This window comes from Diospyros lotus, chromosome 3, assembly GCF_014633365.1.
Source record: "Diospyros lotus cultivar Yz01 chromosome 3, ASM1463336v1, whole genome shotgun sequence".
In the NCBI taxonomy this organism is placed as follows: Eukaryota; Viridiplantae; Streptophyta; class Magnoliopsida; order Ericales; family Ebenaceae; genus Diospyros; species Diospyros lotus.
The window spans coordinates 27,750,005-27,877,717 of NC_068340.1; the positions used below are offsets into that span (position 1 = coordinate 27,750,005).

Genomic DNA, 127,713 nt, shown 5'->3' on the forward strand with positions numbered 1-127,713 from the left:
ACAAGCCCGATAACTGAATCAGACTTCATCTGATGATGCAGTTCGATCGGATTTCATCCCAGATGATCAGGCTTGTTTCATGAAGCCCAATCAAGCTTCTTCCAAAGGCGACAACAGTGAGGTGATGAAATGGTCAGCGACGGTCAGCGTAAGGCGTAGCAACAAGGCGACAATAGGATGCAGCGTCGATCGTGTGAGGCACTACAGCAAGGCGACGACAGGATGCAATGACAGTCGCACGAGACGCTGCAATAAGGTGACGAAAGGATGCATGGGCGATTGGTGAGGCGAGGCGGGGCGGGGCGTTGATGAGGCGAGGTGAAGCTTGCTAGAAACGACCATGGTAGAGGAGAATGGAGATTCCCAAGGGCAATAGTGGTGAATCTGCAAATTAGGTGAAAATATTTTTATTATTTGACGTCTTCAATCATCCTTTCGATAGTCCAATTATTTGTACAAGTAGCATTTTTCGAAAATGAATGATTCCCTTCATTAGCTGACATAGGTTTATACATTTTATTTTCATTTATTTATGTTATATTATAGTAAAAGTCCATTAAAATACTAAAAAGGTCTAAAAATTTAAAATAAGTTTTTGGACTAAAAGCTGTAAATTTTATCTTATGCAGGGGGTCCTACGCAATACTCAAACTAGATAACTCCGACATTCAAAAATGTATCGGAAAAGATAAACATATTCTATAAGAGATAAACGTTATTCGAAAAAATCATAATCCTAACAAAATTAAGAAAAGTTAAGATAGATGTTATATGTAAGAATCTTAATCCTAGTAGGGTTAGGAAAAGTTAAGGTAAACGTTATATGTAAGAATTATAATCCTAGCAAAGTTAAAAAGAAAGTTAAGATAAACGTTATCTATAAGAATGCTAATTCTAGACTATTTCGGATTACTTCATGCCCTTCTATAAATAAACATACACTTATTTTAGAAAATATACGTCTCTGATACTGGTATAAATTCTACTCTACAATTTTCAACAACTTTAGTGTCTGATTTAAGTATCGGAGTGCTTGTGCAGGAACCCTCTCATGGCCTCTGACTGTTTTTTTTTTTTGCATATTCAAACGGCCAAACGATAATATTTTTTGTCAAAAAAATTTATTATTGTATATCGACAACAAAAATTTCAAAATGAAATGATCTTATATTGGATTTAATTTTAAAAATAAAATCAAAATCCATTTTCGAAAGCCTACAAAGTATATGTCCAAAAGTAAAATACAAAAACATCAGAGTTAAAAAGTTACACAAAAAGTGATATGGGAAACCCTCACAACAAACTCTCCCAATGAGGACCAAAAGCCTCTAGGAGACTCCACAAGGTCTCACGAAAACCCTGCCATGGGATATTCCCATGACATATGTGCAAGCAATTATTTTTGAAATCTTTTAAAAAAACTATGTAATGCATGAGGATTATCTGAAACAGTTATAATCTTGAAATATCAATAATTGTTATAATTTCCTAGCAATTTCAACTATAAATAAAGGAAAATCCATTCTCCTAGATAAGATACTGAAACTCAGATCAGGAGCTCTACAACTTCTTTTGATTTCGATAAACCTAACTTAACGTTTAGAGTTTTTGTACAAAGAATGCCCTAAGTTCTCTGACAATTTTCTTTCTTGCAAAGTATTTGAAGCTTTAAGACGATTCTTTCCTAGCAAATAAATTATATTGTTGTTGGCGCAGTGTGTAGCGTATGTGTAGAGAAAACACATGAAAAAAATCCTTAAAAAGAAGCTTCAATGGCTGAAGCTTAGCTTTTAAAGAGGTGCAAAACTAAATCTGTTTTGTTGGAAAGAAACCTGAATAGGCTGTTGTAATTGAATTGATAAAAAGTTGATTACAAACCCTAGTTTCTAAGCATATATATAGTGTTCGGCTAATCCATCTAATATTTATAAATAAAAATCAACTAGAGTTCTAATAGAAATAAAACCCTAACAGATATGAAATAGAATTAAAATCCTAAAACATATGAAATATTAAAATCCTAAAAACCTATGAAGTTTTAGCACTATGAAATTCGCCCCCCTCCCATGGACTGTTTCGCTACTATTCGGGCTATTTTAAACTACCCAATTTAGGTCGGGTTGGCCTTAGGCATCTTGGACTGGCCGAGCTTTCAAACAGGAACAATGATCACATCATTCACCTCCACTTGAGAAAAATTTGACCTCGAATTATGATCCCACTATGACAACACAACATCCGACAAATATAAAGAAAGATCAGCAGCATTAAAGGTTTTGAAAATACCCACATAATTAAATAAATCCATAACATAAGCATTGTTATTGATATTCTTTATAATTTTGTAAGGACCATATTTATTAGGCTTGAACTTGTGGTGTTTTCATGCTGGAATCATTTTCTTCTTCAAGGATACCATGACTTCATCTCCAACCTCAAATACCTTGTGCTTCCTATGATTATCAGTTGTCGCTTTGCACTTCTCATTTGCCTTGTACAACTTTTGCTTAACATCCTTTTGAATCACTTGCACTTGCTCGACTAAATCACTAACTGTAACACTAAAACCCGGTACATTTGGCAACTTTAGCAAATTCAATGCATGATTAGAAACTTTCATGTATACGCTGAAAAATTGTGATCTTCCTATTGAGCTATACACAACGTTGTTGTAGGCAAATTCTGCTTGAGCTATGGCTAGGTCCCATTGTCTTGGCTTGTCTCTGCAAATGCTGCAAAACATATTTCCCAAGGTACGATTCACCACATCTGTATGTCTATCAGTTTGGGGATGCGTTGTGCTACTGAAATTTAATGATGAATCGAGCATCCTCCACAAAGTAATCCAGAAGTGACTCAAGAACCTTATATCACGATCCGAAATAATAGTTTTAAGGACTCCATGTAGTATAACAATCTCCCTAAAAAACAGTTTGGTTGTGACTACTACATCTGCCATCTTCTTACATGGAAGAAAATATGTCATATTTGAAAACTTGTCAACCATTACAAAAACATAATCCATACCTTGTTGAGTTTGCTATTAACCTAACATGAAGTCTATTGAAAAATCTTCCCAAATAACATTGGGAACAAGTATAGGCATGTAGAGATCGACGTTAGAAGATTGCCCCTTAGTTGTTTGACATAGATAACATTTGGCCACAATAATAGAAACATTTCTCCTCACTCTAGGCTAATAATACCTGCCCATAACAACCCCAATAGTCTTATCTCTATCAAGATGCCCTCCTAAACCACAACCATGCAAATCCTGAATGATTTTCTCATGAAAGGATGCACAAGGAATACATACCTGATTTCCTTTCATAAGAAATACATCATGCACATAAAAATCTCCCGATGGTTGTTTTAGACATGCATTGTTCCCACACGTGCTTAAAATTATCATCTTTAGCATATAAATTTTTCAAACACTCAAAATCAACAATCTCAACACTAAGAGTTTTGATTAAATCTACACGCCTACTCAAAGCATCCAGCACTCAATTATGCTGGCTTGACTTATGTGGGATGTTAGCACCATAGTCCGAAAGTGTTATACTTGTCATTTGGCGAAGGGTTAAGTCCAGAATACCAGGTTGTACCTTTCATTGCCTATTCTTGACGGCATATGGAAAGATCTCACCATGAATTTTGTACTGGGATTACCATGGACTCAAATGAGAGTAGATTCAATTTTTGTGGTAGTTGGCCGGTTCTCCAAGATGACTCACTTTATAGCTTGCTGGAAAACATTTGATGCATCAAATATTAACAAGTTGTGTTTTCAGGGAGATTGTTCGATTACATGGAGTTTTCAAATCCATTACTTCTAATCGAGACAATTTTTCTAGGACATTTCTGGATTACGTCGTGGAAGATGTTTAGGACGAAGTTAAATTGAAGCATCACTACACATTCACAAACAAATGGTCAAATTGAAGTCACCAACTTCACTCTTAGGAATATGATTCGAAGTGTTTGTGGAGACAAACCAAAACAGTGGGATTATGCGTTGCCTCAAATTGAGTTTGTAATGACTTGTTAGTGGGTCTAGGCGTTTATTGGTATTTTAATGCGGGCATTAAATTTTTGCTTTTAATAATTGAAGGTAGGAAATATTATTTTGTGGGGGAAAATCCAATTGAATTGGGCTATTAAATTTGGCCTAAGCTACGGGATGGTATAATTGGTTTTTTTGTAATGAAGTGAGTTGGGTCAATAGGGTAAAGTTAAATATAAATGCAAATTAAAAGAAGTTTTTGTTTGAAGCTAGTTAAGTTATTACTTTGTACATTTTTTGTTACGATCTCATTTTGGATGTCCTATGCTAGTGGGATTATCCAGGAGAAGGTCGTTATAGAGTTTGCATACAACAATAATGTAGTTCACATAGCTACAAGCAAGGCCTTGTTTGCTATTGTGTACACTAAAGTTCCCAATCATGTTGTCGATTTGGCAAAGTTACCTAACAATCAAGGTAAGAGTAAGGCTGCTGCAAATTTGGCTGAAGAATTAATTGTCGTCCGTGACAAAGTAAAGCAAAAGCTGGAAAAGACTAATGCAAAGTATAAAACAGTTGCAGATGCTCACCGGCAGAACAAACAATTTCAAGAAGAAGATTCGGTGATGGTGTTTTTGAGGAAGGAGATGTTGTCTGTTGGTACCTACAATAAACTCAATCCTAGGAAGTATGATTCTTTCAAAGTGCTTAAATGAATTAACAATGCCTATATTCTTGATACACAATATAAGAACTTGAAGAACTATTAAGACTTGCAATGAACTACGAAAACTAGAACTTCGAAAGGGAAGCTTGGGGCTCATTGTGATGCACGCAGTAATAAGAATTGTAAGACGAAGCGTGAAAAAGCTTAAAATCTAGGGTTAAACCTTGATCAAGTTTAAGATGACATAGAATTGTCTCGATCTCAATTAGAAGACACAAACCCGAAAAACTATTAAGACATGCAAAAACCATGACAACTCAAATTTCAATTAAACCTACAAATTATAGAAATTGAGAACTCGCTATGAATGCATGCAATTATGAAAGATAATAAGAATCCTTCGACAATTACAAAGGATTGCTCTACAAAACAACGTTTATTTGTTGCTAATTTTCAAGTTGTGATGGAGGACAATTTTTGTGATTCTAATTTGCTAGGCTTTGCTAATCATTGACTACTTGTTTGCTAAATGGTCTTGGGTATTAGAATGAATGATAAATGGATTATTTACTTGATTCGGTCAGTAGGTTTTTTCTATTGAGTCGCATTTCACTAGTATGACTGGTACACTTGCTTTAATGTTGTTATGCACACACACCAAGGCTATAAAAATAATAGAACAAACACATAGGTAACTAACCAAGTTAATAAATGAAATATAGATAAGTATAAAGTAAACCAGTTCGTTACCATCACGTTTTGAATATTCATGTAATTTTTTTCACTAAAGTAGTGTTTGTTAACTAAAATATAGATAAAAAAAATGAGATACGAAAAACATTCTTGATAAAGTATTTTTTATTATATTTATTAAATTTATCTAAAAAAAAAGTCACGTGACTTTTTATTTTGGATTTTCTAGATCAATTTATTTTAGACCTTATAGATAAGAAAAAATAATGCATTTGTCCTTCAGTGTATTCCAAAATATTTAACAAACAGTTTGATAAAAAATCTTGAAATATTTTTCAGTCTTATCTTAATTATTTTATTTTTTTGATTTGAAAAATATTCCAATATTATATTAAAATATTCTTATTTTAAAAAAGTAAAAGTGAAGGATTGCCTTAACAAATTTGTGGCATAAACATTGGGGTGGGTTCTCTTTGCTTTTCAATTTTCAATTTTGAGTTTTGAATTCATTTTCAGTTTTTTATTTTGGTAGTCTGTTTTTAGAAAATTAAAAACGCGTTCTCTTTATCATTTTAAAAAATTATTTCTCAAAACAAAAAATTAGAGAACGCGTTCTTTTTAAAATTTTGAAAATAATTTTTTAATAATATTTTATTCAATAAATTTGATTATTCAGTAAATTTAAAATATTTAATGTTAATATATGATTAAAATATATATATTTTTTAAAATGAATGAATTTTGTAATATTTTTTTCATTATAATAATAAAATATGAATAAATAAATAAATAAATGTGTTTTGAGTTTAAAGTTTTTTTTGGATGAAAACACTCAAAATAACTTTTTGTTATTTTAAGTTTTCTTTATAATTTTTTTTATTTTTAAAAATGTATTTTTAAAAACAACAAAAAGAATGCATTTTCATTATTTTAGAAAATTAAAAACTAAAAATAACTTAAAAACAACAAAAAGAACGCAGCCTAAATGACTCAACAAACTCGAGGGAAATGACTCAACACTCAAGGGAATGGATGAGCAAAGTTATAATTTAGGGTAATTTTCTATAAATAGCAGTTGGCATAATTTTCTATAAAAAAAAGTGTTGGGAAAAAAATAATTTTTATATGCAATCTTATCTTTATTTCGTAAGAAAATTATTTTCGTGACTTTCTAATCCCAAAAGAGCATCAGTGGTGTTGTTAAATTTAAACATATCAGTTCTTCCCTATAACCTAGGGAGCAATGGAAATGCATGAAGATTAAAATTCTTCAAGATGAATCTGTTTCTTTGACATCCTTTTCCTTTTTCCTCTACTCCTTTTTGGCCTTTTTGCCCCTTTTTTTCCTTTTGCATACCCCATGACCAAATGGTGTCATGAATTTGAACAAATGATGATTGAAAATAATTAAAAAATATATAACACGGTTTATGGAATAGAAGCAACAATAATTTCTTATTAAGTAAAATTAAAATTGTATTTTTCACTAATAATAATTTTAAAATTTGGGTAATTTTATGTTTTACCATTTTAATAGATTTGACTTTTTGATTAAACTAATTTTTACACATACTGAAGTACTACATCCAAATCCCACTGCGTGAGGCCAAGTGAATTTTAATTTATCAACCAACTTTATCCAAGGTCATATGTTCTATGAAGTCATTATATTTCATGTCATTTTCAAGAATTATATATCATGTCTTTTTTTTTTATCCTTTTCTACTTATTTTGTACAAATATTTTTTTTTTTCTATCCTATCAACTATTTTTTTTTTTGTTAACGCACCATCACGAGTGCCTCCACTGTTCGACCCCACGATATCAGCAGGAGATACAAATCAAAAGACCCAGCAGCCAACTTCGATCTCTAGCACAACTATAAACGTGAATGCGATAAGCATTTTTTAATTTTTCAAGATTATTCATGATTGCTGAACTTTCTCTCCTGATCAAGCCTCAAACACGAAACCTAAGAGGCCAAAAAATATTACCCCAAGAGATTATTCCTTTGCCAACAAAGCTATGCCCTAAGGGCACCTATCAACCCTTATCATACGTACATTTATTGATCTTTGTCTTATATGTTCCAACAATCTCAAACATTTATGTTCAATAAAGTCACTTTCATCGTGTTACAAAACAAATATACCTTATCTTAAACTTTATCTGCTACGTACTCCACACACATAGTTGGAAATGACTCTCCACACACATAATTGCTTATCAAAATTGATCTTGAATAAGTAGTAGTTACTCATTGCTCACCATACACTTGTTAAATTTGTTATCGTATAGTTTAATTTCATTCGTAATATTACTTGTTAAATCAATCACACTAAATATAATTTGAATATCATTACTCAGTTAGATAGTATTTGTTAATGAAGATATAGATTGAAAAAGTTAGATATAAAAATAATTTTGAATAAAAATATTTTTTATTGTATTTATTAAATTTATCTGGAAAAAAATCATGCGATTTCTTATTTTGAACTTTTCAGATAAATTTAAACCTTATAAAAAAAATATTTTAATATAATTTTATCTTATTTATTTTAACAAAAACTACCTTACAAAATATTGAAGCAATCACTAATGCCCTAAAATAATGTTATATCTCATGCCAATGTTGTTGTTTGTCTAGTTGGAGTCTGGGCACGTCAATGTGTCATAAAGGTATGGCTACGGGTTCCTTGAGGTAATAAACTGAATTTATCCTAGAATTTGATGTTAAATATGCCATTGGAACATTTTATTATACGGAGTACTCTTCCAAGTTGTGGAAGCAGCTTTACATTCATGTATACAAAGACCAGATAAGCAGAGAATGATAAATTTAGAAACACTTGTAAATATGGCATAGTGAATACAATTTATTTTCTTGATATACTTTATCCGGTAAATTTTATTTATGGCCTTGGTATAGACCCACCCTGCCCATTATTTGGAGGAAAGGGGCAATTTATGATTCATTCCTGAAAATTATGGTGCCCTTTGCCTTTCTTAAAATATTTTTAAAGAATAGGCTGGCCATTAAATGTGTTGTAGCTTTGGGATAGTATAAAGCTTAATCTTTCTTTCCCCTTAAAGAAAAAATTCAGTTACTTTTCTTCAATGATTATTTTCTCTTCAGCTCGTCTCCAACACAGTCAAATTCCTCTAGCTAAGCCAATTTTTTAGGAAGGAGACTCCTAGCTATGCAGCTTACCATCCTCCAAATTGCTCGCCATTTAAATAACGAGCATCAAATTCCTCACCTCTTTAGGTTAGTCAGTCGTCCACCCTAGTCCTCACCATCCCTTCACACAACGACCACCACTAAAGAAGAAATATTGTCATCATTACCGTCGAAGCACAAACCTTCATTAGAGAAGACGAAGAGGCGTCGTCATCTCCGTTGAAGCACGTTACGGCCGATTTGTCGTTGGCCAGAGATATCTCCATTGCCCACGACTGGAGAAGACAAAGAGTTGCCATCGCCCACCACCGAAGAAGAAAAACATACACGATATGTCTTTGATTTTTGCAACTGCATTTTTCAATTTCAATTGTGGTTGTTGGATAAATCCGGTCGGTCGGTCGGTCATGGCAAAGATTGGATCAAAATAAGGTTTCAAGTCAGTCATGGTGGAGATTGGATGATGACTGAGTTTCAATTGCATTTTTTTTATTTCAATTGTATTTGTATTTTTTCTTATTTATGTTTTTTTTATTTGTATTTTTTTAGCATGTTTGGATGATTGGTGTATTGTTTTAGCATATTTAATTTAAATTGAATTTGAGTATTGATTTAGCATATTTGTAGAAAATAAGGATACAAGACAAAAATAAAAATAAAAATAAATAAAATAAGGATGTGAAACATAAATAGAGACATGTAAAGAGCGTCCTCAAAGATTAGGCTCCCCATGACCTAAGGAGAAACTCTACTGTGACTATTAGAGAAAATATACAAGCAAATAAACTGAAAAAATGAGCAATAATTCAATTCAAATACCCGAAGTAAACCCATTTCACAAATCAGATACCATTATACTTCAAGTATAAGCATACAAAAAATTCATTTGTTAGTTAATTATGGGTAAAAAATTAGACAAAGTGCTAATCAATATCCAATTACATCAAAAAGCACAAAAACGAAGTAAAAAGTCTTAACTTCCGAACAAGTGTTGTTATTAGTTAATCCAAGTGTTAGTCGTCTGATACATAAATGCGTTCAATGAGTTGTCACCATGGTGCGCTCGAGTCATTTAGCATGCCCAACTACCATTGAATAGGCATCTTTTTCAGTAGATAGTTAACTTATCTCTAGTACTTAAAGAATTTAAAAAAGAATAGTATATATTAAAAATAAGTAAGAAAAGAAATAACATCAGTTGAATATTTTTTGGGTTGAATGTAGACAAAGAACTCCTGGGTTAAGCGTGCTTGACCTGAGAAAATTTAAGAATGGGTGATTCCTTAGGAAGTTCGCGTAGGTCCATCAGGGTAAGTTGTTCCGGTCATTTCTATCGCTTGATGTGGAATATTACAAGTGGTATCAGAGCCGACCCTCGAGCCTCTGAGCGCGGTGGTGGGGCAAACTTCAGCGAGGATGCCGAGTCTTTAGGGGATGCGTGTAGGCATCTTAGGCGAATCCCACATCGGTCATACAAAAGGGGAGATCTGGGACCGATTGTAAGGTATCATGACGAGGACGTCATGTGCTCAAGGGGGGAGAATGTAATACCCCAAGACCCTAGAGAATGGTAGTATATATCGAGAATAGGTAAGGAATGAAACAACACTAGCTGGATACCTTTTAGGATGAATGTAGATAGAGAATTCTTAAGTTAAGTATGCTTGAGTTAGGGAAATTCAAGAATAAGTGATCCCCTAAAAAGTTCGTGTAAACCCATCAAGATAAGTTATTCTGATTCTTATCGCTTGATGCGAGATGTTACATTATAGATGCAAGATCTATTGCACGCCCAACTACCCATTGAGTAAGCGTATTTTGAAGTAGCTAGTTACCTTATGGATACAAGATCTATTTTGGAGTTTCAGTGCTTCATAGAGCGTTAACTTGTGACTTGATGCAATTGAAGAAAGAACTTTATCTAGATTCTTTTCAAGGCGTAATAAGATGAACAAAGCACATTGCACTGTTGCATTGCCGATGCCAAAAGGCAAGCCCGTCGTCTCCAGTTCATATTTTTCTTTATAATATGCACGTTATGTGATCTGAATGATCTATTGAGTATGAAATCTTTGAACCACCTTCCAACAGTAATTTCTTGCTTTGCTGCCGGAATAATAGTATGCTGTACGATCCAATTTCACATTTGTAATTGATCTTCTTGGGTAACAAATATTGAGTTTTAATTTTATTGAGCTGAATCACAATATTAATTCTAAAAATTTGACAATTCATTATTCTAAACAGCCAAGAAAAATTAATTACAAGAAGGTCAATTTCCTTTGGACAGGAAGGTTCCCATATCGGTGTCCTCCCTCCCAGTCCTGCTCCTCCTCTCTCCATTAATATAAAACCTATTCTCCAAAATTATTTCTTTTTTTAACTTCTATTTAACCAAATCTATTAACATTTTCCAACTAGTTGTTTTTTTCCGGAATTTATATGAATTAAGTTTTATAAATCTTAATTTTAGATTTAGTAAATTAATTTAATTTTACAGACCGTTTATCACGTTTAATTTTACCCATTTTTAGACTCAATTCAAAATTTTAACTATTTACCCAAAACACTCAAATTTAATTAGATTGCGTTTCTAATTTTGATTATGATTTGAATTGATTATATATCTAAATTTCCAAACAATCTTATTTTAAATATCAAATACGTTATGAATGAGGGCGCCCGTGGCCTAATGGATAAGGCGTCTGACTTCTAATCAGGCGATTGTGGGTTCGAGTCCCACCGGGCGTGCGCCCGTGTGAGTGTGCGTACGTTCCTATTGTCCTTTATAATAACTTTCCTGTTTTGCAAGGTAAAATCCACCATAATTAAGAAGATTTGTTATGTTAATATAATTTCTATTATAAACCATGAGTCGTGCGTGGTATATTTGATCAAAATAAGAAGATACTAAATTGTAATCCATAGCCCATTAATCATGTAAAGAAATAACTTAAATCTTATGTAAGGAAGGATACTCAATGGGACAAAATCAAATGGTACAACATGCTCCTTTCAAAGGAGAAGCAAAATCCCCGCCCCCCGCCCCCAACGTATCATAGGGAAAAGGAGACCCCTAACACAAGATTTCAAAATATACTCGCTAATAGAATCTACAGACTTCTGGAAGTATTAGAAATACAAATTACGGGGTGCTATGTAACCATTGAGCAGCAACACGAGAAATATGGAAAAAGAGTGTCGCATACATGATTAATGGGGTTGAGCACAACATCAATACGCCATGGTTGATGGTGCAGAGTCTGCAGACTAGTAAAGTTTCATCCCCTAGTTTGCAACTGGTTTTGAGGTGACATTCTTTATGGCCTCCGCATATGTCTGATGCTGATAGGTAAGGGTGGATTCAAGCAAGTCCCAAATAGATGTTTTGGGATTCCAACCTGGTATTTGAACAAAGCCAACCCTTCTGTCAGACTATTATGACCCTTGAAATAATGACTATAAGCGAGTGGCAGCAGTGCATACCAAGTTGTTTATTGATTATGGTCATATCAGGAATCCTCTTGTCACTGTCATCGTAACCTTCTCCATAGAATTCCTTAGAGCTTACGTCAATGGTGGGTGATTCCAGAGGAGGTTCTCCGCTCACCTTAGAATAAACCTGTCTCAAGAAAGAATAATACTGAGAAAACTAATGCCGAAAAAAAACCGCCAAGATGAAAAATGAGTCTCATTCACCTTGGTCATCATTTCAGCAAGCTGCCGCACGGTGACCTCATTGTTAGGGTTGCCCACATTGAATATGTGACCATTGGCCCTGGCCGGATTTTCCTGTGAGCAACATCACCAATCAAATACTATTTCTTGGATCAATCAAGACAACCAAAATTGGAAGGAAAATACACGTACAATCATCAACAGGACTGCTTCAATAGCATCCTTGATAAAAACAAAGGTTCTCTGTGATTGGCCACCATCCACAAGCTTGAGGGGCTCACCTCTAAGAAGATTCTGAAGCAGAAAAGAGCAAGATGAGCACAAAGTATAAAAAAAACTACAGAAACACAAAATCTAGTTTCAAATTCTTTTGGGAGGAATTCAAATATATACATTACTAAAGCATGCCAAAACTCTTGGAACCCCCTCACTGGGACCATCAATGCCAGGAATGAAGTCCATCCTGGGACCAATCCAATTGAAAGGTCTCACAATTGTGAATTCAAGTCCATTTTCCGCACCCTCAGCTGTGAGCAACAAAATATAAGAAAATAAGAATAGTACACTATGAAAGGCTTGCAAGCAGCCAGTGCAGCTTAACAGTGAACTTGCCATAAATCAGCCTCTCTATCAATTGCTTTGCACAAGCATAGGACCACCTCTGCTTCTCAATGGGGCCAAAAATGCAGGGGGAAGCATCCTCTTTAAGAACATAATAAGCAGGGTCCTAATCCATCACAGCAACACATATTCAGAACTTCCACCCGGTTGCATGAACTATGTTAGAAAACACTGAAATGATGCCGATTTTGATACAAGTTACAAGTTATCATCATCCTAAAACTACAAATATTGGAACAAGAAACAAAAAATCAATTGGGATAGCTATTTACACATGTAACATCAATGTCAGGAATGCTGCCTTGGTCCAAACATAAATCTTACATTAACCTATAACTAGGCCATGTTTTCATAAAAACAATATATATAACTAGTTAATGATCATCTAAAACAAATTTCATAAAAGAGATAAAAGGTGATGAAATTCCAGCGGGAACCACAAGTAAAAGACCATTAGCATGTTAATGATATTGACATGAAGATCACATCAGCCAAGCAATACGGAGACACAAAAAGGTTAAGCACTGTATGCTGATCAAAATATTTAAATGCAAGCACCGTAAGAGGGCCCTATGATTATAATATTTGAGCAAGTAGTTTCATTTGCATTTCAATTTTACACCAACTCAGTTAGATGAGCAAATTTTGTTTTTGTTCTTTTGCTCAATAAAGGAAAAACCCCCAAGAGTATGGTTAACCTGGTGAGGCAATTCGATTGTTGCCTGAGAGGGAAAGTACCCCCTGCGATTGCCCGTGTGTCCACTTACACAAGAATTTATTCTACTTTTGAGTAAAACCCCTTCTAGGGCCTCTTTGGTACCATCATAAGCGCCCACCCCATTAAACCCATGGATTGGACACGTGACCATCCATTGCTCCCAAGTCAAACCCCCTACACTAAGTCCTCCTTAGTAACATCATATGCCCCCATCCCATTTAACTCATGGACCATATGGCCAGGGCACCACCAAGCCACGAGAGGTAGTGAAAGAGGCACCCCAAAATTCAAACACTTGACCTTGAGAATAATACCACCTGCCATTAACCACTTGGGCTACCATCAAGCCACAAATTTTGTTTTTGAACCATCATATTACATACTTTTCACGGTTCAAAGATTTAATCATCTATCACATAAATTTTAATTTAAGGGGTAATAATCTCGATATTACACACTTTTTACGGTTCAAAGATTTAATCATCTATCACATAAATTTTAATTTAAGGGGTAATAATCTCCAGCACCAAACTTCTCTTTTCATCTGACTGTTTAGAAGTGATACAATCCCCATTAACCTAAAACAAATACAATCAACACTTTTATGCATATAAAAAAATAAAGCACATTCTTGTCTACGTCCTATGCTATTGTACTCTCAAAGTAAAACTCATTAGTTACAGCAATATTTAATTTGTCAACTCTTTAGCTAAGTACCGTATTTTAGATGAAAATCTATGTAAACCAATTTAATAATCACTCCTGAAGTTTTCATATGAGAATAATTCGGTGAGTGGGAAACGGGAAGAGAAAATGAAGCCTCACCTGCCGCAGAGGGTGATCTTTAGGAAGAAAGCTTCCAATTGTTTTCCCATAGACTTCACATGTAGAGAAATGAATGAGACGCTTGTTATTTTCTGAACAGTACTTAACCTAAACAGCAAACAGCCAAAACCCGCGTCAACTTCAACCAATCACAGCAAGAAATCCTTAACTTCGTAACATTGAGTAATTGACAGAAAAGACGTCAATAACCACCGCAATTGACATCAAAAACTTGAACTCCATTCAAATTCAACACCAGCAATCAGAATCTAAAAAGCATACCACTGGAAGCGCATCGATGAAATTGCTGTAAATCGTATCAAGAGGACGTGTGTTGTAATCCGCTGGAGTACAGATCGCCGCAAGATTTATGGTCTACATGACAAAAAGGATCAACAACGAGCATGAATTGTGTGCATGCAGCGCGTATGAGCTAATTGGCACCAAACCGCTTGCTAACAGAAATAGCAATGCGTGAAACGTAAATAGCGTGATTGAAAGGCAAAAAAGTTCAAGAAATCATGTGCGCTTCGAGTTTCAATGCACATAGATCCACATAGACCTAAAATCACAAGAAGTATCGAAAAAGAAAAAAAGAAGGAACATCAAGAAAGTGTATACATTTGGGGAAAGTTGAAAAAAACGAAAAAAGAACCGAGCTTAATTTAAGGGATGCCGATCGAGAAGCACAGAATTTAAACGTGCATTCAAGTTCCACAGACATCCAAAACCATTTGAACGGGGAATCCAGAATTAGAACGCGTGCAGAGTTGGAGACAGTGAAGGGGAGAGAGAATAATACGAGATCTGCCATCTTGATGAGCCCTTCGAGCCTGGAGTCATTCTTGATGTTGAGGCGGTGGAAATGGATACGACCGGCCCAGGGGAGGGATGGCGCTTCAAGAAGGTGCTGGATCTTGTCGCTGTAGACGTCGACGGCGAGCACCGTGTGAGGCGTCTCCGCCATCAGCTTCTCGCAGAGGTGCGAGCCAATGAATCCCCCCGCCCCAATCATGCATATCGTGATCGGCTTGATAGGGTTTCCGTCCAGATCTACTCTGTTAGCCACCGACGCCATGCCTCTCTCTCTCTCTACAAATGCGCGCTTTCTCTTTCAAAATCTATCGCCTCTCTCTCCGTCGTCTCTAGAATATCAAACTGGCGTCGTCTCGTCTGGGGATATTTAAAGCACGGAAAGGGAGGGAGGAGAGGAGAGGCGAGGAGAGTCCCAACGTCTGTGGCTCTGCTACATCCGCTGTCGATTATTTTTTGTTTGCACTTGTCACTATTCAAGTCATCCATAATAACTCATTGATAAATTTTTTTAATTTGAAAAAAAAAAACAAATTATGATCACATAATGGACTATTACACAATTCTCCACAAAAATCTTCAGCAAGATAGTTAAAGAGGTAATGAAGGCCTTATAAGAGGAGATATGTTATAAATTTTGACTAACTAATATATTATAGTAACAATGGAACATTTTAGTAATATAGTGTAACAATTGACTTAAAATTATAATTGTTTACGTATTATTTTAAATTTATTTATATAATAATAATATATTAAAGACTTCGTCTTAAGTCTCAAGTATTGATTGACAATTTGACATGCGTAATATAATTTACAAACCCTCACATGTTTGCGCACTTGAATGAAATAAACATCAAGATCGCTCTCAAACCAACATTTGGTTAGAAAGAATTTGGATGGGAAATGATAGTTTATTAAAATATTATTTTATTGTTAGGAGAAAAAATGATACTTTAGTTTACGCATAATGTTTATTTTTTTATCACAAAATGGATGCAGAGTAATTTCATCAACAAAATATATATTTTAGCTCTTGTAATTATACATTTATTTATTTAAATATTTAAATTTTTTATTATTTTAAAAATATCTCACTATCTTACAATTTCGAGTTAATTGTATTGTTAAACATTTTTGTTACTTTAATTACACCATTGAATTATACAAAATTGACTTAATTGCACATCTTGATAAATTTATTGAGAATAATAAATTCAGATGTATAATTAAAATAATAACAAATTTAAGTATGTAATTAACTCATAATTACATAATTCAATAGTGTTTTTGAAATAATAAAATATTTAAGTATTTAAATAAAAAAACTTGCAAGTCAAAGACTAAAATATGTATTTGATTTATTTTATTTCAGAGCATGTTACTTGTACATCAATGACTACACCTTGAATTACACATACGTGCGTAAATGATTAAAATAAGATATATTTTTATTATTTTAATTATATTTTATAGTTCAAATAATACAAATAATAATTTTCTTTTATTTTAGGCATGTAAACATTCAATATTTTCTTGAAATTACGTAATGCCAACCACGTATAGTTCTATTTATAGTCACGTGCCATTGTCAACTTAAATAATCGTCGACTTTAGATTCATTCATCTTTTCTCTCTCCTTTTTTTTCAACCATTTCCTGTCCTTAGCTGCAATTTGATTCCAAAGAAGTGAAATTTGATATTTATATTTTAAAAACTAACATATAATTAAAAATATTAATATAACCAGAATAATATATTTAAAATCATTCAAAAATTAATATTATACTGTAAAAATATATAGTTTACACATTTAAACCTGCATTAAATATAGTATTATAATTAATTAAATAGCATGTAGTATTTTTTGCTAGGTGTAGTGAAAATTAATTAATAAGATTACGTGAATGTTAATAAGAACAAAACATGAAAATATTGTCCAACAAGCCGTCACCACAATAAAATATTATTTTTAATATTGGTCAGGAAACGCAACGGCCACGAGGCACGAGCAACGGCCAAAAAGGATTTAAGAATATCTCATATCTGAGGTGGAAGCGGGCTTGCCAGAATAAGGCCGTATACCCCCAAACGATCGCAACCACAAAATATGAACGTTACCGTATTATACGCTTCCCTTTCTCTGTTTGTATTACGTTCTGACAAATTATATTATCCGCAAGGAGACATTCCCATTCGATCGGAACAGAGACGCAAACACATGAGCTCCGCTGGAGCTCCGATTCGACAATGGCGCTCGCAAATCCATGTTCTCCAACCCTCCCTCAGCCCCGGGCAGTTCACTCTCCGCTTCCGCCGCCTCACTGCCTTCTCTTAACGGGCCACAGCCTGTTCCGGTCACGATGGCCTTGTTCGCCGATCAGGTTGCGCAAGGGCATGGATACTCTGTTTCCGGTTCCCGTGGGACTGTCGGTGAGAGTCAATTGCCTGACGAAATCCGTGGAGGAGAGTTCATGGAGCGAGTCGGAAACCCTAAGTGACGACGGCGACGGCAACGATGACGTCAAGGTTGAGCCTGTTGGTGATAGTAATAGCTCCTTTGAACAGCATTCTGGTTCGATCAGTTCGTCGAGGACCTCGTCAGGCTCTTCAACTGATACTCCTGTGCTCGGTATTCGTGAACCGGTTTATGAGGTTTGATTATTCTTTTTCTTTTTCGGTTTCCGCTACTTTCTCGTGATTGAATGCGTATTTGTTGCTAATTTCCGGAATTGTGATAGCGGATAATTTTTGTGATCCTCATTTGCTAGCCTTTGCTAATCATCGAGTACTTGTTTGCTAAGTGGTCTTGGGTATTATAATGAATGATAAATGGATCATTCACCTGATTCGGTCAGTGGCAGAGCTAGTATTTGGATTTTTGATTGAGTCAAGTTGGAGTCCCGTAGAAGTTAATTACTTTCTGATTGATGTGCTTGTGGGCTTTTCACTGGTATGATTGTTACACTTGCTTTAGTGTTGTTACGCACACACCACAAAGCTATAAAACAATAGAACACACACACACAGGCGACTAACCAAGTTAATTTAGGAAAAATGTAAGTATAAACCAGTTTCTTATCATCACGTTTCTAAATATTCATGCAATTTTTTCACTAAGAAAGTAAGAATGAAGGCTTGTCTTAACAAATTTGTGGCATAAACATTAAAGGACTCAACAAACTCACGGGAATGGAGGAGTAAACTTATAATGTAGGGTAATTTTCTATAAATAGAAAAGTTGTATAGAACTTTTTTGACCATAAGAAACATACTGCTATCACATTATTTTGGTAAAGAATTAATTATAAAAATTGTGAAAGAATAGCAGTTCGCATAATTTATTCAAGGGATGCCTTTGTCATCTAGCATGGTTATTATGTTACAAGCTCTTAACCAAAGAGTTGTTATTCGACTCTTGCAACCATGGAGGCTGCCTTCAGTGTGGGTCTCCTCTAATTTAATCCCCAATTAACATAGACCAAACAAAAATGTTCATGATTGAAACAATTTTCAAATTATTGAATTGAGTGGATGAAGGAAAGGATTTTATGGATGAATACAATAAAAAAGTGTCCCTAGTGCACAAGGCTACTCACTTTTTGAGGGTTAGGGAAGGGTAATTTTTGTATGTAGACTTACTCTTATTTTGTAAAGAAGTTGCTTTAGAATTGAACCCGTGACTTTCTAGTCACAAAGGAGCAACGGTACTGTTGCTACTAGGGCATAAATATGGACAAATTAAATAAAGGGAAAAAGTTACATTGCTATATCTATATATATATATATATATAAATTTAAACATATCAGTTTTTCCCCATAACCTAGGGAGCAAGTGTGGAAATACATGGAGATTAAAATTCTTGAAAATGAATCCTTTTCTTTAGCAGCCTTTCCTTTCCCCTCCACTCATAACTTATAAGAAGTATGTTCTACCATTCCAAACGCTTTTTGGGATAGAAAGAAACACACTGTGGAATTACCCTATGAATCAGGATTCACGGACAGAAATATTCCCACTAAGTCTAGACTCATCCAAATGTCTTCCGAATTAGTGGAATATTGTAAGAAAGAAATCAGTGATTTACTAGAGAAAAAATTAATCAGGAAATCAAAATCCCCTTGGTTTTGCTTTGCCTTCTATGTCAATAAGAATGCTAAGATAGAACCAGGAACCCCAAGATTAGTCATCAATTTCAAACCCCTTAATCAAGCCTTAAAATGGATCAGATACGCTATTCCAAATAAATCAGATTTATTAAAAAGACTTCATCAGGCAAAAATTTTCTCTAAATTTGACATGAAATCAGGTTTTTGGCAGATCCAAATATCGGAAAAGGATAAATATAAGACAGCATTTACAATTCCCTTTGGTCAATACGAATGGAATGTAATGCCCTTTGGTCTTAAAAATGCTCCATCAGAATTCCAGAACATTATGAATGATATTTTCACTCCGTATAGCCTATTCACCATCGTTTACATTGATGATGTCTTAGTCTTTAGTGAAAATATCTATCAGCATTGGAAGCATTTGAGAACTTTCATCCATATCATCAGGGAAAATGGATTAGTTGTATCAGCCCCAAAGGTCAAACTTTTCCAAACAGAAATCAGATTCTTAGGACACATCATCAGAAATGGGACCATAATTCCCATTCAAAGATCTCTGGAATTTGCTCAAAAATTTCCAGGCAAAATATCAGATAAACATCAGTTACAAAGGTTCTTAGGATCCCTCAATTACATATCAGATTTCTATCAGTACCTTAGACCCATCTGTAAACCACTATTTGACTGCCTGAAAACTAATCCACCTCCCTGGACAGATGCACACACACATGCAGTAAAACAAATCAAACAACATGTTCATCATCTTCCTCTCCTGGATATATGTCACCCATCAGCATTAAAAATTGTGGAAACAGATGCATCAGAATTAGGATATGGAGGCATCCTAAAGCAGTATTATGATCAGCATGATCACTTGGTTAGATATCACTCTGGTATTTGGAATCCCACTCAAGCAAAATATTATACTATTAAAAAAGAAATTTTATCCATTGTCCTATGCATTATGAAATTTCAGGATGATCTTTTAAATCAAAAGTTTTAACTCCGTATTGATTGTAAATCAGCAAAAGAAGTTTTACAAAAAGATGTCAAGAATCTTGCAGCTAAACAGATATTTTCCCGCTGGCAAGCTTATTAGCCATCTTTGATTTTGATATTGAATTCATCAAAGAAAATTCCAATTCCCTTCCTGATTTCTTGACCAGGGAATTCCTTCAGGGAAAACATCAGAATTAGCCCATCAACCTATGGCCCAGTTGTCATCAAGCCCAAAACCTGATCAGACCCAGGGTAATGGTCTGGCTAGTCCATAGCAAACAATTCGTGGTAAAGATAAATCAAATCCGTTGGATTGGCTGGAGGCTTTGCCAAAAAGCCTAGTAACCCGTAAAATGGTGGTCAGAAGATCCTTATGGGACAAGTATTTAATGCATGATCCATCAGTTGGTCCATATACCCTGTTCGTTCCTCCACCATATCAGTTCCTTGTAGAATATATCACTCCCAATCCTGGTTATGTCTATAAGGAGATCAACTTTCAGATTGATCCATTAGTCTATCAGAGGATGGAAGAAAGAAGGATTCAAATTATCCGGGAATTTTGTCCCAGCAACATTCCTCTGCCTTCGGATATTATTAATAATATTGCCATAAGGGTTTGCACTAATGAATCATTAGATCAGCTATCTTATGCTCTCATTCTCAAGGAAGAAGATGATTTGACTATACAGGTGTTTGACAAAATATATCGTTATTCTCCTTTTAAACAAAGAAGAGCAGCCAAAAGAACCAATCAGGCATCAACATCAACATCAACATCAACATCAACATCACATAAGCCCTAAATCAGAGATTTTCCACAACAAAATATTTTATCAGATCCATAGACTGTTCGATGCAGATCAGCTCGAATCATGTCAATTAGCCTTATAAACAGGAATCTTCAACTTTATCTATAACCTTATCAATTGCATGGAAAAATGGCATGCCAAGGACAAGCTAATATTTGCCTTTCAAGAAAAGTCAAGGAAGCTATCCATTCGCATAACATTCAAAGCCACTAGAAGACAAAGTTGAAGCCCTCATATAATTATTGGTTACTGTAGCGCTACTGTTCAGCACTGTACATTACTATATACTATTCATTATTCACAATATACTATTCACTATCACTAGTCACATTACTGTACAAATCAGCTTTATTTTATCACCGTTTGAGTCTTGTACAATATTCTGTTGTTTTTAACTCCTTCTGTCTATAAAAAGGGAGTGTCTGAGTCGTTTGAGGACACCGGTTCATACCCCCACACTCTCATCCATACTTCAACCCTCTTAGATCACTAGTATGCTCTGCAGTTGCCTCTTCTGAGGAACCTCTACATCAGAAAGTATCTAAGTCTCCCTTTCTTTTCCCTTTGTGTGGCCATGTCCAGCTCTGGCTTTAGAGTCTGTTATCAGTTTGCAAGAGTCTCTGTAATCAAAGCATGTTTGTGTAACCCTGTAAGTTTATATATAAAAGAGTATTTTAGTTAACTTACTTTCATGTTTGAACTTTATTTTCAGTATTTTCATATATATGTTCTACTTTAGAGAGGTTCTTTCTTGGTATCAGAGCCAAAGTGATACCGTATGGTTTGAGTAGGTTGTGTGGTTGCTGCTTCAGTTTGCATGTGTTGGGAGTAAAGTCGGAGTTGTGTTCGTGTTTCTTGAACCAAGGTCTTCGTATCTTTAAGACACTTTTGAACTTCTTGTTGTTTGTCGTCATATTGCATCCCTAGAACTGGAGGGAAACCACAACACACTCTAAGACTTACTCATACACTAGTCATACAGATTCACATGGCACTTTAAACCAGCCAATATCCACTCCTCAGTCGATCCTTGTACTCTAAATCAGAACGGATTATAGGAAAATCTGAACAATATTGGGAGAACAAAGAGTTAGGTAACCAAAGATTCCTTAGTATGGAAACTCATTAGACCTCTCACAAATCAACCTTTGATAGTGAGCCTTTTCCTTATCAGCTTGATCTAGAGAAATCCTTTCAAATAGATCTTCTATCTCTCAAAAAGGATTTCTTCAAAGAAGAAAATAGGATCTCCCGAGATTACTATGATAAACACTTTTCTCAAGAACAGATCAGTACCCATAGGGATCAGTAGCACCAAATCATGAAACTCCTCAGATTAAATATTCCATTCTTCACGTGGTTATCAAATCATGAGAAGTACAATTGGATTCTTTTATATAGAAACTTACAGAGTTACACAAACATGCTTCGATACTTTCTAATGTCAGTCTTGCAAGTTGATAACAAACTCTGAAGCCAGAGCTGGACACGGCCACACGAAGGGAAAAGAAAGGGAGACTTAGATACTTTCTGATGCAGAGGTTCCTTAGAAGAGGCAACTGCAGAGCATACTAGTGATCTAAGAGGGTTGAAGTATGGATGAGAGTGTGGGGGTATGGATCGGTGTCCCCAAACGACTCAGACACTCCCCTTTTATAGACAGAAGGGGTTACAAACGACATAATATTGTACAGGATTCAAATAGTGATAAAATAAAGCTGATTTGTACAGTGATGTGAATAGTGTATGGTGAATAATGTACAATGCCAAACAGTGCTTGAATAGTAACACTACAATAGCGCTGCAGTACCCAACAATTATATAAGGAATTCAATTTTGTCACATAGTGGCATGAATTGTCTTTGGAAAAGGCTGCAGAAGGAGGGCCTTATTATGACTTTTCTTTTGAAGATAGAAAAGCATTTGTCCTTGGTTCTGAAGCTTTCTCTACATAATTACATACATTTGATTTCTCTGGAAAGGGAAATTGAAAATTCTTGCAAGACTAACAAGGCTGTTGAGATAGCCTTTAATAAAGCATCTCTCAAGACTGATAAGGCTGTTGGGATAGCCTTTAATAAAGCTGATGCTGATAAGATCTGGGTCATAGCATCAAAACTTTTAAAATTTCGATCTGATTTTTTCTCATTTGATCCCGATGTGGTGTTTGGTATAAACGATTGATGTTGTCCTAATACTGATTCAACTTCTAAAGCAAATGATGGAGATATTTGACACAAATGCAATAAAGAAGGATGCTGATATATGTCTGATTTGTGTACTAAGGGGAGAGATTCTCTCCCTTAGCCTGGTTTGATATGGGTTTCGAGGATGTTTCTAAGGGAAACTGATCCCGATCTCGATTATCACTTTCCTAATGATCTGTGTTTTGAGACTGATTATTGAGATTACCTATTTTTGATAGGGTAATTAGATTTTGTTTTGGGTTAATTAGGTCAAACATATTGAGATTATTCTTTTTTGCATATTTTTTAAGTTTTATTTCTTCTTTTCTCCTGAGTCTTTTTCCTTCTATGTCAGTCTTATTGATTCTTGTTTCACAATTAGCTGATTGATGACCTTGTTGTCAACAGTAGAAGCAAGTTATTCTACCGAGTTTTTTAGGGTTTAATTTTTTAGTATTTTGATTATTTTCCTGTTGGTTATTTTGAGGTTGTTTTGGGGGTTTTTCTTCTTGATTTTTGTTTAGGGTATTGATACTTTTATTTGGGGCTCCCATATCTGATAGCTGGATTTCTATCCGTGAGAGTAGAATCTGATTTTTTATGCGATTTATGATCGCATCCTCTTCTTCAGGGGAGAGATATTCCACTATTTCATTGTTAGAAGGGAGATACTCATATTTTTGGAGGTTATTGACAATCTTTTCTGATACTTTGAGTTTAGTTAGTTGTTCTTCTATTTGTTGGAGAATTTTCTTTGTTGAAGTTGTGGGTGGTTTACTAGGTAGATTTTCGTCAGTTGTGAACCTGTAAGCACTGGTTATGGGAGTGAAGAATGATTCTCTTGGTTTAAGGGATTTTTCTGGTTTATTCCCTAGGTGGAGAAGGTATTCACTGATAAAGTTGTTTTGTTTGATTACTTTATCAATGTCATCCTTAAGTGCCACATAATCTTTGTTATTGGGTGAGGATATTTGTTTAAAGGGTGAAGCTAATACTCTAGTATTGGCTCCATGACCTTTAACCACAAGTTCTACAAGAGGTGGTTGGGTTGATTCTATTGTTTCTCCTGTAGAAAGCTTATAAGCGTCTAATTTTTTAAGAACTAATAGCTGGTTTTTAAGGATTGATAACTGGTTGTCCAGCATCTGAATATACTTTTCATGTTCTAACCACCTAAAAAAGGAGATATTAGTTTTGAGAAGTTTCATAGTCTGATGCCACTGATCCTTATGGGTTATGATTTTCTCTTGGGTATAGCACCTGTCATAGTGTTCATGGAAGTTTCTATTTTTTGTACTAAAGAAATCTTTTTTAAGAGACTGGATGTCTATCTCAAAAGGTTTCTCTAACACATTCAGATGATAAGCATTCTGCATATCACTATGGGTAGGTGACATACTTTGGTTATCTTTATAGATTGGTTGTGCCAATCCTTGATTCCTACTGATGTTACTGATGTGAGTCCTAGTAGTATGGAAAGACTTCCTACCACTAGTTTCTCCTGGGCAGTCATCAGAAGAATTCACTTCTTTTAGATAAACTGTCCTAGATCTAGGTATACTCTTAGACCTATTGAATCTGATGGTTATAGATCCAGATGAATCTTGGTTGATGAACTTGATATTTGAGTTTTGTGGAGGAGGATCCGGTTCAGTGACCTAGTCAAAGTTCCAGTTTTCAGGAAATCTAATCTCCTCGTGTCTAATGGGTCGTGGAGTAAACATGTTTACTCTCTGGTTTGCCTCATAACAGATGGTATGTCCCGATGGAACTGATGGGGACCTGTAACAAGGGTTTAATCCTGTAGTTAGGATTCTATAGATGATGGAGTACAGGATTGATCCTGAAAGAAACTCATAGTTATGAGTTTGGATGTTAAGGGTTAGGACCTTTAACATCCAAAGGTCCTGGTGTAATAATTATTTTCTGAAAAAGGTCCTAGTAGTCTTTATAAAAAGATGATGTAAAGGGTTTCCTAATGTATATGGAGTGGATGTAAAGAAGCATATACCATTATTACAATTATTTGACGCTATGACCCAGATCTTATTAGCATCAGCTTTATTAAAGGCTATCCCAACAGCTTTATAGTCTTGAGGGATGCTTTATTAAAGGCTATCTCAACAGCCTTGTCAGTTTTGTAGGAATTTTCAATTTCTCTTTGCAAAGAAATCAAGTGTATGCAATTATGAAGAGAAAGCTTCAGAACCAAGGACAAATGCTTTTCTATCTTCAAAAGAAAAGTCATAATAAGGCCCTCCGTCTGTAGCCTTTCCCAAAGACAATTCATGCCACTACGTGATGAAATTGAATTCCTTATGGCTTATATAATTGTTGGGTACTGTAGCGCTAATGTTCAAGCACTATTCACTATACACTATTTACCGTACACTATTCACAGTCACTATCCACATCACTATACAAATCAGCTTTATTTTATCACTGTTTGATTCCTGTACAATATTTTGTCGTTTATAACCCCTTCTGTCTATAAAAGGGGAGTGTCTGAAACGCTTGAGGACACCGGTCCATACCCCCACACTCTCATCCATACTTCTACCCTCTCAAATCACTAGTCTGCTTTGCAGTTGTCTCTTCTGAGGAATCTCTGCATCAGAAAGTATCTAAGTCTCCCTTTCTTTTCCCTTTGTGTGACCGTGTCCAGCTCTGGCTTCAGAGTCTGTTATCAGCTTGCAAGAGTCTCTGTAATCAAAGCATGTTTATGTAACTCTGTAAGTTTCTATATAAAAGAGTATTTTAGTTTACTTACTTCCGTGTTTGAACTTTATTTTCAGTATTTTCATATATACGTTCTACTTTAGAGAGGTTCTTGGTATCGGAGCCAAGGGGATACCGTATGGTTTGAGTAGGTTGTGTGGTTTTTGCTTTAGTTTGCATGTGTTGGGAATAAAGTTGGAGTTGTGTTCGTGTTTCTTAACCCAAGGTCTTCGCATCTATAAGGCACTTTTGAACTTCTTGTTGTTTGTTGTCATATTGAATCCCTAGAATTGGAGGGAAACCATAGCACACGTTGAGACTTACTCATACACTAGTCATACAGATTCGCATGGCACAATCTTTAAACTAGCCAATATCCACTCCTCAGTCCTTGCACTCTAAATCAGAACAGACTATAGGAAAATCTGAACAATATTGGGAGAACAAAGAGTTAGGTAACCAAAGACTCCTTAGTACGGAAACTCATCAGACCTCTCACAAATCAGCCTTTGATAGTGAGCCTCCTCCTTATCAGCTTGATCTAGAGAAATCCTTTGAAATAGATCTTCTATCTCTCAAAAAGGATTTCTTCAAAGAAGAAAATAGGATCTTCCGAGATTACTATTATAGACACTTTTCTCAAGAACATATCAGTGCCCATAGGGATTAGTGGCACCAAATCATGAAACTCCTCAGATTAAATATTCCATTCTTCACGTGGTTATCAAATCATGAGAAGTACAATTGAATTCTTGAAGCCCATGAACTATCCCTAGAAAGATCAAAAGCTCATGAATTGTTCTTGAAAAAACCAGTTCAACCTATAGGGTATGCCCTATAAGCAAATGGTGTCATAAATATGAACAAATGATGATTGAATAATAAAAATAAATAAAATATAACATGATTCAAGAAATAGAAGCAACAATAGTTTTTTATTAATGAAAATTAAAAGGGCTAATCATGAAAATAATCCAATCATTTTCGCGAATATGCAATTTTATCCAACCCTTTCAATTTTGGCAATTAGGTCCAAATTGGCTCGTTTGGGTGCAAGTTTATTCAACATGTAAAATTGATTTAGAGGGAGTGTGTTCATTCTGATTTGACATGCCAGGTGTCATATAATAATAATATTCGTGGGATCCACAAGTACACATAAGTACAAAAAAAGAAATGTAACTTGTTGCACATAATCTTTTTTTTTTTTTTTCCCTTTTTACAGGTTATATTTTTTATTTTTTTCCCTTTTTTTGCTTATGTGTATATGTGGGTCTTATAAAATATTATTATTATTATGTCGCCTAGTATGCCAAGTCAACATGAACACACTACCTCTAAATCGATTTTACATGTTGGATAAAATTGCACCAAATTGAACCAATTTAGACCTCTTTGCCAAAATTGAAAGGATTAGATAAAATTCCAAATTCACGAAGGATTGGATTATTTTCATGATTAGCCCAAATTAAAATTATATTTTTGTCACTAATAATAATTTTAAAGTCTGGGTAATCTTGATGTTCTAGCATTTCTATAGGCTTTGACCTTTTGATAAAACCAATTCCTATACATACAGAAGTACCAGGTCCAAATCCCACTAGGTGGGGTCGAGTATGTGAATTCTAGCTTGTCAACTATCCTTATCCAACACCATATGCTCTATGAAATCATTATATCCCATGTCATGTTCAAGAGTTATGTATCATGTTTTCTTTGGTCCCTTTCTATCTATTTGGTACAAACATTTTCCCCCCATTCTATCAACCCTCCTCATATGTGCATTTATTGGTCTTTGTCTTACATGTTCAAATCATTGTAAATGTCTCTCAAGCATTTATGTTCAATAAAGTCACTTTAATCTTATTACAAAACAAATACCTTATTTTTAATTTGATCTGCTCCTCTATGACCTTATATCCCTTATAAAATCTCAACTCAATTATGCTCATATTTTGCACATGTTGGCATTTAATTGTATACCCACCACACCAATATTTTGTACCTTACAACAGTGTTGATATTATAGTATTTAGTTCAGTAAACTAAAAGAAAAGTTCTGTCAAACTATAAGACCATCTTTTTTGTATGACAAAATGTTGGGCAATTAAATGTCAGCATGTGCGAAATATAAGTACTTATAATTTTCCAATTTGGTATTCTATACCGCACTTAAATATCTTAAGAAGGCCAGTCTCTATGGTGTAAGAAATTAGCTCTCGTGAAATATATTTTAAAAGTTAAACATGAAGAAGTGATTCAAGTTAGGTTGTAACCATATATGTGCTTCAAAAGAAAAGGAGTTAGAGACAACCATTCTTGGAGACATAAAGCATCATGGAGCTTATTGGAGCTGATTGCAGTAGTTTGCTGCATGCTTTTATGTGTGATGTCACAAGTGAGAGAATAGTAGTTGGTGACAATGGTTATGAACCAATTCAAATGATGTGGTTTCCTTTTAAACCTTCAAATTTTGAACATTTCTTTTCCATTTTCCCATTCCTCTCATTTTCTTCCCCAAAATGTTTTCTTAGTGGTTCATTCTTACATCGAGTATTGTTTCTATAAAGGTGGTTGAAGTGAAGAGCCATGGAATGGTATCTACTAGGAAAATAAATAGACGACACTTATTGAAGTCAGGTGGTGAGTATTCTTTTTTCTCTTTTTTTTTTGGTGGGGGGGGGGGGGGGGGGGGTGTTGGAAATTGCATATTCCCTTTTCCTTTGCTTTTATGTTAATGTTCTGTTGATATTATCCATATAATTTTTTCATGATATTTGTAACAGAATTTCTCCTTGATTGCGAGAAACTTATACCTATGCTCATTTGAGACAACTTTGCATAAAATTCATTAAGCTGTACAAAATTGACTCTCTCTCTCTCTATCTAACTAGTTCTTGCTAAATGCATCAAAATTAGGCCTTCGTCCTCGAGATATCCGGAGTGTTGATCCATCGTTATGGTTGACAAATTCCATGCCCTCATTACTGGTAATGCATCAATCTATGCTTGGTTGTATGTATTGCACATTCTCTAATTATTTGGTCCAAATGACCTCAACATAGCCCAAACTTGTACCTGAATATTTTTTTGATTAATTGCCACATTTTTTTATTGATGGAGACCTCAATGAAGCATACAAATTTGTTTAAACTTTACTTGACATGTATGTGTAACTCATGCATTCAATGAGATGTTTTTGAAACTCTGTGCTGAAATAGTGTAAACTTAAAACCCAACCAAACTGTTTACAGCGGCCAGAGCTTTTCATTCTCTCTAAATTCATGGCAAAATCATGCTAGTTAGTAGTATTTTTGGTTTTTGAATTCTGTTATGTATAAAAAACCATAGACTTCTAGTTTGGAATCTTTCAACCATAGGAAGATTTTAAATTTTAATAAGTCCCTGTTGATATAACCTGACTTATTTGGTTGGCATTTATTATTTTTGTCATTGTAGGGAATTTGGTCATAGGTATTTATTATCAGCTTCAATAAAATATCAAAAGGACCACCCATCAATTTAAGCCAAACTTAATGTAATAAACAATGGTTTTCTGATTTCTGTTTCAGGTTCGTGAGCATGCTATCCTATTGAATTTGGGTTCCCTACGTGCTATAGTGATGCAAGAGTGTGTCTTCATATTCAACTACAACCGGTAATTTTAGCTACTAGAATCGTGAAAATGGCCAGCATTTTGGGTTTTCCATCATTCATTGATAACTCAATAGTTCTCATTCTAATTGGTTGCATTTGTTCAATATCTTCAGTAAAGGAGGGAAAGCTTTTATAGATGCATTGTTGCCTCGGTTAAATCCAAAAAATATGAATGGAGGGCCATCCATGCCATTTGTGCTTGAGGTTAGTTCAGTGCTGAGAATTTCTTTAAAATGCCCTCTTTAGGTACCTAGGCATTTCTTCTTACATATAGTTTAAAATTGTTAGTTCTGGTTGCTTGCATCCTGTGCACTAGATTTTTTGTAGAGCATAATCTCATTTTGAGTGTACGAAGCATGTCCTTGGTTTCCAACTTGGGTAAGAAAAATATCATCATTAGCTAGCATTTTCCATCCCATAGTCAAACCTTTCCTCATAACATTCTTCATTTGTTCTTTGAATTCTTCCTGATTATTTATGTTTATGGTATTTATTTAAATATAACTAAAGCTGGAAATGACTCCATACTCATAGTTGCTCATTGAAATTGATCTTGAATAAATAGTAGTTACTCATTGCTCACCATGCGTTTGTTATGCTTGTTTCTGGATAGTGATGTCGAGCTCCTTTTTATCAACTGTATAGCTTAATCTCATTCTTAGTGCTTGTTGTTAAATCAATCACACTACATAATTTGAATATCATTATTAACTTACAACATATTGGAGTAATCAGTAATGCCCTAAAATAATGTTATATCTCATGCCAATATTGTTGTTTGTCTAGTTGGAGTCTGTGTGCACGTCAATGTGTCATAAAGGTATGGCTATAGGTTCTACTTAAGGTAATAAACTGAATTTATGCTAGAATTTGAAGTTGAATATGCCATTGAAACATTTTATTATACGGACTCTTCAGGTTGTGGAAGCAGCCTTACATTCACGTATACAGCGACTGGAGCATAGACTAATGGATTTAGAACCACATGTAAGTATGACAGTGAGTACAATTTATTTTCTTGATATACTTTCTCTGGTAAATTTTATTTATGACCTTGGTATAGACCCTGCAGATTATTTGGAGAAAAAGGGGCAATTTATGATTTATTGCTGCAAGTTATGGTGCCTCTTAAAATATTTTTAAAGATTCCTTTAATATATGTTGGCCATTAAATGTGCTGTAGCTTTAGGAAAATGCCTCAAACATATGATAGTATGAAGCTTATTATTTCTTTCCCCTTAAGAAAAAATTCAGTTACTTCTCTTCAATGTTTATTTTCTCTTCATTAGTTACCTAAGCATACGCATGCATTTAGAAGCAAAACCATGCATGTTCCTCCTACGGCTTGGGTCACACAGGAATGAAAGATATGATATGGTATACAACAACATCATATAAAGCCTAAATCCCCCTAGGTGCAGTTCACTAATGACACGGCATCATATATCGTGTTTTAGTTATGGTGTAGTGTCAACTTTATAAAAAAAAAAAAAAAAATCAAGGATACAAGACGGAAACAAAAATAAATAAATCAAGGATAAGAGACAGAGATAGAGACATGTAAAGGGCATCCCTAGAGATAAGGCTCCCCATGACCTATCATGGAGGAGCAACCTTACTGTGACTATTAGAGAAAATATATAAGCAAATAAATTGGAAAAATTAGCAAGAATTCAATTAAAATACCCGAAGTAAACCTATTTCACAAATCAGATACCATTATACTTCAAATATAAGAATACAAATAATTCATTTGTTAGTTAATTATATGTAAAAAATTAGACAAATTCCTAATCAATTCAAATTGCATCAAAAAGCACAAAAAAGAAGTAAAAATTCCAACTTTCAACAAGTGTTATTGTTATTAGTTAATCCAAGTGTTAGTCTGACACATAAATGTATTCAATGTGTTGTCACCGTTGGACAATGCCACATGATGTGCACGCCAAATCTTGTAGCATGCCCATTGAGCAAGTGTCTTAAATAGCTATCATATGGATACAAGATCTATTTTGAATACTTGGTGCTTCATAGAGGGTTGATCTGTGAAAACTGACATTCTGCTATGTCCTTCAGGTTCAAGGTTTGCTTGAGGTTTTACCTAACCGACTAACTGCTGACATATTGGAGCAACTTCGAATTAGCAAACAGACCTTGGTATTAGATAACTATGCTTTTATTATAAACCATGTAATATATCCTGTTGATGACTTTAGAAACTGTTAATTTTTTATTACTTCATGGAAGGTTGAGTTGGGTTCAAGGGCAGGTGCTCTCAAACAAATGTTGCTTGATATTCTTGAGGACCCCCATGAAATCCGCCGAATCTGTATTATGGGAAGAAACTGCACTCTTAAGAAAGGAAGTGATGACATGGAATGCTCTGTACCACTAGAAAAACAGATTGCTGAAGGTGAATATTGGCATATTTCTTTGCTTTTGCTCCATGGTCACTTGAATTTAAGATGAGGGCAGATGTTCTAAGGATTATTGTTTGATGTGGATTTTTATTTGCAGAAGAGGAGGAAGAAATTGAAATGCTTCTGGAGAACTATCTTCAAAGGTTATTTGTTTTAAGCTACATCCAAAAGCAGATATGCTGCCAAGTGATTCATCTAAGAATCAAATGTTTTTTTCCTTGCCTTTTTCATTTTCCTAATAAATAGGGTAGAGCACATCTAAAGCAATAATATGTATAGTTCAGAATGTGCATGCAGAGTCATTGTGTTGATAGTTCATTAACATAGATAGATAAGAGAAACCAATGGTTTGGAAACAATCCTGCAAATCCTCTTTAACAATAGAAATGGATCCTTCACGCATCTTAAGAATAATAACACAATTAAGTGGTTTATCTTTTACTTGTAAATAACTGAAGGTGGACCTTAAATCTTAGTCCTTGTTCTTGACATGTATATAAAGCAAGCCATTTTAATGGAGGGTACCCTCATGGACCGACCTATCATTTAAAAAACCCTGTATCTATTGATATGGGGAGATTATGGTGCGTGCCTAAATACTTTTTAAGTTTTTCTCCTCTTGATTCTAATGTTTTAATCCCAAATGTATTAATACTTATTAAGATAAATAAACACTATATTAAGAAGTGCTTTATACCTCTACCTCAATTAAACTAAATAAACATAGATCTTTAAAGAAACTTCTATAATAGGGTTTTTATTTCTTTCTACCTTAATAGAGTATCTTACACCCATCAGTCTTTGAAAGTAGACTGCTTTCCTGCTGCTCCAAAGTAAGCTTAGTTGTTTCTTTGACTACAGATGTGAATCTTGTCATGGTCAAGCAGAAAGGCTTCTTGATTCTGCAAAAGAAATGGAAGACTCTATTGCTGTCAACTTAAGGTTAGTAGTAAGTCCATATCTATACCTTCCAAAAGAAAAGTCTCTGTTTGTAATTTTTTATTTACATCCAAATTAATCTGATGTGTGAACTTAAACCTTCGTTGGCTGAAAATGAATGCTATCACACCAACCTAATTACCCGTTTGGTAGAAGGATTCAGACGTGATGTTACAATCTGACATGGTAATACCATGTTTGGAATCTCACTTGATGTGGGATAAACTAATCCAAGAACAATTTTATCCCACTGAAATGGGATCATTTTATACCATCACCCCACAAGTGGGATTAAGTTTTTGCACTGTTTGGACGATTTTGCCCTTGCAAATCAGCCACTGCCCACCTTCCTCTGCCACTGCCACCATCACCACCACTGTCCACAAACATCATCTCTCTTCTTTGTCTTCTTCTTTGTCTTCAAGTTCTTCCAGATCTGATTGATCGCAATTTCCAGAATTTTCAGATCTACTTCTTCTTTTCCAGATCTGATCTTCTTCTCAATTTCCAGATTTGATTTTTTGATTCCCATATGTCTTCTTCTTCTTCTTGATTTTGATTTTCCAGATTTTCCAAATTTTTGATTTTCCAGATGCTTTGTTTGATATCCTATCCTTCCAGTGCTAATAATTAGTGCATAATTGTCGATGTGGTCCTTAATTGGGGAAGTGTAAAACTCACAGTTTTAAGTCTTTTTGTTTCTCAGTTGCATTTGGCTTTTGAGCCATCCAATTTCGATCAGCAACTGTTGCAAAGATGGATGTTATTAGGTGAAGAGCATCATCCTTCTAAGTTTTGGCTCAGGAGTCATTTGGATGCAGCTCAACTTTGTTGAAAAATCAATGATGTAAAAAAAAAACTTTGTTGAAAAATCTAAATAAACCTTCTCAGCTTCAAATCTTGGTCTTCTAATTTCAGAAAAAATTGTCCCACCAAGTTACATATCCAAAAAAAATAATTAGTGTATATTATTTTGAAGATCAAATCTGCTATTAGATTAGACTAGATTATATCATAGGGAAAATAGGCAATGCAGTAATTTGACAAATAACAGTAAGTAATATCTCGTTCACAACTTGACATGCCAAGCATGGGATAAGTACTACTCTAGGTTATACACCTTCTTTACCAAACATGGGGCGGCATAATTTATTCTGACCACTATTTTATCCCAACTTTAACTTTATCCTGTCACTATTTAATCTGGATACCAAATAGGCCATAAGAAAAAATGAGAATGAAAACTAAGATAAGTTGGAGAAAGGTGCATGAGGGGACTAGGAGTTTCCATAGGTGATCTAGACTCTTTTTTGGTTCCATTTTTGGTGTCCCTAGCATGGTATATTCCAGCTTGTGTCCTCTTTGGTTAAGTTGATTGGGCATGACCACAGTGGGTGAACACTGAAAGCAACTCTGTTAAGGTTGTTTACAATGATTTCTGATTTGTTGGTATTAGTTAACCATATTTTAGTTTAACGAATTTGGCCATTAGACACTATATCTACGATCACCATTTCCAGTTGGCCCCAAAACTTGAACTTCTAGACTGATTAGGCTTCAAGTTATGGAATCATCATCACATGAAGTAAGATCCAGTCTTTACATGTTAAGAGACAGATAGTATAAATTGAACAGGATGCTATAACATAAAATGCAAACCATGAAGCTGTATAATGCCAACATTATTATCTTGAAGTTTAAGCCATTAGGAAATGAACCCAACATTGTGTATATGACCTATTCAATACTATACATAAACCCAACGTTGTGAATGCAACATGAACTGTCTCAAATGCTTAAGCTATCCAATTGTGATGTTACAATGCAAAATGTTAAATCGTTTTTGCTGGATTTAGTTTTTTTTTTTTATGCTAATAAAGTCTATATGTAAACTATTAAATGGTAATCCTGTCTATTTTACTTGGGAATCTCCAAACTAGTCTTATTATTTGCAACTTGGCTGGATGTACATTAGGCACATCAATGACTTTGTTTTTGGTATTTTGATGTTTATTTCCTTCTCTGATTAGCTCTCGGAGGCTTGAGGTAAGCAGAGTGGAATTGCTTCTTCAAGTTGGGGCATTTTGTGTTGCTGTTGGTGCTTTGGTTGCAGGTATTTTCTTTACTGGATAGCAGCTCTCAAATTCTGTAGTCCTAATTTCTTTCTATATTCTTAAATGTATAGTGATCTGTAATTTTCTCTCTTTTGCTTGTGATTTGTCATATCTATAAATCATTTTAATTCTTGTCAAACATCATGTCTAACCTGGGCAAGAATGTCAGTTGGAGATAAAAATGGCTACAGGATCCCTGCACAATAATGCATCTGTGTCTATCTTGAGAAAGTTGAGGTTCCATGACAAAGAGCTCTAGACTCAGAATTTCAAGACCCAAAATCTGTGAGCCTATCTTCTGTACTTTTGACTTGATAGCTCAGATTTGGCAATATGTTGCACATCTTTGAAACATTTATCTGATTCAACCTTGGGCACTGTGCAAATCCATTACTGTAGTACCAATGTTAAACTAAAATTTTGAGGAGTCAACAAAATGTGGTGAATACCCATGTTCGTTACTTCATACTTATAGTGGTCAAACACATGTTATAAAGGCAAGAAACTCCTCAATAACTTAGTTATGCAGCCTACTTATATGCCAAAACCTTTACCATACTTGATCTGCATGTCAATTATTATAGACACCAGAAGTCACTGCGTTCCGTTTAATTTACCCCCCTAGGCTCGAGTTCCTTTCAACTTTTTGTTGAAAAAAATTATTTAATTGTATGATATCTGTTAGAGGATCCCGAGATCCATATCTCCATATTTCCATGTTCCTTTTCTAGGAGATCCCATCTCTATCTTGACTGCATCTTGCAGGTTGTATTCTAGGTTGTATGTGTTTCCTAATTTCTATAGGCTATGATTAGGCAATTGCCTAATTTAGAGATTAGTTTCTATTTTTCTCTTGATTGACCAACTGTATATAATTGGGTAATTCTACCTTAAGAGAAATCAATTGGTTTTACTGGTTACTCTTGACATGGTGTCAAAGCCCTACGTCCATATTCTTGGGATCGGGCACTGCCTTCAACCCTTTTTTGGTCGTAGCCAGTTTTGGCATTCAATCCAACTTTAGTAGCATCCTTAAACCCTAGAACCATGACAAACACAATCGAATCCAATAGTACAACAGAGGTAAAAGCAATGGCACAACTTCAGGTGGAGAGCTGTAGAACATTTAGGCGGCATATAGGCTGAATGGAAGGGAACTATTTGAAGTGGTCTCAATTAATCCGTATGTTTCCGAAAGGCAAAGGGAAGCTAAGTCATCTACTTGGAATCGAGCCTAAGAAGGATGATCCTACATATGCAGCTTGGGACGAGGAAGATTTGTTGGTCATGACTTGGCTCTGGAACTCCATGTTGCCAGATATCAACAGCATGGTTAAGTTCCTAAACACTACCAAGTAGATTTGGGATGTAGTTAAACTCACGTACTCCAAAGCCCATAATGTTAGGATTAGGAGCTCTTTTAACAACTCAAACAATGTTTCTAAATGCCAATTCTCTCAACTCCTTGCCTGTAATCAATCCAAAATAACAGAAAATTAAATGCAATCAAATCAAAATAGAAATAAGAAACAAGAAAGATAAATGCAAACCACAGAAGCCAATTTTATCTTGGTTTGAACTGGTTTACACCAGTTCTACATCCAGCAGTTAAACACCCCCTCGAGCAGCTTTCTTTATTCAGTATGAATGATCAGTACACAATAGAAATCCCTTCCTTCTATTTCCTGAGTACAATAAGACTTCGCCCCCTAAGATTGCAAAGCTATCTCTCTAGCGAACAATACTTGTTACAAACAAAAATGAGAACTCTCTCTCTCTCTCTGCTACCCCTTGCCCTCTATTTATAGCAGTGGGCGGATATCCCAATGAAGACTATTACATATTTATAATTTAACCCCCCAACTATAACTAATTACATGATTGAGAAATAAACTTCTATTTAATACTTCATTGGCCCTCAAAATTCACTGTCTTCACTTATCTTCTTATTCTATACTCAAGACAACTTTTAACACATAATGATGCTCAAATTTATGAGATCAAGACAAAAGTGACAGCTACCAAGCAAGGATTTCGGTCAATCATTGAATACGCCAATCTCTTGCAAACATTGTGGCAAGAGTTGAACCATATTAATGCATTTAGATGAAATGCATTGATGATGCAACCATACAAAAACGGTTCATTGAGAAAGAAAGAATTTATGACTTCCTTGCTGGCCTAAATCTGGAGTTTGATGCAGTTAGAGTTTAGATCTTCTTTGGGAAGGAAGATCTGCCCTCTCTAAATGAGATGATTGCAATTTTGCGTGCTGAGGAAGGACAAAGGGGAGTGAGGCTTGAGACTTCCTCTACAGAGAGTTCAACTCTTATAACTGTGAAGAGTCCTGGCTTGGACAAACAACCTAGAGAGGATATGAAGCCACATGATTCATCAAAAAGGAAAAGCAAGGACTCCTTATGGTGCAACTATTGCAAGAAGCCTCATCATACCATAGAGAAATGTTGGAAGCTTTGTGGTAAGCCTTTCAAGAATGGACAACAAAGAGGATGAGGCAAGTTTATGTGGCCAATAGCCAACAACCTATTGAAGGAAAATAAAAAAATAAATAAAATTTTGATACTGTAGTAGTTTAATATACATAGACATTAGAAGAATCTATAAAAATATTGATTTTCTCAAGATCACGAACAAGATCCAAGAATAAGATTAAGATTAGTTGATGGAACAAAAGGGATAGATCTAACTGAGGATCAACTGGTAACAACAGAGGCAACCACTTGTTCCTCGAATACTTATTTCATTAAAAAAATATATCTATCTGATTGATAGGTTATAAGTTGATAAATTATAAAAGGACAATTCATAGTTTAGATGCTTAGGCTTAGTACGAATAAGAAGGAATAATCGAATTGAGTTCATGGATTTACCTCGGTCAGGTTATATACCAATAAAGTAAAGGATTTTTATCTTCGAAACCTATTAGAAGGGGCAGTGTGCGAGAAATCATACATAAATGATCGAATCTTTAGACACCCTAGAAATGCTATGAGGTGTTTGAAAATGGTCGAAATAGTTGAATACTCCAAGAACAGGCAAGTCTAGTGGAGCTCAATGGGGAAGAGATTAAAAAACTAAGAAGTCTATTGGGGTCATTGGAGAAGAAACCTGGGACAAGTAATTGCACTATGGCGTTTACAGGTGTATCTTCCTCTTCTCATGCCTTTCTTGCTTTGGATATAACCCTTCCAAATACTTGGATACTTGATTCAGGAGTCACAGGTCATATGACTTGTTCCTCCCACAGATTTATATCATATACACCATGTCCTAGCACAAGAAAAATAACTATGGCTCGATCAATAACAATTGTGGTCGATCAAGGAGATGTCCTCATAAACTATCATCTCCCCCTTAAAAATGTTTTCCATGTTCCTAAGCTTTCCACTAACCTCGTGTCAATTCAAAAACTTACCACATATTCCAATTGTAATGTCATTTTTCATCCACCTTCTATGAATTTCAAAAACATGGCACGAAGAAGGCATGCTAGAGAGAGATATGGGCTTTACTATCTTCAAGATCTTAGTGGATTGTTAATAAAGGGAGAGTTTCCCCTCTATCATTAAGAGTTGAGTCCTCCAAGTCCAATAAAGATAAGCTGTGGCTTCATCACTTTCGTCTTTATAATCCTTCTTTTAGGGTTCTTAAATTGATGTTTCCTTTATTGTTTAAAGGATTTGATGTTGAGGATTTCCATTGTGATGTGTTTGAGCTTGCAAAACATAAGAGAGTTTCATTCCCTATCACTAATAAAAGAAGTTCCCTTCCATTTACAATTATTCATAGTGATATATGGGGTCCCTTAACTGTTCCTAATGTTTCTGAAGCTCAATGGTTTGTCTCCTTTGTTGATGACTACACGTGTGATTTGGTTACACCTTTTGAAAACCAAATCTAAGGTTTGCACCATTTTTCTAATCTTTTACAATATGGTTAAGACTCAATTCGATGTTAAAATAAAAAGATTTCGTTCTGATAATGCCAAAGACTATTTCAATCAGTCTTTGTCATCCTTCTTTCACGAAAAGGGCATAATTCATGAATTTTCTCGTGTCCATACTCCTTTGCAAAATGGGGTGGTTGAGAGATCTAGCTATTACAAAAGCTCTCCTATTTCACAAGTGATACAATAACAAAAATGACTCAAAACAATACTGGGGAGAAGTAGTCTTGATAGCCACTCACCTTATCAACTGGTTACCCTCAAGGAGTCTTGATTCCCATAGTCCAATCCTCCAGCTCCTCACCAAATTCTTTCTCAGGTTCAGTGCCTTCAATGGTCTTACCCCCAAAGTTTTTGGTTGCCTATCTTTTGTCCATATACACACTCCACATAGGGGAAAACTTGATCCCCCTGCCTTCAAATGTATCTTTGTTGGGTTTTCTTCCACCCAAAAGGGATATAAGTGTTATCATCCACCTATTAAGAAGTTTCTTGTCTCAGTTGATGTCTCATTTGTGGAAGATGATTCCTATTTTGATATTCCTTATGTTCAAGGGGAGAGTTCTTTCTTGGAAGACGAGGACAAAGATCTCTTTCTTTTTAACTTTCCTTCTTCTTCGACTCCTTTAGTTTCTAACCCACAAGACTCATAGGACATGATATAGGGGGAGTAACCACCAACTTCATCTTGTCCACTACAGGTGTATTTAAGAAGGAAAATAGCAGCTCCTCTACCTATGTAGGCTAATTTGAACCGGGTTCTGGTCCTAATATTACCATGGTAACTACCATTCCCACTCCTGGAATTGAACCTATAACTGACCCTGATCCAAATGACCTAGATCTTCCTATTGCTGTAAAAAAGGGAACAAGAGCTTGTACCAAACACCCACTACACTTGTTTATGTCCTATACAAACCTGTCTCCTAAACACAGACTTTTCTCACTAGCCTAAACACAATTCCCATACCTAAGACCTTTTCCGAAGCAATAAGCAATGAAAACTGGAGAAATGCCATGGAGGTAGAGATGGCAGCACTAGAAAAGAATCAAACATGAGAGTTGGTGAAATTACCAAATAGGAAGAATCCAGTAGGATGCAAATGGGTGTTCACAGTGAAATATAGATCAGATGGGTCATTAGAAAGGTACAAAGCAATATTAGTTGCTAAGAGATATACACAAACATATGGAGTAGATTATCTTGAGACATTTGCTCCAATGGCTAAAATGAACATTGTAAGAGTGCTATTAACTTTGGCTGCCAACCTAGGCTGCAAATGGCAACAGTTTAACGTCAAGAATGCATTCTTACATGGTGACCTAGAGGAGGAGATCTTTATGGAAGTACCACTTAGGTGTAGATCAAAGAGATGTAGTATGCAGGTTGAAAAAGGCCCTATATGGACTAAAATAGTCACCAAGAGCATGGTTTGGACAATTCACCAAAGTCATGCTTGTTATGGGATACAAGTAGAGCCGGGGTGATCACACCCTGTTTGTACATCACTCAACCACAGGGGGAGTAATTGCATTGCTTGTATATGTGGATGATATATAATAACTGGTGATGATATGGAAGGAATGGAAACCTTAAGAAGTTGCTTGGTCAAAGAATTTGAGATTAAGGAGCTAGGCGTAATGAAATATTTTTTAGGTATCCAGGTTGCTCACTCTAAGGAGGGAATCTTTATATCTAAATAGAAATACATCCTTGACTTATTGACCGAAATTGGTAAGCTAGGAAATAAAGCTATTGATACACCCATAGAACCTAATCACCGGTTAGGAGATGTCTCGGAAGATGGTGCAGTGGATAAAGGTTCCTACCAAAGGTTAGTGGGAAGGCTTATTTATCTCTCACATACACGCCAGACATTGAGTGTGGTTAGCCAGTTCATGCATAATTCTAAGGAAATTCATCTAAAAACAGTGTATAACATTGATCTGTCTCTTGAGGCCTATACTGATGCTGACTATGCAGGATCAATTGTAAAAAAAGAAGATTAACATCGGGGTATTGGCATATTGCACATTTCTAGGAGGTAATCATGTGACTTAGAGAAGTAAGAAACAAAGTGTTGTGGCCCGGTTAAGTGCCGAAGCAACTCTAGGAATATGTGAATTACTATGGATCAAGATACTCTTGGAAGACCTAAAACTCAAGTGGAAAGAACCTATGAGACTCTACTGTGATAATAAGTTAGCTAATAGCTTATAATTCGGTACACCATGACCGGACAAAGCATGTTGAAGTGGATAGACACTTTATAAAGGAGAAACTAGATAGTGGCTTGATTTGCACCTCATTTGTGCCTATCGGTGATCAACTTGCAAATATTCTTACAAAGGGACTTTCCAACCTTGTGTGTCAAAGATTATTGAGCAAGATTGGAATACAAGACATTCACTCACAATCTTGAGGGGAAGTGTTAAGAGGATCCCGAGATCCATATCTCCATATTTCCGTATTCCTTTTCTAGGAGATCCTATCTCTATCTTGACTGCATCTTACAGGCTGTATTCTAGGTTGTATGTGTTTCTTAATTTTCGTAGGCTATGATTAGGCAATTGCCTAATTTAGAGATTAGTTTTTGTTTTTCTCTTGATTGACCAACTGTATATAATTGGGTAATTCTACCCAAAGAGAAATAGATTGGTTTTACTGGTTACTCTTGACAATATCTCTAGACTTGCCTATATTTTCCTCATTTCCATACTAGCCTATATTTTCCCTGAACACAATGAGTGTTTTTCTAGAATCCAGTTTGCCCTTTCTTGAACCAATATTTGTTGGAGAATCGTGATTTTTGTTGTTTGTATTTAACACATTGCTTGGAGATAATATACTTATGACTACTAGGTAACATATATTATATGTGTTGAGATTTGAAAAATGAATATTTTATGACAACAAAGTGTCTTAGCCTTAATATTTGTGATAAATAGGAGAAATAAAACTGTATATTATCTTTTACGTGTGGTACAACCCCATTTATAGGGTTAGTAATTTACACCATACAAAAGATTACATTTGTGCTAAATTAGGAAATATAGGCTATATAGAAAAATAGGAAAGGTGTGACTACACAAAAAATAGAAAAGTTTTCAAAAAGATAGGCTGGTAATTACTTCTTAAAATCAGTCTTTAAACTAGGGATGATTTGGCTAATCAGTCTCCTAAATTAAGGAATGATTCCAAACATTCCTTATATTTTTGGTCTGGAATCAACACTCCCTTTCAAACTGGTGAATGAATGCCTTTCATTCATAACTTGCACAATAACTCCTCAAATCTTCTTATAGGCAGTCCCTTTGTCAATACATCAACTAACTAATTTTCGAATGGGACAAAGGGAACACAAATTAGTTCAGCTTCCAACTTCTCCTTGTCAATCCATCTCAACATGTTTTGTTTTATTATGTTACACTAGATTATGTGCAATATTGATAGCTGACTTGTGTTAGTGTAGGCGCTCTAGATTCAATCAAATTGGGCATGTTGTACACTGACAATTGCAATCATATTTATTATTGAATAAAGAGTTATTTAATTTCACAAGAAGTCATTTTATTAGTTTCTTCTTGTTATTGTAATGATCGGATGAAACTAGATAGAAGTCCATATAATATATATTATGATTAATCTATAAAGATCTGAGATGATGCATCACAGTTTCTAGACATCATTAAATGTTCCAAGTCGTAGCAATGTCAAGAATGGACATTGACAATTGCGGTAAGACTTATATGTGCTATGTTTTTGCTATGCAATAGCAATGAAGGTCTCACACCCATAGGCATGATGATGTCCAAGTTAGCTACCGTAGTATTCGCCTTAAAAGTGTGGAGACACTACTTGTATGGTGAAAAGTTTGAATCTTCACCGATCATAAGAGTTTGCAATATGTATTCTCCCAGAAAGATCTTAACATGAGACATCGTCGATGGATGGAATTCTTAAAAGATTATGATTGTGTTATTCAATACCATCCTGGCAAAGCCAGTATTGTGGCCGATGCCCTGAGTAGAAAGGAACCCATCTGTATGGCTGGAATGATGATGTCCGAGTGGAAGCTAGTTGAAGCTTTCAGCCTAATGACAGTAGGAGTTGCACCGAAATGAAATTCTTCCTACGTAGCCAGTCTCACCATTCAATCAGATTTAATGGAGCAAATACGACAAGCCCTTCTTGAAGATCGTAGAGTGGAATTATGGGTTGATGAGCAAGGACAGGTGAAGACCTCAAAATTTGAGTTAAGAGATGGCATACTTCGATTTCAAGGGAGAGTTTATGTGCCTCAAGTAAAAGAATTAAGATAAGCGATCTTGAAAGAAGCCCATTGATCTAAGTATTCAATCCACTTGGGAGGCACCAAGATGTACAGAGATTTAAGGACCGTGTATTGGTGGCTAGGAATGAAGAAAACCATAGCACAGTATGTTAGTTAATGTAACACATGTCAAAGAGTAAAAATTGAACATCAGAAACCAGTCGAAAGTTTGCAACCGTTAGAAGTCCCATAATGGAAGTGGGAACATATTACCATGGATTTTGTAACAGGGTTACCGAGAAGCCTTAATGGAAATGATGCCATATGGGTGCTTGTTGACAAATTGACTAAGTCCGCTCATTTTTTGGCTATGAAAGTAGGCTAACCTATCAATAAGCTTGCCCAGCAGTACCTTAATGAAATTGTGAGACTACATGGGGTACCTGTAAGTATCATCTCGGATCAGGACCCAAGGTTCACTTCAAGATTTTGGGGAAGTCTGCAAAATTGCTTAGGCACTTAGCTCAGGTTAAGTACAGCCTATCATCCTCAAACTGATAGCCATTCAGAAAGAACTATTCAGACTCTAGAGGATATATTGAGAGCATGTGCGATAGATTTCTTGGGAAGAACACCTACTGTTGGTAGAGTTTGCTTACAATAACAGTTATCACAACAGTATTAGTATGGCTCCTTATGAAGCACTATACGAACGAAAGTGTAGGTCCCCTGTTTGTTGGACTGAAGTTGGGGGATCAACAAATGTTGGGTCCTGAGATAATCCAAGTAACTACTAATAAGATAAAGACTATTAAAGAAAGAATCCAAGAGGTTTAGAGTCGTCAAAAGTCTTATGCTGACACATGGTGAAGGGATTTAGAATTTCAAATCAGTGACAAAGTGTACCTGAAATTATCCCCTCTAAGAATGATAACTCGAAGCCACAAGAGAGGCAAGTTGAGTCCCAGATATATTGGGCCGTACGGCCTCATAGAAAGAATCGAGCCAGTTGCTTATCGACTCACCTTGCCCATGGCTTTATCCAACCTCCACGATGTATTTCATGTATCACGACTTCGAAAGCATGAGCCAGATCCGTCACAAGTTATGCCATCAAAAGTTGCCGAAGTTCGAGAAAATCTTTCCTACCTCGAGAGACCAATTAATAATTTGGATCGAAAAGATCAAGTCTTGAGGAACATGTCAATTTCACTAGTGCAAGTGCTATGGAGAAATCCAGTAAGCGAGGAACTAACGTGGGAGCGAGAAGAAGATATGAGAAGTAATTTTCCCTTTTTGTTTGAAGACTTGAAAAATAGAATGGATTTGGAGTAAGCAAATTTCGAGGACGAAATTTCTGTAAGGAGGGGAGAATGTAAGGTCCCATATTTGTAATGAATAAAACGTATCATGTTTCGTTATTTCGTGACGTTAGAATAGTCGTACTCAAAGATATAGAAGACAGACTATCGATCTTAGTCAGTTGAATCGATGGAGGGAAATACCCGGGATATAAATAACCAAAAAGAAAGGCATATATATATGCTAAGTGTTTCAAAACAAGATTTGTGATATACTGAAAGAAACCAAATCGGAGACAATTTTTGGTATAATTATGATTTAGGCTGAAAAATCGAATCGTCATAGGAGACTCTTGGGAAGTCAACGGAACCCTGAGGGGGCTCTGATTTTTCGTAAGGATCATTCCTAAAGTGATTTTGGGACAAATCAAAGGTCCAGCGTGGGCCCAAGGATGAAATCGTCCTTATCGAGTAAAATTTATGTTATTAATTTTGGATTTTCGGCATCATAACGCCAATTAATTTGATGTTCGAGGATGTAAATACAATTAGGGAATTGTCTAAGGGAAATATAGATGAATTTTAAGATTTAAATGTGTAAATTTCTTATTATTTTAGTGTAATATATATAATTATATATGTATATGTATGTGCGTGTGTGTGATGGCCTCTGTGAAAGCTTAATGGTTAAGCTTTGTGCAAGTGGGATGTAAAAAGTGATGGGAGAGTGATGGACAACAAACTTAATAGTTAAGTTTTCTCTACAAGTGGATGGCTATATATAGATGGAGAAAGAGAAGGAGAGCAAGCAAATGGCAATGGCCAAATGAAGGTAGCAAGTGAAGATGGCCGAGAGCTTGGAATTAGGAAAGAAATTATTCAAGCATGCATGTTGAGGTCATGACATGCATACCGAGGAAGCCTGAGGGGTTAAGTTAAGGTGAGTAAAATTTCTTAGAAAATTCTAGAAAATCAAGAAAGTTGTTTTATGAATTGTTATAGAGAAATATTTGAGAAATGTTTCGTTTGGATTTATCGAGGAAAAATAGGAGGAAATAGAAGAAAATTAAGAAAAATAGAATATTGATGTATTTTTGAATAAATATGATTTATAGGATCATTGTGGTTCGAGTTTAAGTGATTTCTAAGTTCAGCACGAAAATCAAGGTGGTGCACGTTTTTCGAGGTATTATGAACTTTGTGCAAAAAGTTAAGTGGTTCTACCCAAAATCAGTTTTATGCAAATGATTCTATCACATTGACATGCTATGTTATATTATGCATCATGTAAAGTGCACTTACATGTATTGATGATAAATTATGCATATGTTCATGATGATATTATTGATTATGCGACGCATAAGGATTTGGGATTAGGGACTGGTGTTGCTACTTTGCCAAAAGTGCACCCATACACTTCAGCCTAGTAAGGAAGTTGTTAAAATGGAGAGTAGCAGTTGGGTGCAGTCGACTCAAACGAAAAGAATGATGTCATGGTGCATTACATACACGCATGAGATATGAATGATGTACCCTTATTTAAATGATTCATCATCTAACGTGGGCTATGCCCCTGTAACATTCAAACATTCCAGTTGGGGTTTGTAGCGAAGGCACGGAAATGGACAAAATGTAGTGATTCAAGCTGTCATGGTTATGATAAAGATGTTTCTCTGCATGTTTCTTCTTCATAAAGAACCGAATATGTCCTGGTTATGTTATGTTTCAAGTCATGTTGAAAAACTTTGTTTTGTTGATGAATAGTCTTGTATTATGAAATATGTTCGAAACGATCATGTATTATGAATATGGTTCGATGTTCATGCTTTCGCTATTGGTGAATACCTTGCCTAGCATTTATGATGTATGATGGTTCTCATGTTAGGTAGGTAAATGAGAAATTTTGGGAATTTATATGATGTTAAGATTGTTTTTAAGAAAAAAGAAAAAATATGACCAAAATTTCTTAAGTTATAATATGCCCGAGAAAGTGGGGTGTTACACAATGCCATTCATTTGGATAAGAGTGCATCACCTCTTCTCTTATACAAGAGGTTTCATTTTCCAGCCTGTTCCTTAGCACTCAAAACCAGTGCATAAGTATCTTAAACCCAACTCTTTCCATATCTCACTGGTAACTCACTTTATGTTCTATCTTTTACCCTTTCTAGGCAACACTAGACCTTCTATTCCCTTGCTCATTACCTACAAGATGATTCTCCTTCCCTTTCCTTGCTTAACCTGGATTTTGATCAATATGGGCTTACACCATACAAGACAATACTTGCACACGCCCTTTTCCTCTCACTATTCACAAGGACCCTCACTGCAAGAGCCAAAGCTTATCTTAAACACTAGCTTCCTCCCTCTCACAATCCAGCCCAATCTTACACAATGAATTATGACCAAAATTTTTTCCAGATTTCCCTATTGCTATACCTTGGTTCATAGGCTAGTTTCGAACATTCCCAAAGGATTATACATGTTGTTTTATTTTTCCAGCATCCCAGATTCCATTCTTTGCCCTTAGCATCAGCTAATTTTATGTCCTATAGGTAGAGTTTTCCCACATAGATAAGAACCCTAGCTTTAGAAGTCCTAAGCATACCTATTTCACAACTCTAAACCACCTAACCTTTCATACCAGAAGCAATTTCCAGCAAGCTCATACTCAATTCCAGCTAGCTCATATTTGCTTGAGAATTCCTTAGGGACACACCATCTCCACTAGGTTCACCTCACCTAGCTCCACCATGAGACAAGGCCTAGATAGGTCCCCCTAGATCCTAGAAACTAATCTCTAATGGGCTTTTGACATATACAAGGTCTGTTTTGGAGACTTCTACTTTGGTGACCTTACGAAACTATATGGTTCCTATTCCCTTATGCCTGCAAAATTTTCCTCCCCCTAATATCCCTAGCCTTAGATACCTTTCTTAGTCCTTACTCACCATTGTGAGCCATTCTCAACAAATGGCACAACCTAACCTTATCATAGGCTATTCTTTAGTGATTGCAGCTTATCCACATATAAATGCAAGCATGCACCACATAATCCTCCATTCTTGAGGGTTACTTCCATCTCTTTAAGAGATTCTTGAGCAACTTCTTAGGACTCCAATTCTCCTCTGTAGGAGAATACCTTTTTCTATCTAATTCTGCTAAGGACATTTGGCTTCATTTTATAGCTTCTAATATCCTGGAACAGCTCCACCATGCATCCTATTCTCACATCTCCAATTCCCGTAACCTTAATTGTTGCCTAGACAAACCATTTCCCCCTCCACCATGTCTCTATGGGTAAATACTTATTTCCTATGAGAAGTACACCCTAAACTTAGGACCTATGCTACTTTTTCTGCATACCTAGAAAAACTATAAGACATCCGCACTCTCATAGCCAAAACCACACATGGTGCTTGAGCATTTGGGGCTGGTTCTATCTTGGAATTCTTTCTTCCTATTTGGGAAGTCCATCATATGCCCTTCTTCATGGCAATGAAAGCATTTAACCACTCTCTTGCCACTCCTAGACTTAGATCGAGACCTACCATTTAACCTAGGGTCTCTGCTTCTTGTTCTAGAGTTCACTACCAAAGCTTCTATGGCAGATTTTTTGGGACTCTACCTTATGTTGCAAATCCTTGGAATTCAAAACTCCTACCATATCATCTAGGGTCAGCTTATCTCTTCCATGTTTCAAGATATCCACAGAGGTCTCATAGGACTTAGGAAGAAAGTGCAATAAGACCAATGCCTTATCCTCATCTTCATACCTAATATTTATATTCTCAAGATCCAAACACAGTTTATTAAAACTGTCCATATGATCTTCCAACCTTTGACCCTCACTCATCTTGAAAGAAAGAAAAAATGTGTTTTCAAGTACAACTGGTTAGAGAGGGTTTTGTCTAACCTATTCCAAAGCTCCTCCGCTGTTGTCATCTTTAACACCTCTTGCAAGACTTTGTCTCCTAGGCTTAGAATAAGGGTGTTAAAGGCTCTTTTGTTTGTTTTTATTAGGGTTTCGAGCATAGGCTTTTCAGCCTCTTAAGGCTTCTTCTAATCCCAAATTTCCCAACAATGCCCTCATCTTAATTTTTCATAGACCAAAATCATTTGACCCATCAAATTTTTCTATGTCATATCTAGCAGAAGAGGGTGCGAAAGCCATGATATAGGGATTAAAACTAAAGATTTCTAGGGTTCTTGACAAATCTTGAAAGGGTTCTTGGTTCTAATACCAATTTGTTATACCTAGGGACATTGGCAGTCACTAGATCCCACAAGAAAACCAATCAAGACACTTAGATGAGAATATTTAGTCAAGAACAATCCTCACACCCTCACAAAACCTCTCAGATTTATTTGCCAATCACACAACAGAAAATTATATGAAACAAAAACAAGAAAAACGTAATTGAAAAACAGGATAGAAAACACGAACCAACAAGAAGAAACAGATTATTCTGGTTCGGAATGCCTTTGGCAAACCTACATCCAGCTTTCAAACATCCACCAAGAGCAACCTTCTTTATTACTAAGAATGATCAGTACAACAGCTTGAGTAATTTCTCCTATTCCCGAGTACATCCAACACTCATTCTCCAAGATTACAAAACTGTCTTGCTCACTAGTCTTTCTCTCTAAATGAATGTTCGCTCAATACAATAGAATGAGAAAATCTACCTCTCTTGCTACCCCTTGCCCTCTATTTATAATAATGGGCCGACATCCCAATGAAAACTATTAAATATTTACAGTTTAACTCCCAGCTATCACTAATTACATATTGGGAAATAAACTTCTATTTAATACTTCATTGGCTCTCAAAATACACTGCTTTCACTGATCTTCTTATCCTATACTCTAGACAACTTTTAACAGACTCACTCATAGACAAAGGAAGATACCAGCAGCTTGTGGGAAAACTCATCTACCTCTTTCCCACACCCAACCTAATATTGGATTTGCAGTAGGTATGGTAAGCAGAAGTATGAATAATCCTACAAAACTTCACCTTAAAGTTGTCTGTCGCATCTTCCAGTATCTAAAAAAGAACCTAGGAAAAGGCCTTTACTTTAAGAAAACTGCAAATAGAGATGTAGAAGTGTACGCTAATGCAAACTAGGCCGAGTCTATAATAGATCGACGATCAACCACAGGGTATTATTCCTATGTTTAGGAAAATCTCATTACATGGAGGAGTAAAAAACAAACAGTGGTTGCTAAAAGCAGCATAGAAGTAGAGTTTCGTGTGCTGTCAAGGAATTTGTGAAGGTATATGGCTTATGGGGTTACTTGGGGAATTAAAGGTTCAATCCAACACCTCTATGAGACTGCTCTGTGACAACAAGGCCACCATAAGCATTGCTAAGAATCTGGTTCATCATGACCGAACCAAGCATATAGAATTGGATCGACACTTCATAAAAGAAAATGTGAAAAGAGGGATTGTCAAACTGATCTATACTCCCAACTATATTTCAAATTGCTGACATCCTAACAAAGGCTCTCCTGCGAAACACATTCGGAAACTTGAAGTCCAAGTTGGGTATGCTTGACATACATAACCTAGCTTGAGGGGGAGTGTAGAATCCTGGCTTTCTGATCTGTTTCCTAATTCCGAAGCCCTGATTTTCTGATCTTATGGAATTAATGATTATTTTTTGGCAGTCTCCTAAGTTGTATAGTTTCCCAAGCTGTATTTAGTAATTTCCGAAGTTGTATTTGGAAGTTCCTACTTTTATATAATTGTACTTCTCGATCAAAGGAATGTAGATAAATTCATTATTCTCTAAATTCTTCAACCAACCGTGCCTTATATCTTTCCAATGTGCCATCTACCTTATATTTTAAGTTAAACACCCATCTCCAGCACACAAGTCGAACTCTCTTTGGTCTATGCACCATATCCTAAGTTTGGTTCTTTTCTAAAGCTCTCATCTCTTCTTGCATGGCTTGTGTCCAATTCTGATCCTTTAATGCATCTTTAATTGTTTTAGGAATAATGGCAATGGCATTAAGAGAGGACAAGAAGCTTTTAACTGTGTACAATGTCTAGTCCCTATTCTAATAGCAATAGGTAAGTCCAAATCACTAGGAATGGAATTGGAATAAGTAGGTGAGTAAGGGATTTCAATACTTGGACTAGGAGCAAATGTTGGCTCAAGCTAGGAATTCGGAATGGGCTGAGATCTTCTCTTGAAGACATAGGGAGAGCCTTTAAATTTGATCGGAGGTGGCAGCAATGGCTATGCTATTGGGGAGTCACCTTGTTCTTGTGTGTCCTGCTCACCAAAACTTGAAACTGAGGAGTCAAGAATATGAGGGTTTGAGGCAAGCTCAAGTTAAGGTTCAGCTGTGGCCGGCTCTATTTCTGGCTATCTATCTCAAAAGGGTCAAATCCAAAGTGGAAAGGTCACTACTGACAGTCTCCCCCTGGTGACTAGGAAAAGGAAAGTAGCATCCCTAGACACAGAGAGTTTCTGAGGAGGAGTATAATAGCATTTGTATCTCTTTTGAATATGAGAGTAGCCAAGAATGATGCACTTAAGGGCCCGAGGATCAAATTAGTCTCTATGTTGTTTAGGAATATGAACAAAGGAGATACAACCAAAAACTTTGAGAGAAAAAGAGGCATGAAGACTGACATTTAAAAAATGTGAAGAAAGACATTGCAATGGACCATGGTTTTGGAGAAGTTTAGAAGGAACTCAATTAATGAGGTGTGCTCCCCCCCAAAAAAAAATTTGGGAACATGATGAGGATGTAGAAGGGCTTAGGTAACATTAAGTAAATGTCTCATTTTTCTTTCAACAACCCCATTTTGTTGAAGTGTATCAATACAAGAGGATTCATGAACAATGTCTTCTTGCTGAAAGAAATGACGAAGATGTTGATTAAAATAGTCCCTTGCATTATTTGTACAAAATCTCCTAATAAGGGACCCAAACTAGGTAGAAATCATATTGTGGAACAATGGCAGAATTATACTAATGGTTGCCTTATCTTTTAAGAGATACACTTAGGTCATCCAAGTATAATCATCTATAAATGAAATGAACCATCTAACCCCAAAACAATTAGGGACCCTAGATGGTCCCTATGAGAAAATAATTAGGGGAGAAAAACCTATAAGACTAGTCTCTCTTAGCTTGTTATTTATAATTAGCATAATGGGACTTAAACCTATGGCCTTAATCTAATTACAAAATAAAACACACATATAATAATTATAATATATACTAATAATTCTAACACTCCCCCTCAAGCTGAAGCATAGATATCATATGCACCAAGCTTGTTACAAATATATTCCACTTGAGCACCCTTTAAAGACTTGGTGAAGACATTTGCAAGTTGATCATTGGAGTTAACAAACTCTGTAACAATAACATTTTCAACCAATTTTTTTCTAACAAAGTGATAGTTGATTTCAATATGCTTAGTCGGCTCATGGAACACTGGATTGGAAGCAATGTGTAAGGCAGCCTAATTATCACGAATAAGCTTCATAGGAGACACTTCACAAAACTTGAGTTCTTGCAAGAGTTGTTTAAGCCAGATGAGCTCACAAGTTGCATTAGCCATAGTCCGATACTCTGCCTCTGTACTAGATCTAGCTACTACATTCTGTTTCTTACTTTTTCAAGAAACTAGATTTCCTCCCACAAGAACACTACACCCAGAAGTTGACTGACGATCAGAAGGAGATCCTGCCCAATCTACATCTGTATAGCAACAAATATTTGTGTGACCCTTATCCTCATAGAGTAGCCTTTTACCTGGTGCTCTTTTGATATATCTCAGAATCCGGATAACATCCTAGTGAGAATCACATGGTGAACTAAGGAACTAACTAACTACACTCACAGCAAAAGTAATGTCAAGACGAGTAACTGTGAGATAGTTCAACTTGCCTACTAGTCTCCTATACCTTCCAGGATCTGAATAAAGCTCTTCCTGTCCCGATAAGAGTCGGACATTCGGATCCATTGGGGTGTCAACTAGTTTGCAATTCACCATACCAGTTTCTTCTAAGATGTCCAATGCATACTTCCTCTTGAGAAATTGAGATACTATCTCCTGATTGAGCAACTTCAATACCCAAGAAATACCGAAGTTGGCCTAAGTCTTTGGTTTGAAAGTGCTGATGTAGATGTTCCTTCAGCTTCTGTATTCCAACCTGATCACTCCATGTGATAATAATGTCATCTACATCAATGACAAGGTAGATACATAAGGAAGAAGAATGGCGATAGAAAATCAAATGATCAGCCTCACTTTGAGTGAGACCAAAGGCTTGAACCACAGTGTTGAACCTGCCAAACCACGCCCGTGGAGATTGTTTCAGACCATAGAGAGACTTCCTGAGTTTTGCAGACTACATTGGACTCCCCCTGAGCAATAGAACCAGGTGGTTGCTCCATATATACCTCTTCTTGCAAATCACCGTGAAGAAATGCATTTTTAATATCAAGCTGATGGAGTGGCCAATGACGCGTAGCAACTAGAGAGAGAAAGAGGTGAACATAGGCCATTTTCGCAACATGAGAGAAAGTATCGCTGTAATCCAGCCCATAGATCTATGTAAAGCCTTTGGCAACCAAGCGGGGCCTTAAGACGTTCCACCTGGCCATCAGGACCCACTTTGGGTGTGAATACCCAACGAGAGTCTTTCCTGGTGGTAAAGACACCAAATCCCAACTACCATTTGAATGTAAGGCGTCAATCTCATCTAACATAGCCCAGTGCTAACCAGGATGGGACAGAGCTTCACCTGTGGTTTTAGGAATAGAAACAGAGGAAAGACTCAAAACAAAGGCACTATAAGAAGGAGACAAACAGTCATAGCATAAAAAGTTATAAATATGATGGGGATTACAAGTAGACCATGTACCTTTGTGAAGAGCAACAGGGAGATTGTTGGGCTCAGGATCCGGGGCAGGAGGGACAACAGACGGAGAGAGCGAGTCAGGAGAGTCTTGGGTTGGAGGAATGCTGGCGCCGGTAACGGGATGAGGACGATGGTGATATGTAAGAAGTGGAGGAGCCGTGGTAGGTGGACCGAAAACGGTAGGGTAGGCGCCATAGAGGAGATAGATGGATCCGAGGAGGACAGCGGAAGAAAAGAAAAAGGAACAGGCAAAACCTGGTGAAGACTCTGTGAATCAGGCTGAGCAACCGAAAAAAAAGACTGATGTTCAAAGAATGTGACATTAACAGACAAAAAATAGCGATTCAGTGCAGGAGAGTAACACTTATGGCCTTTTTGCAACCGGGAATAGCCAAGGAAGATACACTTGAGAGATTTTGCAGCAAGTTTATCCTGTCCAGGTGAAAAAGAATGTACAAAACAGATACATCAAAAAACACGAAGAGGAACAGAATAAAGTGGTTGTGTAGGGAACAGAATAAAGTGGTTGTGTAGGGAACAGAAGGGAATGGGGAATTTGCTCATGTAATGCTGAGGATGGCATGCGATTGATGAGAGAACATGCAGTTAGAACAGCATCGCCCCAAAATTTGATGGGAAGATTGGCATGTAAAAGGAGCGTTCGTGCAGTCTCAATAAGATGGCGATTCTTACGCTCAACAATACCATTTTGTTGAGGTGTGTAAGGACAAGAGGATTGATGCAAGATGCCATTAGAAGTCATAAAGGTAGTAAATGGAGAAGAAAAATACTCAAGGGCATTATCACTACGTAAGGCACGTATAAAAACTCCAAACTATATTTTTATTTCAGCAGTAAATGTCTGAAAAATAGAAAACAACTCGGACCAACTCTTCATAAGAAACAACCAACTGCAATGAGAAAAGTCATCAATAAAAGTAACGAAATATGAAAAACCAATAGTAGAATGGACCTGGCTGGGCCCCATACATCAGAGTGCACAAGGGAAAAGGGAGTCTCAGCCCTATTATGGACCCGACAAGAAAAAGAATGACGAACATGTTTACCACGCTGACACGACTCACAATTAAATATGGACAATGGCGATAAACTAGGAACTAATTTCTTTAATTTGGAGAGACTGGGATGACCGAGACAATAATGGAGAAGATCTGGGGAAGCGGCACTAGTGCGAGCTACCGGTGAACTAGGCACAACAAGATGATAGTGACCCTGTGACTCACGACCGACACCAATCGTCCGCCCCGTACCCTGGACACAAACAGAGGTAGGAGTAAAGAGAACATAACAATTAAGGGTTTTGGTGAGTTGGCTAACTGAAATCAAATTAAAAGGACAATCAGGAACATATAAAACAGAATTTAATGAGAAAGAAGAGGTGGGTGTGATTTGGCCGATCCCTTTAAATGTAGTTTTGGTACCATCAGCCAGGGTAACAGTAGGTAAAGTATCAGAATAGGTAAGTGAGAAGAAAAGAAGTTCATTACCACACATATGGTCAGTGGCGCCAGAATCTATGACTAACAGATGAGCCTTGAGCAACACGAGCAACGGGATTACCAGGATGAGACGGTTGGGTGGCCTGGAACTTCAGGAAGGCATCATACTCAGTTGCAGACATAGGTACCAATTGTGAACCTGGTGGAGATTAAGTAAGACTAGGATCACTCTGAAATACATGAGCTGCAGTGGTAGATGATGCTGGTGGAGCAGCTGGCCGACCATGTTTATTCCAGCATTAGTCCTCAAGATGACTCAGTTTCTTACAAAAGGTACACTGTGGATGTGAGCGATTATTATTGCGTCCTCTATTTCCTCCAACGGTGGAAGCCTGAGATACAAGAGCTGAAGATTCAGCTGGAGGAACAATATGAGAAGAAGAAGACATACCATGTGTACCTGTCATATTCAACAACCTTTTGAAAGAGTCCTTCATGGTAGGGTTAGCGAAGCTAGTTAAGATTTGATGTCTGATGGCGTCAAACTATGGTTTCAGATCGGAGAGAGCAATAACCATAAAAAACTTCTCTCTTTGAGCAATCTGTTCGGTGTGGGTCGTAGTAAGAGGAAGAAGAGCATCAAATTCTTACATTAGAGCCCGAACCTGCCCTAGATAAGATTCCATGGACGACTCCTGCTTGAGATTCTTGATATTAGAGGCCACAATGTACAAACGTTGGATGTCGTTTGTATAACACTCTTTAGCTTCTTTCCACACATCAACACAAGTTTCAAAGGTGCGAAAGACTTGCATGATGGATGGATCAATAGACTGTCATAGGAGGCTACATAACTAGGCATCAACTTGTTCCCATCTTGCCCGATTAGCTTCTGGCACACTTTCAGTCTTCGTGGTAAGATGATCCGCTTGACCTTGCCCTTTGAACCACATTTTGACAGAGGCTGTCCATGAGAGATAATTGGCAAATCCTATCAACTTGATAGTGGTAATATTGGTTGTCCCAAGATTGGAGACAGCAAAGGATTGAGAGACAGTAGGGGCAACGACAGAAACCAAAGCGGAAGTAGCATCGGTAGAAATTGCATCACTGAAGTTAGACATGATGAGGACTTTGACACTAGAAATAGCTTTAGGGGTCGTCGGCGGTCAGATCTGGAGAATCCGGCGGACACACTGTCATGCGCCGGCACGTGGAGTCGGAGGCAGTGCATGGGGGCACGTGGCTGGTCCAGCGGCGATGATTCTTCAGCAGTCGACCGATCTGGAGGCAGCGAACTCGAGGGTGGTGGCGGTGTGGTGAGGCGATGGCCGGATAGTGGGGTTTCGGTATAGGTAGTGACAGTTAGGGTTTAAAAGTAGGCTGGAATACGATACACAACGACGACTAGGGTTTTTTTAATCTCCGGTGGCTTTGATACCATGTGAGAAAATAATTAGAAGAGAAAAACCTAATTATTTTGTTAGTTTGTTATTTATAATTAGTCTCTCTTAATTTGTTATTTATAATTAGCATAATGGGCCTTAAACCTATGGGTTTAATCTAATTACAAAATAAAACACACATATAATAATTATAATATATACTAATAATTCTAACAGTCCTCAAACATCATAAGGCACAAAAGAAAAAGGAATGGAAGAAAGTTTATTACTAATTGGATAGAACACTCGGTGATATTTAGAGAATTCACAATCATAGTGAAAGCTAGTAACATTTAAACCCTTAAATAAAGAAGGAAACTTAGTTTGCAACAGACTAAAAAGAGGATGGCCTTAACAGAGATGGTGGAGTCAAATTTCAGTCATGGTAGGTGTAGTTTGTGATCAGTAAGCAAGAATAAACTAGTCCCCTTTAAAGATATCACAACCCCTCCTTAGATAGTATTGCCCATTTCGTTCCTTAGTAGCCCCAATCATCTTCCTTAAGCCCAATTCTTGAAAAACACAATCATAAGGAGAGAAAACAACACGATAGTTAAAATTTTTTGATTAGCTTGTGAACATAAGGTTGGTAGAAAGGTTAGGGACATGAAGAACATTTTGAACAGGTAGTGATGCATTGAGAATAACACTTCCCTAACTTGCTATAGGAACTGTGTGACCATTGGCTATAATTATTCTTTTGGAACTAGACATAGGTTTATAGGTTTCAAAAACAGTTGAGTCGTAGGTTATGTGATCAATGGCTCTTGAATCCAGAATCCATAACCCATTTCTAACAGTTTGTGAAGCATTAAAATTCTCAAAATTAAGACATATACCTGTCTGTGTCAGAGAGCAAGAACTAGTTTGAATAGTTTTCAGCAATGATTTTAGCTTACTGATTTCTTCTGCATTGAGTTCACCTACATTAGAAGTTGCAATAGAATCTGTTTTTTCTGGGGTTCTCCCAGGTTCCTTGGTTGTAAGATGGGCTTGAGCTTGATTTTTGGGCTATAGATTCTGGAAGCCTCCCATCCTATTTAAAACAATCTCCTTTCCATGAAACTTAAAACATGTCTCTCTAGTATGCTTTGGTTTCTTGTAGTATGAACACAAAAAACCTTCCTGACTTTGTTGTTGTTATTGAGAGTGAGAGTCATTTCTTCCTTCTTGTGACTTGGAACGTGAGACATCCACCTTGTTGGAAATCACGGCTGACCCCTCAGGATTAGGTTCGCCAAACGTAGCTATTCTTCTATGTTCTTCACTGCGGATCATAGAAAAAACTTCATTCAAGGATAGAAGTGTCAGAATATTCCAAGATCTCTATATTTTAGGCAATGTACAACTAGGAGATTATACATTATTATTTAGTTTCTAAATTTCTCTAGATCAGTCGATTGCTAATTCTTAGGAGATTCCTAGTTTAGAGATATGATTAAATTTCTATGTATATATATTTTGTCAATGTACAACCATTTTGATATATGAAGGAAAACTAACTTTCTCCACAGAAAGTTTTTCCTTGCCAAGGATTTGAACCCTCACTTGATCATACTCAGGATTGAGACTAACCAAAAACTCCACAATCCTGTCCCTTTCAAATATGGAAGTAAGAGCGGTGGCATCTTCATTGCACAACATCTTTATGTCTTGATAGTGATTTAACCCAAAGCTAGTAATCATTCATTCTATTGTAATAATAAGTCACCGATAGAGATTCCTGCTTGGTACTACTTTTTTTTGTTTTAATCTCAAAGATAACTGAGGCATCATGCACTTTAGAATAGGTCCTTTTTATTGTTTTCCAAATATCTTTTGCTATAGACAAAAACATGTAGTTTCTACTTATCTCTAGCTACATAGAACTCTAGAGCCAAGACATCAGCATTGAGTCCTCAACGTCTCGGGTAACAAATGTCGAATCAGGGGCTTGGGCTATTGGTCCAGTTAGATGGGCTATCTTTCCTCAGCCCTTAAGAAAAGTTCTTACTTGTAGAAATGGAAAGGAGCTAATTTCCCCTTGATTAGTGGGAATTATCTCCAATCTATGTAATTGATATCCCAAATCACTTGATTGATAGAGTATATTGTAGGAATATTATGTATATTCTTCTCTCCTTTTTTTGTTTTTTCCTATTATGTTGTACTCTTCCTCTCTAAGAAAGAGAGGAATAAGTGTATTTGATATACAGAAAATAGAGAATTTATTTTTCTCTATATCCTTTAGTTTTGGGCCTTTAGTTTGTATGGTATCAGAGCAGGAATTAAATCACAGTCGTTCACTATGAAACCCTAGGTAGCCAATCAATCATAGTCGTTCACTGTGAAACCCTAGGCAACCATACCTTCATCCCTTCGCCGTCGCCCAAACTCCGTATCACGACCCTAGTGCAATGTTGTAATTGGGAGGGTACTGACCTTGTAAATTGTTAGGGTCTAACTAAAGGAGTCGGTTGGTTAATAGGCGGGAATAGGTTGATTGTATAACAACTAATCATTAGCTTGTTAAGTAGTTAGAAGAGGAGTTGTTAAATTGGCTAGAGGTCCTCTATAAAAGAGACCTACGACATCAAGGAAGGATACCGATTGAATGAATGAATAATCATCCTTCCCTCTCAATTTCTCTCTTCCCTTATTCTCTCTCTCTCTCGTTCTTACAATAGGCATTACCGACATTGCCAACCCTAATTCAAGGGCTTGACACTTTGGTCGCCGCCTTACCATCAACCGTTGTCATCACTCAGACTTGGTCGTCATCTAGCTTTAGGCCGCTGTCGATCCTCAATCGCTAACACCATCCAGATCCAACATTGTCTAATTCTTGGCCGTCGCCTGATCCTTGACTACCGACACACCCAAATCCGGTCATCGATTAGTCTTAGGTCGCTACCTAGATTTGGTTGCCATTGACCATTGTCGTTCTTCTCTAGATCCGGTTGCCATCTACAATCTGACCTTGGCCAACCTCTGTAACAAAGCCATCTGACACTAGTCACTGGTGTGATATTGGACATCACAACCTCATGTCGGTGTTGTCTCTATTCCCACTTCAGCCACCATGTCTGATGTTGCATCTACAGCCACTCCAACCTCTCAGCCTCAGGTAGATCCCATTCAATTCCGAATCTCTCAAGTCTCCTCCAACTCACACTCGGTACAGATTACTACTATTTGTCTTAGTGGTACCAATTTTCTGCGTTGGTCCCCATCTGTCCGTATGTACATTCAAGGACGGGGAAAGATTGATTACTTGACGGGTGCTACACCAACTCCTGATAATACAGACCTAATGCATGAAACTTAAGCTGTCGAGAATTCAATGGTGATGACGTGGCTTGTGAACTCCATGGAGGAAGAGATCAGTTCAAACTACATGTGTTTCTCTATAGCTAAGGAACTTTGAGATGATGTCATTGCCATGTACTTTGATTTGGGTAATCAATCTCAAATCTACGAACTCAACTTGAAGCTCAGTGAGATTCGACAAGGTAGCGACATCGTCACCACATACTTCAACACCTTGAGTGGAAAAGTCCTGACGATTGCAAACATTATCAAAAAATGGTCAATGTTAATCGGGTGTTTAAATTCCTTGTTGGACTCAACATTGAGTTTGTTGAGGTCCGAGGTAGGATCATCAGAAGAAATCCTCTTCCATCACTCAATGAAGCCTTTTTAGAAGTTCGGCGCGAGGAAAGCCGAAGGCTTGTTATGCTTGGCAAGAAGAGTGATGGCGTAAGTGGTGTGACTGAGAATACTGCGTTTGTTATTGCTGATGCTAATGCGAGTTGACAACATACTCCTGTTCAACGAAAGGCTGAAGAGAAGCCCCGTGTTTGGTGTGACCACTACAACAAACCACGCCATACCTGAGAAATTTGCTAGTTGATCCATGGAAAGCCAACCAACTGGAAGCCAAGATAGAAGCGACCACAACCCACTGCCAATGAAGTTGAAGCTGGACCATTCAGTAAAGAGCAGATCAATTAACTCCTAAAACTGCTAAGTCTAATTTGTCACCTGGTACACCCAATTGTTCATTGGCTTATTTAGGTAGAATTCCTTTGCCTTGTCTAATTCCTTTAAATCTGCTTGCTAGATCATCGATTCAGGGGCATCTGATCATATGACCGGTTTATCACATCTATTTAATTCGTATATTCCTTGTTCTGGTAGTGAAAAAATAAAAATAGCTGGCAGTTGTCTTTCACCTATTGCAAGTAAGGGTCTCATTAAACTCTCTGATAGTATTGATCTTAAATCAATACTTCATGTTCCTAAACTTGCCTACAATCTTTTGTATGTTAATAAACTCTCAAAAGACTCTAACTGTCATGTTATTTTCTTTGATTCTTACTATACCTTTCAGGACCATAACTCGGGGAAGACGATTGGTAGTGCTAGAGAGATAAATAGACTCTACTATTTGAATGGAGATGTTTTCAGTAATAAAAAAGCTCACGAATTGAGTGGTACTCATTCGACTTTTGTTTCTACTCAAATAATGCAATGGCATCTCAAGTTAGGCCATCATAGTTTTTCTTATTTAAAACATTTATTTCCTAAGTTATTTAAAAGAATGGATCTTTCTATGTTTCAATGTGAGAGTTGTCACTTATCTAAATATCATCGTGTTAAATTTATTTCAAAACCCTATTGCCCTTGAAAACTATTTTATTTGATTCATAGTGAAGTTTGGGGACCCTCAAAAATTTCAACTTTATCTAGCAAAAGATGGTTTGTAACTGTTGAGTTATATGGTTATAGTCTAGGGTTAATCCTATGATAGAGCCCATGGCCCATGGCCCATTGTATTTGTGTATATATATAGGTGTATAGTCTATGAATTTAATTAAGTGGTTTTATACATATTAAAAGCTAGGTTTACTTCCTAAGCTTCACATGGTATCAGAGTCAAAATACAAACTCTAGCAGCCACCATACAAACCCTAGCCGCCACCGCCGTCGCCGTCGCCGTCACTGACGAACATCGTCGGTCGCGTCGCCACCGACCGCCGCAACCTGTCATGCCACCACCGTCGCCGCCCACTGCATTTCTACCTTGCGCGCTACTGGTCAGCTGCGAGTCTTCACCGTCCGGCCACCGATCATGCACACCGCCGCCGCCGTTGCGTTCGCCGACCTTCGATTTGTTGACCCCCGGAGGATCGTCGCCGTTGCCGCCACCACGCACCGCCTCTCTCGCATTGTTCATGGAGACGTTTTTGCTACAATCTCTCTCACCAGTGCTCCGATCGCAACGTCGTCTTCACCATTGGACTCGCCTCCTTCAGTCCATCCCAGCCCCGGTGGTTTCGTCGCCATCCGCGACCGCCGGTCACTGGCATCCGCCGTCTGCCGTCGCTCCAGCGCACTTGTTCTCTGTGCTAGATCATCCAGCCTTTATTTTTTGGCTTATTTAACCCTTTTGTTTCAGATCTGTTGATCTTGTAGGGCTCCCTTTTATCCAACATGGCTGGTACTAGTAAATCCGGCTCCTTTTCTGGTATTTTGTCTCCCTCTCCAGCCATTGCTACTGAGAAGTTGATGGGTAGTTCCAATTATATCTCTTGGTCCAAGGCGGTTAAACTATGGTGTATGGGTCAAGGCTTACAGGATCATCTAACTACCAAGGCCGAGAATGTGACCACAAACAAACCTGAGTGGCAGAGAGCTAATGCTCTGTTGTGCAGTCTCCTGTGGCGGTCAATTGATCCCTCTCTTCATCCAATCTATACTAACTATACCACGTGCTGTGAATTGTGGGCTCAGGCCAAGACGTTATACACTAATGACATTCAGCACCTATATTTAGTGGTGTCTAATCTGCTCAGTTTACGACAATAGGGTTTGACTCTTCCTGATTTTCTTGGTCGGATGGCTTCTATTAAAGCTGAATTTAACTCCTTGTTACCTGTTGGTAAGATTGCTGCGGAGGATCTAGCTCAACGGGATAAGTTCTTCATGGTGTGTACTCTTGCTGCCATTGGTCCTGAGCTTGCTCCCATTCGTGATCAGATTCTTGTTAGTCCTACTGTACCTACTATGGATGAAGTGTATTCTCGTCTTCTTCGAGTTTCATCTGTTCCTACGGTGCCTCCCTCTTCTGCAGGTGATCATTCAGTCATGGCTTCACAGGTTCAGAGTAATGGCGAACAAGAAGAAGATTGTGGTAATCGGGATAAACACCCCAAGTGTAACTATTGTCACAAGTGGGGGCATACTAAGCAACAGTGTTATAAGTTGCATAGCTGCCCTCCTCGTGTTAATGTTGCTCATGCTGATGGTTTTCGATCTAAGTCCTTTGATGGTCATCCACCGCAATCTGTCCTTCTTACTGGGGCTGACTATGATGAGTATCTCAAGTATAAGACTTCCCAATAAACCTTATCCACAGTTGCTTCTGTCGCCCACTCTGGTGATTCCACTACCTGTCTCGCTCAGTCATCCTCTTTGGGACCATGGGTTCTGGACTTAGGTGCTTCTAACCATATATCTGGTAATCCCCATTTGTTCTCTCATTTTACTAATTCTATTTCTTTACCTTATGTAACATTAGCCAATGGGTCCAAAGCGGTTGCTAAAGCTATTAGCACTGCCAAACCCTTACCTTCTCTGCCTTTAGATTCTGTCATTTATCTTCCTCATTGTCTCTTTAATCTTGTCTCTATTAGTAAACTTACACGTGCCTTAAATTGTTCTATCACCTTTGATGATCATTCCGTTACTATCCAGGATCGCGGTACGAGACAAATGATTGGTGTCGGATGTGAGTCGCAAGGTCTCTATCATCTCAACCTTCCTGCATCGCCTATTGCTTGCTCGGTGACTGAGTCTCCTACTCTTCTCCACAATCGTTTGGGACATCCTAGTTTGGCTAAGTTTCAGAAGATGATCCACAATTTATCTAGTTTGTCGTCTTTTCATTGTGAGTCTTGTCAACTTGGAAAACAGTCTCGCACTTCTTTTCCAAAGCGTGTCAATAATCGGGCTATGTCCCCGTTTGCTTTAGTTCATTCCGATGTCTAGGGTCCTAGTCAACTCGGTCTCCTCCTGGTGGAGATGTTGTTCTTGCGCCTTCTCCCACATCTCCTACTACTTCAGCGACTCCTGCTGCCTCACATCCTGCTCCAGTCTCTCCACCTGCCACGGTCTTGCCTTCTGAGGATATGCTTTCTATTGCCCTTTAGAAAGGTACCCGTTCTTCTCACAATCCTCACCCCATTTATAATTTTCTTAGCTATCACCGTCTCTCATCTCTTTTTTGTGCTTTTGTGTCTTCCTTATCCTCTGTTTCAGTACCTAAGACTATTAGTGAGGCACTTTCTGATCCGGGGTGGCGACAAGCAATGGTGGATGAGATGACTGCTTTGCATTCCAATGGTACTTGGGATTTGGTTTCTTTACCCCCAAGGAAATCTCTTGTCGGCTGTCGTTGGATCTATACTATCAAGGTGGGTCTTGATGGGCAGGTTGATCGCCTCAAGGCTCGTTTGGTTGCCAAATGGTATACTCAGGTTTATGGTCTTGATTATGGTGACACTTTTTCCCCTGTTGCTAAGATGTCCTATGTGCGTTTGTTTCTCTATAGCAGCTATGCGTCACTGGCCGTTGTATCAACTGAACATTAAGAATGCCTTCTTACATGGAGCAACCTCCTGGGTTTGTTGCTCAGGGGGAGTCTGGGCAGGTTTGTAAACTCCGTCGCTCACTATATGGGTTGAAGTAGTCTCCTCGAGTCTGGTTTGGTCGTTTCAGTGCTGTCATTCAAGACTTTGGTATGACTCATAGTGAGTCTGATCATTCGATTTTTTATAAACACACATCACAGGGTAGGTGTATATACTTGGTTGTTTATGTTGATGATATTGTTATTACCGGTGATAATCAGGATGGTATTATTCAGTTGAAGAAACATATTTTCCATCATTTTCAGACTAAGGACTTGGGGTTACTGAAATACTTTCTTGGCATAGAAGTTGCTCAGTTCAGTTCTGGTGTTGTTATCTCTCAACAGAAGTATGTCTTAGACATTTTGGAAGAAACTGGGATGCTTGATCGTAAACCTATAGATTCTCCTATAGACCCTAATGTAAAGCTCTTACCAGGATAGGGGGAGCCTCTTGTTGATCCTAGAAGATACTGCAAGCTAGTCGGAAAACTTAATTATCTCACTATCACTCACCTAGATATTTCTTTCTCAGTCAGTGTTGTCAGTCAGTTTTTACAGTCTCCTTGTGATAGCCACTGGAATGCGGTAGTTCGGATTCTCATGTATATTAAGGGAGCTCTAGGTATAGAACTATTGTATGAGGACAGAGGTCATACTCAAGTAGTCGGATATTCTGATGCTGATTGGGTTAGGTTCTCCTTCTGATACACAATCTACTTCAGGATATTGTGTTCTGGTTAGAGGAAACCTAGTATCTTGGAAAAGTAAGAAGCAGGAGGTTGTTGCTAGGTCGAGTGCCGAAACAGAATATCGTGCTATGACTTTGGCAACGTGTGAATTTATCTGGTTAAAACAATTGCTTCAGGAGCTCAAGTTTGGGGAGATATCACAGATGAGATTAATTTGCGACAATCAAGCTGCATTACATATTGCTTCCAATCCAGTCTTTCATGAGAGGACCAAACATATTGAGATAGATTGTCACTTCATTCGAGAGAAGATTTTATCTGGCTGTATTACCACAGATTTTGTCAATTCCAATGATCAGTTAGCAGATATCTTCACTAACTCTCTCAAGGTCCTCGAATTGAGTATATTTGTAGCAAGCTTGGCGCATATGATATATATGCTCCAACTTGAGGGGGAGTGTTGAGTTATATGGTTATAGTCTAGGGTTAATCCTATGATAGAGCCCATGGCCTATGGCCCATTGTATTTGTATATATATATAGGTGTATAGTCTATGAATTTAAATAAGTGATTTTATACATATTAAAAGCTAGGTTTACTTCCTAAGCTTCACAGTAACTTTTATTGATAATCATACTAGATTTTGTTGGGTTTACTTACTTGTCAAGAAATCAAACGTGTCTAGAATTTTTAAGGATTTCTTTCATATGATTGAAGCCCAATTTAACACAAAAATTTGTATTTTTTGATCATATAATGGAACATAATTTTTTAATGAATCTTTGGATTTTTTTTTTTTAAAGAAAAAGGAATTTTAGATCAATTTACTTGTTGTGAAACCCCCCAACAAAATGGCATTGTTGAACGCAAAAATAGACATTTACTCAAAGTAGCTAGGACTATTATGTTTTCCATGCACGTCCCCAAATACCTCTAGGACGATGCAATTTTAACTGTTTTCTATCTCATCAATCGAATGCCCCACTCGTATTCTAAACTTTGAAAGTCTTTTACATTCTTTAAAAACACTTTTCCCCATGTGCCAATTATATTCTGAGTTACCCTTAACGGTCTTTGGATGCACTTGCTTTGTTTATATTTTACAAATATTTCGCTCCAAATTGGATCCCACAGCTGAAAAGTGTGTTTTCTGAGCTATGCTCCAAATAAAAAAGTATACAAGTGCTTTAACCCTATGACCAAAAAAACTCATATAAGTATGGATGTCTTTTCTCAAGAATCAACAGTATTTTTCCAAAAATCATCTTCAAGGGGAGAATATTTTGGAAAAAGATAATTTTCTGAAACTTCATGTTGAAGACGATACTTTTCTAAAAATCCATGAACCTCTTCCAACCATGATTGACACTCCACTTCACTTTGTTAAACAATCTGAGGAAACAAATGTTCAAAACATTAAGGAACTAGATGTGTTTAGTTCACAAGTGCCTAGCATGATGGGGTTGGAGCCAGGGGGGAATTACCACAAGCGAATCAAAACAATCCAAAACCAGAGCTTCAATTTTATACGAGAAGGCAAACTCAGAAGAATACTATCAATCCAAACATTTCTCTAACAACTGAACAACATCTCTGAATGATGGTCTTTCTTTTTCTCAAGGTAACTCTAAACTTACTCCTTCGGATTCTTTCTCATTTGATTTGTCCGATCTTGATGTCCCTATTGCTACTAGAAAAGGAGTGAGATCTTGTACCAAACACCCTATTGCCAAATACTTGTCATTCCACAAACTATACAATCACCGTAAAGCCTTTCTTTCCAATATTTTTAACATGCATGTTCCAAGAACTATTTAGGATGCTCTAGGTGACCCAGATTGGAAGTTAGCGGTAAAGAAGGAGATGAATGCTTTTGAAAATAAAGGGACTTAGGAGATTGTGGAGCTACCGAGAGGCAAGACAACTGTAGATTGTAAGTAGGTCTTCACTGTAAAATGTAAGGTAGATGGGAGCATAGAAAGGTACAAGGTAAGACTTGTTGCCAAGAGGTTCACCCAAACATACGGCATTGACTATCCAGAGACCTTTGTTCCGGTGGCAAAGATAAACTATATTTGAGTCCTTTTCTCTCTTGTGGTGAATTTCGATTAGCCTCTACACCAACTCAATATAAAGAATACCTTCCTAAATGGCGATTTTGAGGAAGAAGTGTTTATGGACCTCCCACCTAGATTTGAGAAGAGCCTCAGTACCAACGAAGTATGCAGACTAAAAAAATCCTTGTATGGTCTAAAACAATCTCCAAGAGTATGGCTTGAAAGATTTGGAAAGACAATGAAGAGCTATGGTTATACTCAGAGCCAAGTCGACCACAAAATGTTCTTCAAGCACTCTAGAGATGGTAAGAGGGCTATTTTAATTGTAAATGTGGATAATATAATAATGATTAGTGATGATAGGGCAGAGATTGGAGAACTTAAGAGGAAACTAGTACATGAGTTTGAGATCAAGGATTTTGGACCCCTAAAGTACTTACTTGGGATGGAATTTGCAAGATCTAAGGAGGGAATTTTTATCAACCAACATAAGTATGTCCTAGATTTACTCAATGAAACAAGAATGCTTGGGTGTAAGATAGTCGAAACTCCCATCAAACCTAACTTGAAGCTACAACCTACCGAAGCCAAAGATGTGGTAGAATGGGAGAAATACCAAAAACTTGTGGGCAGACTCATCTATCTATCCCACACCCGACGTGATATAGCATTTGCAATAAGTATAGTAAGTCAATTTATGCACTCACCAGGCTCACAGCACTTTGAAGCCACCTACAGAATTCTAAGGTATCTAAAGGGAACACTCAGAAAAGGTTTGCTCTTCAAAAAATGAGGACACCTTCAAGTAGAGGCCTATACAGACATGGACTGGGCAAGTAATGTTACTAATAGAAGATCTACGTTGGGCTATTGCACCTTCGTGAGAGGTAATTTTGTCACTTAGAGGAGTAAGAAACAAAACGTGATGGCTAGAAGTAGTGCTAAAGCTAAATTTCATTTAGTAGCTCACAGTATTTGTGAGGTTATGTGGATAGAGAAGTTACTAGAAGACTAAAGGTCTCCACTTCCTTATCGGCCAAGGTTTATTGTGATAATAAAGCTGCAATTTCCATTGCCCACAATCTGGTACTCCATGACAGAATGAAGCATGTAGAGGTGAATAAGCACTTTATTAAGGAGAAAATTAACACTGGGATAATCTGTATGCCTTATATTCCAACAGTGGATCAAGTCGCCAATGTTCTTACAAAGGGGTTACTCAAAAATCAGTTTGAAAAATTAGTGAGCAGGCTTACCATGAAAGATATCTTTAAGCCAGCTTGAGGGGGCGTGTAGAAATGGGAAGGAGCTAATTTCCCCTTGATTAGTGGGATTTATCTCCAATTTATGTAATTGATATCCCAAATCACTTGACTGATAGAGCATATTGTATTTGTAGGAATATTATGTATATTCTTCCCCCTTTTTTTTTTGTTCTTTCCTATTACATTATACTCTTCCTCTATAAGAAAGAGAGGAATTAGTGTATTTTCCTGCTAAAAATCGTGGGACCGAGCGACGGGGGCCCCCGCAAGGGAGGACATCCCAAGAGGAATAAGTGTATTTCCCTACTGAAAATCATGGGACCGTGCGACAGGGCCCCCTGCAAGGGAGGACATCCCAAGAGGAATCAGTGTATTTGATATACAGAAAATAGAGAATTTATTTTTCTCCATATCCTTTAGTTTTGGGCCTTTAGTTTATATTACTACTTGAGACCATTGGAGATAGTTCCCGCCTGGAGGGCGATATGAATGGTGCATCCCTTGTAGCTCACTAATAGTGTTGGAATTTTAGAGACATTGGTAGCTATCAAGTTAACGAACAAAAGTTGAAAAAAAACATGAATGTGAAAGGTTGTAATCTCATTTTATTTATTCATATCATCATGCCTTTAAATAGGCAATACATGTCAATTGAATAACAAGAAAATAAGATTTATTGTTGGATTTAAATTTAAAAAACGAAATTATCTCAACCCACTAAATCAATAAACATAATTTTGATCCAATCAATCCACTAAATCAGTAAACAGATTTTTGACCCAATCAACCCACTAAATTAGCAATTTTGAATCAATATTCAACATTCCTCCTTGATTCAAAGTTGCAAAACTTCAACTTTGTATGGAGCACTTCTCTCCAAATTTCCTCCCAATTGTGAAGCACTTCTCTTCACTTCTTGATGCACTTCTCATCACAATCAATACTTCCTTCAAATGTTGAAAAAAAAAACAATTCAATTTCAAGGAGCACTTCTCTCCAAAAAATTCTTCTTGGTGCACTTCTCACCAACTAAAAGAACGTTTCCTCTTCGATTGTTGTAGTATTGTTGCCAAGCGAAGGTATCTCTCTTTCACTTTCGACCCACTGCCATAAACTGAGACCTCTCAAATGAGCTTTCATTTTGGTAGCCCATACTTGATAATTTTCTCCATAAAAAACTGGTAGTGAAAGAGATGATGTGTTGGTGGAAGCCATAGAAATAAAAAAGGCGTTGATGGGTTCTCTCTCACAGACCCCTTAAGATCATTGAATGCTCTGATACCACTGTTAGAATTTTAGAGACATTGGTAGCTATCAAGTTAACGAACAAAAGCTGAAAAAAAACATGAATGTGAAAGGTTGTAATCTCATTTTATTTATTCATATCATCATGCCTTTAAATAGGCAATACATGTCAATTGAATAACAAGAAAATAAGATTTATTGTTGGATTTAAATTTAAAAAACGAAATTATCTCAACCCACTAAATCAATAAACATAATTTTGATCCAATCAATCCACTAAATCAGTAAACAGATTTTTGACCCAATCAACCCACTAAATCAGCAATTTTGAATCAATATTCAACAAATAGGAATATTAGCAGGTGGTTGTTCAAACTGAACAACATCTACTACAGCCAATAGGAGTGGTTGTTTTGGAGATTTCTAACATAGTACAATAGTTGGTAGTTATATTAGGCAGTAAAGGCCCTAAAAGTGTAAAACAGTGAAGGCAACACTGTGGCGATGAAGGCAAACAGTAATCAAACAATGAAGGCAATGAGAAGAGTGAAACTAAGGCTCTGATACCATGTGAGAAATAGGAGAAATAAAACTGTATATTATCTTTTACATGTGTGGTACAGCCCTATTTATAGGGTTACTAATTTACACCATAGGAAAGATTACATTTGTGCTAAACTAGGAAAGATGGGCTGTACAGAAAAGGATGAAAGGTTGACTGCAGAAAATAGGAAAGTGTTCAAAAGGATAGGCTGATAATTACTCCTCAAAATTAGTCTCTAAACTAGGGATGATTTGGCCAATCAATCTCTTAAATTAAGGAATGATTCCAATCTTTCTGGCCTGGAATCAACAATATTTGATGATTTAATTTTCATGGACAATCCAAACTTATGAAAAAAAAAATTTAAAAAGAACTGGGGCAGGAGGTTGTAGAATGTCTGTGTTCGTGAGCCCAACTCAAGTTCCTGTTATTTTACTGGTTGCAGGTATATTTGGCATGAACTTGAAGTCCTATCTTGAAGAACATGTGGTATTTCCTGTTGGATCTCTCTATACTCTACCTTGCTTTGGTTGTATGTGGTGACAGTGACACTCTTGTATTATTTCTACCTTTTTTTGTGTAGTTTGCATTTTGGCTGACAACGGCAGGAATAATTGTTGGCTCCGTCGTGGCATTTTTTCTGATGTATTCATATCTCAGGGCAAGGAAAATTCTATAAGCTTCAGAACAAAGTGTAAGTTGCATCCATCTCCACTGACAGTACTTCCTTTTACTATGATTTTTAACTGAGCCATGGGATGATGTCATGTACTCCAGAATTAAGTTAGCAAGGATAACCACTGCCCATTTATTTCAAGGGTCCCTGACTCCTTGATATTAGGTAATTTCATGATATTGGACATACTTTTTTTTTTTTCTTTGTTTTTAAAAACTCAAAACCTAGTAATAATCTTATTAGTGACAGGTGTGGTGCCAGCAAGTTAGACAAACCTGTCGACTTGACAGTAGCCTCTCTCAAGTATTTACTGCTGTTTGATTGGGTGGACTATTGGTCAGATGCATACAAATAGAGCTTCATCATGTAGTTGGTATTTCATCATTTGCCTGAAGTTTGTACAACTTTGTAGTTCTGAGGAGACGAGCAAGGACGTTCAGACATGTTCATTCTTGCTGAATTGCTCCCCGTGGTGCCATTCCTGAAGAGGAGATCATAGCATGTCTTCCTTGAAGTGGTAGTTAGGTTTCTTACAATATAATTTTGCCTTTCTAATATATATTTTGATAGCGTAAGAAGAATATTTATATGCCGTTGTTGACCTTAAATAGTGGGTAAAGGCACTTGATATGTTGTTGTATAGAAGGATTTATAGGTATTAAGATTTCATGTATTTGAAAGATATATACAACCTCCTCAATATACACAAACTTAGAAAGTAGTCTTCATTTAGTTATGGTGCCATTTGTTCTTCTCTTATAAATATAGATAGATGGATTCTACTAAATGCATTTGATCATGTTTTAGTTTCAGCTTGTGATCATGTTTCTCTACCTTGACTTGCAACTAGAGTTTCACCTTGAAAGAGATGCAGGCTAGCCTTCTCATATCACGTGAACAATAATTTTAGGAATATGATAGCTTAACAGTCTTCTTGTGCATAATAAAAGTTTAGCCTATTTAGCCCAAAAAAGTAGGTTGAAGCTCAGTATAACTTTTAGTATATAATAGGCCACATTTAGCCTAAAACCTTCACGAATTTGACTCTTCACCATGACGCTGAATCCCCTGCTTTAAATGTCGCAAAATCTATGTTATGGTTTGTCAATATGGGTCTGTTATAGTGCATGGTGATCCACACAAGCTTTAGGAGCAAAGCTGTGGCATTGAAGAAAAGAAAAAAGAGAACTCCTTAATGGTTTGTCTTAGTTTTATGCTTCTTCTACTAGAGTTTTTAATCAGGTACCCATCAGGCTCTCGACAAGAATGCTTTTCCTTCGTTCTGCATCTCTACTTTTGGGGATTCAATTTGTGGTGACTTCCCCGGGAGCAGCTGGTATGGTAGTGTTCCAATTGTTCATCTGTTGTGGACGTCCAATAGGCGTGCCCCTGGATTGATAATCTCTCCTTTACAATGCACATAAATATCATCAACAATCAGGGATATAAAATAGAATCGTGCGAAATCCAGGAAGGATTTATAACGAATTTGGGAAGATCTTAAATTCCACCAATCGAGTAGGTTAAAGTTGTTAAGAGACGGCCTAATGAAGAGACTGACCTGTGAAAGTTTAGGAACTCTATACGCATTCATAAACTGGAAAGGATGTTGCAAGCTAGGGCTGCATGGCATAAAGTTGCCATCACTAGAAACAAGAGTTGTGTGCTGATTTATTTTAACTGGGTTTTGTGCATTTGGTAGTCTTTGAGAGGTAGGTAACCGTACATGAAATAAAGCTGAATGTTAATCCTCAAGCTATTAGCAAGCAGAGAATTTTGTTACCTGAAAAGAGACAACGCCCCCATCCAATAACAACAACATATCCAGCATTTATCCCATTATGTGGGGTCGGCTACATGAATTCTATATTTCCATGTATTTCTATCTTTTATCATATCTTCATTGAGATTCATACACTTCATATCAAACTTTAATGTCTTCTTCAAACTCTTCTTAGGTCTGCATGTACCTCTTTTTTTGATTAATTGTTCCATTTCATCAACTCTCCTCACATGAGCGTCTCTTGGTCTCCTTTTCATATGACCAAACCATCTTAATCTAGTCTCTCTCATCTTCTCCTCTATTGGCACTACTCCTATCTTATTACGAATAACTTCATTTCTAATTTTATCTTTTCTTGTATGACTGCACATCCATCTTAACATCCTCATCTCTGCTACACTCGTCTTTTGCTCATGTTGGTATTTGACTGCCTAACATTCTGAGCCGTACAACAAAACTGGTCTTATAGCTGTCCTGTAGAATTTTTCTTTCAATTTTAATGGGATTTTATCATCACATAACACCCCCGATGCATTTCTCCATTTTAGCCAACCTGCCTTAATTCTATGTGTGACATCCTCGTGAATTTCTCCATCTTTTTGAATCACTGATCCCAAATATCGAAAATGATCTTTTCTTTGTAAGATTTGGTCTTCCAATTTTATTATAACATCCTCCACTCTTGGATTCTTACTAAATTTACATTCCATATATTCTGTTTTCTTTCTACTTAATTTAAATCCCTTAGATTCTAAATTGTTTCTCCATAACTCAAGCTTAGTGTTCACTCATTCTTTTGTTTCATCCACCAACACTATGTCGTCTGCAAATAGCATACACCATGGCACATCTGTCTGAATATCTTTAGTGAGTTCATCCATTACTAAAGCAAATAAGTATGGACTTAGTGCAGAACCTTGATGCAATCCTATTGTAATTTTAAACAGTTCAGTATCCCCTCCACATGTTCTGACATTTGTCTCTGCACCATGATACATGTCCTTAAGGGCTTTTATATAGGCTATTCGGACTCATTTCTTCTCTAAAACCCTCCATAATACTTCTCTAGGGACCCTATCATAGGCATTTTCTAGATCTATAAACACCATATGTAGGTCCTTCTGATGATCTCGATACCTTTTCATTAGGCCTCAGTAGGTATATAGCTTCCATTGTTGACCTACCAGGTATGAAACCAAACTGATTTTCTGAGACCTATATTTCTTTTCTGAGCCTCTACTCTATTACTCTTTCCTAGAGTTTCATGGTATGACTCATTAACTTAATTCATCTGTAATTTTCACAGTTTTGAACATCTCATTTGTTCTTATACATAAGGACCAAAGTACTCTTCCTCCACTCATCTGGCATCTTTTTTTATTTAAGAATCGCGTTAAATAATTTCGTTAACCAGGAGATACCTTCTTCTCCCATGCATTTCCATGCTTCTATTGGTATATTATCCGATCCCACCGCCTTATGATTTTTTATCTTTTTTAATGCTTGCCTTATTTCATTTGGACTTATGCGTCGATAAAATGTATAGCTCACGTTCCCTTCGGAGTTACTAAGATGTCCCCCCATCCAAATGGTCGATAAATATATCTTTGTTCCAGATGATTTGGCAATGAATGTTTGGGACTGATGATATTAGACCGATCATCGAGGTCTATCTCGAACCAAGTACCTGCAAGGGTGGGGCTTTAATCTCCCGGAATGACTTCGACACTCAAGTCAGTAGAAGAAGATACTTGAAACAAAAAGTCACTTAGTAGTCAAATGCTCATATCTATAGAAGTTGACATCTATTTATAGATGGCATAAAGCTCACTTCAAAGAGATAAGATAACCTTTGAAAGGGGACATTGGAGAGAATCTCGGTTGATCGGGTCCCTCTCATTCAAATCAAATATAGGATTGAGATCCAAAAGACACGTGGTGCTTCCTGAGATAGACACGTGGCGGTACCAGGTTGATAGTCTTCGGGGATAGTAGAGTAAATTTGCCCTTAATAAAATATCTCCTCACCACTTGCCCCCCCCCCCCAACTCCTTGAGTTGTGTAGGTGAGGAGCTCGAACAACTGAATGAGTAGTCATCCAAGCTTTCATGTTCTCTTGCAAAAAATAGAGCTAGCTATCTCAAATAATGGGCTCGCTTTCTAGCTCAATATCCCCTAACATTTCTCATGCTTCTCAAAAAACTCTATAAAAGGAGATGGATATGGTCCCCTCCTTCTAAGCATTTTTGGAGTGGAGGCATTCTTGGAGTAAAGTGAGAGGTAAGACAGCTCTAATCTTTTTTTTTTTTGCCTAAACCAGAGGTCTCAGCCTTGTTGGTTGCGGCCGTGGGCTGAGGCCGCGCGTCTCGGCCCCGCTGGCCAAGGTGGTCGCGCCTGGCTGGGGCTGAGGCGCTCGACAGCCCCCGGGTTAGCTAAGGTCGCGCGCCTCGGCCCCTGGGGGACTGGCTAACCCTTTTTTTTTTTTTTTTTGAGATCTCTTGACCCCTACTTCTAATTGGTTTGTCTTTATGTGCAGGCTTCTCATAGGGTACGAGAGACTCCGGACAACATCTTCGAGTTCAACGGGGGACGGACCGGCTCCTTCCTTAAGCATTCTTCCCTGCATTTTTCCCTTTGTCTCTGGAATTCTTCTAATTAGCCGGTATTCCCTTGCCTCATTTCTCTTATTTTTTGTGGTTTTTCGTTGTCTCTCTTTCCCATGTCTCGTTGTTTTAGTAAGTCGGTCCTCATGACCTCCTTTAGTAACTCGAACGGGAATAGCTCAGACTCTTCTAACTCCTCTAGCTCTTTCTCTTCTCAATCTGACATGCGAATAGGACACGTCGAGACTTCACGGCCCCATCCTCATGCCTTCTCTTTTGATAACGGCATTGACATAGAGCTAGAGGTCGATTTTAGCGGTCTCCCTAATGACCAAACCTATGCTTATTCTACCTTGTCCGAGGACGAGGTCTCCGAACTCGTCCAAAAATATCATCTCCTCGTCAAGGGCTTTTGGTACGTCGCACATTCTAATCTTAGAGCCCATCAATCCATTCCTGGTGGTTTAGCGATCTATGAGGCCTTTCTTGAAGCCGGGTGACGATTTCCTTTCGAAGATAACCTAACTGAGATCTTTCGTCTCGTAGGGTTATGCTCCTCTCAACTAGTGTCCAATGGGTGGAGGAGCTTAATCGTTTTCGTTATATGTTGTCGGGAAAACAGTATCGTCCTTGAGGCTGAGCTCTTCTTAAAACTATTTCACCTTGTATATGTTGACAAGTCCGAATTTCGCTATTCCTTCATGGCATACCCTAGTTGTAAGTTCCTCGTAGATATCTCGTCTTCTTTGAAAGGTTGGAAAAACTTATTTTTCTTCATAGGTTCTTCCTTCGTTTCTATGGGTGTGCCCTCTGCTTGGCGTCGGTCTCCCTTTACAAGTTTTCCACACGAAATGTCCTCATTAGAGATGAGGGATACTGAGCTTTTGATGGGTCTAGAGCACGTCAGCACCGCCAGATTAATTAATAAGCAAACTCTATTTCTTAGGAGTGTGTGTCGATACCCATGCCCAACAGTCGACATTCTTTAGGTTGATTTTTTCAATCCTCTTGTTCTGTTTCATGTCTCTAATTTATGTGTGTTTTATCATCCTAACACTCATATTATTTTGTCATTTTTTTAGCCAAGATGATTGACAACACAGAGTTATGGGGAACTGATAAGCAAGCCGCTAAAGTGGCTAAACGAGCCTGGAAGAATGCTAAGAGGCATACCAAAGACTCTCGTCTCCCATATCGACACAAAAAATTGAAGGCCTCTGGGTCCCGCATTGCCACGCCTTTGCCCAGACCCAAGGCAGGGGGCTCTCAAGGCACCGAGCACATTTCTGACATGATCCAGGAGGAGGAGGCATCCATCCCCGCCCAGGCTCTTTACCGGCCAAACTAGAATGTCCATGAGTTAGACCACAGTAGTGAGGCTTGGGTGGCGACTCAGCTTATCCAGGGCCTACTGACTCAAGCGGACATGGAGAAGGTCGCGGATCTGACTTTGGAGATCTTGGAGTCTTGCTACTGTCAGGCCTTAGTTCAGGTTAGTCTCTCGGTCCTTTGACAAGGAGAACTTTCAGCCTCCATATTCTATTTTTTTGCTATTTGAATATAGAGTATTGTCGCTCAAAACGAGCTTCAGAGGCGAATGGTGAGGAATTCTCGAAAAATGCTTAAGCTAGATAATGCCTTTGCTGACTGTCATAAGACTATCGAGCAGCGGGATGAGGATCTGAGGGCTCAACATTAACGAGCAAAGGAGCTAGAGGCGCATCTCCAAAGGCTCGAGATTAGCCGCCATACAATGGAGGAAAAGTTGGGACTTTCTCAAGAGTGCATCCGGGAGCTAGAAGAGATATGCAAACCCCACCCAACTTCCCGAGGTGAAAGGATTTATCAGACGGGAGTTGCAAGGTGTCTGGAAGAGAGGCTTCCTACACTGCAAGGAAGAAGTGCAAAAACATGCCCTGACTTCGACTTTTCCCCCGTCAAATCCATGGATGACGTGATCATTGAACTCAGCCAAGCATCATCTTCCCAAGCCTTCACCATCGAATCAGAGGAGTCCGAAGAAGAAGCCTAGTGGCTAGTTTTATCTTCGTATGTATTTTCTTTTCTTGAGCTCGAGTTGTACTTGACCCTTGTCACTTTGTTGAATAAAGCGCCTCAAAGATATGTTTTTGTAACAGCCCGAGTTGGGTGGTCTCTGTTATTTGATTTCTTGCATCCCCACCGCAACTCTTATATTGACACTGCGGAGAGTACTGTTCTACTTGGTTCTTTTTTATTAGCGGTGGTCCCATGGGGTCACATTTGTCCCCATTATTTTTAGCCCTCATTAACTCCGATATGGAGGTAAGGCCTTAGGAGTCTCTTCTGAGACCCCTTAGGTCGACTTCTTTGGGAGTTGTTTCCACCCCCCTTAGCCTTTCTTTCCTTTTTATTTAGGGGTGGTCCCCTAGGATCATATTTGGCCCATTGTTTTTCCTTAATACTTGCTATCTTTGGTGATGTTGAAAGGACTCAAAAATCCCTTTTTAGGCTTTTGAGGTCGGGGGGAATACTTCATCCCCCTTCGCTTTTCGTTCTCTCTCTCTCTCTCTCTCTCTCTCTCTCTCTCTCTTTTTATGGGGGTTATCACAACGATATTCTATAGGAAAAAAATCTGTACATATAACAAAAAGAACATAATGAGATTTTATTTGGAAAATACGTAGCTCCAACATCTTTGGGGGTATCCCATTATTGATAAAACTTTCTCAAGTTTTGAATATTCCAAGTATTCTTTATTGGAGTGTCGTCCATGGTCTCGAGCCGGTATGCCCCGGGGCTGAGAGTCTCGGTAACCCGATAAGGGCCTTCCCAAGTCGGTGACAACTTGTTAGAATCTTAGGGGTTACTAACACTTGCTCGTCGAAGGACTAGATCGCTAGGTAGGAAACTCCGAGCTTTCACCCTTCGGTTATAGTACCTCTCAATTCGCTGATTATAAGCCACCTGGCGAACCCTTATTTCATCCCGAAGTTCCTCCACTATATCCAAGTTTTCCTTAAGCCTTGCTCATTAGATTCTGGGTCAAAATGCTCCACTCTAAAAGTTGGGATCTCAATCTCTACCGGAATAAGGGCTTCTGAGCCGTAACATAAGCTGAATGGAGTCTCCCCGGTGGACCCCCTCCTTGTGGTCCGATAGAACCAAAGGATGCTTGGTAACTCGTCCACCCAGATTCCATTTGCCTTATCGACCCGGGCTTTCAATCCATTGAGCATAGTTCTATTGGCGAGCTCAATATGTCCGTTAGCCTGTGGACGAGTTACAGAGGTGAAGTGTTGCTTGATCCCCAACTCCTGACACCATTCTTTGACTGTCCGATCCGTAAACTGGGTCCCATTGTTTGAAACAATCACCATGGGATCCCAAAACGACAAACCACGTTCTTCCATAAAAATTGTTTCACTTTTCGCACAGTGATAGAGGCCAGCGGCTCGGCCTCTATCCACTTGGTGAAGTAATCTATAGCGGTGATCAAGAATTTAACCTAACCCATGGCAGGCGGGAACGGACCCAGAATATCAATCCCCCATTGGACGAAGGGGCATTAGGAACATGGATTAAGTTGGAGACCCATTGGCATCTTTCGCATTTCTTGACCAGCTGCTCAGCATCAAACACCATAGTCGACCAGTAATACCCATGTCGAAGGGCCTTCTGATAAAGAGTCCAGGCTCCTATGTGACTCCCACATATTCCCTCATAAATCTCTCTCAAAATATAGTCAGCTTCACGTGGTCTCACACACTTCAAGAGTGGTTGAGTGAAGGATCTCTTATACAACTCTTCATTGATTAGTATAAACTTCTGAGCCCTCATTTTCACCTCACGCCTCTAAGTCATTCTCCGGTAGCTTTCTGTCTTTCAAATAATTGACAAACGGATCTGACCAACTTGGTTCTAGGTCGAGACATAGCTGCTCCACAACCTCGTCAATGCTTATCTAGGGTAGTGTCTCGATAAAGATTTGTCTAGAATTGGTTGGGAAAGAGGCCGACGCGATCCAGGATAAGGTGTCTGCTTCTATATTCTGGGATCGGGGTACATGCTCTATATTCATAGATTGAAAACGACTCATCAATTTCTAGACAAAAACTAAATATTTGGACATGTGGTCCTTCCTGGCCTCATATTTTCCCTTCACTTGCCAAACAACGAGGTTAAAATCGGACTGCACGTTTAAATGTCTCGCCTCGAGTTGTGCGACGAGTCTCAAACCAGCTATAAAAGCCTCATACTCTGCCTCATTGTTAGACACCCGAAACTCAAAATGCAAAGCGTATAACCAGGACTGACCCTCAAGGCTCTTAATCATCAACCCGACTCCACCCTCCCAGGGTTTGAGCTGCCATCCACCGCTAGCATCCATGGTCTTAGGCCACCCTTTGGTGATACCCCAAGCCCAAATCTTTCGGCAATGAAGTCTGCTAAGGCCTGGGCTTTAATAGCTGAACGAGGCTTATACTCTATGTCGAATGCTGTTAACTCCATTGACCACTTCAACATTCTCCCTGAGAGCTCTGGCTTCCCCAAAACCTGCCTTAAAGGTTGGTCAGTGAGCACAATGATAGAGTGCACCTGGAAGTAGGGTCGCAACTTCCTCGTTGAGACGACCAGGGCAAATGCTAATTTCTCCTTAGGGGAATACCGAGCCTCTGCCCCAGACAATCATTTGCTCGTGTAGTATACTGGCCTCTGCCTCTTATTCTCTTCACTCACCAATATCGAGCTCACTGCCTCATCTGTTAAGGGTAACTAGAGGTATAGTTGCTCGCCCATCCTTGGCTTGGTGAGGACTGGCGGTGAGGCCAAACATTCCTTGAGCTCGTTAAAGGCCTCCTGGCACTCGACGTCCCAGACAAACTCCTTGGTCCTAGATAGGGCTTTGAAGAAAGGGAGGCCTTTTTCCCCCAACCATGAGAGAAACCTCCCTAGAGCCGCTATTCTTCCCGTGAGCTATTGGACCTCCTTAATGCTTCTTAGGGTCGGTATTTCTAGTATCACTTTAATCTTCTTGGAATTCACCTCGATCCCATGATGGTGCATGATATACCCAAGGAACTTCCCTGCAGAGACACTAAAAGCACACTTAGTGGGATTAAGCTTCAATTGAAACATGCGCAAGGTTTTGAAACACTCTTCCAAATCTGTCTAATGCTCCTTGTAACGCCCCATTTTTCCAGAACGTGCATTACCTCGAGATTTTGGAAAAAAAAAAAAATTTCAACATCAAACACACAACATAAGTCTCTTGATATACATACCCTCATCATACTCATTTCCCAACAATCCCAACTATACCTTCTCAGCATTTAAAAAAAATAGACTAAGACAGGTATTATCAACACATCAGCAGAAGCAAGATCGAAACATCAATGATATATAACTGACAATTTCCTTTTACAGATAATAACTGAATCGATGTTTCACATGAAAATATCAAAATATTACATAAACTCTTAACATCGCTACGAAAACTAAACATAGCAGCTATATCTCGATGACATTCTTTCCCTTGGCACTATTGCTTTCACCTGAAACGTTTGAATATTCCAGGGACATAGTCCAAATTAGATACTGAATCATCCAAGTGAGAGTTCAAAAATATTTTCATGAATATATGCAAAATCATATATAAAATCGACAAATCCTGACATGCACCAGCCTAAGAGAATCCCACGAAGCACTTAGCCCTAACTGGGGAAAATGCAATCTCTCTAAAGGCGACACGACCACATCGACCCATTGGCAAACTCAATCCTACTTAAGAGGGATAACCTTGACATATGAACCCGGGAATCACCCCATTGTCATTGTTAGGCATTACGCTCATACTCAAAAGCATTCCAAACTCAACGCAACCCTAGCCCCAAGAGTATCACATCAGCATTATCCTCGGAATCAACGACACCTCGGTATTAATGCTATTGCTCAAAGGAACCTGGGATGGTGTCCACTCTCAGCCCCGCCACTTGAGCCAACAACCGGGGTGGTGTCCACTCTCAGCCCCGCCACTTGAATGCCGTAGGGTGAAGTCCGTCTCAGCCCCGTCCCAAGTGGGTCACCTAGCATTAATCCTTGGTACGCATCCCAAGTGTTGTCACTCAGGGCTACGTCACAGGTTAACAACTCACGTCCCTCATGGACAACACACAACATGCCAATGCCGAAAATCATAACATGCATAACTTAAAATCAACATTTAGATGTATGCAAACCATCACAATAAACCAAGTCATAGGGATGAATACTCACAGTAAACCATTCACATGCTATTATAAATCCTTTCAGGTAGAACCACTCACCTTTAGACGTAACTTTGATTTCCTCAAAAAACGTGCTCGACCTCGTTTCTCGTGCCAAGCGTACTACAGTTCAATCTCGAGCCTCAATGATACCTTAGACAACATATGCATTCAAAGGAAAATCAATATCTATTTTCTCAATTTTCTCATAATTTTCCTCTAATTTCTTCCTTTTTTTCTCGATAATTCCAAATAAATACCTATTCAATCATTTTTCTAAATTTTTCTCCACAAAAATTCATAAAACAATATTTATAAGTCTCTGAAATTTTCTGAAAATTTTCCTATACTTCCTCATATTTTTCATAAGTCTTATTTCCCTTGAAAATTACAAAATGACCATTTTCTCTAACATTTTCAAAATTTTCTTCCACCATAATTTCTAATTTATTTTTCTTAAAATAATAAAAAAAATTTCAAAAATACCTGAGCCCTCACGCGCCTTCACGCGCGGGCGAGTGGTACTATGCGTGGCAGCCGCTCGTGCATTGCACGCGCCCTTTCTTCTCCAATGAGCTGGTTGCCGGCTGGTGACCGGAATCCAACCCCGATCACACCTCCAAAAAGCCCACTTCCATTCAATCTTGATGCCATCGGTTTTAGGCCGAAAGGCCATCGGCAAAGCCCCCGATCGGGCAATTTCAGCTGCGGCGCGGCGGTCCGCCCAATTTTCCAACCAGCCTTCGAAAACCCCTTAAACCAGCTTGAAAACTCACGAAAATCTCCAGAAATGCTCCTCTCGCCTCAAGGATCAAAAGTCCCTTATTGGCTTCCTTCGATTCGCCCTCAAAACCGAGCAATTTGATGCTCCAAATTCGGTCAAAAACCCTTGGTATTTATAGGCCAAATCCGAACCCCAAGTGGCCGATTTCCAACCAAATCTTCTCCTACACGCCACCAGGACCGTCCTTTGCCATGCCCTAACGAGATTTGCTGCCATTTTTCCTGGATTTTTCGACCAAATCGGCCATGCATGTGCTGATTTTTGAAAATTACAGTTTAGCCCCCTTTGAACTTCCTTTTACAGTTTGACCCTTATCCTCAAGCCCCTGATCTTCCCAGCATCATCACTAAGACCCTCAAGATTAGTACTTCTCATTTCTCCTCTGAAACTTCCGAAAAATTACCGTTTTGATCTCCCTCGGGCAAATTCAGAAAATTATACTTAGGCCCGATTGATCGTTTTGACCTTCAATCCACTCAATTTAACCCGAAATCACTTAAGAGTTGTTCTATACATCAAATATTAGTCCTAGACAAGCTCTGTTGACTTTTTGGACGTCGTCTATAACAATTCGGTATTACGACCTAATCGGCAGCTGTATTTTTGTTGTACCAAAAACTGTTCCCGATCCAATTTCTTTCATCACCAAAAATCATAACTTATATTACTTGATGATGCTATACCATTTTTCTTAATTATCTAGGGTCTGAGATACTCCTTTCGGTCGATTCGGCAATTTATTTTACTTTTAAACCCTCTTTTCGGTATTTAAATTCATCTAAATTACGCGGTGACTTCACACAGATATGAGGTATTACACTCCTCTACTAGCAGGCTTTTTACTAGCATGTCATCCACATAGGCCTCTATGTTGCGACCTAATTGGTCATGATAGAGCTTATTTACTAGGCATTAGTATGTAGCCCCTGCGTTCTTCAAGCTAAAAGGTATAACAGTATAGCAATAGGTGCCCCAGTCAGTAATGAATGTTGTCTTCTCCTGATCTTCCTTATGCAACAGGATCTGATGATATCCCTAAAAAGCATCTAGAAAACTCATGAGGTGGCATCCGGTCGTGCCATCAATTAGGGCATCGATCCGGGAAGTGGGTAACTATCTTTTGGACAGGTCTTGTTAAGGTCAGTGAAATCAATACATAACCTCCACTTACCTTCTCTGTAATACCCCGAGAGCCCAGAGAGATTAGTATATATCGAGAATAGTGTAAGAAAGGAAACAACACCAGCTGGATATCTTTTAGGCTGAATGTTGGCAAAGAACTCCCAAGTTAAACGTGCTTGACCTGGGGTAATTCAGGGATGGGTGACCCCCCTGGGAAGTTCGCGTAGGCCCATCAGAATAAGTTGTTTCGGTCCTTCCTATCGCTCGAGTGGGATGTTACATTCTCCCTTGGAGACAAGAACCACGTTGGCGAGCCACTTTGGATAATCGACCTCTCGAATATATTGTGCTGCCATCAATTTTTCCACCTCAGCCTCTATAGCCTTTGCCCTATCTGGGGCAAAATTCCTCTTTTTCTGTATGATGGGTCAGTACCCCAGCTTCACTCCCAAACGATGCGTCATCACTTCTAGGTCTATGCCAGGAATGTTGTGAACCGACCATGCGAAAATATCTGCATATAGGCGAAGAATTGATACAATCTGGGTCCAAAGAGGGTCTTTCAATTGGGCACTCACCCTCACGCATCTATCGAGTCGATCTGAGTCCAACGATACCTTTACGAGCTCATCCACCGGCTCAGCAGTCTTCGGGTCCTCCGAACCCTTCAGCAAAAAACTGACAGTAACGGGAGGGGAAATTTTAACCTTCCTCACATTGGGGCCCTGTCCCCGTCCTAAATCTTCTTGGGCTTCTGACCGCTCCTACACAATACCCCTAGCTGTATTGATGGATGCCATGTAGCACTTACAGGCAGACCTTAAGTCTCCTCTGACTTCTCCAACCCCTGTAGCAGTAGGAAACTTGAGCACCATGTGGTAAGTACTCGGCACAGCCCGTAGGGCATTTAATCCCGATCTCCCTAGGATCATATTGTAAGCCGAGGGGACCTCTGCTACCAAAATGTCTAACATAACCTGGGCAGACCAAGAACCCTTTCCGAGAGTTAACGAGAGCTAGAACATACCGTCCGTATATACCATCTCCCCGTCGAATCCAATCAAAAGGACACGAGATGGCTTCAACTGTTCCATCTTGTATCCCATGCCCAAGAAGGCCTATCGATATAAAACCTCAGAGGAGCTCCCTGGGTCCAAGAGGATCCACCGAAGCTCTCATTTTCCCAATTTTGTTGTGATGACTAGTGGATCATTAGAAATCGGATACCCGAGTAACTCGTCGTCTATAAAAGAGATAACGTCCCCTGGTCGAGCCCTCTTAACTCCACATTTCGATGCAGATCAGAACTTTCCCCCGACTCCTTGCCTGGCACCACCCCAGCCGCTAAAGTGTGAAAAATTAAATGTTGTGAGGGACTCCCCCCTGGCGACTCTCTCTCCTGGGCGAGGTTCTGGTCCTGCACCTTTCTTGGGATCTTCCACATCTATGAAGGGGGCTCCTTGATCTCCGACGTTCGCCCCTTTGTGGCTGAGTGTCCTTAGCTACGAACCTCCTCAGGAAATCCCGATTGATGAGCTCCTGAATCTCTTCTTTTAGCTAATGGCACTCCTTCATGTCATGTCCATGATCTCGATGGAATCGACAATACTTGTCTTTACTCCTTTTGTTAGTTGGGGCCTTCATTGGTCTCGGTTTTTTCAAGTAATTCTTATTCTCAATTGTAGCCAGGATCTCAGCCCGAGGGGTATTAAGCAAAGTGAACCTAACCAGACTCCATCGGGGGCCCGACCTTTCCCTTTGTCGGCCTAGTTTATCTTCAGGCTTTTGCTCCCTATTCTGACTTTTCTTCTCTTTCTTATCCGAGTACTCAATTTTCTTGGCCCGCATTACCTCATCGGCATTAATGTACTTGGTGGCTCGACTCAAGATTTCCATGAACGTCTAGGGAGGCCTCTTAGCCAATGACTAGGTAAAAGGGCCAGCCCTCAAGGCATTTTGAAAAGCCACCATAGCAATACTCTGATCAAGATTCTCAATGCTCAATGCCTCCATATTAAATCTGGCCACAAAATCTATTAATGACTCCCCTTGGTTCTGCTTGAGATTCACAAGGATCATGGTTGACCTTCGATGCCTTTGGAGGGGAGCGAAATGAGCCAAGAACTTGTTCCAAAGGTGTCCAAAGTTAGCAATCGACCAGTGTGCCAGACTTGAATAGTAGGCCCGTGCATGTCCTTCCAAAGTGGTCGGGAAGACTCTACACCACATAACATCAGGTGCCGCCTAGACCATCATGTGAGAGGAGAAGAGATTCAAATGGTCAGTAGGGTCGGTTGTGCCTCCATATGGCTTAATGGTTGGGATTCGAAGGCACTCAGATGGAATAATTGCCATGATCTCCCGACTTAATGGTTGATTGGAAACAATGTTATGTGGCTCTTCCTCCCTCCGTCTCAACTCTGCAACCTCCCTCTCCAAATACAGCAAACACCTTTCTCGTTGAGCCCCTCTGGCCCGAGCATAATCGGGACTAAAGGACTTCTCCTCCTCTGAGCTCGGCCTCCCATACTCGCCACGCCTGGAGGGTCCGCTCCGTCTCTAGTCCCTGTAGGACTCCTTCCCAACACAGGGGGATCTGCCACCTTAGAATTCTCTATGACTAGAGTGGCAGTCCCCCTGGTGCCTATTATCGTGGTTGGAGTGCTCCCCTTGTCTCACCTCTAGAGGCTGTTGTTGTGTCAAAAAAGTGTTGAGCAATTCCATCCAGCGTTGGACCTGTCCCTCTAGCTGGGCGACATGATCTTGTGATGGCGAGGGATTCGAGGGATGACCCCCTACGGGGCCACTTTCCGGTGGTTGGTGTTAACTCTGATCTAGGATAGGTTGGGCATTAGCAGCTCGCAATAGATTTCTTCTTGTTGCCATAACGGGGGGAACTTGAGCTCGTCCAAAGTACTCGACGAACAAGAGCAGATAGAGCAACCGGGCCCATGGTAGGCGCCAAATGATGATACTAGACCGATCACCAAGATCTGTCTCGAACCAAGTACCTGCAAGGGCGAGGCTTTAATCCCCCGGGAGGACTCCGACACTCAAGTCAGTAGAAGAAGATATCCAAAATGGAAAGTCACTCAGTAGTCAAATGCTCATACTTGTAGAAGTTGACATTTATTTATAGATGGCGTAAAGTTCACTCCAAAGAGATAAGATAACCTTTGAAAGAGGACGTTGGAGAGAATCTCGATTGACTAGGTCTCTCTCGTTCAAATCAAATATGGGATGGAGATCCGAAGGACATGTGGTGCTTCCTAAAATAGACACGTGGCGGTACCAAGTTGGTAGTCTCTGGAGATAATAGAGTAAATTTACCCTTAGTAAAATATCTCCTCACCAGGGACAAAGAGAAGGATATGTTGGAGTAGCAACAACAGTAGATGGCAGGTGCAACCCTGAAATACGCTGCTCATGTAGAAGTTTCAAGAAGGCATTTCTCTCTTCTTCAATTTGTGCAAGTCCAATGTATAAAGGTTTCCTATGGAACATAGTTCCTACAAGCATAAGTTTCTTCGTATACTCGGTGAAAAAGATTGTTGCAGCTTCTGAATTCACATACAATTGAGAGCTTTCTTGGCTTTGTCGGCTTCTTCAGGAGTTAAGAATCATACAAAGCCGAATCCCTTATTGATTCCTTCGCAATCTCTCATAATCTTCAGTGTAGTGATTGCCCCATACCGACTAAATTGTTCTTTTAGCTTATTATCATTATCAGCTATGTTCTTGACATAAAGCTTTGAACCCTATATTGGCAACATGATTGATTTAACAATGCGAGATAATATGTTGTAGCTAGCAACAATATAAAACAAGTGGAGGAGAGAAGGAAAAACTATCACTTCGTGCTTTTGGGGATTCTAGAGTTCCTCTCGCTCGGCCTTCTTTTGTGCTCTTGCTACACAAGATACTTTTGAACCTTTCATTGACAATATTCAAGGATGTGAACATCAAGCTTGAAAAACAGACAAATAACTTGATAAATGTGGCCATAAGGAGAAAGATGAAAATATCGAATTGTGTTCCATTCATCTATGCTTTTGCTTGTTTAGTATCAACTGGATTCTAGAAGTTCACAAAGCCAAAACCGTTGGAGATGACATTGGAGTCTTTTCGAGATCACTAAACTGGCAATATTTCCAAACCTATATAACTTTTCATGCAAAAGTTCTTCAGTGACATCTTCCTCCAAGTTTTTGAAGTAAAGATTGTGTTGGTCAAGTATAGGTGTCAAAAGGGCCGGCCCGGCCCGGCCCGGCCCGGTCCGGCCCGAGTCGGCCCACGGGCTTTTTAAACGGGCCGGGCCGGCCCTTTTACTAAAAGAGCCGGGCCGGGCCCGGGCCCTTTTATAATTGATAGGGCCCGGCCCGGCCCACGGCCCCCCTACAAAAGGGCCGGGCCGGGCTGGGCCGGGCCAGCCCGTGGGCTAGAGGGCCGGGCCGGGCCCTTAGCCCACAGGGCCTAGTGGGCCGGGCCCGGTGGGCCCGGCCTTTTTTTTTTTAAATAATTTTTTAAAAAATAATACATATAATATATACATATATAAATATCAAAATAATACATATATAAAAATTAATTTGTTTTTTTTAAATATTTTCTATCTTAATTCTTAAGTTTTAAATATTATTTCATTATTTTATATTTCAAAATTCTATATGCCTTATAATTTTTGTTGTGAATTGATATGAAAAATAATGTACATATAAAAAGGAGAATGTTTATTTATAATTTAAATATATAAAAAATTTAACTTAAAAATTTTAAATAAATTAATTGATGGTTATTATTTATATATATTGCGAAATTAAATTTTTTAGCATCCAATATCAATAATTACCTAAGAATAACAAAATTAAAAAAAAAATGAGTAAGGGCCTTACTAGCCCATAAGGGCCTCATGGGCCCGGCCCATAAGGGCCCAACGGGCCACGGGCCGGGCCGGGCCCTTAGACGGGCCGGGCCGTGGGCCCAATTTCTTTGGCCCAGCCCGGCCCTCCAATGGGGGCCGGGCTCGGCCCGGCCCGTATGAACAATAACGGGCCGGGCCAAAGCCCGGCCCGTCACGGGCTGGGCCGGGCGGCCCGCGGGCCGCCCGGCCCTTTTGACACCTCTATGGTCAAGTGAGATTTTTCTATCTACTCAGTCAAAAAGACACTTTTGGACAATTAACTAAATCTAAGAAAGTTTAGTTGAAAAGGAATGTTGATTCAAAAAACCTTTGATGAAAATAGATTGGTGCACCTTTGGTAATGGGGTGCACCTTTGGTAATGGGTTGTAACATTATCTATAAATAGATTGGTGTATTGTTAGATCAAAATACTTAAGAATTCATATAGTTTTTCTTTCTTTATTTTTTTCCTACCTTCTTACATAAAACTTCATAATTTTTGTGCATACAAAAATTAATTCTTTGTATTCTTTTATTGCAAAATTAGAATACAAAGTTTCTTGTGTTTGTTATTAATTATGTATGTTTGGGTTTATTGTCGGGAATTGCATATTCGCTAACAAACATTACTTTTGATTTCATTATATCTTAGAGGGTTGCTTGAATCTTTGTGCATTGTATTTTAGGATAAACAAAGTTTTAAGAAAAATAAATTTTTCATGTTTTGGAATCTTTGTCTTACTGCAACACATTTGCCAATACAACACCACAATTTTTTACACAGACGAGTACTAAGAAGAGAAAGGAGGAGGAGACACAAACTAGCTGGCCAGCTAGATCCAGGAATCGTGATTCTCTTAATTTAAAGGGCGTTTAAATTTAGTCTTTAAATGAAGATTAAGTACTTCTAGTAGAAGCCGGATAATCATCTGATTGGTTTAAGCAATTCTCTTCCTATTTGAAAAAGAATTTGACATATTACATGATAAGTTACAAAACTCATCTAATATGATATGCACTGTAATATGCAGATAATTAGTGTCTGTTATTAAAAGTTTTAACATATTTCACAATAAACTCAATGCTTATCTAATATTTGTAAATAATTAAATATATATATATTTATATATCCATTTACTGATAAACATACCATTTAATCAATCGTGTGATCAATCTAATGATCTAAATTGAAACAAAATTACAAAACTATGACTTTGATTTATATATGTGTGTGTGTGTGTGTGTGTGTGTCTAGGTGAGGAGAAGAAATAAAACTTCTAATTTTATATTTTTAGTCTATTTTTATATTTTTCATTTATATTTACAAGTCACTTCCGGTTATTTTATTTTTATTTTTTCGCTAGGTAAAAACATACTTCCAATTATTTTCAATTAGAATTTTATATCTAAACTACATTATATCAAATGAGATTATAAAATCATAATAATAATATGATAAAAGCTTATATTATAACAATTGGGATCATATAAACATTGACGATCACTAAATATTGTGGTCAAGTTTGTACACATGCTGGCATGGATTTATTGTCAGAAATCTATTTGAGATGTCTAATTGATCAATAGGCACACTCAACGTAGATTATTGTTCTAACAATCTCAAAAATTTCAACATAATGGATTGGAGTAATGATGCTTAATATATATATATATATATATATATTATATCAATAGGCATAATATCATTGACTTTACTAAAACGTCTTTTCAAGACTTCAAATCGTAATAATAATATTTACATACAAAAATAACCCTTATGAAGCAAAAATCCTGTGGACGAAAGATGCCCTTATATCCATAACCAAAGCTAAAGGTTGAGTTGAATCGACCAGCAGAACACTAGTAAGAAAGGGTCCCATGGCAGGCTTGGCTGAGGGAGAAGTGTAAATAGTAATCCTGTATTTAAGCAATGTAATCAATCCTGTACGAATGTATTGTACAATGCTAATAACCGGGAAAATCCCAATCTAAATGCAGCTTAAACTGTGTTCCTCAATTCTGAAGCAGAGAGCAGCAACAAGCTGCGATTTGAATAAATAATACAGCCTTGCCGATGGCTATAAATAAAGATCAGGCAAGGTATTGCACGCATGTAAATTGAATAAAATGTTGAACGTATGGAATTGAATGTCACAAAAATGAGAAACTCCCAAAAACCGAAATCAGCAGAAGGAGAGCTGTAATGACGATGCTCGACAACATCTTGTAGTCAGGTGTAATTCTCGACGAGCTGCCGTTCCCCATCTGTCCCGCATTGACAAATTCACTTTTACCAGTACCCGTCGTCGTAGAAACATTCACAGACAATGAACCTAACAGGGTAAGTTGAAGCATATAAACAGTGAGGAGACAGGGTTATGCAAAACTTGAATGACTTAAGGAAGCATCGTATTTGATTCTGAGTTCAGACAGCATCTCATGGCATCTGAATGATGCTTTTCCTGATGCAGTACTAAATGTGTTTTTCCAGGGATATCAGTAGACTTGCATATTGCAAAAAGTTGATTCTCAGCTTGTGTTAGTTAATGTTACAAAACGGCCATCAAGCTTGGGATAAAATCTCCGTTTCTGTAAGGTTGAAACAACTCTTTTTGCTATGTGGGAAACATGAACTTACAGTCATAATTAGCCCATCCAATTCGTTGGCCAGCCAGATCATAAACAATGATCTTGTCTTTGAGTACAAGGTCTGCAAAAAGTTAAGAAAATCATATAATTTCTCAATATTTAGCTCGTTTTAAGGGAGAAAAGTTAGTGGGATCTCATGATAACTGTATAGTAAACATGTATTTATGCTTAATCATGATGTTTTCTAGTTGCATGTCTACATACACCGTTATTCCTATAGGTTGTATGTTCCTGGAGCTTAATTTTGTAACATGCTACAGAATCAAATAATTGGGGCCTGCAATACAGTAATTACCTAATATACAAATAAAGAGATTTTAGTAGGCACACAAAATTGGCCCCAACTTGAAGAATGTTAACAATCAAGAAACAGAATATCGAACAAAAACATAGAAGGGAACAGAGCATCACATGTAAATAAACAAAAGGGAATGTTCTAGCAAAACATATTTGCAAAAAAGTTAAGAAAAGAGCATTGAATAGACTCATCAAACGTTTGCAGTTGAAAAGAAAAGATGAATGATTTTCACCAAGTCCTTACCCCCTAAAATTGTAATTCCTTGACCTTGAATTTTCTGAAATCCAATGCACCACACTGCAGTGCCACCCTGTAGGGGGAAAAAAAATGGGCATCGAATTAACTAATTTTTCATAGAAGAACCCAGTACTGCAACCTCATCAACTACTAAAATATATCCATGTCAAAATCAGCACATTGCTGCACCAAGGAAGATGTACCCTATTAGATGTCACGTTGCTTGTTTTAAAGATATAACCAAGTTACACCAGTGCTTTTTGCAGCAACAGTGAAAGCACCATCATAACTACTACTTTTTTTTTTTTTTATAACAACTTTAACATCAGTTAAAAGTCAATAAAATCTTTCTTCACCAATTCTGAAACATTAGAACCTAAGAAGCATAACAAGAATCAATAGATTTGAGATGCTAGTTACAGCCTTGGTTATGCTACATTCAGGAATCAAATGTAATGTTAAAGAACCCCTTCAGGCTACAAAGGATCAATCAGGAAGATGTTCATGCACTGTCTGATTGGTGAGACTTCTGTATACAAGTATATCTCAGACCCCCAGAACACAGCACTCAAGATAGAATAGAATATGAGGATTTGAAATAATGCTACAAAACTTATGCACCCTAGTTGGAGCAAGAAGAGGTGGAGAGGAATCTTCAGTCTCCACAAAGGTAAGCATGCACATTTTTTGGGAAGAGAGACATTCTGGAGACAGCACCATTGGAAAAAATAGAACAAAAAAAAAAAGAAGCAGTAATATTTGAACTCACATCTGAATTTTGCTGCAGAAGGTAGTCCTCAGGTTTTAGAATCATGGATGCTCCACCAGCAAAATTTAAACTAACTGTTGGAAAAATCTCAGAGACACTGGCAAAAGAAAAAGTGCGCATCCAATATCAAATAAAAGAAAATAATGAGTTACAAAGAGGGGGAGGGGGGGGGGGGTCGAACTTATGAATAAGATCCAAATCAAGATGCGGAACTTCTAACAAGACCTGGATTTGATTAGATAACACTGATTTCCCTTGTAAAGAACAGGGCTCACAGATTGTGAAACAGACTCTGTAATCTGCAGAGATTAGAAGATTAGAAATTGGAAGTTGCATTCATTGCAACTTTTACAGTATTCTATCTAAAATTGGAATGAAAACTAATTCTTCTTTGGTAACTATTTAAAAACATATTAATAAGTAGCAGGCATAATAAAAATCAAACAAACTGTTCCACGGTGACTTACAGCACTGACAAAAGGATCATATGCTTCTTCGGCAAGGTATGCTAAAGTTGTTCCTGAATCAACTATGGTTCCCCGGTTAGTTGATGTCGTAAACACTGCAGGATCAATGGTCACAGTCTGCCCATTCACAGCAATGCTTTTCAAATTCAAGTTATAGTGTGGCCTGGGAGATTTGAATGAGTCAAATTAACTGCAAATTCACACACACACACACATTTTTCTACTTCCAACCTTCAAGCATCTATAAACACTTAAAAACACGGAGATATGGAACCTTCATACTGCAGATATCAAAAACTGAAAAATGGAACTGAACTAGAGTTCTTTAACAATTACTGTTTCAGTGCCCCCCAAAGTTCACAAACATACAAGGATTCTGTGTTCTAGAAGCCTGCAGCGTGATCTTCCCCAGGGTTCAATTAGTTTCCACAGAGATCATTTCTTAGGAAGTAGACAAATTTCAGAATCCATGGCAAGAACAAGCTCCTATATTGGTTTTTCTATCCTTTTATTCCCATGAATGGGCATGAACAAATGGTTGGGCAGAACAAAGCGCACCAGGCCAATTCAATTGTCAGACTGAGCCAGTCTTGCACCAGACTAATTCAAGCAATTCAATTTTAAACTTCAAGTCAATTTGAACGTATACATCCAACATTGCTTGTTTGTGCTCATCAATCAACTTAAACAAACCAGCTCCTGCTTGTAATCAACCATCCCTAATATTTATCAGGCCAAAAGCCTAACAACTCGTGTGCCTCACTATCCACAGGCCTACAAATCCATGCTTCAGAAGTTTAACCTCCTCAGCCTAATAATTCTTGGCATAAGCTTCATTTGATGAATATTGAATAGGTTAAGATGCTTTGGAGCTGCAGCACCTACTAAGAATCAACAAGAGCACTTAAATAGCCCATTATTAATGGGCCTTTTACTGGGCAGAAATGTGCTTTCAATTAAGTTGCAGAAACTCAAATATACTAATAGGGATCACGTGATTAGAATAAAAACCCCTAATTCATGGTAAACAGTAATTGATGCATCTTGAGAGTTAGTTCCAGAACTCATGCCGCTGGTATCAACCTTCTTTCACATATTACATAACATAGATTATTTCTTAAGGTTGGGAAAATCAAAAGAATTAAGAAAGGAAAAGTCATGTGAAACTGAGTGCAAGCCATCAGTTAAAGCATCAACAAGAGCAAAATACTGAGTCTGCCAATAAGAATTAGACGTCATATGTACTTCACCTAAAAGGATAAATTAAGAATTGCTTCCCCCCAGGTAGAGAATAAAAATTAACTGCATCTTCTTTTTCATTTGATTTTAATTCCCAGGACTTCTGTCAATAAGCTACATAACACCAAAGTTTGTCAAACACCTAGAATCCCTGAACAAACGAAGGAAGGCCAATGATCATCCACAAGTTTCATCTTATATCAGAAGGGAACTGTATCAGAATGTAACTTAGCAATTAATTTCAGGAGTAACTCATATCGGGCACTAAGCATCAAACCAACCACATGAAATTGTCAAAGATATCAAACGTGATGTTTACAATTTTTCTACTATCTAATTGATAAGAAGTTGATGTAACAATAACACCAATACAGAAAATTATTACATGGTGCAGCTATATGGAGAAGGTATCCTTTTTAGGAAGGAAGCCTATCAGGTGAAAGATGTTTATCAAGTTAAAATCTTGGAACATGCTGCTAATGAAATTCCATAAATAGTGATATTTCCAAAAACTCTAATGGCAATTAAAAACAGAAAGAAAAATGTAGAAGGTATCGAAGTTCAAAGAGGATAAAAAACATACTGTGAGGCGACGAGTGGGCTATAAACTATATTTGGCTCCACTATAACTCCGAGAACCAAGATCCCTCCTCCATCACCATTCCCCTTCAAGCAATGGGAGAAGGCATTAGGGGTTACACCCTGTGAAGAAAGTTGTGAGATTACTGATAACCCCTGCTGCCCAAATCCAAATATTCCATCAACTGCTCTATCAGACTTTGTCAGGTCACCAGTCTGTGATGTGCTACAGCTGTTTCATGATCTAATAAGTGAGGCAACAAGCTTAACCAATTGAAGAAACGAACATAAATACCACCATCAGTTTGGTAACCTCATGTTAGCTTACCCAAAGACTACAGGAGCTGAAGAGTTTGAAGTCAGTGAATTCCCGACAATTGCATCTAGATGCATCATGTCAGACACATAATAACCAGATGTCCCACTTCCATCTCCATATTGAAATGTATAACCACACTGATTATTCTGAGTAGAACATCCAGAGTCCGAGGATTGAACTCCTAAGGAGCATCTTTGGTCTGAACAAGATATCAATGAAGCTGATGAGGAGCTGGAAGGGTCAAAGAAGTTGAGAGGGACCTACAAGAAAACAACCAGTTGACTTGAGACAATTAGCAGTAAATTGGTCCATAATTCAAGAAGCTAAATCATAAAAAAAAATATTAGAAGCCAGGAAACGTTAATATTACATGGAGTCCACTTGATGTGGGACAACCGTTGCAGGAATTGCAACTGACCCACAAGACATCACTTCCAGTATCAATCTGTACATAGAAGTCTTTTGGAGGAGAACCTAATTGAACCCTTGTATAATAAAGCCTGAAAGTACCAACAAGAAACGAGCATGACCAGAATGAAGCCAATCCGTCAAATATAAATATGCTACCCATCATCCGGAGATGAAGACTCTAAAATAGAAAAGAATCCAATAAAGAATCAACATGTATAAAACCTATATCAATTAAATACACCGCCGAAAGAATTAAATCAGCACGATGAGAGGTAGGGAACAAAATATCCATATACGCAACGCTAAATCAGCCTAAATAACAAGGAGGAAAGAACATGAAAAGGTATAATACAACACAAGGCAATAATAATTATACAAGGACACGACAACTGACAAGAACTTCAGACCTGAAATTTAATTTGTCAACTCAAGTCTAAAATCAAATCCAAATGCATAAAAACTAATACATCAGCGATGGGGGGACACGAAGCAAATAGAAAGCGAGAATTGAGGAGATTACCCGACAACAAAAGGGTCGTAGGTTCCTTCAACGGGGAAATCCACAACACCCGAAAAAGACTGCAAGATTCGACCGTGTCTGACCCGGTCACGCGCTCTGAGTTGACTCAACTCGACGCCGTGACTGGTCGGAAAATCTCTCTCCAGCGTGAGAGCAACCGGGAAACCACCGGCCGCTGCCGCAGCAGCAGCAGCAGCAGGAAACACCACGGCGGTGAGCGTCAAGATGATCCAGCATCCCGTCGGAAAAGCAGCCGGCATTTCTTGCTTTACCTTCGTTCTCTTCTCTTCTCCCTATGCTGCTTTTTCCACTTTCACCAACAACCTAACAAACAACGGCCAGAAAGCATACACACATACATATATATATATATACACACATCTACATATATTTATATATGTGTTAGGTTAGAAGCCAGATAAGATGGAGGGGGAAGAGATTTTCTGCGACTTCCAGAGAGAGAGAGAGAGAGACGAGAGGGACATGTAGAGAGAGAAAGTCCGCGAGATATCAGGTGATAACAGACGTGGGGAAGATTCAAAATTATTATTATATTTACTTTTGATCTTTTAAAATTATTATATTATTATATTTACTTTTTTATTTTTTTTTGTAATTTTTAATTTGGATATTTTCTTCTGCTAATTTACGCCTCCGTTTGGTTTCTGACGAACGAACAACGCCGGCTACCTGCTGCTGCTTCAGCATTCAGCCGCCTTCTGCTTGCTTCGCCTCGCACGCCTTTTTCCTTTCCTTTCCTTTCTTTTACTTTTACTTTTACCTTTCAAGAACAATTAATTGCAGAGAGTTCCCGAATCTATGGCTTCATATCACTTGACACCCCATAGCTAAAAGAAATTACTCTTTTCGACTATGAAATTATGTTCGTTTGCCCCATTTGACAATGTTATTATCAAGAAACCTCATAAAGTGGTGTTTTGCCATTTCGTCAGGGTTAGTTTCAAGAAGCATTTAAAACAGTCTTTTTAACCTAATTCTAGACGTAACCTACTTTCTTTTTTCTAACGTAAATAATCATAATTTGACTAATTCAAGAATCAAAATGTAGTTTTATATTATTTATATATACAAATTAGGAACAGCCAACAATATGACTCTTTATACCCTTTAGATATAATAAGTAATTTTGAATAGATAAATTATAAAACCTTTCAAACAGGAGATAGTTTTTGCATGGATACAACTTTTGAAATCATCTCAAATCTCATAAGTTTGGATAATTGGTTAAATAGAGTATAAATATTATGATTATTGAATCGACACTTACACCCACAATTATAACATAATTACCAACTAAATGAAAAGTATATGTAATTATAGATGATAAATCTAATTGGATTAAAACTTTTATGTTTATCTCCTGGGCCCTGGCCCTCCATTCGTAGTAGATGGTGATTGCTGACAACTCTCCTAACTTATGCTTGAAAAAATTTAAATATATATTTGCTTATCAATTAAGAATTAAAAAATATTTAAACCCAACTTTTTATTTTTTATTTTTTGGATAACTTGGTTCCACTTAGTTTTATTTTACAAAAAAAAAAAAAAAAAATTGGTATTGGTTTGGGATAATATTTTAACCGAAATTATGAGAAGATAGATCTTGCAGTTTGGTATTTCATACTGCTGGGTCTGGATCTTTCTATTGTTATGCTTTGATTTGGTGCCTCCAGTCACTAATCAACTGGTGCCCCTTGATTTCATTCCTCAAACAAATATGATTTGAAAATTGCTTCTGGAAGGCAGTACTGGTGGGCCCCGCTTTTGGTTCTCCTACTAGATTAAATAAACAAAATTGGGTCAACTGACGTGGTCAAATTGGATTACTAAAATAATTTATGTTTTGGGTAACTTAATTTTTTTGTTATGTTTTTTTAGTCAATTAAAACTAGACTTCATAGAATCAGTCTTATATGAGATTAAAACATAATATGTTATTTTTGTTAATAATTTTTAATTTAATAAACTCATTTAAAAATATAACTCAAAGAGAGGGATCTGAGTTTATATAAAACTATTAAATTGAGTATTATACTTAAACGAGAATTGAAAAAAAAAAAAAATTGATGATACTGCATTAATGACATGTTAAAAATTATTCATAACAATCTATACATTTAAACTCTTGCATGCGAAATATCAAATATGCCTCCAAAAAAAAATAAAATATATGAACTAACAGCCTCCACCAAGTGAAGTTTCCTTTTTCGAATGCAAAGACGGCATCAAAAGGAGAATACGGTGTATCATATATATGATATGACCAACGTTACATTTGACCATCCATCTATTTTCTATAAGAATTTTGAGTTCCCTTCTTGGAAGTTTAGAACACCACCACCCCCAGGTCAGATCCCATTTGCGCTGCTCTTCATTGATATTTAGGTCAACAACGACAAGACGAACCCCATCTTGTCGCCATTAGACATGTGTGAACGTGGCATTGCCATTTGGCAACGGATAAGAGGGCCACAACCTGCCCCAGCTATTATTTGGCCTCATGGGTTCCATTACCCAATCCAACGTTATGTTCTCTATACAGCTTTAGAATCACAAAAAAAAAAAAAAAAAAAAACCTGGGCGTTCGGTTGCCTTTAATCCATGAACCCTAACAACCCAGCTGCATTATGTAGCTTTAAAGAGCAATTTTCTATCCAGTTTATTGCGGTTGTTATGATTCAAGCCATCTAACTACCTTTAACTAAGAGTGCTAGAGCAAACAAGCAAGAGTCAAATTAGAACCTAATGGAAAAACGAAAAGCGTATTGATAGAACAGAAGCAGCACAAGAAGAACCTAAATAGTAACAGAAATACTTGGACCAAGAAATACATGGACTCAACACAAGAAAAAGCATGTCACGCCTGCTAACATATTCAAATGGCGGCCGTTGTACACAGGATACAGCGCGTCCCAGGGAGCATCTGAAGCAGTGTCATCATCATCTTCTTCTTCATCCACATCACCATTTTTGTACCCATAATACAACAGTTTCTCCTCGGAATTGGCTCCTGTCCCTTTCTTGGCATTAATCGAAGGGGTAGAATCTGAAAGACAAGTGGTGTGATAGGAATGGCAGCAAAAGAATACTATTGAGTGATACATTTTGCCAGGGAAAGGGATCAATGCATATGCAACACCTTTCACCTCCCCACTCTTACTCTTGGACTTGACATCCATAGTTCTCATTCAATAATGAACTTAAAACATTTTTTGAGTTTCAATGCGTTCAATGGAAATATTGAAAGTTTGGTTTCCACAAATGTTTGGCATCAGTTTCGTGTGAAACCAAGATGATAGAAAAGAAAACAATATCTATTATCTGATCAAGATTGTTTTTGTTACTGACCATGTAAGATTTTGACCGAAATTGATTTAGGCCATCAATTTCCAATCTCACCATTTTAGCGAAGTTTTTTTTTTTTTCAGTTACTTCTATAAATTCAATCAATACAAAGGAACTACATCCATCAATAAAGAAGATTTTTTCTCTCTTTTCCTTTCTTCTCACGACATTAGGGTTTTAATCATTCTGTTAACTTTCGCTAATTTTAGCAGTTTCTTAATTTTGTTTAACAGTGTCCTAATTTAGGTTTAGAACCACCAAGCACTTTCTTATTCAACCATAAGCTATGCCATTGAAAAGTTTCAGATTAAAATACATAACTACTTCTCTTGTTCACCAAAGTTTAGGCATTCTTTGTCAATCAGACAAATTATCATGCCTTTAATCCTGGCATTTTAAGCGAGTAAACAAGCATAGAGAAGGATTTGCTCCCAATTATTTGTGTGCAACTCGACAGATTAAAAATCAGTAAGTCATTTATCTTTTCTTTCCTCTTATATGGTTCTCTACACCAACTTGCAACATTTAACTTAGTATGACTGAAGGGTAAACATCTCGTTTGGCAAACTTGCAGAAAACCATGAAGCAGTGGCAAATTGCTTCATGGCAAATTTACAGGGTGTAAAAAATGTATTCTTCTCGCTTCATAGATGACAACATATAGATTGATGCATTTACCGATCAAGAAAATTCACACTAGATCTGAACCAACCTATGTTTTGCAATAACTATATCTTTAGGTGATACAATATAGTACAATGGCTCGTCACCAGCTGCCCACTTACCACCTGCATAGCTGCTACCGAAACTCAAATGCACTATTAATACAACTGTAAGAAAGCAAATTCATAAATTTTGGAACATTTTTACCTGAAAATGGAGTGTGAGCAAGGGAATAGTCCTTTGCCTTGTTGTGCACCAAGTCATGGACAGGGAGTGCATCGGTTGCAAGGCTATCACCATTCCATGTGACTACATGCACTTCTGGTCTCCGAGCATTTCCTTGTTTACAACAATTTCAACAGCTTGACACTTATCATGGCTTTCTCCACTCTGAATTGAGAGTATTAATTTCTGGCTTCCATGTATGTATATCTACATAGGCATGCTAATTCCATGGAATAAATAAAGGAAACTAATACCATGGAATAAATTAAAGAAAACTAGGTACTGAAGCATAAAGATTATTGATCCCAAAAATAGTATAAAGATTATTAGAAGAAAGGCTAGAGAATAGAATATAAATTAAGGAAAACTAGGTACTAAAGCAAGATTATGCCAATACCAGGCCTGATGGAATACCGCTGCCAAAGCCTTTCTTGCATCTTCCTCCGCAATATAAGCTAGAACAACTAAAAAATCACCAAATGGAGCAATTCCAGAAATGAAATAGGTGGTTTGGAAAGATGCCACGATATCCACCTGATCTGTGCTAGGCAAGGAAAGATGTCTGTACGTGCCATTTGTGCCTTTATTTGGATTTCTCCTTATATATGCAATTTTCACAGATGTTCCCTACCCAATTACTAAGAAAGCATCATCCTGAGTATGATAAAGAAACACTATTCAATTATAGCAGTCTTCAACTAGCATAATTTGAGCAACATTTATTTCAAGATCCAACAATATAAAATTGAAGATGAAAATAAACCATAGAAATATGGCTCCACAATTCTTGTTACAATATTAATACAATTGTAGTATCACTCACTGCATTTGCACGTATGTGACTTTGCCTACCATAACCTTCTACTAACCTGCCAAGCTAAGTGAGGCAGCAGAAGCTCGGGGTGGGGCCTTCCCTGCAGCCTCTGAATAGAGTTATACACTAATCGTTAGCAGCATCATAAACTTTGACGCCAGTGCCATTAGCCCAAGCAATGAGATTTGTTTGCCACTTCACTGCATGAACTGGGCCTTCACCAGAGTGTAGAACCTGGAGACCAAATAAATTTATCAAGTCAGGAACCAAAAAATTTAGAAAGAACTTTTAATTGGATCCTTCTAGATGAGAGACAAACTAGGCATCTTGAAAAAACCTGGTCATGGTAGTGAATCCAATTCTTCATATTCACATATAAATGACCAGCTAAACCACTGGCAACAAATCCTCAGGAAGATTTTTTTTGCATAATCTGGATCTAAAGCAATTGCCTTTATTGGATGATTATATTCAAATTTTATCCTCTCATCAGTGTAAAGGCTGTTTCTTATAACAAATCCATTGTCTGAACAGCTTCCAACATATCCACCTCCTGTGTCAAAGCAAAGATAATTAACACTAGCAGTATGAGCAGGGAATTCCTTTACCTGTAGATAATAATGATACTTATCAACTACCAAGGAAAAAGACAGATGATTAACTTGAAATGCAATGATATATCAGCTTAATAAGTGTAAAAATAATAAACATCCGTTTTCTAAGCTTGCAAAGTAGCTGAAAGGTCTGAATACAGAATAACAAACCCTAAGTGAAACTCCTAATGTGTACCACCCACTACTCCTAAATTTAGGATACTTAAACCAAAAGTCTCAGAGATTTCTTTTTGTAATACAGATTCTTGCAAACTTTTTTCTCATGCAAATTTAAAACAACTTAAGATGCCAGATAATTATGCAGACAAATAAGTAAACATGGCATTATGCTTTAGGATTGCCTATAAAATAAATTTCAAATATAAATATGAAGATTAAGAATAATAATTCATTTGTCAGTATAAGAATAGACAGTCAAATTTTTTGGCATACTATTGTTCTAGATGATTCCAAGTATATCTCTCTTGATCATTTCCAGTAAAAAGGCATGTGGTGTCGCAAACAGTAACAGACCCAGGAACTTGTCTTGCCCTTAACTGAGGGAAAAGTCACCAGTCACAACAAGTACCTTAACAAGGACAACATCTAGAACAACCTAGTTGAAACATGTGCCGTGTTAGGAACTTAGGCCGAAGCTAAACATGATGAAGAAACATAAAATGAGAGAGAAGGAGGAGAAGACAAGGAAAAGGAAGCACGGAAGCTTACACAAAATATATTTTATCTAGTACGACAAGGTACACCTTCTCACATCCTCCACCATGGTAAAAATAGCAAATGTTTTAGAAGGGATTTTTGGTTTTAGAATTTGTTTCCTAAGCTCAGTTGCTTTTAACTCTTCAGCCAAATGCATTTGATCTTTCAAACCCGTGTCCAGGTCGAAACTGTGTTTGGGAAACAATACTTCAATAAACAGCATGGTTCGGGGAGCTATCTTTCAAAACAATTTTGGTTTGGGAATTAAGTTCCCACACTGAATGGCAAACCAAGGTTGGGATAGAAGTAGACTTAAAAACTTTGGAACAGCTAAACTCAATAAAGCTGACGAACCGAGGACAGTTTAAGTGAACATGGTGATGATCAAAGGTCAATTCCATGAACTGTAAAACTATCAAGGCATTTAGGATTCAATTCTGAGCAGTAAAGGAACAGCAACAGGGGAAGAAAAGAAAATGAACTGCAAAAACTAAAAGTAAAATAAAAGCTCCAACAAATTACAACAATAGTAAGTTTCTAATCAAAGAGTGCTTTCACTCATGATCATTTCTATAAAACGAGTTTCTATATGAAACTAGTAAGCTCAAATTTCGTACACGTAGTGTGACGAGAACAAAATTCGGTTCAATTGTTTGGGAAAAAGTTTACTTAGGAAATCGAGGATATGAACGGAGCCACCGAGAGTGCCGAAAGCGATCATCTGCTCCGCCACGGGACTGCAGGAGGCGGCGTCGGCAGCCAACAGCAAGGGCACACTGCCACCCATCCTCTTCTTCTTCGGTCCTCTGCATCTTCCTTTTGTTCTCCGTTGTCTAATGGCTTCATAGCCACCATTCCAAGCACAATCACAGAGAAAGATCGGACTCTATCACCTTCCGGGGCTTGGCGATTTGTGGTGAGTGGCGTGTTTCGGGGACGAGTGTACAGATTTTTGGGATCTATACAATTTCATGATTTTGAAAATATTTAATTTTTAAATTTTATATAATTTTATGTATGATTAGATTTAAATATTTTGAGAAATGTAAGTTTTTTTTTCAGAATTTTATATTCTTATATTTGATTTAAATGTGATATTTATGAAAATTTATATTTATATATATATATATATATATATTTGTAAGAAGAAAGTTCTAGTAAAAGTAATATGAAGGAGTTATACGAGGACAAGGGGTATTTTAAATTTTTTATTTGTTAAAAATTTTCTCAAATTCATGGGAATCCAAGATTCTGAATTCTCTCCATGAAATTTTTTTGTATGAAAAAGTTGATTAAAAATAAATTCTAAAAATATTATTTCTTCATAATTTTTTTTAAAAAAAATTATACCAAACATGAGAATGTAAATTCTCAACCTAACATTCTCAAGAATTTAAAAACTTTTTTTGTATCAAATACCCCTTGAGGGTTTTAATTTGGCACCCGCCACACCGGTACAACTTGTTTTTGTCAATTAATTGCCGCAAGCCAAAACGCAGCCCCAACCATATGATAAATTTTTTTTATTAATAATAATAATTATAATTATTTTGAAATAGAGAGAAAAGATAAGAGATAAATATAATCATATTTCAAAAGTGTATATTTTATCAAGAATTAAAACCCTATATTTATAGGTAAAAATTATGGTTGCAGGGGTACAATAGGCATTCATCAATAATTAATAATTTATAACATTCTTCCTTGAATGATTAATCTATACAATAACTGCCTCATTAAAAACTTTGTTTGGGACAAATCCAAAAGAAAAAAACCACCAAACTAAGGAAAAGCATATAGATAAGTTGTAAAATAACTTGGAATGTTAATGTGTTGCCTCGTTAAAACCTTGATAGGAAAACCTAGCGGGACAAAACTTGAGCGAAGGAAAAAGAGTACAACTACTTCCCCTGATATTGATCACTGAAGATCTTTAAATCGATGCATTCCAATCCCATGTACTAATTTCTTAAATGTAGATGTTGGCAATGCCTTTGTAAATAAATCAGCCACATTGTCACTTGAGCAAATCTATTGAATATCGATGTCGTCATTCTTTTGAAACTCGTGTGTGTAGAAGAACTTTGGAGAAATGTGTTTTGTCTTATCCCATTTAATATAGGCTCATTTGAGCTGTGCAATACAAGCTGTATTATCTTCATATAATATTATTGAGTAATTTTTCGTTGAAGTTAATTCACAGGACACTTGGATATGATAGGTCATGTTCCTCAACCATACACATTCTCAACTTGTTTCATAGATTGCAATAATTTCATAATGATTTGAAGATGTTGTTAAGGTATGCTTCATGGATCTCCAAGATATGGTTGTTCCCCCCACGTGTAAACACATATCATGTTTGTGATTTAACTTTATGTGGATCAAAAAGATAACCTGTATCTGCATATCCCACTAAAGAAGATCCAAATTTTTTTAAATAAAATAATCCCATATCATTGGTACCTTTCAAATATCATTGGATAAAATATAAATAAAGAAAACCTTGCATTTTATTCATTTATACAAAAATACAATTAATGCATTAAAACAAGCTCACTAAATATCATCCATATCATCCAAATCTTATTCTCAAGGTGATGAGACTATGTGACGGGATTCTCTGATAACTGAATTTCTTAAACTATTCATAGTCCTTAGATTCTTTGGATGGAGATTCTGATTAATCGAGTATGGACTAACACAAGGGTTACTACCTCGTTCGATATGATATGGGGATACCGATGAGAGAGTGGTGTGTCACGCACCATATAACATGGGATGTCACTAGTAGACCTGTGGGTGGTCGTTGGGGAACGATCAACCGAATGTGAAGTTGATGACTAACCACATGACCTAGTGGATAATGGTTGTGTCATCATGTTGTAATGGTGTGTTAATACTATTGGAATTGAAATGATATGGCACACACCAAGAGGGGGATGAATTGGTTCAAATCCTTTTGATGGAAATGCTAGCAATGATAAACAAACTAAATAATTCAAACACAAGAGAAGAACACAAAGAATTTATAGTAGTTCGGCTTAACCCAAGCCTAATCCACTACCTTAGCTCTTCACTAAGGATTTTTCAAACCATCCACTAAAACCCCCTACTTAAACCAAGTAGGTCCTCTAGTCCAAGACTAGGAATTACAACCTCCCACTCAAATAGGCCCTTTAGTTATACAAGTTAGGAAAATAAAAATGATACAAATGAAATAGAGAAGTTAAGAGTTAACACTCTTAGTTATAAGCTCTCTCACAATGAAAACAAGGCTTAAGAATATATTAACAATAATAAAACAAAGCTTTGGAGAGAAAAATATAACAATGAAAGCACAAAACACTGTAAGCTCAAATAAATTGATTTGAAATTTCTAGATCAACTCATTTCTGTTTATTAGTCTTCTTTTGATCTCCATGACTTATATTTATAGGCTTCCCACAAGCTTTGCCCGAAACTAGCCGTTATTAAGCCGTTGGAGAATGAGAAACTAGTCGTTGGAGATTGTCAAAAACACAAACTGTCGACAAACTAAATAGGTTAGTCGACTATATTTTCAAGTAAAACTAAGGCATAGTCAACAGACAAAAAATCATAGTCGACTATTGTCCAACAAGATCTAGTGATAGTCGATAGATACATTCACATAGTTGACAGATTTAAAAATACAAAGAAATTTTACAACAACATGCACATACATAGTCGACAGAGGAAAATACATAGTCAACTATCCTTGCATAATAGTCAACAGAAGCCACACATAGTCAACTATCCTCAGTCACATAGTCGACTATTGACAGGCATAGTCGACAACACTAATACACATAGTCGACTATTCTCTTTATGAAAACTGAACAGTTAAATAATAACATGAAAAAGAATATTTTGAATCATAAAATTCTTTAACATTAAACTCTCTTAACTTTATTTCATCATCAAAATACAATTGTTTTTCATCATCAAAATTATATCAAAGGCAAAACATCAAATACTTAGACTTGAACCGACATGTTTGTTTTGTGTATTGGTGTGCGGGATTTGCTAATGAGCTTAACCATCCAATTGGGATGTAGAAACATTTATCTATATGGTTCTGTATTGCTGATATATGGAGACAAGTATTGGGGATAAGATCTATCGCCCTTGTCAGTATTTAATGGAGTGAACGTCCTATGTGATCTACTATTGATATGACGAGACAGTTCCTAACCAGAGCAGATTGAAAGTCAAGAAATATGTTTCCTAATATGTCATCTAGTCACATTAATGAGGTTTAATATATAGTTACTGAGTTTGTATTTATGAGTTTGTCACTCCATAACTCTCGTTTAGTCGAGACATTAAGTGATGGAAAGATTATAGCATACGATATTTGTCAATTGTAATAGGTGCATAGAGTAGTGCATTATTGCACTGTATTATTAAAGGGGGATGACGGACGTGAGAAAAAAGTGAAATAAGGAGAAAAAGAAAAGAAAAATGGGGGGCCTTTGCATTTTCTCTATCTCTTCCTTCATTGTTCTCTCTTTCTGACTCTCTCTCCCTACGCATGAATTGTTTTATTCTTTTTCTTTCTTTTTGTTTCCTCTGAAATTCTTCTGCTGTCATAAATATTTTACATGTAATTGTTACGCATAAAATTTTGAGACGCAGGTACCGGTGATACGCATATCCTCTATGTCTAGGATAAGAATAGATGATCGAAACGGTACCTTACTGCATGCTAGGTGTAGACTGATTAAGATCACTACATCTTGAAGTGGACTTTGTCTCAATACAGAAATTGGTTCTATATTTCATCCCTCTATCGGATAGTAGGTATGAATTTATTTATATTCATTTGATAGATATACGTGTTGTTTAAATACCCAATCTATGTATAACATGTATATTATATTCTGTTGTGTGTGTCTGATACACGGCAAAAAAAATTATTTTTGCTCATACCGTTGTACTAATGATTCCCTTCAGTATTAACATTATTTTTTGCTAATGTTAATTCCAAAAAATATTTTTCATCTCGAAGGATGGTATGTATTAACATTATCAACTAGACAGATATCATGACAATTTATGATGAATCTTAGCATTAAGAGTCCATGATAAGTAGTTCTTGCCGGATATATCAAGTGCAATAAACTCAAGTTTGGTGATATTTTCCATTTGTACAACTCTATAATAAACAAATAAGATCCAATTAATATTCAGATAACATAATTAAATATTGTATGATCATATCAATTAAAGAAAATAATTAATGTCAACATGATATCAGTTATATGCTTTCCATCAGGGATAAGCATTAGATCATACATATATATAGAAAACAAATATTTTTTGAGATATGTGTTACTTCAAGAGCATAATATAATTTAAAAATAATAACATATTTTGGACCATTACTATTTTAGGAGCAATAGTTTAATATTCTTCAAGAATATTGAAATTTTAATATCATATAATATTAGATCTGATAAAAGTTTGTTCTTCAAGAGTATGTAATATTTTTCTAAAATATTATAATAAGTTGTGCTACTTTAGGATAGACATGGCCAAAATTGAACCGGACCGGCGGTTCGAACCGGAACCGGACCGGCCGGAACCGGACCCGGAACCGGACCGAACCGGCGAAATTCGGTCCGGTTCCGGTTCAAGGTTCCGGAGAACCGGAACCGCCGGTTCCGGTTCCGCGGAACCGGCCCCCCTCCCCCCCGTGCGCGCGCGCACGGTGCACCCCCCCTCCCCCCCCCCCCCCAACGGTCCAAATTGGACCGTTGGACACCCCCCCCCCAACGGTCCAATTTGGATTGGACCGTTGGACCCCCCCCCCAACTTTTTTTTTTTTTTTAAATTTTATAATTCCTATCTATATATACCCCTCCCTCCCCCACTCATTTTTCACACTTTCTCTCTCTCTCTCTCTCTCTCTCTCTCTCTCTCTCTCAAGTCTCAAGCTATTATTCTCTCAATTTTGTCTCTCATTTAATATTTTAATTTCAATTTCTTCAATCTTCTCATTTTGTTATTTATCAATTTATTCAATTATATTGTTAATTATTTATTACTTGTTACTATATTATTTTATCATTATTATATTTTTTTATTATCATACTTTTTTCAAAAAAATGGCAAGTGAAGGTAGAAATGTTGAAAATGTTGAGTTTGAAGCTCAAAATTTTCAAACACAAGAGAGTGAAACTCAACAAAAGGGAGGTGGAAAAATTTCTACTTCTGATATTTTTAATATTCATTTCAAGAAAACACCAAAAGGAGATGGTAAATTTGATGTATCTTGTAATTATTGTAATCAAGTATACAAATTCAAGCAAGGAGGTGGATATGGTACTTTCGCCCGACATTTGCAAACAAAGCACCCGCTCAAGGTTGGATTGAGCCGCGATCAAACACAAATATCCGGGTTTGCTACCTCTTCAAACTCTCCTCAATTATTTCATTATAATGAAGCTAATTGTAGGTCTGGTTTAGCTGAAATGGTAGCAATTGATCATTTATCTTTTAGTTTTGGTGAAAAATTAGGTTTTACTCGATTTTGTCAAAACTTTGTTAATCCTAGTTTTAAATCAATTCCTAGAAATACTTTGAAAAGGAATTTGTTAAAATTGTTTAAAAACTCAAAAATTGAATTGATAACATATTTTCAAAACAATAATATTAATGTTTCTATTTGTAGTGATATTTGGAGTGATCATTGGCAAACTCATTCATATATGGGTATTACTTGTCATTGGGTTGATGAAAATTATGTTTTACAAAAAAGAATTCTTGCGTATCGATGTTTTGATGAAAGTCATAATGCTGAAAATATTTGTAGATTAATTCAACAAATTTTACAAGAATATAGATTAGTTAATAGAATTTTTTCAATTTCTTTTGATAATGTATCGGCTAATACTGCTTCTATTAATGAATTGAAAAGAATTTGCCAACCAAATTTTGGTGGAAGATTTTTTCATATTAGATGTGCATGTCATGTTTTAAATTTATGTGTTCAAGATGGTATTAAGTCACTTAATTCTTATTTAGATCCAATTAGAAATGTTATTTCTTATATTTGGGTACACCCTCAAACTGCAAAAGCATGGGCACATTTTTGCACCTCCAATGGTCAAACCCCAAAACGTTTTTCAAAAGATGTCCCTACTCGTTGGAACTCAACTTTTAAATTACTTAATCAATCTTTTGAATATAAAAATTTATTGTGTTCTTTTGCAGCAAATTATATTCCACAATATCCTATTTTTCCAACTATGTGGAATGTTTGTAGTTCAATTTTGAATATTTTACGAATTTTTAATGATGCTACTCATACACTTAGTAGTGTTTATAAACCAACTTCACATCAATTTTTAATAGAAGCAATGAATGTGGCCGGTGTATTAATGGAAGGAATTAATGTTGAAGAAATTTGTCATGCTGTTTTAGAAATGAGAGAAAAATGGTTACGTTATTATCAATTTATTCCTGAAATTTTTCTTGTTACTATGGTATTTGATCCTAGGTGTAAATTTGATGGTTTAATTGAGTGTTTGTCTAACTATTATTCGTTGTTAAGATTAGAAAATAATGAAGAAATTGATGTGAATATTATAATTTCTAAGGTTAGAACTTTATGCAATCAATTATATGAAGCATATGTTATTGCTCCTAGTAGTGAAGAATCATTTCCATCCATGGCTCCGCAATCCTCTTCCTCCCAACCAATGAAATGGGGTCATAAATTTTTAGATCAAAGGAGGAAAAAACCTAGATCGAGCTCACATTCGGAGCTCGAAACTTATCTAACCACAGTTTTTGAGTTTGGTGATGATACAGGTTTAAATTTTGAAATTTTGGAGTGGTGGAAAAGGCACAAGGAGACATTTCCAACTCTTGCAATTATTGCAAGTCAACTTCTTGCAGTTCCAGCTTCAACTGTAGCCGTTGAACAAACATTCAGTAGTGGAGGCAACATTTTGGACGAAAGAAGATCAAGATTGGCTCCAGAATCATTGGAAGCTCAAGTTTGCCTCGATGATTGGGAAAGAGCTAACATGCGACGTCAAGAAGAACTTATCCATTCATCATCATCTGACGAATGGGTTAATGATGGTTCAACAACGGCGACTTCCGACTCCAATGAAGATGCGTAGGATCCAAGTCCATATTTTATTTTTTTTCACATTTGTAAAAATTAATTACTTGTATTACATTTTTGTTGTAATTATTTTTTAATGAAATTAAGTCTAATTCTATTTTTTATTTTTTATTTTTCACATTTGTAAAAATTAATTACTTATATTACATACTTGTTTAGTTGTTTTAATTATTTTTAATGAAATTATTACTTATATTTCTTCAATTTTTAGTAGTGTTTTTTTATTAAAAATATGGTTGAGAATATTTATATTTACAATTACATTTAACAATTAAAAATCGAAACCAAACCGAACCGAACAACGGAACAAGGACCAAAATTGAATACAACAATATTTAAAAAAAATTAAAAAAATTCGGTTTGAACCGGAACCGGAACCGTTGACCGAATCGGCTCAAACCGTTGACCGAACCGGTCCAAACCGTTGACCGAACCGGCACGAACCGGAACCGGAACCGAACCGTCCCAAACCGCCCTTGGGCGGTTCGGTTCAGGTTCAAAGATTTCTTGAACCGGAACCGGCGGTTCATGAACCGTGGCCATGTCTACTTTAGGAGCAACAACATATTCAATCTAATAAATTATGTTTTTCAAAAACAAGTAACATATTAAAAATGTAAAAAAAAAAAAATGTGCTTCTTCAAGAGCAACACCAAGATATTATTCTAAAATATTTTAAATAAGATAAAAATTGTGATTCTCTGAGAATCATAATGGTATAATAATCTTTTAGATTATTAATAATATCGTGAAATTGTGTTTCTTCAAGAAACACAATTAAAGATGGATGACTAATTAATTGCTTAATAATAGTGTCATCTAATGTATATCACACATATATTAACATCATAAATTAAACAATATTTATAAATTGTGTTCCTAAAAAAAAAAGTTAAAAAGATGAGAAGAAAACAATATTCATACGAAAGATAAGTATATGCACGTGTCAAACGTAAATAATTTGAACCAAACAATTTTTGAATTTAAAACATTCCGTTCGTGCACTATTACCCCCAATTTCACGGAAATACATAAATGATGGTGTCTTTGGTGTTTGTTGTTTACTTGTTAAAAAGAGAGTGTTAGCTATTTTATGCATAAATTGTAAATATCACAAAGATAAAATACTTGGTTAATAGCAAAAAAATCAGATCATCTAAATTTGTTGTACCACGAATCTCCTCGGACTTTCAAGTCAGGTCCACACTCATAGTACAAAAAGTACACTCTATTTATAGATAAGAAAACCTTATCTGATAAGATTTAAAAGATGGAAATCAATCAAAATTCTAAGTTCAGAATTATCTCACATAGAGATATTATATTTTAGGATTAGAACTTATCTCATCTAATCAGATTGACTTGATAGCATTTAAATATTAATTGATAATTATCAATAATTATCAATTATTTACAAAGAGTTTAGGCACACACAAAAAAAGTCTTTGTTGTAAGAAAGAAGAAGTCCAATTGTTGCCTCTCACTGTACACAATTATAAAATAATTAAGAATAAGACCTATGATAGAAAAGAGAGGTCAGTAGTAGACGAACAAAGCTAAAGAAAAAAAAATTAAGATCATACTAATAAAAAGAAAAAATAAGAGATGAATATAATCATATCTCAAAAAGTGTATATCTTATTGAGAACTAAATTCCTATATTTATAAGTAAAAAATTAGGGTTGAGGGTATAACAATTATTTATCAATAATTAATAATTTACAGCAATCACTAACTTAAAATTGAACAGTTTTTAGCCATAGAAGACTTCTCTGGTCATAATCCAAAGTTGCTACCCTTATTTTATTCTTTATCAAAAAATTATAAGTACACAAGAGAAATAATTGTTTTATTCCCAGAAGCATTTTGGTATTTTAACAAAAGGTTCATTCATAAATAATACGTTATGTTATTTTTAAATTTTGTGACACTCTAAGACTGAAGCTTATTATTATTTTAATTATATTTTTAAATTATACAATTTCTAATCAATTGTATATCTCAACAAATTTATTGTGACAATGAAGTAAGTTTAATTCAATAATGTAATTGAAACAAAAAAAAAATTAACGGTACAATTAACTTGAAATTACATTATTCAGATATGTAATTAAAATAACGAAAAGTTTAAATATATTTTTTTAAAATAAAAAATATACAAATACAATGAGTATATTTTACCCTGCATAGATAGATTAAACAACACATATATATAGCACAAACAAATACTTGCATTCATCTCTGATTCTCTTGCTTGCAGATTGCAGAGTAAATGGTATACATGCAATATTGCAGCAAGAAAGTCTCAGACGACATATACAGATACAACTTTTACAATCCCAGCATCAAACAAACACCACAATATCATTTCTTAATTTCTCCCCATAACAACAGTCAAAAATAGAAAGAAATTAATTAAAACAGAGACCAATAGTTTAATAATACTACCAACACAACCATCATTCAATGAATAAATAGCCACTAAATTAAATTAAACAAAGTCCAGCTCATACATCGACGTCGCATCGCGTCGCCTGGAAGGGCTTCGACGACGAGAAGCGAGCCATGGCCGGCGAGCACAAGATCTTCATATGATAATGCCTCGACTTCCACTTCCCCACCTTGAACCTTATCCTCGCCTTCAGATGAAGATCCAGTTCCATCTCTCCGGCCGACTTCTCCAGCCTCAAATCCCTCTCCGCGTTCTCGTACAGCGTCACGTTCTGGGCCGCCAGCCGGAGCTCCAAGTGGGTGACGTTCCTGCGAGGCTGGAAGAAGGGGCTGAGCGAGCCGAACCCCACTTTCTCGTCGTCGTAAGAGACGAACGCTTCCACCTTGTCGTAGTAGACGGCGACCTTGGTGTTGGGGTTGTGCGCTCGGATGGCGAAGTCGAAGGTGGCGTTGAGCTGGGCGTGGGTCAGGTTGAAGCCATGGATGGTGCCTTTCTCGACGGTGTACACGAGTTTCTTGGGCTTGATGGCGAGCCAGATGATGAGCACGGCGAGACCCACAATGACGATTAGGGCGAGGAAGAAGATGGCTAGGGTTCTGGCGGGGCTGGATTGCCTGGGTGCTCGAGCTGCAGCCTCGTCCCTTGCCATTACTGTGGCTGGAGATTAACCACTAGCTAGCTAGTTGATGTTCGAGAGTTGGGATGGAAATGGCAGTTAGTTTTATAAAGGATAAAGGTGAAGAAGGGCGTTTGCTTAATTTGAGAAGGAAGCTATATACCGTTGTCATATCCTTCAAGCATAGCTAGAATAATGCTTTGGTTGCCATGTTTTAGTAAGAAAGAGGGATGGATCGATATGGGCTTGATGTTTCTCTCTTCTTTTCTAGATTCCTTTCTTTGTTCTTTGTTCTTTCTTCATGTGTACTATCCTTGGTTTTCTTGCATCAGACTCAAGAAATATGGGAGATTCAGATCACACTGGTTACAGTACTTATATATTAAATCGAAACTGTCTGTATGTGTGTGTGTGTGTGATATGGAACAATTAGTTATAGTTAATTAATTAAACACCTTTAATTTTCAGGGCTAAACTCTCTCTATATATTAGATTAGATACACTGGCGATGAATATACTTAGCTTGCAGAGAAGAAAAAGGAAACAGATAGCGCTATGGATTATATATGTTTAATTTGTTGGGGGATTGTTAATCTTGCTTTGCCTGCAAGGTGTTCCAAGGCCCCAGATGAGATGATGATGATGATGATGATCTGGAGCTGTTCATTAATTAATTTCTTCTCAACTGGGAATAATTAATTAATGGTGGATTAACCATTTATTTATGGTATGTTCATCAGTAGATGCAGCCATATGATGGACCTTAATAACGGGGATTGCCTGTAGACTATATATGGATTAGAGATTCTTGTCATCACTATATACTGACATATATAAGATATTCTTTTTTGGTCAGATAATTGGTACTGAAATAAGATTATTCTAAGTGTGAAGTACAATTCATCCATGCAACTATATGGCTAGGGAAGCTTCTCTGCTTCAGTAAACGAACATTCTCTTTGGCTTTATTTCCTTCTTTTATTTTCCCCCAAAGTGGCTATCGACCAAGAAATATATGTAGTTTGGGGCCCATTAGAATTCTGTCAGTTTTTTATTTTCCTTCGCCAAAAAATAAAAAATACATCTGTTAGTATTTATTCTGTTAAAATGTAGCAGTAAATTTAAGTATATTATAAGAAAGTTATAAGTTCAAATGTTATTAGTAAAATTTATTTTTATTTTTATTTTTCAAACAAAATATATAAAAGGTATTTTTAAAACCCACTCTATTGACATGTGTCATAATACCAATACCAAAATACCCTATTCATTTGAATAACAGTACAGACATTACCAATTGCACCAAGTGAGTTTAGCCCCTTCCATACAGATACTCTCCATTGTGGTAGTCTCCTTTCCATAATTGAAACATGTAAACAAACTACTTTAGCCTATTTTTCTTGCATTGGACTAGATATGTCAAAGGGCTAAGTTGGAGTGGGCCTGGTCCAGAGCGGGCCTAGATGTAAAGTGGACCGATTCAGCCCGACATCTTTCCCGGCCAGTTTTGAATTAAACATTTTTAAAAATCAAAAAGGTAAGAAAAAATTATTAATAAATTCAACACACAATTACTTTATTTTATATTTTGTTAGCCATAAATTTAAGGTAGAACTTAAGGTCTTAAATTTTCTCGTAAATTAAAAATATGTTATAAGGCGTGGCAAGTTTTTAATTTGTTTTCTAAAATTTGGAATTTCTCCTTAATGATATTTTTTATATTCTGCAATGTATACACACACACACACACATATATATATATATATATATGAAAATTTAAAATTAATTACTAACATAAAAATTAAAAATTAAAAATGAATTCTACAAAATTTTATAAGATTCATTCATTCCAAATAAGGGTAAATGTCTACTTTGAAGATGGTTGCATAATATTTAAAATTTTATAAATGAATAGAAATATGTTCAATATAATTTTCATTTATATTTAACAATATTTTTTATTTTAAAATAATTGCAAACATTTTTTTTAAATTAGTATTTCTTAAAAAAAATAAACGAGCCAAACCATACTAGGTTTATACCATCCCTTATTTGGGTTTAAGCTAACCTAGCTTGTTTTACAGAAAGGGTCTAATTTGACTCAATTCAGATTCTTAATTGACTAATTTTTTGTGTTAAGATATTTTATAAGATAAACTCATCTAAGAATGTTGTTCGTTTTCTTATTTGTTTTGTTAGATTGGGTTGTATGGTCCATTTTTCTATAATTTTCTTTGCGAACATCACTCTTTATCTCTCATTGAAATAAAAAAGAAAAAATACCAAAGAAAATACCTTTTAAATGTTTCTATACATGTTTATTTCTTTGAAATAAAAAAAAAAAAAGAAAATGACTTCTTCTCAAGTGGTACTCTTTTTGAGAACCAAAACAAAGCAAGAGGTATAACAAAGTGGTATTATATTATATTATATAGAGAGAGTGAATTACATATTAAAAATTTTATTAAATTATAATATATATCTTTATATTCTAAAAATTATATTAATTTTTTTTATTAAAATGACACAAATTTAAAGTACAAGAGATATTTTATTTGACGCGAGCTTCCACCTATCTCTATAGGATCCACGCTGTTCTCTCAATTTATTCGTGTTAAATAAATATTATATTATTTGTATAGACAAATATTATATTATTCTGTTCAGAATATTCGGTGTATTGGGACATAAATGGGCTTAATTAACTTCATTTATGTGTTTATTTTGATAAATTTTGTATTTATATTCTAAGACAATGAAATATCTCTCAATAACAATAATAATTTTATATCAGAAAGTAAGGCGCGAAAGAACAGCCATTAATTAATGAGAAATGATCCGGTGGGGCACCTGAGGCATCATTATAAAAATTAAAAAATGTGAGTTATCGAGGTCTATAGAATTTGCTAGAATTAGGTATTGCTTTACCAAATATAATGATTAATGACAAGATATATGTGCTTCCACAAGTGTGCGATTTTGTTCACCCCTATAACGAAAGGTGAACATAATCTTTACTGTTTTAGGAGTTTAACGAAAGGTGAACATAATCTTCACTGTTTTAGGGGTTAAAATTAATAGTGAGGGCTATCTTTACTGTTTTAGGGGTTTAACGAAAGGTGAACATAATCTTCACTATTTTAGGGGTTAAAATTAATAGTAAGGGCTGTCATTCTGTTTATTTTGCAATTCCTACGATTAATTTTAACCCCCAAAATAAGAGAAGTTATGTTCACCCTCGTTAAAGGGTGAACAAAATGAGTGTGATTTTATTCACCCCTTTAATGGGGTGACCATCACCTTCACTGTTTTTGTGAAGGTGAAAAATAACGAAACAACATGGGATAATATTTTATTAACGTTCTATTATTTTTTACCCTTACAAAAATATTGAGGATGATAATCACCCCGTTAAAGAGGGTGAACAAAATCGCGCTACTTCCACAAAAAAAGTCATTCAGCATTAAATGGTGACTTAATCACATAACAGATCCCACCCTTCAAAATCAAATCATCATCTTAAGTTCTTGATGATGCATTAGGCAATCCTCAAATCATTGGACCGCCAAATTAAGCCTCTACTTCAATTAAACAAAACTAAAGCTTCAATTATATATATATATATATAACACATAATCATAGTTTAAAATATCTATAATTTTTGCAATATTATCACCGATATTTTTGTAAATTAAGGGTACCGTCTACACTTTGATGATGATAAAGATAACTCCAATCCCCAAATTATTACAAGTGCTCGTGATTATGAAACAAATATTGACCAAGTATTATCACAAGAGGTTACGTGTAGTAGTGGAGGTGACTCATGGGACATGGGAATACGAGAAGTGCATAGGTCCAGAACTAGCTTTTATCTAGATGATCATATTGATGGAATTGATATTGAAGACACTAGTAACATTGCAATGTGATGAGAGATGTAAAGGTCCACAACTAGCTTCAATCAAGATGATCATATTGATGGAATTCATAATGAAGACAATGGTGTTGATAATAATGATAGTGATGATGATGATGACGATAATGGAGGAAATAATTATGTTTTTACTCAAAAAAATGATACTGATAGAGGTTTGACATTGAACTCATTTACTTGTGAAGAACAATACGTTCATTGCACACAAGATAAAGACCATAGGTGTAGAGCTGGAGGTCCAGGCATAGGGGTTATCGGTAAGGATTATAAAGGAGAATCCATAAAATGTAATTAGGGATGTCATCATCCAATGAAAATAATATTTTAACCACTTTTGAATCAATAAGTGTAACACCCTGTTTTTTTCAAGTATGGCATTAACCCAAAATTTCAGTGATATATATATTTTTTCAATATATATTCAATATAAATCATTTCCCAACAATCTCAATTTTATCTTTTTAGCATATTAAATTTAATAATTAATAAACTAAAACAAGTAATACCATCATAAATGTGAAAGTAAGATCGAAATCTCAAATGATATATAACTGCAAACGCTTTATAACATAGAAATCGTACAATCGTTTTACATCATATCTTCAAAGCAAAATACATGACAACTGAATATCTCGCAAAAGACCTACTATATATCTAACATGTAAATAACGACTTCATCTCGAAAATATTTTTTCCCTTAACGCTATTGTTTTTACTTGGAATGTTTGAATATTTCAGAGATAAACTCCAAATTAAATATTGAATCATCTAAGTAAGAGTTTAAGAATATTTTTATGAATATATGCAAAACCATGAATAAACTGACATGTCTCAGTCTAAGAAAATCTCATACAACACTTAATCCATACCACGAGAAAAGAATAATCTCTCTAAGGGTAACATAATCATATCGATACATTGGCATAACACAATCCTACATTAAAAGGGACAATATCAATGTATCACTCCGACATCTCAAGAACAATTGTTACCACTTCCAACACGAAAGAGTCAACATCAACACAAGAACCCGACTCACCACAATCACATCAAAGATTACGTTCTCACTCAAAAGTATCCCGAAAACACTATCCATATCCCATACACATGCTAATGTCATAACCACAATATGAAATAATGCATTACATAAAACGACATTTTAATGCACAAAATTCAATGCACACGTATAAAACATTTTGGGATGAACCTTTCACATGAAAACAACCATTCACATACAACAAAATTAATTTTTCGATAAAACCACTCACGTTAAATACAATTCAAAATGCCTCGAAATTCATACTCAATCTTGACTATCGTGTTAGGCTTTTAAAGCCTTTAATATACATGTCTTGATCTCAAAACGCATATTTAGATAATTTTGGACATACTCCTCTAGCCCCCAATTATTTTTTAAAATTTTTCAAAAATTTTTCCTATTTTTCTTCATTTTTTTCCTTTCCTTCTCTCTCATCCTTCTCATTTTTCTTTTCTCTTGATTTTGCTTTACTTCTCTGAGCCTTTTCTTTCTTGCGCCCAATGCTTATTTATAGTTGTCTATGCTTGGCCTCCAAGTATATATATTATTTATTACATAATACTTCCTATGTGCTCCCACTGCTTTCACCCACAGATTTTGGCCACGCATCTATACATATATATATATATATATTATACATATATAGTTATATAATTTATTATATAATTAAAATTATAAAATTTACATATAAATCTATAAATTAGATCCTTAATCTCCCTTAAACTATTGCACATGACAATTATATCCTCAAATATTAAATTAATTTATATTACGATACGTAAAATTTAAAATTAATAACTTCAAATTACTCGATAAGTACATTTTCATCCAAGTGTCCTCACAAGACTATCATTTTGTCTTAAAACCACTTCAAGGTTGATTCTTACATAAGATCAAAACCCCCTTAAAATTTCGTTGGCTTTTTGGAGGTCCCTTACACTCATTCGATTTTCTAAGTTTTATTTTAGTTGTACCAAAAATTATATTTGTTTTGATTTTTTTCAACTTTATAAATCTTGTTTTGAGACGCCCGTCAATATCGTGTTCTTCTTCTAAGTATCTGAGTTCTGGGATATTCCCTTCAATAGATTCGACTTATTACATTGATTTTTAATTCTCTGAACTGTTTCATAGTCATTTGAAAAATTCTTAAAAGTTTTATTTTATTTTTTTATTTTGGAGTGTTACAATGAGTTTAGAGACTAGTGATGATGGTTATAAAGGTTTTGGAATCTTTAATGATCCTTACACACAATTCTATATATATGGATAGATGGTAGAAAGAAATCAAGTATTTATGACATGTTCGTGATTATATTCAAAATCATTCAAATTATGTCGTGGAATCAGTATTGTATAAATCTATATGCTGACCACACCATGTATGAATCACCTAAGATTTTATTTTAGTATTAAAATTTGCATGACTTGTGTGATACAAATTAATTAAAAAGTTTTAATGGAAGTTTTTTAATTTTTTATATAGCTTGTCTATATATTATATCTATATTTATATTTTTTAGTTGTTACTTATTAGATATAATATGATTTTTTAAATATAATATGATTTTTAGTTGTAAAAATGATTATTTTAACATTATTAAAATTTTCATTAAAAAATATTATATTTTTAACTAAATTTTTGTACTTTTCACAAATTTCAATATCCGTCGATATCGATGTTTCTATCAAATCATAATATCGATATTTATGCTGATATCGACATTTTCTAATAGAGTTTATTAATTAGTTTAATATACCAATATTTTATAAAATTGGAAGGTAGAGGCGCAAAAATGAAAATATTGTTTGGATATTTAGTTCTAATATTTTTTATAACGTTGTCTATTCATGTGTTATATATTTGTGTTGATATAATTTAAAATATAATATATTAATATATAAATATTATTAAAAATATTATATCTAAATAATATTTAAAAGGAAAAACGAAAAAATGAGAGAGCGAAAGAAAAGGTGCACGTGCGCATCAAAATGGAGTATGATGGTCGTCGCATATCCCCTGGAAGATGCCATCTTCCTTCCACCTCCCAAAACCCTAAACCAGAAGAAACCTCATCTAATGAGGAAATCTCTCCTCTCTCTCTCTCTCTCTTTGTCTCTACCCCCCCTCTCTCTCTCACTATATATACACACACATACACTGTATAAAAATTTGTGCTGCTCCAACATAGTCTTCCCACCCAACAAATAGAGGAATAGAGAGAGAGCACCCTGTATTAATGTTGAAAGGTGGAGGCAGCGGCACCACCACCACCACCACCATCATGGGTGAGAAGGGTGGCGGCGGCTGATCGAGTTGGGTTCTTAACGCAGTGACCAGCAGCATGGCAGCTCAATTTTTCGCTGGGAAACCGCTTTCCAGTCCAGGGCAACCTCAATCCTTTGGCATTTTCATTCACAGACGCTACTAATGGCTAGTAGCTCTTCCCTCTGGCAACAGAGAGCTCAAACACTCTGCTTTGATTTGCTTAATTATCCTTAGTAATTTCCCTCATTAATTTGTTAAAACTATAGTTAAGAACTGGGATTAGCTTCATCTACGCACCTCTGTTCTGTAACATGTTACTGTTTTTTAGCGGTTGGTTTTATGTCATCTCTGTCCTATTTTACATAATAACAATGGTATGCAATTGACCAACCTGGTCTTTGATTAGATGAATGCTGGTTTTTGGAGTTTCGAATTTTGAGCATTATTTCTTTCGGCCCATCCGTTCATGTTTATGTTTATATTCATGTTCTTGTTTATCTCAATCTCAATGTGCCCTGAAATACAATTTTCGACTTAAAACTAGTGAAATCAGGTAAAAGTTAAGGATTTTGATCGATCGCTTATCGGGCTTGTATTTTGGGCAATGGTATTATGTCTCTTGATCTATAAGAGAAGTGAAATTGCCAATTGGAATAAAAAGGGGATAATTAAGGGGTGGCCAGATTAATGAAAATCATCAGCTACAGCCTTCAGCCTACAGCATGAAAATGGGAAAGGTAAAAGGTACACCCAAAAGCACAAGAAGAGTTTGACAGAGGAATATGCAATGGGATATTCTTCAATACTACTTTTCCTTTTCAATTTTTTTTTTTATTAATTCATCTGACCTTCCCAGTGTGTGACATGTGACATCTCATGGTTACCTATTCCTTAGAACCTGTGTTAATTCATTCAAAATTAAGTTAAGTTAAATCTAAAATAGAAAACAAGAATTCAAGAAGTTGAAAGCAAGTGTCAATTCAAGGAATCACCAATGGGGGTGTGTCAATAACATCCAAATTTAACATAAAAATTTCTTTAAAAATTAGTTATATGAACACATATTACATGTTAATGTATGTGTATACATGCATATATATATATATATTATATATGTGTGACATGCTCGTGTCATTATAATAATATTATTATCTCACTATTTGTGTCATCAAGAGAAGAGACACACTTGACTAAAAAGTCATCATGTAACACGATTGAGATTCTTATAATTAGGAGGATATATAGGCATACAAGCCTTAATTAAATAAATTAATAGTTATACATAATCATTATATCTTATTACTTAAAGTCATCATGAAACACGATTGAAATTCTTATAATTAGGAGGATATATAAGGCATACAAGCCTTAATCAAGTAAATTAATGGTTGTACATAATCATTATATCTTCTTACGATAATGATGAAATAAGATAAATAAAAAACTATTAATAGAGTAGGAGACCAATTTTTGGGTGCATTTAATCTCTCACCTTAAGGGCACCCCACACAATACCCAACACACGTGAGAGAGGTTAATCACGGTACACGATAATACACCAAATAGGAGACACAGTGCATGGTGTCCACAAGAGAGTGAAACTCCCACACTACGGCTATCATGACTCGAATCTGTATCATTGAGTGTAATCTGTTACCTGAAAATCAACCGTACTACACCCGTGGGGCAGTAGAAGACTAATTCTATTCACACAAAAAGATTGGATTCTACACAAATTGACTATGACAAATATAAATAATCGTGTGCCTTATTTAGATTGTATAAAAAAAATATGATATAAAATATAAATAGATAAATGTTATTTTTTTAAAAAAAATAAGAAATGAAAATGGAAGAGAAACATGTAATTAAAAAATATATAAGGAATTTTTATAAATATATTTTTTAATATAAAAAATTATAAAACATAGTTATTCAATCTAAAAATTAACATAAATTTCATAAAAATGTTGACTTGGAGACGGAGAAAATTTCATCTCTGTTCATGGATAAAAGTATATTTTTGATATTTTCTTAATATTATAAAATAGTCATAAAAAAATTCTCAAATTACAAAAGTAGCTCAAAAATATTTTTAGACATTTCAGAAATGCCAAAAACAACTTCAAGTTATTTGTTACTCTTCTATTACCTCTAATTCTTATAACAGATCTTTATGGTGGCTGCAAGTCTTAAATCAACGCTTAAGATCATTTTCACCATTAGTCCATTATCAATAAGCACAAGTTATTTATTCGTTTAAATAGCGTTTGTTAAAATTGTTAGTTTGATTAATGACGGTTTATATCCCAAGAAAATGGATGAATCGGGATAGATAAAAAAAAAAATATTTTCTTTAAACACTATATAATGAAAGAAACGTAGGTTTTGAAATATTTTGGTTATGTTTATAAATCAAAGTTTTTGTTTGAATAAGATTCAAAATATAGTGAACAGATTTCGAAATATAAGGTTGTATTCTCTTTACTTTTCAATTTTGAGTTTTGAATTCATTTTCAGTTTTCTGTTTTGATAGTCTGTTTTTAGAAAATAAAAAATGTATTCTCTTTATCATTTTGAAAAATTATTTCTTAAAACAAAAAATTGGAAAACGCGTTCTCTTTAAAATTTTAAAAATAATTTGTAATGATATTTTATTTAATAAATTTGATTATTCAGTAAATTAAAGATATTTAATGTTAATATATTATTAAAAATTATATACATTTTAAAGTTAATTAATTTTGTAATTTTTTTCCATTACAGTAAAGATAACGCGTTTTATTATTTTAGAAAATCAAAAATTAAAAATAACTTGACAACAACAAGGAGAACCAGCCTAAGTTTCTATTTTTAGCAATTTGGAAATTTTTGCTTATGTTTCAAAATCTCACTTTTGTAAAATATAATCTTTTTAATGATGAGTAAACAATAATTCTTATAATCAATTATACTCGTTTGTTTTGATTAAAAATAATCTTTTTTAACTTATGTCAAAAATCCTTTTAAGGGTTTTGAGTAAAAAAACAATAACATGACATAAAATAAATATAAGTATACAAGTATTTTATAATGGTTCGGCACCCAACCTAATTCACTACCTTCAAGTTTTCTCAATGACTATATAATAATAAGGGTTTTATCAAGATTCACCTCAAAACCTTTACATACAATAAGTGTTTAAGCCTAAACTCAAATCACACAAATGAATGGTAAAGAAAGGAAATTAATTTTACAACCCAAATCTCTTATAACAACTTGAGAGAATTAGAACTATGAGTAATAACATTTCTTAATTCCACTTGCTTTTCCTTTGTGCACAATAATAGAAGATTATTTGCTTTTATACCTCAATAAATGCTCTTTTGTTCTATTCTCTTATTTTTCACCTTTAAATATCTGTTATTTATATGAAAATATAAAATTTTGGTTGTTTCTAGTCGAGACAAGATTTCATGAAATTTTAAAATAAGTTCCGAAACACAACTAATCGAGTTTTGAAACATTCTAATTTGCACTGAGGTTTTGAAATATATACTGCATATTTCGAAATATCCAACTTTACAACTGACTTTGCAAACTGGGATAGCATTTAATGCAAGACAAAAACATTTACCTACCCAGATTTGCAATTATTACAATTTTAAATTTGAATTTGCTTTCAAAAAAATGAAATTAAGAGTTTAAATTGCTTTTAGATACAAAAACAAAACTCTACAAAAAATGTATTTCAAATTTTATTGAACTTGTTTCATAGACAACATAAGTTTCGAAATATAGCATGCATGTTTCGAAATATGAGAACTGATAAACATTTGTTTTGGACTAAAATCACATTTTGAAACACATGCATTACATAGATGTTTCAAAACATAACATTCAAGTTTCAAAACATGACGTATATACTCAGAAAATATTTGAAATCTTATTAAGTTAATTTCGAAACATGTTTTAGTGAAGTTTCGAAATATAGACAACAAGTTTCGAAATATAATACATAAATTCTAGATTTTTTAAACTTTTAAATGTTTGAACCAAAACTCTTATTTTGAAACATGATTTCAACACATTGAATTTTTTTATCTAATTTTAGTTTTTCATCAAACATATTTTCTTATTAATTAAAAAATACGTCGCAACAAAAATATGTAAGATAAATTTGCATCAAAATAATTTATTTGAAAGGGAAGAGATAAATATATCTAGAAAGTTCAAAATAAGAAGTCATATGACTTCTTTTTAGATAAATTTAACAAATATAATGAAAAACACTTTTATTCAGGATATTTTCCATATTCCATTTTTTCAATTTATTTATATATCGGTTAACAAACACTACTTTAATATACACAACAATCCCTTAACAATTAAAAAATATAATATTTAGTATTTGAAATGTAAAATATTAAAATTTAGTATCTCAACTATTAAATATTATTGCTTTAACTCCTTACTGTGTCTGAGTTTGAGAGTAAACGAAGTCATTATCTACGTTACGTAAAATGTCATGTTATATATATATATATATATATATATATATAAAACTATGTTAGTGAAACACATCATATTAGGGTTAATACATAAATATGACATTTAATATCTCAACGATTAAAAAATTTGACATTTAATCCCTTATATGAAAAAAAAACTAAAAATAAAAAGACCTAAAAATTCATTAAAAATACTTAAAATAATAAAAAGAATTAAATTTCATAAAAGAAGACCTAAAAATTTAATAAAAAATCTAAAAATATTCAAAAAGATATAAATTTCTTAAAAATATATAAAAAATTCATAAAAAACTAAAAATATTAAAAAAAACTAATTTCATAAAAAAATACCTAAAAAATACCTAAATTTCATAAAAGACCTAAAAATTTTGTAAAAACTACCTAAAAATATTTTTAAAAAGACCTTTTTATGAATTTTTTGATTTTTTTATTAAATTTATTTCTTTTTTTATAATTTTTAGGTCTTTTTATCAAATTTATGTCTTTTTCTTGAATATGTTTAGGTCTTTATGAAATTTAGGTATTTTTTTCATTAAATTTGGTCCTATTTTTCATATTATGGGACAAATATAAATTTTTTAATTGTTAATAGACAATATTATATTTATATATTAAATCTATTATTTCTCACTAACATAATTTTTTTTTATGTGACGTGTCATCTTACGTGTTATAAATAACAGTTTCGTTTACTTTTAAGTCCTTAATGTTAAAGACTTAAAGTATTAATTTTTAATAGTTAAAATACTGAATTTTGACATTTTATATTTTAGAGATCAAATGTCATATTTTTTAATTATTAAGGGGCCGCCATATGTATTAAACCTTATTCATTTTTTAGTTTTAGTGTGAATAAAAAAATAATTTATGAAAATTAAAATAATATGTCAATTTTCTCTTTTTGAGGTAAAATATTTATTCTTCTATAAACATTTTTCATAATATTTATTCCAAAATTGAAAAATAGGTAAAGCATTATCCCATAAAAATGTTTACCTCAAAACAAATGGACACTATAACAACTAATAGCACTGATTATGTTTTAATTTTTTGAAAAAGTAAAGATTAAATAATCAGCCCAACTTTGGTATTTATTTAGGAATAATGTCAATCATTTTCTTTAGAGTTATAGTTAAATTGTAATGTTGTTGGGTGTCCTAAATTTTTTTACTTAAGTCATAAGCAATTTCCCATAAGGTCAAAGACCTAGGAAAGTCTCCGGAGCAAAAGTCACCCGGGGCCCTAGTCCTTTACGTTGGTCTAGTCTTCTTATTTTGCATAGTTCAAAGGATTTTTCAGAGTATCCTAGACGAAAGATACTCGGTGGTCCCAAACTCTTCGGGACCACCCAATTCAAGACCACCCAAAGGCATTCATTATGGTGTATTGACCCCGAATATATCTCCAAGCCCTTTGGCCTCACCCGATGTGTCTCTCGAAAGAGTATGAAGACTTATCTGTGGACCCCATCTAGCGTATATAAATACTTGTATCTTCCAAAGTAAAAGGACCTTTTTGATCTGTTAGCTCTCTCTCTCTCAAAAATTCACCCGAAAAACCTCAACTCCACATTATCTCATTCAGAATGCTAAAGCACACACCTCCTACATACATTTTACATATTCTTGGACATATTTATCGAACTACATTGTCTGATTTAGGCATCGGAGGACCTGCATAAAAAAGATCCCCATGTATCTCTGTAACGTCCTTTGTGATTGCAAATTCAACCAAGCCTCTTGTTTAGGAAAACCAATCAGAAACTCTTCTTGAATACCTTTCAGGAAGCCCTTTGTCTCCTATCCCCAAAGACTATTTTGGGCTTTTGGCCCCGAAGGTCCATCCGATCTTCTAAGATTATTGATTGTTCAAGTCCCAATTGGCCTCGCCTACAACATTTTGGACCCTCTTTAGTTTAAAACTCTACTTTGATCGTTTTCAAGATAAATAAATTTAATTGTTGTAATTTGACAATAACATGTAATAAATGCATTTTATTTTGAAGGATAATGCTAATTAATTTTCATTAACCATTGATCTTAGGGTAATAATTAGCATTACTTTATTTTTAAACAAATATAATAGTTAATATATTTTCAATTTTAAACAATTATATTAGTTGATGATAAAGATCTTGTGTTTTGAAATATTTAATCAATCAATAAAATTATTTGAAAACTAAAATTAACATACAATAAATATTCTTTATTTAAAAATAAAATTCACTAATTATATTTTAAGATAATAGTTAACGTTATCTTTAAACAAAAAGGTCTTGCCATTGAAGCATATTTAATACACTTTATTTTTAGTATCAAAATATTTATATTATTTGGTAAAATATTTTAAAATACGATTTATTTATTATCAATTAAAAAAATATTTAAATATTAAAAATAAAATACATTATGTGCATCTCAACGAGTACCTCCAGAACCCTAAAACAAATACCTTCGTTACATTTTATTTTTATTTAATTATTATTTAATCATTGACCTAGAAGACAATAATTAATGTTAATCTATTTATATATATATTAAAGTCTAAACCATAAATTTTCAAAAACTTAAATGGGCTAACGGCTATAAAACATTATGCCAACGTGGCACTGGATTTCGTTCCCGCCGCCTTTCAAAATTTCCATGGTGCACTCGACCTTCTGCCCCGCTAAATCCCGCGCACTAAAATTGGAAACGGTAGAATAACCCAAAACAATAATATGAAATCCTTCCATTTTCAGATCGCTCTAAGATTTAACAGAAC

At 36.2% G+C, this 127,713-nt stretch overlaps 5 protein-coding genes, 1 non-coding gene and 1 pseudogene across 12 annotated transcripts; 2 read left to right on the forward strand and 5 right to left on the reverse strand.

Moving 5' to 3' along the window:
• The first annotated feature begins 11,225 nt into the window (after positions 1-11,225).
• Positions 11,226-11,298, forward strand: TRNAR-UCU (transfer RNA arginine (anticodon UCU)). The gene has a single exon. It is a non-coding gene; the product is annotated as a tRNA-Arg (tRNA).
• A 190-nt stretch (positions 11,299-11,488) lies between these two features.
• Positions 11,489-15,467, reverse strand: LOC127797394 (UDP-D-apiose/UDP-D-xylose synthase 2-like). Its single transcript, XM_052330255.1, has 9 exons — positions 15,192-15,467; positions 14,672-14,764; positions 14,390-14,497; positions 12,838-12,952; positions 12,619-12,752; positions 12,418-12,519; positions 12,247-12,339; positions 12,034-12,169; positions 11,489-11,948 (listed from the first exon to the last, which is right to left on the reverse strand). Exons 1-9 carry the CDS (start codon positions 15,465-15,467, stop codon positions 11,836-11,838), a joined length of 1,170 nt encoding a protein of 389 aa, XP_052186215.1. The 3' UTR covers positions 11,489-11,835.
• A 1,863-nt stretch (positions 15,468-17,330) lies between these two features.
• LOC127796759 (magnesium transporter MRS2-11, chloroplastic) lies at positions 17,331-71,390 on the forward strand. Of its 7 annotated transcripts, none has more exons than XR_008022080.1 (15): positions 17,335-17,857; positions 28,601-28,673; positions 28,950-29,020; positions 29,603-29,688; positions 29,801-29,891; positions 30,606-30,674; positions 31,764-31,844; positions 31,935-32,100; positions 32,205-32,250; positions 32,969-33,049; positions 35,077-35,159; positions 70,428-70,471; positions 70,566-70,676; positions 70,760-70,823; positions 70,902-71,390. XR_008022080.1 is itself a non-coding variant. In XM_052329127.1 (14 exons), exons 1-13 carry the CDS (start codon positions 17,453-17,455, stop codon positions 70,659-70,661), a joined length of 1,392 nt encoding a protein of 463 aa, XP_052185087.1. In that variant the 5' UTR covers positions 17,334-17,452; the 3' UTR covers positions 70,662-70,676; positions 70,902-71,390. The 7 variants fall into 7 exon arrangements, 2 of the variants coding, with proteins under 2 accessions (XP_052185087.1, XP_052185089.1); XR_008022079.1 differs by having other exon boundaries at positions 17,336-17,857; positions 70,908-71,390; XR_008022081.1 differs by lacking the exons at positions 70,760-70,823; positions 70,902-71,390 and adding an exon at positions 35,322-35,445 and having other exon boundaries at positions 17,331-17,857; positions 70,566-70,670.
• A 6,635-nt stretch (positions 71,391-78,025) lies between these two features.
• LOC127796906 (uncharacterized) lies at positions 78,026-78,863 on the reverse strand. Its single transcript, XM_052329312.1, has 2 exons — positions 78,558-78,863; positions 78,026-78,373 (listed from the first exon to the last, which is right to left on the reverse strand). The coding sequence occupies exons 1-2, from the start codon at positions 78,861-78,863 to the stop codon at positions 78,026-78,028; spliced, it is 654 nt and encodes a 217-aa protein (XP_052185272.1).
• An 11,125-nt stretch (positions 78,864-89,988) lies between these two features.
• On the reverse strand, positions 89,989-96,056 carry LOC127797953 (aspartic proteinase 36-like). Its single transcript, XM_052331192.1, has 10 exons — positions 95,585-96,056; positions 95,024-95,153; positions 94,663-94,913; positions 94,339-94,566; positions 92,517-92,679; positions 92,275-92,348; positions 92,050-92,146; positions 91,287-91,353; positions 90,735-90,806; positions 89,989-90,429 (listed from the first exon to the last, which is right to left on the reverse strand). Exons 1-10 carry the CDS (start codon positions 95,842-95,844, stop codon positions 90,248-90,250), a joined length of 1,524 nt encoding a protein of 507 aa, XP_052187152.1. The 5' UTR covers positions 95,845-96,056; the 3' UTR covers positions 89,989-90,247.
• Positions 96,057-98,340: 2,284 nt separating this feature from the next.
• On the reverse strand, positions 98,341-101,326 carry LOC127796907 (vacuolar protein sorting-associated protein 41 homolog; annotated as a pseudogene).
• Positions 101,327-112,342: 11,016 nt separating this feature from the next.
• LOC127797861 (uncharacterized protein At1g08160) lies at positions 112,343-113,375 on the reverse strand. The gene has a single exon (XM_052331023.1). The coding sequence runs from the start codon at positions 113,222-113,224 to the stop codon at positions 112,631-112,633; it is 594 nt and encodes a 197-aa protein (XP_052186983.1). The 5' UTR covers positions 113,225-113,375; the 3' UTR covers positions 112,343-112,630.
• Between the last annotated feature and the right edge of the window lie 14,338 nt (positions 113,376-127,713).

Bases quoted from the DNA above. Each gene is read 5' to 3' on its own strand.
- LOC127797394 (XM_052330255.1), bottom strand. From the start codon at position 15,467: ATGGCGTCGGTGGCTAACAGAGTAGATCTGGACGGAAACCCTATCAAG. The intron at 12,953-14,389 runs GTGAGGCTTCAT...GTGATGGATTAG, and splicing joins AAGATCACCCTCTGCGGCAG to GACCCTGCTTATTATGTTCT. The intron at 11,949-12,033 runs GTATGCACTGCT...TTCAAATACCAG, and splicing joins CATAATCAATAAACAACTTG to GTTGGAATCCCAAAACATCT.
- LOC127796759 (XM_052329127.1), top strand. From the start codon at position 17,453: ATGGCGCTCGCAAATCCATGTTCTCCAACCCTCCCTCAGCCCCGGGCA. The intron at 30,675-31,763 runs GTAAGTATGACA...TATGTCCTTCAG, and splicing joins TAATGGATTTAGAACCACAT to GTTCAAGGTTTGCTTGAGGT. The intron at 70,472-70,565 runs GTATTTCCTGTT...TTTTTTGTGTAG, and splicing joins CCTATCTTGAAGAACATGTG to TTTGCATTTTGGCTGACAAC.
- LOC127796906 (XM_052329312.1), bottom strand. From the start codon at position 78,863: ATGAGGGCTCAGAAGTTTATACTAATCAATGAAGAGTTGTATAAGAGA. The intron at 78,374-78,557 runs GTCCGTTCCCGC...AATGGGACCCAG, and splicing joins ATGGGGGATTGATATTCTGG to TTTACGGATCGGACAGTCAA.
- LOC127797953 (XM_052331192.1), bottom strand. From the start codon at position 95,844: ATGCCGGCTGCTTTTCCGACGGGATGCTGGATCATCTTGACGCTCACC. The intron at 94,914-95,023 runs GTAATATTAACG...GTTTTCTTGTAG, and splicing joins CCACATCAAGTGGACTCCAT to GTCCCTCTCAACTTCTTTGA. The intron at 91,354-92,049 runs GTGAGTTCAAAT...TTCCCCCTACAG, and splicing joins TTCTGCAGCAAAATTCAGAT to GGTGGCACTGCAGTGTGGTG.
- LOC127797861 (XM_052331023.1), bottom strand. From the start codon at position 113,224: ATGGCAAGGGACGAGGCTGCAGCTCGAGCACCCAGGCAATCCAGCCCC.